Below are 144,179 nucleotides of genomic sequence, written 5' to 3'. Positions count from 1 at the left end.
TTTTTAGTTTTCAACATTGACTTTTATAAGATTTTGAGTTCTAAATATGCCCCCTCCTTCCTTCCCATCCCCCCTTCCCAAGACAGCACACAAACTGATATAGGCTATACATATACAATCATATTAAACATATTTCCATATTAGTCATGTTGTGAAAGAAGAATCAGAACAAAAGGGAAAAAACTACAAGAAAAAAAAAAGGGGGAAATAGTATGTTTCAATCTGCATTCAGACTCCATAGTTCATTCTCTGGATGTGGATAACATTTTCCATCATGAGTCTTTTGGAATTGTCTTAGATCATTGCATTGCTGAGAAGAGCTAAGTCTATCAAAACTGGTCATTGCACAATGTTGTTGTTACTGTGTACAATGTTCTCCTGGTTCTGCTCATTTCACTCAGCATCAGTTCATGTAAGTCTTTCCAGGTTTTTCTGAAATCTGCCTGCTCATCATTTCTTATGAAACAATAGGATTCCTTCACATTTATATTCCACAACTTGCTCAGCCATTCCCCAACTGATGTGCATCCCCCCAATTTCCAATTCTTTGCCGCCACAAAAAGAGCTGCTACAAATATTTTTGTACGTGTGCGTCCTTTTCTGTTTTTTTTTTTTTTTTATCTCTTTGTGATATAGACCAAGAAGTGGTATTGCTGGATCAATGGGTATGCACAGTTTTATAGCCCTTTGGGCATAGTTCCAAATTGCTCTCCAGAATTCTTGGATCAGTTCATATCTCCACCAACAAAGCATTAGTGTCCCAATTTTCCCACATCTTCTCCAGCATTTATCATTTTCCTGTTATGTCATGTTAGCCAATTTGATAAGTGAGATGTGGTACCTCAGAGTTGTTTTATTTTCCATTTCTCTAGTTAATAGTGATTTAGAGCATCCTTTCATATGATTGTAGACAATTCTATTTTTAAGTTGTTTTCTTTAGTCAATTTTTCTGCTTTCTTTTCCAAGTTGTTGACTCTTTTTTCATAATTCTCTTGCATAACTCTCATTTCTTTTCCCAATTTTTCCTCTACCTCTCTTATTTGATTTTTGAAATACTTTTTGAGCTCTTCCAAGAAGACTTTTTAGGCTTGAGATCAATTCATATTACCCTTTAAGGCTTCACATGTCAGAATTTTGACATTATTGTCCTCTCCTGAGTTTGTGTTTGGATCTTCCCTGTCACCATAGTAGCTTTCTATGGTCAGGGCTCTTTTTTTTTTTGTTTGTTTTTTGCTCATTTTAAAAAGTTGAGTTCTTCTCCTGGCGTACAGGGGGGACTGTTCCAAGCTTCTTGCACTGGGGGCCAGGATCCTGGTCACTGGCTTTCTACACCAGGACCTCTGGAGTTGGCAGCTTGCCCACTGTGCTGGGGGTGGCGCAGCCTAGGCATGCCTAGGGTGGTAGTTTTCCTGCTGTGCTGGGGCTGGAGGCCTCACAGCTGGCCTGTTGAGCCAGTACTGAGGGACCATGGGTGCTGATCTGTGCTGTGGCTAAGAGTCTCCTGCTGGCTTGCCTGGAAACTGTCTGTGCTGGACGCTGCTCCTCTTTTACCCAAGTGAGACAGACCTTTCCTGAAGTCCTTCTAACTTAAGCTGGGAAATTGTTTCACTCCATCTTTTTGTGAGTTCTGTCACTCCAGAATCAATTCAGAGGCTTGATTTAACATTATTTCTGAGGTAAACTGGGCAAAGCTCAGGCAATTTCCTGGCTTCTCTTCACCATCTTGGCTCTGCTCCTCTCAACTTGTACTTTGAATCCATAAGTTCTCTACCTGGAGGTATATAGCATTTTTCATCATGAATGGTTTGGAATTGTGAAGGATCATAGCATTGATCAGACTTGCCAAGTGTTTCACAGTTGATTATCTTTACAATATTGTTATTACTCTGTAAATTGTTCTTCTAGTTCTGCTCATCTCATTCTGTATCAGTTCATATAAGTTTTCCCAGGTTTTTTCTGAAACCATTTCCTTCATCATTTCTTATGGCACAAAAGTATTTCAACACATTTCTACACCATAATTTGTTCAGTCATTCCCCAATTGATGGGCATCCCCTCAGTGTCTAATTCTTTGCCACCACAAAAAGATAATATATATATTATGCATATGGTTCCTTTCCCTTTTTCCTTGATCTCTTTGGGGCATAGGCCTTGTAATGGTATTGTTGTGTCAAAGAGTATGCACAGTTCACTAGTTTTTTGGCATAGTTCCAAATTGCTCTCCAGAATGGTTGAACTAGTTCACAACTCCACCAACAATGCATTAGTGTATCCATTTTCCCACATTTCCTCTAGTATTTGTAATTTTCCTCTTCTGTCATCTTAACTAATCTCATGGATGTGAGGAGGTACCTAAGAGTCATTTTAATTTGCATTTTTCTAATTTTTTTGATTTAGAGCATTTTTTTCACATAACTATTGATAGGTTTTATATCTTCCTCTGAAAACTACCTGTTCTTATCCATTGATCATTTATCAATTATAGAATGGCTCTTATTCTTATAAATTTGGCTCAGTTCTCCATCTATTTGAGAAATTAGACCTTTATCAGAGAAACTTGTTGCAGAAGTTTCCCCGCTCCCATTCCATGTTTTTCTTCTAATTTTGGTTCCATTGATTTTATTTGTGCAAAAACTTTTAATTTTATGTGATCAGAATTATCCATTTTATTTCCAGTGAACCTCTCTATCTCTTTTTTGTTATGAACTCTTCTCCTCTCCATACACCTGACAGGTCATTTTTTTCCACACTCCATTAATTTGCTAATGATATAAACATTTATGTTTAAACCATGTACCCATTTGGAGTTTATCCTGGTAAACAGTGTAAGATGCTAGTCTCAACTTAATTTCTTCCAGACTACTTTCCACTTTTCCCAGCAGTTTTTGTGAAGTAGTGAGTTTTTGCCTCAATAGTTGGGATCTTTGTGTTTTTCAAACTCTAGGTTAATGTGACTATTTATTTTCCAATTCAGTTTCTTCAAAAGTTTTTGATTGACTTCCATTTTCATTTAATATTTCTTCTTTTATGTAATTAATATTATGGTTTTTGTGTCCTAGCACACTGTCAGTTTTCATAATGGTATTATACTAACCTGAGGAATTCCTATATTCCTTTCTAGTTCCATTAAACAGCCACCAAAAAGCTATCATATCTAACTTTTCTAAAATTCTATTCAGCTTTTAACTCTTTATTTATTTTTAATTAATACCGTACTTTTGTAGGTATGAAAGGAAGTCCCCAACTTTATAATTTTGGTATAGATTTTCCCTATAATTTGATTAAATTTTCCCCTTAAATACTTAGAAGCTATGCCATTAAATGTAATATGTCAAGAACTGCTATTATTTCATTGTCTGTGGCATCTTTAAACATAATGTAGTTTTTCTATTTCTTTCTTTTTATCTTGTCTATTTTTACTGTCGCGTTATCTGAAATTAAAAAAAAAATCTACTCCTGCTCTTTTGATTTCACAAAGCACAACAGATTTTGTTCCAGCCCCTCATTTTAACTCTTTATGTTTCAAGTGTAAACCTATAAGCAACATATTGATGGATTCTGCTTTCTAATCAGGTCTGCTATCCTCTTCTATTTTATGTGCCAGTCCATTCATTTGCATTCATGGCCAATGTGGCTAATTGTGCATTTCTCTCCATCATATCCTCTTAAGGTTTTTTCTCTTTTTTTCTCCCACAAACCTCTCTATCAAAAAAGTTGGGAAAGGGAAGGAATTTGATTAACATTAGTGATCTGTAACTGCAGAGATCTGATTCTACTCTACTGCCCCTCCTTTATTTCTCGTGCCTAGATGCTGATCATAGATTCTTGCACTTTCCTTATTCCTTTTTAATTCTCCATTTATTATCCATTCTTCAATGTTGAAGTTTGTTTTGCTTCTATTGATTCTCATACTTTACCCTATCCTTGATACATTTATCCCTGATCATTATCCTATATCTTTCTTTCCTTTCATGTCTAAACTCCTTAAGAAAACCATGTACATTTGGTGCCTACTTTTCCTCTCAGTTCAGATAAGGTTGAGGTTCATCTAATAATTGTTTTTCCCCTTCTTTATTTGTTCCCCAATTATAAGAAATAGTAAGTTCCAGCCCTTCTTACTCATTTGTTCTCTAATATATTCTTTTTCCTTCTTCCTTTTTCTTTCCTCTCTTAAAACCATCAGAATGGAATAAAATTGCCACCTGTCTCTGTTTCTCTTGTTTAATTCCTACTGTGACCCTTGAAGTCATTAGGATCATATAGACAAATTTTTTCTTCTCTCTCTCTCTCTCTCTCTCTCCCCCCCCATGTGAATGCTTCATCATAATTTAGCACCTTCTAATTGCTCAAATCTTTCTAGATTTCTTTTGACTCCTGTGTTTACATTTTGAAATTTCTACTCTGGTCTTGTCTTTTAATCAAGAATACTTGAAAGTTCTATACTCTTTTGAAGATCTATCTTTTCCCATGTAGGAATATATTCCATCTTAAGTTATACTTGGCTCTAAGGCTTTATATTTTGCCTTTCAGAATATCATATTCCAAGATTTTCTTTTCTTGATAAGTGTAGATTCCAGGTCTTGTGTGATTCTCACAGTGGTTCTTTGTTACTTGAACTCTTTCCCCCCTGGCTCTTTGCATTATTTTTTCTTTCACCTGGAAGCTCTTAGTTTTGGCCATATTTCTGGGAGTTTTCATTTTTTTCTGGATGTTACTGATAGACTCTTTCTATATCCACTTTGCCTTATGACTCTAATAGGTCTAGACAGTTTCCATTTATGATTTCTTGAAATTTTGTATCTGTACTGCTTTTTTTGGGGGGGGGTTGTAGAGAGATGTCAAGATGAATAATAAATTATCTTTCCTTTATCTGTTTTTTAGGTGAGATGTTTCTGATAGTAGATACCTCACATTTTCTTATTTTTCTCAATCTTTTGAGTTTGTTCTAATATCTCTTGTTGCCTCATGAAGTCTTTGAGTTATCTTTGCTCCATTCTAATTTTCACAGTTTTCTACTTTTGCAAAATTTCCTATCTTTTGTTATAAACTGTTTATTCTCCTTCTAATTCTTTCCTCCTAAGTTCTCTTGTTTCATTTTTTCAACAGTCTTATGACTAAACCATTTTTTTCCCCTCTGAGGCTCTGCTTTTAGTTCTTATGAATATTCTCTTTTTCTGAGTTTATCTCTTCAGAATCTCTTGACTCATATTTCTTCATAGGGTTTTGTGTCTCCTGATTACTTATATCTATAGCTTCAGTTCCTGATTTGAGACTATGTTAAGGATGGATTCCACCCTTTTCCAAAATCTCAAGTGGGGTAGTAAGGTCCAATTTGTTCATAATACATATTTCCTGGGTTCCTGACACTGGCTTCCACCTCCTCTGGTATATCTATGCTCAGAGTACGGACAGATTTTAGTGTCCCTGGTCAGAGTTTTCTGCTTTTCTTGTCCCCCTTCAGTGTTCCTGATTGGGACATCATTATCTTTTGCCCTCCTAGCGCCAGGATGTCCTTTGTTGGAATGTTACATCTTCCATCCTTGTAGGACATTCCCAGTTGGGGTGCTACCACCAGCTTTTTTCCCTTCTGGGGTTTTCCCTATCAGGGTAAGCTTCCTTCCCTGGTTGGGGTACTGTGGAGGTCTTCCTTACCATCTTAAAGTTTGCCAGTCAGTCTGGTTTACCTGTGTTCTTGATGATTTTTCTGGCAAGAACCCCTACTTTTAGTACCTGCAACTTCTGACTGTCTTTTTGTGTAGACCTGGACTGACTGGAGGAGTTTACTGGATCTTTTTCTTGGGATTCTATGGTCATTGTTTAACATAGTGTACCATGTGGGTTGGTATTGACCTTAAGGAGACAGTGCTTTAGGCTCCTCTGTAACCTTTCATGTGACCGTCTTAACTGAAGTCGTACTTTATACTTTTAAAAGTACTTTTGGGGCAGCTAGGTTGCACAGTGGATACAGCACTAGCCCTGGAGTCAGGAAGACCTGAGTTTAAATCTGGCCACAGATATTTATTAGCTGTGTGACCTTGGACAAGTCACTTAGCCTCAATTGCCTCAAAAAACAAAAAAACACACTTTTATGTCCATTATCTGGAAGACTAGAGGTCAATGGTGTAGTGCAGATTCCCCACCCCTGGTGTAATGGCTAGTCTTGGCATCAAGAAGACCTGAATTCAAGTCCTGTCTCTTTCACATGCTACTTGTGTGACCATAGCCAAGTTCCATTGTCCTCAGGCAACTCCCTAAGACTAAATTATAGAAAAGTTGTTGATCTACACAGACAGAGAGACTTTTCACAGCAGGAGTTCCTTCTAGAATGACACCAAAAAAAAAAAAAATCACAGGTCCAGACCGCTCCTCCTTTCCCCTCAACCTTCTTGAATCTGTAAATTAGGAATTAACTGCCTCAGGGATATGCTATCTCTAGTTTAGTTTCCATGTGAGGATTTTGCTTGGGAGGGAAACATGCCTAGTACTTAAACAGGTGAGAAATTGTGTTTATCCAGTTTTATCCAAGTGTTATATGGTGGTATGATTTTAAAAACAGATTTAAGTTTATTTCCACAGGAACTTTTTGTCCCCTGAAATTATTTTTGGGAAAATAAAATGACAGAAGTTTCAGAACCCTCTAAAATAAATTGCTATTGTTCTTTAATTGTTTCCAACTCTCTGTGACCCCATTTGGGGGTTTTCTCAGCAAAGATACTGGAGTGGTTTGCCATTTCCTTCTCCAGCTAGTTTTACAGATGAGGAACTGAGGCAAACAGGGTTAAGTGACAGGTAGGATGTGTCTCAGGCTGCATTTGAAGTCAGGAAGAGGAGTTTTCTTGATTCCAGGCTCAGCACTCTATCCACTGCACCACCTAGCTGCCCACTAAAATAAAGTACAATAATGAAATTGCAGATTGGGATTTAAAAAAGAACACATATTACAGAATATAACATTCTGGTAGAGACAAAGAAAACAAATTCTTTAATTAAAAGAAAAGGAAATTATGAAAAGAAAAAAGTGGTAAATGAGTAAGAATTATTAGCTACATTTTACAGATGCCCAAACATACAAAAAGATTAAATTACTTCCTTAAAGTTAGTATTGTAATTTGGAGCCAGGATTTTATGACCTCTAATTCTGTGCTCTCCTTGTCACAACACAAAATTTCCTCACAGATCTTGCAATGTTTCCCAGAGATCGTATGATTTATCCTGATGATAATTAATGAGATAAGTGAGGAAAGGGAGGGTTTTTAATGTTTCCCCCACACATACACCTTTAATTTATGATAAGATTGAAGTTCAGTGAGCAGTTCAGGGTCAAAGAAGGGAAACAAATCTAGAATCCCCATTTTCTGCTTTTCAGAGTACCTACTACTCTACCTGGGCAGCTAGGTGGCATAGTGGATAGAGTACCAGGTCTGGGGTCAGGAAGACCTGAGTTCAAATCTGACCTCAGATACTTAATACTTGCATCCTTAACCCAGTTTGCCTCAATTTCCTCATCTGTAATCACTTCAGTATCTTGGCCAAGAAAACCCCAAATGGGGTCATGAAGAATCAGATGTAACTGAAACGACTGAACAACAATATTATTCTACCCAGTAGAAAGTTTTGTTTCCAGTGGTCAGTTATGAGGAAATCCAGAAACTTACTCTCTTAGAGAGTATTAATATCAAACTAGAATCAGAAAAGAAGGAAAGAGGGATGAATTGGAGCCATGGAGCAAGTAAGAGTAAGAAAGGATGCAGTGAAGTGTATCATTGTAATTCTTTCCCTGTAAGAAGCTCATTATTTTCTATTCGGTTCCAGTTTTATCTGTTTTAAGTGTGGAATGAAGTAGACAACAAAGTTTACAACGTCATCTGGGCTTTCATGATGTTCCTCATCTTCCGTTCCTGAAGTGTTTTTGCATAAGAGAAACTTCCTGTCTGTATTTTTGGTGCATAATTCACCCTGGTTGCCTAAGTATTTGTATCCATGTTGGACTGACTCATGCTGCTTTTCAGATGCCACGAACAGTAGTAATGACTGGTGTGTGGAATTAGACCAGAATGGAAATTCCAGAGACTTTCATGGAACCTGAAATGGAATAAAGAGTGGGAAAGCAATCTCATAGTCAGGTGACCTGAACCTAAGTCCCAGCTTTCCATCTGGACCAAACCCCTCCTCCCCCACTTAGGTTGTGTGACTAGCTGCTCTTAACCTAAATTATTCTTAGAGGGCAGTATGGTGCAGGGGAAAGAAGCCATTGGGTTAAGAGAGCCTGAGTTCAAATTCTGCTTCTGATGCTGATCACCTATGTGATTTTGGGCAAGTCACTTAATTTCATCTCTCTGAAATCCTTTCCAACTTTTGTTCCTGTGGTCTCTAAAATAGCTGTCTGATCTACCTCCCAGGGTTGTTGTGAGGATCAAATGAAAAAGGGGGTCATAAATTGGAAGGTGCTATGCAAATCTAAGGTATTCTTTTTTTTTTTTTGTCCTCAGGTTCCTTTGCCTCTTTATGACTCTGTTCACAAACTAGTTGGAGAAGAGAAGCCTGAATCAGAGAGCTATTTGTAAGGATGAACTAAAAAAGAGAAAGAAAAAGAAGATAGGGCTGGAGGGAAAAAATAAAGGAGGAAGAAAAACCTTTCTGAGAAAACCTCCAAGAACCACGTAATGCACATCCTTATGCCTTTTGCTCACTGCTGTCTTGCTGACTTTTAAAGTTGAAATGCATTTCTGACTCAGAGCATCAGCTCTACAGGCACTGGGGCCAAGGCACCCATGGCCAAGGAAGTCACTGGGGCCAAGGCACAGTGAAACAGCTGACTCATGGCTCTGCACCTTTGCTGCAATTACAAACATTGTCATCTCATCTGGAATTAGGTGGGGTGGTGATTGGGTATGAAATACACATTTGGGAGCAGCTTTGACGAAGTTTAATAAAATACATAAGCCGGGGCGTTTCTCCAAATTCTGTAGTTAGGGTTGTGAGGGCAGAGTTGGCAATTCCCCTCAACTTAATAAACTCCCATTCATTAACTTAATAAAAATAATTTGCCCGTTATAAATTAATTAGTAGATTTAAACAATAAATAGATTAACTATTTATTAGACTAAGTCATGACAAGAATAATAATAGCTAACATTTATATAACACTTACTATGTGCCAGGCACTGTGCTAAGCTCTGTACAATTATTATCTCAATTGATCCTCACAATGACTCTGGGAGGTAGGTGCTATTATTTTCTTCATTTTACAGATGAAGAAACTGAGGCAAATAGAGGTTAAGTGACTTACCCATGCTCACACAGGTAGGAACTATCTGAGGCTAGAATTGAACCCGAGTCTTCCTGACCTTTGGCAGGGCACTCTATCTACTACACCACCTAGCTTACTAATAGCCTAGGCTAATAATATTTTAGTAAATAATAACATGATACATATACATATTAAACAAACAAAATATTTGTTAAACTACTTAAAATATTAGGGGAAAATATTGCCACAAAGAATTCACAAACACTTCTGGTAATCCCACTGCCTCCACAAAATCTATCTTCTTTCTTCTCTACCCAACCCTTTCCTATCCATTGTATCTTAGAGAAATTGACTCCAAATCCACTTCCTCTAAGAAGTCACCCTGGACCCCTCACTGATCCATCTCCTGTTTCCCTCCTCCACGCTCATCTATTAAATTACCTTTTGTTTTGTTGTTCTCAAGGGCCTCAGTGTAGTTGTGCTTGTTTTGTCCCCAAAATAGACTATAAGCTCCCCAAGAGCATGGGTCAAATCTCATGATCTTTTCTCTCTCTATTCTACTCCTTGTCCAGTTATTGGCAGCTTGAGTTCCATAGCTAGAGTGCTGTACTTGGAGTCCTGAAGATTTGAGTTCAAATATTTTCTCAGAAACTCCTTAGCTGTGTGACTCAGACATGTCACTTAATTTCTGTTTGCCTTAGTTTCCTCATCTTTAAAATGAGGGCATTGGGATCCAAGACAATCCCAGAGAACTAATTATGGCTTGCATACTATCTACCTCCAGAGAAAGAACTGATAATGATTGAATACAGACTGAAGCATGCTATTTTTCACTCTTTCATTTTTTTTTCTTTTATTCGAATCTTCGTATACAAAACGATTAATATGGAAATGTTTTACTTGGTTGCACATGTATAACCTATGTCTGATTGTTTACTGTTTCAGGGAGGGGGGGAGGGACAGAGGGATAGAATTTGGAACTCAAAACTTTAAATAAAAATGTTTTTAAAATGAGGGCAGATTAAAGGTCTCTCAGATCCTTTCTAGCTCTAAATCTGTGATCTGTATTTATTTTCCTTAATCTATTCCAGCTACTTGTGTCATTCATTTCCAAGCTATACCAACCAAATGCCCTCCAAGCCAAAGTCTGAGGGTGAACATGAAATAAAAGCTCACAGGGAGTATATGTATGAAGGAGCCAGGAGTTCCAGATACTGAGCTAATTAATTAAGATTGCCCATTGCACCACCAGTCAAAAATGACTTTGCTGATAGAATCTCCTATTAGATGACACAACCGGATGTTTCTATTGCATGGTTGCTATTTGTCACATGCTTCCTGAACAGGTTTCCAGGTAACCTTAATGGCTGTGCTTCTGGGGAAGGAGGAGTAGAAAATAGCTCACCTCTTCAGTAAGTGGTTTTAAAAATATAACAGCATTTAAAAAGCTTTTAAAAGGCAATGTTGCTCTTCTTGCTATCCAGATTGGGCCATGTTTGCTTTGTGATAGCAGCCCACATGATGCCTGATTACAACAGAATATGGATTTAAGAGGACTAACCCCAGTTGGGAGATTGATTCCCCCCCTCCCCTTTCTTCTTCAGGGCTTTGTATAAAGGGATAAGAAGGGGAAGGAATTATTTTGTGAAGCAGGGGGTCAGTGAGGTTTATCATTTCTACCTCAGTCATTCATTTCCATGTAAGGCTAAACAATTCCATGACTAACCAGTGCTCTCAAACCACGGAATTGAGCAACTCATGTCTGAACTCCTAAGGCAACAAGGGTTTCAGTGGGTGACAAGTCGAGCTATAACAGGCTCTAACATCTCAGAGGTATACAGGAGCCAGCTCCAACAAGCTCTTAAGAGCCATTGTTAGATTTTTAGTGTGAGATTTACACCTCAGCAATCTGCCAAAAGGCTATGCAAATCATGGCTTGATTTAATGTTTATTGATTGCCTAGACTTGAGAAAATGATGGAGAAAATGTTAATAACGCAAATTAAACTTAAAAGTTTGTTGGGCTTTTTGGAGAGCAGATTGTTAAACATATAAAAACAAACCCCTGTTCATCCCTTCCAATTCCTTGACCTTGAAATGTGTAGGGACAATTTCCTAGGATCTCCTACAGAGTTTCCTTCCCCTTGGCCACAATCTGGATGTGATGAACAATTCTAAAAGCCCTGGCTTGACTAAGTAGATAACATGGGTAGAGCTGAGCTGAACGAGGGGAAATCTACAGGGAATTATCCTCCTTGGTCAGATCTCAGGGTTTCCTTCCTCCAGAGTATTAGGTAAGAGTTTTATGATGACAACATTCATAAACCCTGTGATTTATTCCCTTCAGTTGTAGGGTGAGGAAGGGGAGGAGTAAAAGCTTAATATAGAAGATTGTTGTCATGGAAAGGGCATTGAATTTGGAGTGAGAAGACCCAGGTCTGAATCCCATCTCTGCTGATGACTGAATTTCAGCAGGCCATTGAACTTCTCTGGGCCTCATTTGTAAAAGGTGGAGTTGGCCTCATTGACCTCAAAAATTCCTTGCAGCTCCAGGTCTGTGATCTTGTGTTCTTCCAGAGCCATTTGTAAAATGGGGTTAATAACAGTCATACTACCTAACTCAGTTATTATACTGCTGTTGATAGACATGTCCTAATATATATGATAATAATGGTAACTCCCATTTATATCACCTCACCATTTATTTATAAAATAGTGTTTATATTACATTTATATTTATAAAAACACAATGGTCCCATGAGGCATATAGGTAGGTCCCAATATTTATCATTCCTATTTTAGACACAAGAAACTGAAGTTCAGAGTTAAAGAGTTGACTCACAGCCGAAGGTTGAAGTTGGAATTTGAACCCAGGTCTTCTCACTCCCCAGCTCAGTGTTCTTTTTGCTTGGTGTACCTCTATTTCTTGGGAAATGCTATGCTTAGTATGGGAGATCCTGACCCTTGGGAAGTCTATCCAGCTGCTAAATCACCAACTAATTTTCATAAGGCACCTAAGAAATGGTACACTCTTAGACAGGCATGATCTAGACAATTGCCATTTTCTACCAATTCCATATTGTGTCTGTCGTTTGTATGATTAGGCATTTTCTTGAGCTTCTTTGCACTGGTGCAGGAGGTAAGGGTGAGGATGGATAGGGGACCATTGTTTTCCCCAGTACCCCCTTAGAAGCAGCAAATAGCTTGCATTTGTGTTAAATATTCTTATAATTTAGAATTAAATATTCTAAATATACTTAAAGACATATCTCCATCTTTAAGGAATCATCATCACATTCAGTTTTGTAGGATTCTGGTCGACTTGAATGAATGAACGAAAACGCATTTATTAAGTGCCTACTATGTGCCAAATACCTAAGTACTAATCACCATATGATTGTAAAATTCTTTGAAGATAAATTACAAAGAAAGCTCTAATGAATGATTTTATTTGTATAGTGTGCATGTAGATGGAACAGAGACATTTTCATAGGCATTCATCAGTTTGCTCAAAAGCACCAGAGATATAAAATAGTCATGGAAACCAAAAGGATTCCTCATTTGGCTATAGAAATATAACACCATCTGCTTTCATAAAGCTCAATCTCAAACGACTAGATTCCCCAGCCCCCTTTAACAGGAAACTGAGGTGGTGTGTAGCCACAGAGGACATCAGAGGCAAAACAGGGATGGAAAAAGGCCAAATTTTATGAGCCTTTTACCCAATGAACCACATCTCTTTCAAGAAGACCGTAGCTCAATACATTTTTGTTGAATTGAGCTGTATGGTAAAACAAAAACAAAATAAAAATTCACATGACTGGATGTTATGTAAGAGTCTTTCGATGGGAGCTATGCAAAGGAGATGTATTGAGGTGATCCTGCTGGATTCATGGTGGATTATCCCCACCTGCATGGGGCCCAGGGCTGATCCTCTGAATCATAATGGTTGGTTGTGGGGTTAGATTGCAGCTGAGACTATATATCACCTGTTGCATCCAGTTACCAAGCAGAGGTGGGGCTATATACTCAGTACAGAAGGCTTTCCAAAGGGACTATGGAGTGGGTGGACTTCAGAATGTACCAAACATTCATTTACTGGGCCTGGATAATGGATGTATTTAGTTTAAGATTTGCATACATTGACCTTCGGACCTTGAGCCTGTAGGCAGACAGACAACTCTTAATGAGGGACACATGCAACAGAAACCCAACCAACTCTACAGGGCCTCTTAAGAGTAGGAGCTTGGGCAGGTCAAACCAAACTGATATGCATGTAATCCTCTCCTTTACCCTCCCCCCACCACAAGAGGTCAACAATCTAGGGCCTTATCAGACCAGGAGGGCAAAGGAATTTCAAAGGCCACATGGAACACACCCAGCTTTGGCCCCAGAGATTCAAATCAGGGTTGAGAAACTCGTACAGCAGGCTCCAGTGTGTACAGGGCTTAAAGTTAGCCAGAGTTCTTAATCCTTTACTTTGATGAACCCCAAGTTTATTCAAGCAGTTTAGAAACAGAAAATTTTTTATACTGTACCAATTACACATGCAGGGAAAAAAAAAGAGAGAAAGAAAGAAAACCCTCAATCAGGAACTCAGAAGCTCTATTCTCAAACGGTGTTGACTTCCAGTTTTTGGATGATGCATTCCTAATCCCAATGTATATTTTTCCTGTCTTCCCATTAGTTTCCTCTTTTACTTGTAACATCCATGTGTCAGGTTGGAGAGTATTTGATCTTCAAGGTCTTTAATGGGTCAATTTTATGTAGTACTTTTCAAGTTACAAAGATTTGAACTCAGCTCCTGATTCCAAGCCCAGCGCTCTATCTACTGTGATACAGAGCTACCCTGGAGTCAGGAAGACCTGAGTTCAAATTTGACCTCAGACACTTACTAGTTGTGTGACCCTGAGCAAGTCACTAGACCCTATTTGTCTCAATCTCCTCAAATATAAAATGAAGATAATAATAGCACAGGGTTTTTGTGAAGATCAAATGGCACAATATAAGTGAAAGCACTTGATCAAAGGCTGGAAGATAGAAAGTATTTTTTTTTTAAACCCAGCCTATATTTGAGTCACTACATGCTAACAGATGTTCACTTGACATGCTTCCTTTCTATTCCTATCAGTTTTACATATTCTATTCCTTCTATTTATGTCAAGGTTTGCGTTAGAATCTTATAAGTTTAAAATGGTTCTGTCACCACTGACTCACGAGTGACTCAGCAGTTGAAAATTATGAGTCAGCTAAAACTCAGGAGAAGTGTCTTCTCACAGCTCCCAGGCTGGTGTCACACTTATGTGAAGTAAAACTGGAAAGTAGCAAGTGCTGTGGGACTCCAGCCTATGGAATTACCTTCTGTAATTCAATTCTCTGTTCAGTTCTGGGCACCACATCTTGGGACGAATGTTCATAAAGTGGGTCTCCCCCAAAGGAGGTCATACCAAGTAGCAAAGAGACCAGAGATCACTCTGAAGCAGGTTGGACTGAAGGAACCTGGAAGGTTTGGTTGGAGGAAGAGAAGATTTATAGGAGACATAGAGTTGTCTTCCAGCATTTGAAGGATTGTCACCTCAAGAGGGTTGGAGTTGTTCTGTTTGACCCCAGAGAGCTATACAAATGAGGAATGAACTGCCTTTTTAGATAGTGAGTTCCTCATCTTGGGAGATGTTTAAGCAGAAGTTCAATAAGCATGTGTCAGGCAATATTGTAGATATGATTTCTGCTCAGGTTGAAGTTGGAATAGATTACCTTTGAAATCTCTTTTGATCCTGAGATTCTCTGAACCATCTCTCAAGTGACTATTATGTATAAGAGAAGAGGGAGATACAAAGATAAGGAAGCCATGGTTCCTGCCCACAAGGATCTTACAATCTAGTATAACCTACAGGATACTAATTAATTTTTTTGTCTTCTGTAGATCTAAACCCAATTCCAGTTCAAGACAATAAATACTTAAGCTGTAGGTCACGGAGAAAATAACTCAGAAAATGGTAGCTCATAAGAATCATAAGTATTTATGGAAGTGGCTACAGAGAGCACTTTTGAATCTAAGGACCAAATGACCTGTAATTATCCTAGAAAACATGAATAATCATAACCTTAGCAGGCATTTGGAAGGCAGAATAAAGGAAGGCAGTGAATGATTTGAGCCTATGGTTTAAAAACAATACCTTGCCTTGCTTTTTCAAAGGTCTTGCTGACAATAGATACTTTCCACCCACTTATTGAAGTTCCCTGGCCTGGAAGGCTTGAACACCTGCTGGAAGTCCAAGTCAAAAGCAAATTCCTTAAGCCCTGGTCATTATCAGCTGTCATGTTTCTATTGTGATTGGCATTTTTGCAAACCAGAGATTCAAGTCTGCTTATTAACCCTCTAGTGTCTCCTTGGCTAGTAGCTCAAAACAGAGTCATACAGGCTAAGTAAGTTAGTTTTACTTGTGTTTCCTTGCTGTAGCTACTTATAAATTCTGACTTTCAGTTTACCACACCCACTGGATTCTAAATACTTGGGAAAAAATCCAAGTTGAATGGCAAGAAATGGAGTTTGAATTCATCCAGAATTACAGTCAATCCTTTTGTTTCATGGCTGTGGTGAAATGACCATTAATGTCATGTGAGGTCAGAATCCGGGATTTAAGCTGTATGTCAAATTTAAGGAAAGACATGGAGTGGCCTGTTTTGGGTCTTGGACTATGACTTCCCCTTAAGAAGGGCATTCACAGAAAGTCTTTCCAGCTTAAAGTCTAGGATCCTTCTATGAAAGCAGAGTTGATGCTTGGAATCTGGTGAGGTGAAGAAATACAGAGCAGGGGACAAGAGCTGGCTACAGGATGAGACCACAGAATGAGGGGGATGGGAAACTAGGTGAGAAGGGAAAAGTGGTTTGAGCCCAGGCAAAGGCATTAAACAGGGGCAACTAGGTAGTGCAGTGGATAGAGTGCCGGGTTTGGAGTCAGAAAGACCTGAGCCAAAATCCAGCCTTAGAAACTTCCTAGCTTCCTGACCTTGGGCAAGTCACTTAACCTCTGCCACTGGAGAAAAAAATGGCAAACCACTCCAGTATCTTTGCCAATGGGTAATAAAGAGTCAGCCTTGACTGAAACAGCTGAACAACAAAAGCATTAACACAGGCAGAGGAGGCTTTATTTTTTTGGGTTTCTTCCCACTGGGGCCTGGCCAAGAGCAGTGGAACAAATGCTCTTCTTTGTCTCTACCTGTTAAATTCTTCTCTTCCTTCAAAACCTGCCTAAGGTACATTTTCTTCTTGAAGCCCTCCTTGAATTTCCCTAATGGAAGCTCTCTCTCTTTCTTCAAATTTTCTAAGCACTGACTTTTCCTTGTATCTATTTCAGTGTGTGTGTGTGCGCGCGCGCGCGCGCGCGTGTGTGTGTGTGTGTGTGTGTGTGTGTGTGTGTGTGTGTGTCTAGGAATCCCGTAGAGCATGCTCACAGTTGCCATTTCTAGTTCTGGCCAACCGCAAGGAAGATCTTGAGAGTCTGCTTACACAGGTGCTTGTATTTTGAAATGATTATGAGTCCCCTTATTGGCTAGAAGATCTGATGATCTAGCAGAAATTTGAAAGGGAACCGCCTGTCCACTCACTCTCTCTTCCCTTCTGGCTGCAAATCATGTCAGAACTATTTCTAGATGCTTGGGAAGAGGAGTGTGGGAAGAAGGGTAGCTTGTTTTTACTACTCACCCCAACCTCCATGTGGTTGGGAGCACATGGCATCTCAAGCACTTGTCCTACTTAGGGAGGCTGAGACTGGGTTTAGGCTTCTTTGTATTCGTTCTTGATTTTGGTGAACTAGTCTCTAGACCATGATGGATGTGTCTAGGCTTAGAGGTGACCTCATGAATTTGAGAGGTCTGGAGGTCCCATCCAGATGGAGCTGAATGGCAGCAGGGAAAGAGTACCCAGCAATGAACTGCTCCAGTGTTCTTGGAGAAGACAGCTGCTCTGACAAGAGGCTTGGCTCAAGCCCGTCTATTTTACCAGCAGACGCGTCCTGGGAGTTGTTCACATTGCAAAGTGCCAAGGTGAAATGAGAATGCCTAATTAGCAGTCCTGAAAACTGCTTTATGTTCTGATGAAGATTAAGTATCAGATTCTTAGCACATTATGACAGTAGTAATAAATTAAGTTATTAAATCCTGTCTTAAGGTTGTTTTTGTCAAATGCACACTTAGGAGTTTCTTAAATTTAGAATTTTCTTTTGTGCAGAGGAACAAACTACCTGTCCCATACATGATTTATATTGTACATTGAGTACCTTTTTACACCCTACCCCCGGTTTTGGGGGAGAAACCCTAGACATGAGCCATAACCTACTAAGATTTAAGTAGAAGCATCCTCAGGATGCTGGGGTGGAGAGTGGATTAATGAGTTTAAGAATGTCAGGACAGGAAGCTTAACCCCTCTCATTAGAGGCAGACTCCCCTGGGACTGAACCTGGTCCAACTGCATGCCTGATTTCAAATTAGGAAGGAGTGAGTGATTCAGCTCCTTGATCCAGCAATGATTTCTCTAAGTTAGACAAAATAATCTGCGTCTACTCATTACTTATGGATTTGTTTATCCCCTCCATATATATAAATGTATGTATACACACATATATCCACACACACATATGTATACACATACATATATCCATATACATATATAGTCCCATATATATCTATATCTATATATACTCCTTGAGGGTATAGTCTATACTTTATTTAATCTCTAAGCTAAGTACATACCTTCAATAACAATTCAACAAACTGTCTATTTGGTACTTACCATGTTCAAGGGGGTGATCAGTTGGTAAATGGTTGGTGTCACATAAATGGTCTGTTGAACTGAATGACACTGAACATAGCTCTAATCAAGTTGTGACCATATTTACATGGAGCAGCCAGGTATTGAAGCAGATAGAGCATCAGGCCTGGAGTCAGGAGGACTACCCTTCCTGAGTTCAAATCTGGCCTCAGACACTAACTCTGTGACCCTGGGCAAGTCACTTAACCCTGTTTGCCTCAGTTTCCACATCTGTAAAATGAACTGGAGAAGGAAATGGCAAAACACTGCAATATCTTTGCCAAGAAAACCCCAAATGGGGTCAGGAAGAATTGGACACAACTGAACAACAACAAAATGCTTTGACTTTTCATATCACTGCTCTCCTATTTTAGCATAAATCGGCCTTTTGGTGGGGGAAGTGCTTACAAAAATGTCTTCACTAATGTAAACAACTTTCCTAGTAAATGAGATCAGATAAGACAGATAAGGGCATCAATAAATATTTATTAAAGCATTAATCACCAAACATATGTACACATATGTGTACTTGTGTTATGGCTAACATCCAGAAACCTATAATATCTCCATAAAGAAATAGAACACTCATAATGTGTGTGTGTGTGTGTGTGTGTGTGTGTTTAAACCTTCTCATGGTTTGTTTGTTGAACAGATAAACACTGGAGGAAGTTAAGAAAATAAGGCAGTGATAAATTGTGCGTATGTTTAGTTCTCTGTTGCCGAGTTTCTTTTAAAACATCATACACTTACAATCATACACCATACTTTTGTTAGACCAAGAGCCAAAGGTGAAAGGGCTAAATGCTGGATTGTGCCTGGTTGTGACAAGAATCAGGTCATAGCCAGAACCCCAAATGACTAAGAATAGAAAAGAAAATAATTCAAGCTGTAATATGATCATTATTTGGAGAATATAAAATTTGCTCTTTGCCTTTGAAAACAATTTCTTCACTGCAAAGAATAAATGGCACATAATCGACTTTAGTATTAAAGCTTCATTTTCATTGGTATGGTCACATACACCTTGCATTGATGTAACCCTCCCCACCCCCCAGGCCTTCATATATAGTTTCATGAGGGGCTGTGGCTAAAAAGATTCATGCTCTGGCATCACCAGTTTTCTGCTGATGACTTTCTCTGTGCTTAGCCAGACTGTTTAATAGATAATAGACTCTGGGTCAGCTGCTTGTACTGCACTTGAAGTCTTTCCAGGTTGGTGGTGCAATGGATAGAGTGCAGAGCTTGGAATCAGGAAGACTCATCTTCCTGAGTTCAAACCCAGCCTCAGACACTTACTAGCTGTATGACCCTGGGCAAGTCATTTAACCCTGTTTGCCTCAGTTTCCTCATCTGTAAAATGAACTGGAGAAAGAAATGGCAAACCACTGCGGTATCTTTGCCAAAAAAACCTCAAATAGGGTCATGAAGAGTTGGACACGACTGAAATGACTGAACAACAAGAGTAACACTCGATAAAGTTTGCATTCCGCCAGAGAACCCAAGATCAGCTTTGAACCAAGATGAAGCTTTAGAAGAGGATTTGAGCAGAGGAACATGGAGCTTAGTTGTAGTGATGTCACTTTTTCCTGTTTGTACCTGGGAGTTGGATAACCAAAGGTAGAGAAATATGAAAGTTGTCAAGGCTTTGAGGAGAGCTGGTCACCAAACCATTTATCCTGGAAGGACCAGCCTAGGTAAGCTTTTCACTCATTGCTGATCTCTGGATTATTTCTGTTCTTGGCAATATTTGTCATGCTGAGGGGTTAGAATGGTATTTTTTACTTTGGGAAGAATTGTTTAAAACAGGTTTTAGTTAACTCAATCCATCTCAAGGCATTCTGTGATTTGACCATATTCCATTTTTCCAACTTTCTCTTTATTCTGGCTACAGAACATCTTGAAATGCTTTGGCCTCATTTTGACTTTTAGCTAGGTAGAAAATGAACTGGTGGGGGCCTGTCCTACATGTATTACACCTTTACATCTGTTCTCCTTTCAAAGAAAAGTGGAGTCCTCTCATTTTACAGTTCCCTGCATGCCATGTTTATTTTGTTTTCTTCAATTTTCCTCTTTATTATGAACTTACTCATCAAACATTCCAATATATAATACACAAATATTCCAATATATAAAAAACAAAAGAATACTTTAAAATTATGAAATTGTGAAATTCTGTTAACTTACAATGTTTCTAAAATAGTAGTAGTAAACAAAATTACCATGTGTTCTGTCCCATCCTGAATTGTTTGTTTTACTCTCTGCATTAAAAAGGGGAAAAAAAGTTTTATTGATTTTCTTCCTTTCTTTTATTTATTTATTTTTTGGTGCATTTCTGTTACTTTCCACTAACTCACGTACCACCCCCCACCCAGTAGAAGCCATCCGTTATAGGAAATAAGTATAGTCAGCAAAATGAATCAATACATTTGCAACAACCAAAAATGTTGCATACAAAATTCATGTTTGAAATTCCCAGTTATGATTCCACAGAGCAATAGAGTTCCAAAATTCAACCTCTGGAAACATCACAATGAAGTTTCCCTGGAATTTCTTGTAGTTTTTCAAAAGGAGGAGTGGTAGCTTTAAGCCTTGTCCTAACAAGGAAGAAACTCAGCCTTCCTTTACTTCATTGAAACCAATGTCCTTTCACACACAGTCTTGCCCCAGACAGGGAACATTTAGAGAAGCTCAACTGTACATGAAGTTCTGGAAGCTCTGTTAGGATTAAGTTTGACCTTTAGCTGAGGAAGCAGTTGTACTGGGAGATTCTGACCTATTTTCTCCGTACGTGTATAGTGTTGCGCCTCTAAGGAAAATAGTGGCAGCTTCCCAAGCGAACGCTAGGTCAGAGTCTAAATATCCTCAGAGAACTTTCCTTCAATCATTAGTGGAATTCTCTCTACACACACATTAGCACAAACCCTAAGACTTCCATTAAAGGGAAGAGATTCCTTTTAAAGGAAAATGAGGAATCTGTTTTAAAGGTGAAAACATAGTCGTCATCAGTGAAGAAATAATGGGGAAAAATACTTCTCAAACATTTATTCTTGTGTGTGTTGAACAGTCTAAAAGGTAGATTTGGTTCTATTGAGGAACAGCTCAAAATTCCTAGAGAAGAAAGATGTCTGAATTTAGAGTCAGAGCAACTGAGTTCAGATCCTGACTTTGCTTTTAATTATCTATATGACTTTGTATTTAACTCCTTACCTCTTAGTTTCTTCAGCTAAAAGAAAAAAAATGGAGGTATAAAATGGAGGAAAGCACAAAGGGAGGGTTGGGACATAGAATCTTTAAAGTCTTTCTTCCTCTCCTCTATTTCCTTACTCTAAATGCCATATTATTCTAAATCTTACAGACGAAAATTCTAGTTTTAAATGTGCAATGAATAAACATTTGTTAACTTCTGGCTAGAATTAAGTTTCTGGAGATTCATAATTGATAGAATTTCCCATGTTTAACATCTCTCTGTATATTGTCAGTTCTGTCAATGTATGTTGATATACTTTGAGCTTGTTTACTTTACCTTTGCTTATGGCGGCTAAGTGGTGCAGTAGATAGAGCTCTGGACCTGGGGTTAGGAAGACCTGAGTTCAAATTTGGCCTCAGACACTTATTAGCTGTGTGACCCTGGGCAAGTCTACCTCAGTTTCCTGATCTGTAAAATGAGCTAGAGAAGAAAATGGCAAACCACTCCAGTATCTTTGCCAAGAAAACCCCAAAAAGGGTCACAAAGAATTGACCGAGACTGAAAATGACTAAACAATAACAACATGGTACTCTTGTCAACCGAAGCACTGTCCTCTCAGACAAACATTTGCACAGGTTTTTGGGTTTTTTTTTCTGATTGACAATATAAGTGGTACAATCAATATCTAATATTTTTAACACTGCCTCTCCCTATCCCCAAGTAAGTTGGGCCAGTTTCTCCTTAAAAGGTATTGAAACCATCCTTGGTATTTGATTGCCTCGGGGGACTAAGGTTCAGTTTATTGACATAGCTTCCTGGTCACCTGATACAAAATAATCAAGACACTTAACTTCTTCCTGAGACTTCATTCCGCACACCAAGCAGTATGATCAAGACTGGAAACTTAACCGAATCAGTATTTTATCCAGAGGACAGGCTTGAGTCAAATTTCTGGCCTACAAAATTAATTTCTGCCATACTTATTTGGTTTCTGATCAGATTCTTTTATGTGTTTTCATACACCCTTTACCAGTAACATCATAAATAATTCTGCTCAAAATCAGGTAAGTCAATAGGGATTTTTCAAATCCAGAAGGGTTCCTTATTAGCTTTCATGAACATATGCATGTAATGTGATCGGCCAGTGTGAGCCTAGTCATTTTAACATTCACAGTGTACTCTACCTGGTATCAATCCACATTTGGTGAGCCCACTCTATAAATGCATGATGTGGCACAATCAAGAGTCTCCTAACCCATGCTTCTTCTGGTGGGTCAGGTTAGTCGATAAGCATCTATTAAGTCTACTCTGTGCCAGGCACTAGTAGTGTGGGGGATACGGAGAAAATAGTCCGTGCTCTTAAGGAGCTCATGGTCTAAGTGGGGAGACAACAAGCAAACAGTTATGTACAGACAAAATATAGACAGGATCAATTGGAGATATCAACAGAGGGAAGGGACTAGCATTAAGGGGGATTGAGTAAGTCTTCTTGTAAAAGGTGGGTTGATTTATTTTTTAATCTTTTCAAAGGCAAAATAGGCAAGACTTGGCAATGGATTAATATGGGGGTGAGAGTGAGTTAAGGATGATACCTACGTTGCAAGCCTAGGTCATTGGGAGGATTGCGGTACTTTCAATAGTGATAAGGAGGTTTGGAAGTGGGGGAAGGTTTGGGGAAAAGATGAGTTCAGTTTTGAGCATGCAGAGTTTAAATGTTTACAGGACATTTAATTTGAGATGTCTAATAGGCAATTGGAGAAGTGAGACTGAAGGTCAGCAGAGAGGTTAGGTCTAGATAAGTAGATCTGAGAATCATCAGCATAGAAATGATAATTGAATCCATGGGGGCTGGTGAGATGACCAAGTGAAACTGCATAGAGGAAGAAGAGAAGAAGGGTCAGGAAAGCCTTGTGGGACACCCAGAGTTAGCAGGTTTGACATAGATGAAGATTCAGCAAAGAGGACTGAGTAGGACAAGTCAGACAGGTAGAAGGAGAATCAGGATGGAATAGTCATGGATACCTAGTGGGAAGAGAATATCAAGAGGAGGGATGGATTGTAGATGTCCTTCCTAAGGGTGTAGCCACAAAAGGGAGGAGAGATATGGGATGATAGTTAGTTGGGGTGGATGGATCAAATAAGAATGTTTTGAAAATGGGAGAAACATGGGCATGTTTGCAGGCATTTGGGAAGCGGCCAGTAGAAAGGGAGAAATTGAAGACAAGTGAGAGAATGGGGGTGATAGAGGGTGCAATCAGGAGAAGAGAGGATGGAATGAGATCCCCTGTGCATGTAGATGGGTTTGTCTTGGCAAGGAGAAAGGCCACTTCATGTAAGACAGGGGTGAAAGAGGAGATAGTGGCAGAAGGCATCTAGGTGATGTGAGATGAGGGGAAAAGAAGAGGGAGCTCTTGGCAAATGGCCTCTATTTTTTAATGAAATATGAGGCAAGATTCTCAGCTGAGAATGTGGCTGGAGGTCAGGCAGATCTGTCCTCAGGATTGACTCCTCATTTGGACCAGCTGCTGCAGCCACTCTGCTGTGATGTCTAATTGCATGGCTCTTCCAGTCATTCAGAGCTGGTCTGCCTATCTCAGATATTCATTCACCTAAGATCAGAAAATAATAGATACTACACAGACAGAAGAAAGAGAGATGGCTTTAGTTTCACTACCACGTGGTAGGCCCAGGTGGGGAGATAAAACAGATGGTACTCCCATCTCCCTACCCAGAGATTTACCTGGGCAAGTCACTTAACTGCTGTTTGCCTCAGTTTCCTCATCTGTAAAATGAGGACGATAATAATGGAACCTACCTTAAAGGGTTGTTGTGAGGATCAAATGATATAATAATTGTAAAGTACTTAGCACAGTGCTCAGCACATAGTAAGAGCTATATTAATGTTAGTTATTATTACAGAAGCTCTTGTCTCACTCACCATGAGGAAAGAGATGGATTTAGTCTGTTTAAGTCTTTTGTATGCACATTCAGTTGTGGTTAAGCACTCAATTAAAAGATTTTTTCATGAATAGAACACCAGCCCTGGAGTCAGGAGGACCTGAGCTCAAATCCAGCCTCATTTACATAACACTCACTAGCTGTATGACTCTGGGCAAGTCACTTAACCCCAATTGTCTCACCAAAAAAAAAAAAAAAAAAAAAAAAGAAGGAAAAATGTTTTCATTGCCAAACAGTAAGCTGACAGAAAATAGTCAGAATACTTGCATTTGTCCTACTTCAGGGACCAGGCCCCTGTTGCAAGCTTATCAAGCTTCATTATGGGATGAGACCAGACAGAACATGCCATGCATGCTCCAAGGACTGGGCTCCCTTTGGCCCACCCTTTGTCAATGTGGATTTAGGGATGCAGTCCTATTGTTAAATGATCATGAGCTGTTGGCTCAAAAACTCCAAGGTGCTAATTTTAACATATTTTACATCAGATTTTCATGATAGTTGACATTATGTTCAAACGCATAAAAAGTTTCTCCTACACAAATCTTTTCTTTTTTTTTTTTACATAATCATTCTCAGTCTCTTATGTCTCTTTGTCAAACTCAGAAAAACAATTGTTTGCATTTCATGCAAGGCTTCTTTCTCCCTTCCCTCCCCCTTGACCTCTAAGAAAATGATGAGGTCTTACTGAACACTGAAACTGAACACTCTGTGTTTTGTATTCGACTGAAAAAATAACCCATTTCCAAAATCCAACTTTTCAAGTTTAGAGGTAGCTCTGGAGCACCTATTGATGGAAATCAATTTGTTAAACAATTTCTGCTTATCCCAGTTGGGCAGAAACTTTTCCCTGTAAAGACTAGAAAGGCTTGCTATAAGAAAGGAAGAAATTGGAAAGGAGAATTGAGATAGAGGGTACTCCCTAAAAGGAGATCTTCCCATAGGTTTCTGTTACTATGCTTTTCTCCTTCCTATTCATTTGCACTAGAGATGGTTTGTGTTTGAAGTCTCAGAAGATGGAAATGTCCCAAGACTCATAACTGGTGAAGTCTCTTCACTGGTGAAGGTGGCCTACCACCTACTTATGACCTCAGCTCAGAAAAGTTCCGGTAGAAACAAGTAATGGCAGGATGCTCTAGTTCATTGTCAACATCTTCAACAAAGGGAGATAGAGTTCAAGTAAGCATCCTGGATGTGTAATAAGAACCCAAGACAGTGGAACAATGGTAAGCCATTTCATACCAAGTAATTGAAAAATTAGATAACTTGGTAGTCCACAAAACAGCTCCAGAGTGTGGCTGAGGACCTAAAAGACAATGAGTCATGCCTACCTTTTGCCCACTGATTAATGGTTAAATGGAAATGGAGTGCTAGTAACTGGCTTCCTAATAAATGGGAGGAAGAGAGCCTATGGGGGCTTGAGCCAATAGTGGAGAAAAGGAACACCTCAAACTTCTCAGGGTACCTTGGGGGAGATGTGATAGGCCTGACCGTGAGAGAGTGGGCCCAGAAAAAATATATTAGAAGAGGAATGGTAATAATAACAGCATTCTTTTTCTATGCTAGTAATGATATTTATTTTATTATTTATTATAGACGGCAGCTAGGTGGCACAATGAATAGAGTGGAATCTGAAAGGCCTGTGTTCAAATATGGCCCCAGACATGCAATAGTTGTGTGGCCCATGGCAAGTCATTTAACCTTTTTCTGCCTCAGTATTCTCTTCTTTAAAATGGGAGCTATTGTGAAGATCAAATGAGAAAATATTCATAAAATACTTAGCACAGTACCTGGCACGTAAGCTACAAAAAACGCTTATTATCTTCTTTTCTCCTTTTCTTCATCGGGCAGTTAGTTGGATTTTCTGCTAAGCGATGGAAGCCTTTCATTTTACTGATTAAGAAACTAGAGACATGAAGTGATTTGCCCAAGAACACACAGAGAGTTTGTGGTACAGTCAGGACTAGAACCTAGATCTTCCAATATTGCTTTCACAACTTCATGTCCCTGGCTAGTCATTTAAGCTCTCTGAGCCTCAGTTTTCTCATCTGTAAAATAGGACTAATAATACTATTACTTACACCCACTAGGGCTATTGAAAGGGTCTTGTGGATAGCTCTTTGTAACCATATAAATGTGTTATATAAATGTGAACTGTTATTAGCCTCTCAGGACTTAAGTTTCCTCATCTGTAAAATGAGGGGGTTAGATAAGATGATCCTTTCTAGTTCTTAAATGATATGACTTTATTATTAATGGGGATGGGTGTGGGGTAGGGCAGCTAAGAGGTTCAGGGGACAAAGTGTTAGGCCTGTAATCAGGAAGACTCCTCTTCATGAGTTCAAATCTGGCTTTACACACTTACTAGCTGTGTGACCCTGGGCAAGTCACTTAACCCTCTTTGCCTTAGTTTCCTTATCTGTAAAATAAGCTGGAGGAGGAAATGGCAAACCATTCCAGTATATTTGCCGAGAAAACCCTAAAATGGGGTCATGGAGAGTTGGTCATGACTGGAACTACTGAACAGCAATTAGTTAGGGAGACAGCATGACATAATGGATAGTTGACCTAGTAGTCAGGAAAGACTGACACACACAGCTGAGTTAGCATGAATAAATCACATCACTTGTGTCCTAGGTACTACACATCCAAGATGACAAATTGCTAAATCTAAAAGAGAGAAAAAATTGCATGTCTGAAACCTATACCTGCCTCAAAACACTAATTTCCTAGTTTCTTAAGTTCCAAAGGGAAAAAAAGGGAAAATTAAAAAAAAAAATTCAGAGGTGGACATTAAGATGGATATTTAACATCCCAAACTGCCACCAATAGGCAAGCAGGCCTGCCTAAAGCAAGATGGCACCCTAAGGGGGAGGCAGGAGTCAGCATGTTCCAGGTACTACCATCATCGACATCAGAAACTGATGATTTTATCAGGGGGAAGGACAATAAAGAAGCAGCATTGAAATAAACTTTGCTGCAGACTAGCAGCCCAAGGGCTAGTGGATGTTTCCATCTGACTTGCAGACACCTTCCACATGTGTGTTCTCCCGCAAGAGAACCTGAGCGAGCTCCATAGGCAGGCACTGTCTTACTTTTCTATTTATATCCCCAGTATAGAGCACAGTGATTTGCACATAACAAGTGCTTAACAAATACTTTCTCATTCATTCACTCATTCATTCATTCATTCATTCATTCATTCATTCATTCATTCATTCATCTATTTATTCAAAGACCAATATCTATTGAGGAGAAAAAGGAATTTCGATCAGGTAAAAGAAAAGCATGGAGTCCATGTCAAAGCTAGCAGTACCAGGGCAGAAAGAGCTGACTCTGAAAAGGGAGCTTCCTGTTTAACTCACTAGGTTCAATCAAATACTCTTAGAAAGCAGGGAGGGTGTTCCCCATGTAATTGGATAACCTTGGTTAGTATTTAGAACTATACTTTGCCCTCCTCTTTTCTTTAAATTGTAAACTCCTGGGGCAGCTAGGTGGCACAGTGGATAGAGCACTGGCCCTGAAGTCAGGAGGACCTGAGTTCAAATCCAGCCTCATACTGAACACTTGTCACTTACTAGCTGTGTGACCCTGGGCAAGTCACTTAACCCCAATTGCCTAAAAAACAAAACAAAACACAAAACTGTAAACTCCTTTCGTAACCCTAGTATTTAGCATAGTGCCTGCACAAAATAGGTACTTAATAATGTTTATTGATTGATTGGTTGGTTGAGAGGAGGTTAGAAATTGTACTTTGAAGAATGGAAGAATGGAAGCAGGCTTAAGTGCCCGGTGAGAAGTTCTAACTTGGATGTAGACAGGATTGCATTCAGATTTGGAGAGGGGAAATAGCACTAAGTGAAGAGTAAGAAGACTTTGGTTCTGATCCCTGTTCTGATGTGGATGTGTGACCGTGGGCAACTCACTTCACCTCTGGAATCTCCACACCTATAAAAATGGGACAACTTCCTCTCTGCCTACTTCACTGATCCATTTCTAAGTGTTGAGGAAAAGATTAAATGAGAATTTTGCCTCTTTTTGTATCCCCAGCACTTTGCACAGTGCTTGGCACATATAGGTTCTTAATAAATGTTTCAATTGATTGATTGAATTTATATGGAAGTGTTTTGAAAGCTGAATAAAGTGTGATAAAATGCCAGGTAGCTGGACTTCTAGGGGTGGAGCCAAGATGGTGGAAGAGAGGAAATACTCAGCTGAGTCCTCCCAACATTCCCCAAACAACTTTAAAATAATGCTTTAAGTTGAATTCTGGAGTGGCAGAGCCAATAAAATGTCAAGAGTGAGACTTTCTTCCAGTCCAAGACAATTTAGGAGTTTGGAAAGAGGCTGGTCCAGAGGCCATGGGGATGAAACACCAGTGGTGGGTCCAGGTAGTGGTGACAGAAGCAGCAGCACTTTAGGGAGCTCCCAAGCCAGAGGTAAGGGGACCTGGCAACTGGTCAGAAAGAGATTATAGGGGATCACTGGGCTAGCTCTGGACACAGGACCAGATGCTGTTTGACAACTCCATTGCCTATATCCACTTCATAGTTCAAGGGCAGGGAGGAGCACTTTTGGGCAAGAGGGAGTGAAAGCCCTCAGGGGCAACTGATTAGCAACTCCATTGTCTGTACCCACTTCTGGGTCATAGTTCAAGGGCAAGGAGAAACATTTTCAGAGGGAATGGAAGCCCTAAGGGCAATATCACTTCTGGTCCCAAGGGATCAGGGATTCTGAGCAGCAGTATTAATTGCAGTGCCAAAAGCCTGGGTCCTTTCCTGGATAAAGATCAGAATGTAGAACAGGAGAGCAGTGACAATACCTCTCGGAAGCACCCAAAACTTTCAAATCTCCAGAACTAACTCTGAAAACACAGTGTGAGAAAGCCTGAAGTTTGAGACAGTACCCCTCCCCCATTTTCCCCACGCTGGTAACAAAGCCCAACCTCAACATAAAATTTCAAATCAAGAAATAGGGTGGAAAAATGATCAAACAACAGCAAAATAATCTGATCATAAAAATCTACTATGGTGACAGAGAAGATCAAGACACAAACTCAGAAGAAGACAATGAAGTGAAAATAGCAACAAGCAAAGCCTCAAAGGAAAAAAAAATGTGAATTGGACACAAGCCCAACAAGAATTCCTAGAAGAGCTCAAAAGGATTTTCAACATTAAATAAAAGTGGTAGAGGAAAAATTAAGCAAAGAAATGAAAGCAAAGGAAGAACATTATGAAAAGACAATTAACAGCTTGGTAAAAAAAAGGCACAAAAATTACTGAAGAGAATAATACCTTAAAAACCAGAATGGGCCAAATGGAAAAAAAGGTATAAAAATTCACTGAAGAAAATAATTCCTTAAAAATTAGAACTGGACAACTAGAAACTAAGACTACATGAGATATCAAGCAACAATAAAACAAAGTCAAAAGCATGAAGAAAATGTAAACAAAGGAAAAATAACTGACCTGGAAAATAGATTGAAGAGAATTAATCAAAGAATTATTGGATTACCTGAAAGTCAAGATCAAAGAAAGAGACTAGACATCATATTTCAAGAAATTGTCAAAGGACCCAGATATTCTTGAACCAGAAAGTAAAATAGAAATTCAAGGACTCCATTGAGCACCACCTGAAAGAGATCCCAAAATGAAAACTCTTAGGTATATTTTCGTGAAATTCCAAAGCTCCCAAGTCAAAGAGAAAATACTTCAAGCAGCCAGAAATAAACCACTCAAATATTGTGGAACCATAGGATCACACAAGATTTAGCAGCTACCACACTAAAGGAGCAAAGGGCTTGGAATATGATATTCTGGAATGCAAAAGAGCTAGCATTACAACCAAGAATAATCTGCTTAGCAGAACTAAATATACTCCTTCAAGGGAAAAAAATAGATATTTAATGAAATAGAAGACTTAAGCATTCCTGATGAAAAGACCAGTGCTGAATAGAAAATTTGACTTTCAAATACAAAGACTCAAGAGAAATATAAAAAAGGTAAACAAGAAAGAGAAATCATAATGGACTCAATAAGGTTAAACCATTTACCTTTCTATATGGGAAGATGATACATGTTTCTTCTAAGAACTTTATTATTATTAGGGGAGTTAGAAGGATTCTTGGAAAGAAGGTCCAGGAGTGAGTTGATTATGTTGGGATGATGTTAAAAAAAATGGAGAGGTGAGAAAGAGCAATCCCCTAGGAGAATGATGAAGGAGAAAAGAAAATGGGGAAAATGATCTTCCATAAAAGAAATGCATAAGGAAGCACTATTATAGTGGAGGGGAAAATGGTGGTGGTGATGGAGGCAATTAATGCTTGAATCTCACTCACATCTAAATTGGTTCAAAGAGGGACAATATATATATATATATACATAATCAATTGATAATAGAAATTTATCTTACCTAACAGGGTTGTAAGAGGAGAAGGGGATAAGAGAAAGGGAGGATAATAAAAGAACAGATAAAAGAAGGCAGTGGTCAGAAGCAAAACAGACATTAAAGGAGGGACAGTATAAAAGAGAGAGAGAAGGTAAAAAGAAGAAAACAGAATGGAGGGAAATACATATTTAGCAATCATAATTGTGAATGTGAATGGAATGAACTTATCTGTAAAACAAAAACAGATAGCAGAATGCATTAGAAACCAGAATCTAGCCATATGTTATTTACAAGAAATATACCTGAAACAGATTCACACACAGAGTTAAAATAAGGGGCTGGAGCAGAATCTATTATGCAGAGAAACTATATCTTGCTAAAAGAAACCATAGACACCAAGTAATATCAATGCCAAAGGTATACACACCAAATGGCATAGGATTCAAATTCTTAAAGGTAAAGTTAAATTAATTACAGGAAGAAATAGACATAAAACCATACTGATTGGAGATGTCAACTTTCCCCTTTCAAAATTACATAAATCTAATTACAAATAAATAAGAAAGAATTCAAGGAAATGAATAGAAGCTTAGAAAAGTTAGATATGATAGACCTCTGGAAAAAAGTGGAATGGGAATATAAAATAGGATACTTTTTTCTCAGCTGTACATGGCACAGATTTAACAAAGTTTTATTGGATTATGGTCTAAAAAGGATGCACTTAACATTTCTGCTTTTCTGCATTTGGTTGTGAGATTTTGTTGCCCTAAGGCATGGTCAGTTTTTGTGAAGGTGCCATGGAAAGACAATTTTTAACATTCTTTTTTTTTTTTAAGTTTTGAGTTCCAAATTCTATCCCTTCCTCTTTTTTCTTTCCCCTCCCTGAGATGGTAAGCAATCTGATAAAGGTTACACCTTGCACTCATGTAAAATATTTCCATATTAGTTATTTGTGGAAGAAAACTCAAAATTAAAAAAAGAAAGAAAGTGAAAAATAATTTGCTTCATTCTTTATTCAGACAACATCAGTTCTTTCTCTGGAGGCAGATAGCATTTTTCATCATGAGTCCTTTGGGATTATCTTACATCACTGTATTGCTGAGAATAGGCAAGTCATTCACAGTTGTTTATCATACATTGTTGCTGTTACTATGTACAATGTTCTCATGGGTCTGCTCACTTCACTCTGTGTCCGTTCATGTAAGTCTTTCCAGGTGTTTCTGAAATCATTCTGCTCATCATTTCTTATAGCACAATAATATTCCATTGTAATCATATACCACAAATTGTTCAGTAATCTCCTAATTGATGGGCATCCTTCAATTTCCAATTCTTAGTCACTACAAAAAGAGCTGCTATAAATGTATTTGTACAAATAGGTTCTTCCCCCCACCCCCCTTTTTAAAAAATCTCTTTGGGATATAGACCTGGTAGTGATATTGCTGCACCAAAGGGTATGTACAGCCCTATAAAGCCATTTGGGCATAGTTAATGGAACGTTTTTAAAAAATAATTAGTATCTATCTAGAACTAAGAGCAAGCATGATCTGTAATGAGGATAAACTTGAAGCCTTCCCAATAAGATCAAAAGTGAAACAAGGATGTCCATTATCACCACTATTATTCACCATTGTAGTAGAAGAAGAAAAAGAAATTGAAGGAATAAAAATAAGCAGTGAGGAAACAAAACTATCACCCTTTGCAAATGATATGATGGTGTACTTAGAAAACCCTTGAGAATCAACTAAAAATTTAGTTACGACAATTATCAACTTTAGCAAAGTTGCAGGATATAAAATAAACCCATATAAATTATCAGCATTTTTATATACCACCAAAAAAGTCTAGCAGCAAGAGATAGAAAAAGAAATTCCAAACTTGAAAGTCTACCTACTAAGACAAACTGAGGGATTATATGAACATAATTACAAAACACTTTTCACACAAATAAAGATGGATCTAAACAACTGGAGAAATATTAACTGCTTATGGGTAGGCTGAGCCAATATAATAAAAATGACAAATTCTACCAAGTTACTTTACTTATTCAGTGCCTTACCATTCAAAGTACCAATGAATTATTTTAGAGAAAATAGTAACAAAATTCATCTGGAAGGACAAAAGGTCAAGAATATCAAGGGAGTCAATGAAAAAAGAATGTAAAGGAAAGTGGCCTAGTAGCTCCAGATTTCAAACTATATTACAAAGTGGTAATCACCAAAACAATCTGGTACTAAGAAATAGAGTGGTGGATACACATTAGTAAATGACCATAACAATTTAGTAACCCAAAGATCCAAGCTTTTGGGGTAATAACTCACCATTTGACAAAAATTGCTGGGAAAACTGGAAAGCAATTTGGTAGAAACTAGGCATAGACCAGCATCTCATACCATACACCAAGATAACATCAAAATGGATAAATGATTAAGATATAAAAGGCAGTATCATAAGTAAATTAAGGGAATATGGAAAAATATACCTGTCAGATCTATAGATAAGGGAAGAGTTTATGACCAAACAAGAGATAGAAAGGATTACAGGAAGTAAAATAATTTTGATTACATGAAATTAAAAAGCTTTTGCACAAACAAAATGAATGCAGCCAAAGTTAGAAGGAAAACAGGAAACTGGGCAAAAATTTATGGCAAATTTCTCTGATAAAGGCCTCATTTCTTAAATATATATGGAGCACAGCTAAATTTGCAAAAATTAGAGGCATTTCCCAATTGATATATGGTTAAAGGATAAGAACACACAGTTTTCAGAAGCAGAAGTCAAAGTTATCAATAGTCACTTGAAAAAATTCTCTAAATCACTACTAATTAGAGAAATGCTAATTAAAAAAAACTCTGAGATACCACCTCCTACTTATCAGATTGGCTAACATAACAGAAAAGCAAAATAACAAATGCTGGAAGAGATGTGGAAAAGTTGAGACACTAATACACTGATGGTAGAGTTGTGAACTAGTCCAACTATTCTGGAGAATAATTTGGAACTATGCCCAAAGGACTCTAAAACTGTCCATACCCCTTCCCCAACAATACCACTACTAGGTTTATATCCCAAAGAGATCAAAGAAAAGGAAAAAGAACTAGAAGTACAAAAGTATTTGTTGCTTTTTGTGATGGCAAAGAATTAGAAATCAAGAGGATACCCATCAATTGGGGAATGAATGAACAAATTGTGGTATATGATTATGATGGAACACTATTGTGCTATAAGAAATGATGAGCAGGATGGTTTCAGAAAAACCTGGGAAGCCTTATATGAACTGATACAGAGTGAAGTGAGCAGAATCAGAAGAACATTGTACACAGTAACAGCAATATTGATGATCAGCTGTGAAAGACTTAGCTACTCTGATCAAGACAATGATCCAAGATAATTCCAAAGACCTCATGATAAAAAATGCTATCTACCTCCAGAAAGAAAACTGATGAACTCTGAATACAGATTGAAGCACATTTTTTAAAACTTCATTTATTTTCATTGTTTTATTTTGTTTGTGTTTTGTTTCACAACATGGCTAATATGGAAATATATTTTATATGATTTCACATGTATAGTTAATATCAAATCTCATGCTTTCTCAGAGATGGAAAGGAGGGATGGGGTTAGGAACTCAAAATTTTTAAAAATGAATGTTAAAAAATACATCTATGGAAATATTTGATAAAATAAATAAAAATAATTAAAAATAAAATGCAAGGTAATATTAAGAATTCACTTTTTTAACCTCTGTGCCCATCTTTGTCCAGAAGTTTCCCTGAGTCTTCCCTTTTCAGCTCTACTGGGCCTCTTAGAGTACTCCCTCAACCTTTCCATTGTTCTTCATGTCCTTTTTTTGTTGTTTTTTTAAATCAGACTTGGAATTTCATTAGCATTGGAAACTGCTAGTGAGGACACTCCTACCAGTGCAGGTTGGCACTTGTTCTTCGACACAGTCTTAGAAAGTTGCCTAGGGTATTGAGAAGTTGACAGACAACCAGTACCAGTCACTGGCAGGATGTGAACCCAGGTCTTCCTGACTTCAAGGTTAGTCCTTGAACTACTATACCAAAGGTGATTTTATGTTTCCTTTTACATCACCAAATTTAATGCCCATACCATTGGGGTGTCATATTTAATTACTGGCTTTAGCTCTTAAAAATAAGTTAGGTTATATTTCTTCACCAAAATCCTATTTAGATGTCTTACTATTGTTTGAAATTAACCCTGGTTTTTTTTTTTTTTAATAGGATATGCCAGTGGAAGTCAGGCTATGGTAGATAATAATAACAATGCAATTATTTATATGGTGCTTTAAGGTTTGCAAATCACTTTACAAATATTATCTCATTCCACGCTCACAACTCTGGGAGGTAAGTGCTATTAATTTCCCCACCTTACAGATGAGGAAACGGAGGCAATCTGATGCTTAGTGACTTGCCCAGGGTCACATAGTTATCAAGTGAGGCTCGATTTGAACTCAAGCTTTCCTGACTCTAGGCCCAGTGCTCCATCCACTGGGTCACTTAGCTACTTGTAGGCCCTACTAAGGTGAAATTTTCAAATATGGGCCTGGTAGTTTGGCTATTAGCTGTTTAATTAAATAAATTATTTTTCTGTTCATCCATCTACCTATGTATTTACTTATTCATTTATTGGTCATTAGATGCTAAATTTTTATTTATTTGTTTATTGGCTACTGTAGCTCATGCAGACTGTCTGAAAAGGAAGGAGAGGTAGAAAACTTGTCATTTGCGTCACTGGAGGATGTGCCCACAAGGATGAAATAAAGATTCCTCTATATTAGGATCATAGATTTTGAGTTGTGCAGGGCTACTTTGGGATCAGGCAATTCAATCTCTTCATTTTACAGATGAGGAAACTGAGGCCTCTCTAAAGTGACTTGCCCAAGTTCACACATGTCTTCTGGCTCCAAATTCTGACTTTTCTGTTATATCGTGCTGACTCTGAGCTAGAAATGTTTTCTGGATGCCCGTAACAAAAGCTTGCCTTCTAGTAGGTCGTTTTCTTCTTCACAAAACTGCTGGTGGACAACAGGCCCTTATAACTTGACCTAGACTTCCTGGTATAGCCCAGAGAGACATTCTAAATTCAGTCTACCTGTGACTCTTAATCCCTTATGCACTCATTACACACCAACCTCTAACCTCAGGGATTTAGCGATCATTCTGGGGCTCTTGGGGAAGGCAGTCATTACTTCTTCCAAAGATTTAAACTATTGCCTTATTTTAGGCCATGAATATATGTGGGTGTATGTGTGTATACACACACACACACACACACACACACACACACACATACACACACACACACACGTGTGTGTGTATAATATTTCCTACATGTCTGAATTAAGAGCCTATATTTAAGGACTGGTTGTCATGAGTTTAACAGTAAGATACAGTATATAGCCTCAACAATCAACTGAGACATTTGAAGCATTAGGGCCAATGACTCAATCTGACCTGTGTCATGTCTCAGAGATGGAATAATTAAAAGGCATTTTTCAATCCTGAAGCTGTTTCCCATTGAGTGTACTTAATATAAGGAGATAAACCACAATATCGCCTAAATATTTCTTTTTAAAAAACAAACAAAACAAGGCTTGATGAAGACTGATGTTGAACTGTGTGAAGGAAATACTAGTACTCTCTCTGACCCAGCCCTAGCTCCCTAGTATTACTCCTTTTCGCCCCTGAACCCCAAACAAAATGGGGGCCAGGTTTCCACACTGACTGAAGGGGACAGTCATGACCACATCTTGTTTTTGTTTATCCTAGGACAGGAAAGGATATGAGGAAGGAGCAGGTGGGGAGGTGATAATTGGCTTCCATTGCACTCCCCACAGGACAGTAAAGATTTGTCAACAAAAGGGAGGGTTGAGGGGGGGAAGCAGGAGGCTGAGCTAACAGCCCCTACCACACAGCTGTTCCCAGCTCAGGGCTTTGGTAGCTCAGGTGGCCATGACTTCCTTGGAGACCCTCCTGGAACTTCTTTGACCCCACTTAAAGGAACATTGAACTAAATGGATTCTCTCTCTTTGAAGGGCAAAGAAAGTTTACAGAGGCCTGGGTGGAGCTGTTTCATGGCAATCTCTGTCTAGAAGCATTTGATCCATGATTAAGCACTTCCACCCACCCCCCACAACCCCTGAAAGCAACCAGGTGTCCTGTTACTTGGGTGTGCGAATACCTTTGTTACAAAAACCCCATCCCATTAGGACCACTGAGACATAATTAAAATATAGAAGCTGTAAAATTTCTCTGGATAGAGGATACCGAGAAATGAATCAGTCAAAATATCTGAAGGCTTTTTGTAGTATTAGGGAACTGCTTCCCTGCTGCCCCGTGACTAAACTGGGTTCTTAAAAACATTAATATTGAAAGATGATTTCTTAGAAGATAGGGTCAGTGTTTACTGTATGTCTCAGATTCTGGCTAATACACCACGGTTGTCTCAAATAGATTACATTCAATTTTTTGTGTGAACAGTCAACTCAAATCACAACAATGCAACTTGTTGGCTGGCTTTATGTTGGATTCAACTTTACTGGGTCAGTTTGCTCAGGCCTCCTTTAGGACTTGGAAAAAAACAGATCTAGTTTTAGCAACTGGCTTTATTCACTTAGCACTATATAATTTACTGCCTGACATTTTTTTTTAAATTGCTTCACCTATGTAAACGGTATCTCTGCAATAAGAAGACTGTAAGCTCTTTGAAGGGAAGAAGCAAATCTTATGACCTGTAGTCCAGTCTGTCTGTCTGTCCGTCTCTTCCCCACCCTTCCCAACTAGATGTGTAGAACAAGACCCTTAATCTATCTGGGCCTGGTCTGTAAAATAAGTGAGTTGGATTAGAAAAGAGGGGTTCTTGACTGTGGATAGATTCCAGAGGATGCATAAACTTGGAACTTTTGATGTTTTGATGACTATATTTCAATATAATTGGTTTCCTTTGAAATCCAATGTACTTCACTTTACGCATTTAAAACCACTGTTGTGAGACAGTATCCACAGACTTCATCAATACCAAAGGGGTCCATGACACCAAAAAAAAAAAAAAACGATTAGGAATTCCTGGATTAGATGAACTCTAAGATCTTCAGTCATAATAGTCTATAAGTTAATGGCATGTTTCCTTTGTATCTCTTCCACAGTGTCAAGTATCTTGCTAGATGCCAAATACTTGTTGAATTCAATAAAAATAAATTAATCTGTCATCTAGTGTTCCTTTAACAATATGAAAAAAATCTAGTTCACTACTTTTATTTTTCATGTTACTGAAGTTCATTGCCAGATTAATTCATGGAATATCTTGATCAGTAGGGGAAAAATTATTTTAAAAAGCAAGATAGGGAACATCTTGAACTGGATTTTGGAACTATTTGCCAATTATGTTAAAAACTGGAGAAGAGACCCTTAAATCCCTGCACACATGAGGATATAGATTCAGTACTAGAGCAGAGCAGGCTTAAAGGCTGCTAGCTAACTATGACAAAGAGAAGCTTCCAGACCATCAACTGGATACAGGTTCTGTAGTTGACTAATCCAAAATTCATGATATTGAGGACAGAAGAGGAAGAATATGGAGATGTTGCATCATGCAATTATCCAGATTCTTCCCCAGCAATCCATTTACAGAAACTTCAGCATCCAAAGCTAAAGAGTAAGAATCTCTTTCACTTATAAATATTTCTCTTTTCTTATTTCCAACGAATGGCTGCTTCCAAACCATCTTTTAGTACTTTGGAAGGTCTGTGATTTCACTGGTGTGGGAATTCCTTCCATTTATACAGGGCACAATATCCCCATCCCTAGGTCTTTTCATTTTGTGCAATTCTTCTCCCTGGTAGTCCATAAATCCTCTATCCAAAGCAGCACAGGTCTTACCCTGATTCTTTTCATATCTCAGGATTATTGGTACTGCCCTTGGCTGCCCATTTATTGTCTCTGATTCGGCAGTCAAACTCAACAAACACTCATTAAGTACCTATTGCTAGGTGGTAAAGTAGATACTGAGTATTGGATTTGGAGACAGGAAGACCAGATTTACTGCAGCCCCCCCCCCCAACCCCCTCTTAGTCATTTACTAGCTGTGGGACTTTGGGAGGGTTACTTAATCTTTCTCTGCCTCAGTTTCTTCATCTATAAAATGGGGATAATACTAGCATCTCTCACAGGGTGTTTGTGAGGATCAAATAAGATAAAAAATGTAAAAGCACTTTACAAATCTTAAAGCACTATATAAATGCTATTGTTGAGTTGTTGTTATTGTTACATACCAGGTACTCTACAGACTGCTCTGGAGGAGCCAATAATCTACTGGGAGGAAGCAATCTGTACGCAAATATGTAAATACAAAATATACACCACATGAATACAAAATAATTTCTCAGGGAATTGGGGAAACGGTAACAATTGGGAAAATAAGTAAAAGGCTTCTTGAAGTAGGTGTCATTCACTTGATCTGAGAAGGGGGCTAGGGGTTCTAAGAGGTAGAAGTGAGAAGGGAGAATGTTGTGGGAATGAGGAATAGTCTCTAAAAAAACATGGTCATGGGAGATGTGACGTAGTCGTCTGGGAGCAGAAAGCAGGCCAGTTTGCCTGGGATATAGAGTGTATCAGGGAGAGTGATGTACAATCAATCTGGACAGACAGGCTAGAGCTAAATTTCCAACAAAGGAGTTTGTATTTTGTTCTAGAGGAAATAGGATGCCACTGAAGCTTTAGGGGCATAGTCAGACTTCTACTTTAGAAATACCAATATGGCAGCTCTGGGAAGGCTGGGTTAGAAAGGGAGACACTGGAGATAAGCGAACAAATTAGGAGGGTGTAACAACAATCCAGGCAAGAGGTGATGAGGGAGGGGTAGCTAGGTGGCACAGTGGATAGAGTGTCGCCCTGGAGTCAGGAGGACCTGGGTTCAAGTGTGGCCTTAGACACATACCACTCACTAGCTGTGTGACTCTGGGCAAGTCACTTAACCCCAGTTGCTTCATATAAAAAACAAAACAAAACAAAAAACAAAATAAGAAGTGATGAGGGCCTGAACTAGTGCATATGTGGAGAAAAGAAGACAGATAAAATATATTAAAAATTTGCAGTGGACCTAGCCATTATAGTTTTATGACTTCCTGTAGTAGCAGGTTTATCAGTATTCAGAAAAGCTTGGAGAAGGTGGATGGTTAGAATAATCTAAGATTGGGATTTGGAAAGGGATCAACGGTGCCAGAACTAGGGAAACAGAAATTCAATGGTAGGTGACAGACAGTATTTAAAACTGAATTAGTTAACTGTGGGGTCGAGATTTATAAGGAGAGTGAGGCCAGAATGCAGTGATAGCCTGGGAAAGCTGAGAGGGGGTGGAGTGAGTGGAGGTTGGGGGGAAAATAGAGAATGTGTTTAGGAGTGGTGAGTCAAAGGGAGAAGTTGAATTCAGGGGTATGCTGGTAAATGTTTAACAACTGCCTCTCTTGGAGGGGGGGAAATCACCCTGACACACTTAAGTTTAATCTGCATTATTATAATTTTTTTTTTGCTTTTTTGGTGAGGCAATTGAGGTTAAGTGACTTGCTCAGGGTCACACAGCTAATATGTGTCACGTATCTGAGACTGGATTTGAACTCACATCCTCCTGACTCCAAGGCCAGAGCTCTATCCACTGTGCCACCTAGCTGCCCCCATTATTATCATTTTTACAATCATTTTCTTGTCCAATCAAAACAATAAATCAAGCTCTGATTTATAGTGTTTACTGATTTCTGGGAATAAATTCTCACCAGGGGTAAATTCTCTAAAATTAAAAAAATTGGCTTTAGTTGGTAGGGGCTGATTCCAGCACACCAATGAAGGGCAAAAGGTTATGATCAGATAGAAGAATTTCAAAGTTATGAATTGTTGAGGCAGAATGCTTGAAAGTGATGCTATCAAGGATATGACCTTTCTTGTGTATGTCAAAGGTGGAGAGAAGGTGCAGATGGTGAAAGCTGAGGAAGATGATGAACTGGGAAGCCAGGGTCTTTTGAGGAGGAATCAATATGAAGCTGAAGTCCCCCTATATAAGGGCAGGGCAAGGGGGTGTAGAGAGGCTGTGAGCTTGGTACTGTTATTGTTTTCTTTTGTTCTTGAAGAGGACCATGACATCAGGGAGGTGACACCATGACTTACAAGTGAATTACATTTAAGTGAGGGAGGGCTATGCAAAGTCACCAGCCTCACTCTCTCCTCTGGAGCCATCTGGGTCCAGTGGCAAGTATAGATCAGGACAACTGGAGATGGCCCAGGATGCAGTGGGAGACCTTGGCCTTTTCAAGCTAAGGTCTTTAACAGGTCTAGGTTTGACTGAGGGAACGCCCATTCAGTGATTGAGGCTCAATAAGAATTGAGGCAGAGAATGATCTCTTTACCTAGTGCTGAGTTCCTTCAGCAATTAAGAATTTTCACTACATGACCAGCTTATTTCCTTTTCTAGTCATACACAGTATTTTCACACATGCAAATCACTGTAGTATGTTTTGGGCTACTTAGGTTTGCCATCATTTTGTTACTGCTTTGAATTCGCAACATTGATACTTCTGAAATGGCGTTCTATTATTTGTAGTCACAAAACATCACCGGCAGAATCTTAGTCTTTCACAGCAATGAATTAAATTCTTCCATCTATTTCATGTTACCTTATGTTCAAAATTTTCCATGGCTCCCACTGTCTACAGGCTAGGTGTCCAACGACTCATACATACACTTACGGACATCTCTACAACCTAGAGTCAAATGGACTTTTCCGGCCTTATCTACCACTATGCTCCCATAAAAACCCCAAACTAACCAAACTGGTCTAACTACTAACTACTCCCTTGAAATAATAACCTCTACTTTCCTCTCCTCCCCTCTGTAGAATGCTCTCTTCCTTCCCTTCCCTTCCCTAATCAACGCCTATCCCTGAAGCCATGGATCCAATCCTATCTCCTCTTGGAAGGGAGCCTCCCTCCTCTGATACTTGTCCTACTCATTGATCTTTATTTACTGTCCTGTATTTTTAGTTACATCTTGATATGCATTCTTATCTCCCCAATTAGACTGCAAGATCTTTTAATGTAGAACTTGTTTTATACATAGTACCTTGTGCCTATTAATAAGCATTTATTTATTGCTTTGGATGTATTGGGGGGCAGAAACGTGTTCTGGCAGGCACTGGGAGACTCTGAAAGAGCACCAATTAAAGGGACGTGCAATTAGAAGTTAGGATAATACAATGTGTTGTTCAGTCATGTCTGACTCTGTGACCCCATTTGAGGTTTTCTTGGCAAAGATATTGGAATGGTTTGCCATTTCCTTCTCCAGTTCATTTTACAGATGAGGAAACCAAGGTAAATAGGGTTAAGTGAGTTGCCTAGGGTCACACAGCTAGGAAGTGTCTGAGGCCAGATCTGAACTCTCAGAGAGAAGTCTTCCTGACTCCAGGCTGAGTGCTCTATCCACTATATCACTTAGCTGACCGAGGTAATACACTGTTGAAATTCAGTAAATTCTGATAGAATTCAGGAAGAGTGGAAAAATGGCTATTCTAGGAATACATCAAATAAACTTGAATGTAGTAGATAACTAAATCAATTTTCTTTAGGAAAAGAGTCCTTTATTAAGGGTTTTTCATGTGCAAGGCATTATACTAGGTCCCAAGGATATTCAAAGATTTAAAAAATGACAGTGCTCATTCTCATGAAGTGTATATGCTACAGCAGCAATGGTTCTCAAAGTGTGGTCTGGGGACCTCTGAGGATCCTGAGGCTCTTTCAGGGTATCTGGGAAGTCAAAACAATTTTCATAATAATACTAAGATGTTTTAATTTCTAATATGGTAAATAGCAATACATGCAAATCAGAGCCCTTTGAGGGTCCTCAATAATTTTTAAAGAGTTTAAAGGGCTAGTGAGACCAAAAAGTTTGAGAAGTGAAATATATGCTATGTGATAAATATAATGAATGAAAAAGCATTGATTAAAGCTCTTACTGTGTGCAAAGCACTGTAAGCAAACTACTATGGATACAAAGAGAAAAGCAAGACTGTCCTTGTTCCTAGGGAGATCACATTCTGAGAGGGGGAGATAACACAAAGAGGAGGTTTCAGCTGCAAGTCCGATGGAAAGGGCCCATGGTGCTTTGAGTGCAGAGGCAAAGTAGATGGTAATGCATCTTTAATGTAATTTCCATCCATAAAACTACTGACAATGCAAGTTAAAGTAGGATGCCAGGGAAAGGCGCTACCTACATCAAAAGTCCAGGTCTCGGAACATGTAAAGAGAGGGATGTTTTTAGGGAGGGTGTTTCTTCAACATAATAGGTACAGGATCATTGCCCGTCTTCTCAATAGGTGGGGGACAAGTTGGAGGAAGGGAATTTGGAACTCAAAATAATAATAAAAAAGAATGTAATAAATAAATAATGCATTTTAAAATAGGCATAGGATCAATCGACAAATATTTATTAAGCATACACTATGTGCCAAGTTTTGTGCTGGGTGGGGGGAACAAGCCCAAGGAATGAAATAACCCTTGGTTTTCATGAGGCTAAATCCAAAAAACTGAGAGGTACTTTGGTATCCTAAGACTGTAAAACTCCGTAAAAAATACTTGCTGCTATTTTGCATACTGAATATTCTATTTATTTTTAGTCCTTTGAATTTTTACTTAGGAGTGGGGTCTGTATACCTCACCCAAGACTTCTCTAGGTTTGTCTGCAGAATTCACAGCATCTCTTAGGGTTCTGCATTATTTTTTCTCTCTCTCTCTCAGACAAGAATGTGAACCAGGTTTTGTAAGCTAAAGGCTTGCTAACTTTCTGGTTTCCTATTGATGAAGAACAAAATCCAAGGTCCCAAGTCCTAGGTTCTGCCTAAGTCCTAGGTTCTGCTAGTAAACTCAGATAAAGAAATCTCTCCTGTATTTCAGAGACCAATATCTCTATAGGTCACTGTCTTTCTACAAATGGTTACATTGTACCAAGGATTCAACTACAGCAAATACACAAGGCATGGGCAGCTCAGCTGAATCATCTAAGCAAGAAATGCAAATACCTCACGCTCGTGGTCTCAGTCCTCATTCCCCATTCATTAAATCGTCTATGACAGAAGTATTTGACCCCAACCATACATTTAGTAATAACCTTGGGTCAGGGCTACTGACTACCATTGCTTCCCTCCCTACTTTCCTGGCTAGCTTAAACCTGTGTAACAGGTAAGTATAGGCCCCAACCTTTAATAAAACATACCCCCAACACTCCACCCCAAAACATCAAGCCTCTCTCCACCTTTGTCTCCTTCGTATTTCATTTAAAACTGATTCATCATAGGAATCCTCACCTTGAAACCAATAGCCAACAGATCCTTAAGACTCTATCTTCCACCCTCTAAGCACATGGTTTGGACTTAAAATACCTTTCATCCACTGAATGACAAGTGCTTTCTAAACATTAATTAATCCAATTGTCCAGTGAGGTAGGCATTATTTTTATTTTTAGGAAAGGGATAAGTTAAATAGACTGGTCCAAGCTCTAAAGCATTCCAGGGATGAAGCCCCACCCACTGCTTCCTCCTCCCAGGACATTGCTTCACCGGATGTACACATCTGATACCCAAGTTCTGTGGTTGAAATTCTTTATTTCAACCGTATGATGCAGTGTTTCAGAAACATTGCATAAATACAGTGCAGAAGTACTTTACCAATTCAGTTGACTTGTTTAACTAGTCTTCTTCCCATTGACCATGCTGACTGGGCACATTATAAATTCGTACTATCCAGTTTCAACTGGACCCTCACTGCAACAAGGCAATCCTTTTACAGTACCCTCTAATTGACTCCTTATCTTACTCCCCAGAGAAGCCATTCTAAACCTCTTCTTTCCTCATGCTTCCTGTCCCTCCCTACCCCTCAGCTGATGATCTTGCTTCTTACTTTAATGAGAAATTGAGATTATCCAATGTGATGGTCCTCTTCTCCCCTTTTTTTCATCTCAAAATTCCTTGACATTATTCTCCACCCTCTCCTACTTCCAGTCTTTTAATGAGGTGGCCCTTCTCTCTGCCAAGGCCTCTACAATCTGCCCTTGATTACATCTTGTGATGTGACGTGATTAGATTTTCATCTGTCAATCACTCCCTGGCTAATCTTCAACTTCTCCTTATCCACTCCTGCCTTCTCTGCCAGCAAACACACAAAATCTCTTCTCTCATTAAATAACCTTCACTAGGCCCTACTAATCCCTCAAACTGTCTCTCCTCTCCTTAGCCAAACTCCTGGAAAGTGGTCCTCTAGCTGGCCCATGTCCTCTCTTTCTGTTTTCATTTCTTAACTCTTGACAGTCTGGCTTTTAATCTCATCGGTTAACTGCAAGTGCTCTCTCCAAAGTTAGCAGTGATTTTTTTGTGGGGGAGGAGGGAGGCAATTAGGGTTAAGTGACTTGCTCAGGGTCACATAGCTATTAAGGATTGGAGGCCAGATCTGAACTCACGTCCTCCTGACTCTAGGGCCAGTGCTCTATCTACTGAGTCACCCAGCTGTCTCTCAATGACCTAATGATCAAATCTAATGATCTCAGCCCTTCATCCTCAACCACAACACTTGGTACATAATAGGTACTTAATATAGCTTATTGACCATCTCCTGGATTTGTCACCACTGATCATCCTCTTATCCTGGATACTCTTAAAGTTTTTTGTCACACTACCCTCTCCAAGTTCTTTCTACTTGTCTAACCTCCCCCCTTCTACATCTTCTTTTGCTGGCTCATCATCCTGATCATGCCCCCTAACTGTGAGTATTCTCTCCAGGCACCTGTCCTGGATCCTCGTCTCTTTCTTTCTTTCTTTCTTTTCTTTCTTAAGAGTCCTCATTAGTTCCTACAGAGAGGAAGGGGGAGAGGGAAGAAACACGCCTCTATTAAGTATATAAAGCATTATGCTAAGTACTTTACAAAACATTATCTCATTTGATCTTCACAACAGCCCTGGGAGGTAGGTACTATTATTATCCCCATTTTACAGTTAAGGAAACCTAGGCAGAGCAGGTTAAATGGTCTTATTCCGGGTCACAGAGCTAGTGTCTAAGGTTGGATTTGAACTCAGGTCTTCCTGACTTTCAAACTCAACATATTCAAAACAAAATTCATTGCCCCTGCGTGAAACCCATCTTTCTTCCAAATTTTATTTCTGCCAAAGGCATCAGCACTCTTTCAGTTCCCTAGGTTAGTCACCTCAACATTAACCTTAACTGTTCACTCTTTCATCCCATATATCCAATCAGTTTCCAAATCTTGCTATTTTCACTTCCACATCTTTGACCTGACCCTTTTCTGTATTTATACAGCTACCAGCTTGGTTCAGGACTTCAACTCAAACTTCAGTGGCTCTCGATTACTGACTTTAGGGGTAAAAAAAACCCAAAGAACTCCCATTGTTTACTTTTTAAAGCCCTTCACAATCAGATAGGCTCCAATCTATCTATTCAGCCATATTGCACATTACTCCGCCTCCTACACCCGCCATCTAGCCAAACTGGCCTTCTCCCAGTCCCTTTCATATGACACTCCCATCTCCTGTCTCCTTGCCTTTGAGCACTAGTCATTCCCCATATCTGCAATTCACCTCTTCTCATTTCTGCCTCATAGAATCCCCCTCTTCCTTCTAGACACAGATCAAGCACAACTTTTTATGCAAAGCCTTTCCTGATTCCTCAGCTGCCAGTGCCCTCCTCCCCAAACTACTTTGTACTTACCTGCTTTTGTTGTTGCTGTCTTTATAGTTAGTCTCCTGATATGTAAGCTCCTTGAGAGTAGAGATTAGTTCATTTTTTTTGTATTTATATTCCTAGCACCTAACACAGTGCCTGGTATATAGGAGGCACTTAGTAAATATTTGAATGTTGAAAATTTCATCCATGTCTTTCCAGAAATCATCCATAGTGGATTTATCCACTATGAATTTAGGAAAATTACTATGGCACTAATGCCTACTGGATTTCACACTTTGCTTTCCCAAATGTACTGCTATTCCAGTATTAACTCTTATTCATGAAAATAGTGGACACCCTAAGGAACAGAAACACATTTTTAGAGCCAAAGTTCCTAACCTTGGGTCTATGAACTTTTAAAAAAAAGATATTTTGATAACTGTACTTCAACATGATTGGTTTCTTTTGTAACCCTGTGTATTTTAATTTATGCATTTTAAAACATTATTCTGAGAAGGCACCCATCTGTGGGTTTTTCCAGACTGCCAAAGAGTTCCATGACACAAAAAAGGTTAAATATTCTTGCTTAAGAACTTATAAATGTATTCTTAAGAAGCAAGTCTTTTTGCTTATTTTCAACTTTATTTTCTGTACTGCTCTGAAAAATCAATTAAGATTATCCCCCACTGCCTATTTCTCATGCTCTTAGTATTCTAACTCTTCTCGATAACTCATATTTTACTTGAGCATTTTATGGCTCATCTTGCCCACTACATTGGATCCAATGATTCAGAAATGTCCTAAAAAACTTAAGATCACACAATCAGAGAGTTAAAGCTGGAAAACCCTTGGAGATTACTGAGTCCAAATCTCCCTTATTTGACAGCTGAGGAAATTGTGCCCAGAATTATACAGCTAGTGCAGGGGTGGGAAACCTGTGGCCTCAAGGCAAGGCAAAGTAGCCCTCTCAGTCCTCAAAGTGTGCTCTTTGACTGAATCCAAGGATGCAGAGGGCCACATGTGGCCTCGAGGCCACAGGTTCCCCATCCCTAAGCTAGTGAATGTCTAAGACAGGATTTTGAACTCCTGCCTTCTTGACTCCATGTCCGCCATCCTACCCACCATGCCACCTTAATCTCCTCAGAACTGAGAGTGCCATTTTCTGAACCTAATTTTGCATGCTCAATAATTCACAGATTTACCTTAGCTGCAGGAATATCCCCTCCTCAATGAATGTCACACTTGTATGGATGAAACAGGGGTTTACAGTCAACAATTCTAGTCTACATTACCCAAATATCTTACCAGGAATGTATGTGCCTTTATAACAGATATGCAAAGATTTTTTTTTTAAAAAGTTAAATATTTTGAAATGAAACAAGAAAAACTACAGGATTGAAAAGTTAACATCTGTTTTATTGAACTAAAATTGGTGTAGAACAGTGGGGGCAACAATGGCTCAAGTGTTCATTAGGTTAACAAAATGCCCCTGTGGCATTTTACCTTTGAGAATCCTAATATGAGTTGTGTGGAACCGAGAAATAATGTAGGTATGTATTTTTTTAAACACTTCAAAAAATTCAGAATGGAGCCTCACAGCCTTGTTTATTTAGTCTTCATGTTACAAAACGCTTTGCAAACATTCTCTGTTGTTTTCCTTTAGTAGTGTTGGTTTAATATTCTTCCCCAAAAATGTTCCTTTCACAGTGCTGGCTATATTAACTCTTCCCAATTAGGTATGTGGAAGGAAAGGATTTAGTAACACTTAGGCAGATAGCTAGCTGTAACATCTTCAAAAGTAGTGAAGGCATATGCCAAACATATGTGGTGAGTTCAACACTGCCAGAAAGGCAATGAACTGGCTAAAATGTCTCAGTAAAGTTTTAAAAATAAAGATGGAATGAGTAGAACTATCAAGTTACAGTATATCAAGTGATGGATCAATTGTTTAAATCTCATTTCAGAACCTTGCTTTTAACTTGTGAATCTGCCTTTGCTTCACATAATACAGTTAAATATAAGGGAAAAGGAAATTCTTATAAAGATTATAAGATGATTTAGAGACATACAGAAATTAACACTGAATTTTTTAAAAAATAAAAGTAGCCAGCAATGATCTAAACTTGTTTCAACCAGCTACTCTGCAAGAATCAAGATTGACTATGTCTACTCAAAAGGTTGATCCCTCTTCCTAATTTATCACTTGAGAAACAGAAAACTAACAAAATGAGGAAAAAAAAATCTGTGGTTTATTTTGGCTTTTATAAAACTATTTAGCATCATTTTGGTTTGATTTAAATCAACTGTTCATTCCATTTCATAAGACTTTACTAAAGAAGAAAAACTCTTAACGAGCGCTTGCAACTGGTTTAGACTAACTGCAGCGAAAGACATACGACAACCTTGAGTGATGCTATTTTACTAGTACTGTTTCTCTCAAATGAATCAAACTGTATACAGAGAGTAATGGAACTGAACCTGCACCATCACCATCGCCTGAAAAGTTTCATTTGGCTTTCATCTGAGAGAATCTATAAATCTTGCAGTGAGAGATTAATATTGTTAAAAAATAGCACTTTGATAAGTTTATACACTTATTCAACAGAGATGTAGACTAGAGTAAGAGCAGATATGTAGATTTAAAGAACTACATTTTGCAATCAATAGATGGACATACATTTTGCAAGGATATGCCCAATGCAAAGGATGCCATCTACATTAAGGCTTTTACAGTAGGTGGTGAAGCCTAAGGATGTGCAATGCTGGACTATAAATGTGATCTCCAGCTGAAGTAATTACCCAATCTGTAAACCAGAAGATGTGCTCACATGTTTGTGGTAGTTAGTTTTAAGCAGGATAAAATTTTGGCTACAAGGAGAGTCTTATTTGTAAACATATATTTCAACAGGAATTGGCATGGAAACAATTACAGATGGTCTTACATCACAACTAGAAGAGAAGTGACTTGTACAGGATGATGGGCAGACACATATAGGTAGCCTTTTCTCTCTTTTTCTGTTATTTAAACTTACTTTTTAACTGAAAGATGATCCGTAGGGTCCCTTCCAGCTCTAAAATACTATGACTTATAGACTTGAAGATTTGGAGTTGTACCCAAGCCTTTAAAAGCATATATTTCTTGTCTTAAAGCCAATAATTTTTTGTTAACCAACCAATTCATCATCATCCAAGTAGTTAAACCAATGAATTCCTCCTGGGATTAACCACATTATTTATAGATAAAACGCTTGAGAGAGATTGATGAAATCATAATATGTATAAAGATCAAATTCCACCTTATCCCTGAATAAATTCCCCTTGGTTGGTGTATATATTGTTTTAAAATTTGGAAACCTATTAAGATCTAATAGTGATTGTATCAATTATGAGGTAAGAGAAAGAGCACCAAGAGTCTCAATGATGAGTAGTAAAATACCGTGAATTCTGCTCTACATAGTAATAGACCTGTTGTTTAGAGTAATGTGAAAAAGATTGGTGAATGTCCTGGAAGGACACTGGAGAGAAAGTTCTCCCTCCCATCCCTGACTACTGGATGATGACATAGTACCTCAAGTATCCTAGACACCAAACATATTCTGGTTTACAGCGATACACAACAAATTTGGTTAGGTTATGTTTTTTTGGATGCTGGAGACATTTATTAAAGACACTACCAAAAATTTGGCAAACATTCCAAAAATCAGATTTGTAAACATAATGCTTCCCTTTTCAATTGGCAGCACTTTGAAAAGACAATACGGTACAGACAACACAATTTAAGCCAATGTTAGTTCAAAATCCTTACATGCTTGACCAAATAACTTATGTTCCCACATGATAAAACAAGCGATAGTTTAAATCAAAGTAAACAGATAAACTGCATGAAATGAAAGTTTGTGCTGTTTGATGAATCACAGTATTTTATAGTTAAATATATCTGTTCTTTGTTATATTCCTGTCACCCAGGAGAAAAAAAAAATCTTTAAATATACATTTCATGTAGGCAATAGCTTCTTTGCATATCTCTCTTCAAAAAAATACTTTATAGTAGTATATAAATAGGTCACCTACATGTTTAATTTTTATAATTTTGCCCCAAAACTATAGATCAGTTTCATTTTCATAACATCGATTTTCCCCAACATTAATAAAGCTGACAAACTGTTGAAATGGAAATGCTTTTGTCTTCCACAATAGAAGTAGCAATTTTATAGGAAAAAACCTACAGTAACACTCGTCAGTTGTTTTAACCTGAGCGTTTTGGCCTACTAAGAGTAGCAGCTTTTTTTCTTCATGCATGCTCACATCCACACAACCTCTGCACACATACAGTAAGTACAAGCACACTCTTACAGACGCTGGTAGGCCACGATGTGCTTCTCCATCGCTTTAATAAAATGGGAAGCAGTGTAGCTAAGGATTAGCTACACTATGTATACAACAAGCAAACACCTTAAGGCAACCATTGCAATGGGGGGGGTTTTAACCTGTAGGGATAAATTACTGTTCGAGATCAAGTCAGGCTGCATATAATTTATACGTACATATACACACACCTTTCTATTTCTTAACCCTCCAAAACAATGTTTTAACTTTTTTTTTTGTATTTTGTGCAAATTTCTAAACCTTCTACCAATTAAGGCAAAGAGTTCAAATTAATAAAGGTAAAAAAAAAAAGGCCTATATTTATCCAAAAGCATCTCAACTTGCTACATTGTTATTTCTTTGAAAATGTGCACAACCTTTAAGTACAGACACTGGACCCCCAATATCTAAAAGTGATCTCCATGGACAAACTAAAGTCTTGAGGGGGGAGAAAGGGACCAGAAAAAGCAGCTTCAAATATGCAGGGAAGCAAAATAAAATAAAAAATAATAATAAAAAAAAAGTAACTCAAAGTTTGCTAATACTGAAACTTTCAACTGACAAAGTTTCAATTTTTTAGAATCTTAGAGCAACTCATTTGGAATTTTAAATAAATAAGCTTAAGTTTATTCACATCTTCTGGTCTAAGCAGGGGTCTAGTGCCAGGACCCTGCTTGCTGTTGGTCGAATTCACCTATGAGTCTTTTGATGTGAGCCAACTTGTTATGAAGATATTCACATCTGTATTTTTCTTCATGGTAATTGGGACTAGACTGTAGAATGAAAAAAAAGGGAGGTTTTAGAAACATAGACAGTACTTTCTTACTACAGAAAACAAAATACTGACTGTTCTTACCTGATTGATCTTCTTATATTCTTCTAAGACTTCTTCATGAACAGTCTACAAAACAAAAGGTTTGAAATGAGAACAGAAGGCAGAATTCTTCAGGAAATATTAAAAATTAATCTCATTGATAGGAGGTGAATTTCATTATGAAGTTTGCTACTTACTAACGCAGAAGGAAATAAAAAATCCATTACTTATACCCTAACTCACTGAGTAATCCTGTAAAAATGGTGCAACTACATAAAGTGTATACAAAAAGATTAAACCCTGTTAAATCTATCATGTAATGAATCTCTAGGGCATGAGCTTTCAGGTTGTTCTTCCATAAGGGTATGGGGAGGATAGATTTATACTGATTCCTACTTATTCTCATCTGTTCCATTTTGTCAGGATTTTATATGCATTTTATGGCCACACAACAGAGCAAATGCAATCTGCCTTTCTTAGGAAGGGAGGATGTGAGCTAATTCGATCCTTCTTTTACGAACTAGGAATAATTCCCTTAGCCAAAGGGTTGGGAAACACTTCAAGTACTTATGTTCTAGGTTTCCTAAGTGTGATAACAGTTATCACTTGAAATAAAAGTTAGAGCTCAGGGACTTGGGTAGCTTGAACAAGGCTGGGAAGGTTAAATCTGAAGGTGGGATAACACACTTATGCTATTTGCTTATATATCTCTACAGTTTTAATTATATATTGTCATGAGTGTTTAGTAAATTCTTATTTCAATGGGGTTGAAATGAGGGTAAAGTCATTCCACATATTTTTAAGGACATAATAAGGATTATAAAAGGATATAATATATAGATTAAGTGCTAACATATATGAGTCTCAGTAGTTAGTAAACAAATGTTTATTAAATGCCTACAAGGTGCAAGCTAACATACCAGGTACTGAGGATGCAAAGGCACAGTAATGCCAACAAGGAGCTTACCATATAATGGGGAGGAGAATGAGACATGCAAAATATTGTACAAGGAAGAATTGAGTAAGTGCAAAGGAAGAGATTCAGACACAGTGCTATGAGAAATCAAGGACTTTCTGTTAAAGGGAGATTAGGAAATGCTTAATAATTGATGATTGACTTGGATTATGAAGTAAGGGAATTTTCACAAAGAGCAAAATGGGAATGGTGAACGCATGTCATCTATGGGGTGATGGCATACACAAAGGCAAGAAGACAGGAGAGATCAGGATGAAAATGAGGCAGTCCAACTTGGCTAGCATGTTGAGTGAAATGGAATAATATGAGATAAATAGTATGAGTAAGAGAAGTAGAGTAGTGACAGATTGTGGAGGACCTTGAATGCCAAGATAAGACATTTATACTGCAATTGTTAGTTACAGGTTTTTTTTTTGTTTTTTCAAGGCAATTGGGGTTAAGTGACTTGTCCAGGGTCACACAGCTAGTAAATATCAAGTGTCTGGTCTGAGATGGGATCTGAACTCAGGTCCTCCTGACTCCAGGGCCCATGCTCTATCCATTGTGCCACCTAGCTGCTAGTATAGTTTTTTTTAAGTACACTAACAACACTGATCAGTGCATTAAGATTCACATAAAGGATAGAGGAGAGACTTGAGGCAAGAAGGTCAATTAGAAAGCCATTTCCCACTTTACTAGAATTGGCTGGTAAGTAAAGTGAGAAAATGAGGAGCAACATTTAATAAAATTATGTAATAAGCTCTTATCTGAAAAACACTAGTTAGTAGTCATGAGTGTATCATAAACACCAATTTGACACATATGCTTTCTCCACATGAGCAAATTTCTGATGTGGCATTACTCAGATATTCCCCTCAGCATACAGTAAGAGAGGAAGTTAAGAGTTAGAACCCAAATGAATATTTGAGCAATTAAATTAGAATGTGGGAAAGGTTAAATCAGACATAGTGGCAAACTTAATATTGTTATATGTGTTCATAAGTGTTTTGACGATTTAAAAATTTCTTTTGGGTGATAAATGCAAAAAAAAGGAATTCCTAATAGGTAATGTTTTCTTCAAGCACCACAGGCTCTGGGCATAGAGCATACATACTATGCATGCTCTAAGAGATAAGTCCTCATTTTTACCCACGCCAAGGTGGTACTTCTCTCATGGTCCTAAACATTATGGATTCAAAGAGTTAATATACCTCCAAAAAGGACACATTGCTTCCACTCATGGGACAAAATTCAACATCTCTATCAGTAATAATTTTTTCATTAAAGAGCTCTTTGAATTACGTGTTGCCTCTCTAATTTTAGATTAAGTCAAACACCACATAGCTGTACTTGGGAACAGAATGACTGGCCATTCTCTGCGCACTGCAAAAGGGCCAAGGTTCTCTGATAGTGGGCTTGCACTGTTTAGTTAGAGATGGGGGACAGGGACAGAAAAGTTTAGTCATGCTCATGAGGTCCAGTCCACCCATTTATTACCTGATACTCCTTGGAGCCTGGAGAAAGGCGCTTACGTTGTGCATCGAGTTTAATAAACCTTCTAGCAACAGTCTCCATCCTGGCATGCAAAGTTCTGTATTCATCATACTCTGCATTGAAGTCATCTTTATAATTCTGGCGTTGTTCATGTGAGACAATAGCAATATATTTTCTAACAAAAAAATTTGAAGGCTAATATTATAAGGCAGAACATATAAAAATATAAGCATCATCATTCTGACTGAAGATTTTATTTAAACATTTGAAAAAACATCTTTGATAACTTCCATTTTCATGCTTCTATTACCAATTGAATTGCAAGAAAAAAATTACAAATATTACCTTTGCTGAGTTATCATAAACAAGCTATCAAAAGCTTAAGGATTTAAATGATATTCGAGAAAACTTAAAACAATATCAACAACAACAACTTGGTGACAGAATTAAAATGTCTTCAGGCAAAAAAAGAATAATTTATGGAAGATTTATTCTCTTAAAACTACTTTCCAAAAGCAGGCTACCACTACATTAATCAGATAAAACTATCTGACACATTGAGACATAAGGAATCAAGAAGAATTGCAAAGTATTCATAACTACAGGAAAGAATGCTCCAAATCACTAATAATAAGAGAAATGCAAATCAAAACAACCCTAAGGTTTTACCTCACACCCTGACCAAAAAAGGCAACAGTTAATGTTGGAGGGGCCACGGAATGATAGGCACACTAACTCCTTGTAGGTGGAGCTTTGAAATGGTAAAACCATTTTGGAAAGCAATTCGGAATTATAAAGTGACTTAAAATGTCCACACTCTTTGAACCAGAGACTCTATTATTGGGCTTATGCCCCTATGAAGCCATCGATAAGAAGAATGTCCCCATAAACACCAAGATATTTATAGCAGCACCTTTTATGATAGTTAAGAATTAGAAACAAAGCAGATGCCCATTGACTGGAGAATGGCTAAACAAATTGTGATACATGAATGTAATAGGATATTACTGTGCTCTAAGAAATGATGTGTGAGATGAATACAGAGAAGCAGGGAAAGATCTATATGAAATGATTCAGAGGGAAGTAAGCAGAGCCAAGCAAACAATATACACAATAACTATAACAATGTAAACAGAAAAAGCAACTGTACACCAAAAAATAAAAAGTAAATCTAACAAAATTATACGAATAATGCCTACATGGTCCTAACTCCTCTCTCTGCAGGTGGGTATGTACATGTGTGTGTGTATATATATATATTTTTATGACACCCCCCACATATTAAAATGCAGAGTTGTGAATATTATAAGCGGAAATTATGACTTGGATACCTCCTGCTTTCTATAGGATCACAGGTTCTGTTGGAATAGAAAATAATCAAGCAGCAGGAGGATGGAGAAATTGAGTCAGGCAAACCCTGTTCCAAATGCATTATGAACAAATGTACAACATTCATGAACCATGAAAAACTAAATGGAATTTAGGATAGTGTTTGAATGGACCTTTGCCACTGTCAAAATCTTATGTTAGATCAGGCCAGACTTTGTGCTATCCAGATTTTCAAAAAACACTCTTTCCAAAATAATTTATAATATATCCTTAGAGTACTTTAAAGTTTCTATTAATGAAGTGATTGTATTATTTTGAGAAACAAACTTAATTATGAATGACAATTCCCTAAAACATAGGATAATAAATTTAGAGCTGAAAGTGACCCCATAGGTCTTCTCCAGAGGTATCAAACTCATGGCCCACAGTGCTGCTGAGTGAAGTCAGGACCAGATTAAAATGGGAAATATTTCACCAACAAATAAAAATACAATAAAGCATACACAATGCTAATATGTGGTTTTCTAAGTCAACATGCATTTGCCAGGGATCCTCATGTACAGTTTAATGGTCCCCATTTCTATCTGAGTTTGAAGCCCTGATCTAATCCTATGCCCTTATTTTGTGGATAAAGAAACCCTTTGTGGGTCCCCAGCTGTTACAAATTGTGTATGTTTTTGGACCTTTTCAATATATTGACCAGTTGTGCTGATTTTTTTCCCCCTCTCAAAAAATACTATTTATTATATGGGATGGTTTTCTGAGGGGGGAAGGAGAAGGATACTTGGGATAACCATGATGATGTAAGAAACAGAAGATATGAATAAAAACTTATTTAAAAAATAAAGTCATGAGGAATTTGGATGCTAGCATATAACCAGAATAATGTTATTATATTTTATAACAGAGCAAGGGTTCTTAACCTAATTAAAAAATCATTATCTGCAGTTCAGCACAATTGGTTGCCTTTTTAATCCTGTGCATTTTATTTTATGTGTATTTAAAAACATTATTCTGAGAAGGGGTCCATAGGCTTCACCAGAATGCCAGAGGATTTATGACACAAAAAAGTTTAAGGATTCTCACAGAAGAAGTTGTCCTTTAGCTCTTCAAGAATTACTGGCAATACAAGTATTTCATAAGGTGCAAGTTTGCATCTTAATTATGTCATACCTTTTGTAGACACATCCATAGGATATAAAAGAAGTGTTAAGAAGTGTTATTGATAGTTCATTTAAAAATCACAACAACTGGGGGCAGCTAGGTGGGCAGTGGATAGAGCACCAGCCCTGAAGTCAGGAGGACGTGAGTTCAAATCCGGCCTCAGACCAAACACTTGACACGTATTAGCTGTGTGACCGTGGGCAAGTCACTTAACCCCAATTGCCTCACAAAAAAAAAAACCAAACCAAAAAAAACAAACCAAACCCAGAACAAAGTCTATGCTCCAAGGCAGAGAGGGAGAAGACACAGGGATTATAATCATGCCTGATACAGTGTCAGAGATAATGACTTTGAGGGATCAGAATGACAAAATTTTATTGATTGCTGAATTTAGTTTTTTGAAAACACTTATATGTCACACTGTATGGAGGGTACCTGGAAGCCAATAGTATACATTTTAAGATGAGGTTACTACACTCTCTAACATAAGATTACTTTTAATTTGCTTTCCAACTCCATTTATTACATGATCCTATCGATTTCCTCATAATGGATATACTACAGATGCTACAGGAAACAGTGATTTAATGCTCCACTTAGTATATTTATTCATGCTGAGTAGGTATGCAAGTTTAATTTCAGTGTAACTGAGATAGCATACCCATGCCAATTTCAAGCCATCCTGCTGGCCAGAACTGCCAAGGAGGGGCAAATTAGTCTTTATTGCAAGTGGATTGCCTTGACTGCACACCAGAGGGAGCACAGAAAAAAAAAGAAGAGAATTTACTGTGAATATCAAGAGAATAGGCAAAATGGCTACATAGAACATCAAGCTTAGTTTTATTTCATCATTTAAAATATTTATCCCTTGCCAGATTTATGCTTTCCAGCCAAAGTTAAATTATCTTATTTAGTGGTTCCAAACCATTTGGAATATGTTAGGTTATATGCTTTAGGGTTTTGTCAGTATTTTTCAGCTTCTATTTAAACATTTTAAAAAATTTCCTTAAAATTAAAAAAAAGCTCACCCCCCCCCTTTTGTTTCCAAGAATGACATTTAAAGTGGTACTAGAGCAGAGAATAAGCAGCAATAAAACATGCAAAATAAAAGCAATCACTCTTTGAGATACTTTGCTATCCTTAAGACTGAGGAGGTAGGATAGTAGAAAAGAAAGGTAGTTTAACCCACATCCACTTTGCTAATTATTAAAAATCCTTATAAAAGTGTTTAGTTGGGTTAAAACTTCTAGCTAGGATGAAGTTTAGAATTATGGGGGAATTATTTGTCCGCTAACTTTGTCCATGGAAACGAGATAAAAAAACTTACACTGACACAGCTGACCACCATGACCTACTTTTGTCTCAGGACGGTGGTCTGTGTTGGTTCTAGTCACACCTGCAGGATGGATCCTTCTGAGTATCCTTTGCACGACAATTATCTCTGAGTTCTATCCCCAGTGTGTCAGTTTACCTGAAAGCCTCTGTCCTGAGCCTATTCTTTCACTACCTTCTCAGTGATTTCATCAGCTCTCATGGAGTCAGTCTTCCCTATGCTGACAACTCTCAAATCTCCATATCCACCTCTCATTTTTCTCCTGAGCTCTAGTCAGGCATCTCCAACTACCTAGGTATCCCACAGGCACCTCAAACTCACCACCTCTTAAAAAGGAGCCATTCTCCCCTTCTTTATACCTATTTCTCCTAATTAATTTCTTTGATTCTGTTTAGAGTGCCACTACTCTTCTAGTCATCCAACTAACTCTTCACTCTTACTTATCCCCCCTTCCCCCATATCCAAGGTATTATTGTCAGGTATTATTGATTCCATTTCTTGAATCACATCTAATGTCTTCTCTCTCATATAACAGCTAGGATAACTTAGGTCACTATCATCTCTAATTTGGACAAACCAGCTTTCTGGTTCTCCAGTCCAGTCATTCCATCCTTCACAAAGCTGTTACGTTGATATTCCTAAAGCACAGGCTGGACCATGCCACTATTCTGCTCAAGGTGCGTTCCTGGGCCCACTGTGATAAAAAAACAACCTTTTCTACTTTTCAGTAAAGCTTTTCCTAAACTGGCTCCAGCCTATCTTTCCAGGATGATTGATTACCTCCCTCACTTATTCTATACTCTAGCCAAGCTGGATGCCTTTCCTGTTCTCTTTTTATGACATTTATATGGTTCTCACTTCTGTACCTATGAATAGCCTCCCTCACTCTCCCCATGCCCTGACTACTCTCCCCTTCTCACCTGCCAGCTCTAGGCTGATTACCCCATGCCTTCTAGCCTCCTTCAAGCCTCTGCTCAAGGGCATCTCCTTCAAAAAAGCCTTTCTTGATTCTCTGTTTGTAGTATCTCCTAAGTGTCTCCTAACTCAATGCATCACTTGGTATCTATTTTGTAAATATCTTCCACTAATTGATCTGTGAACATGGGTCTGTATTCCACCTCCCTCCCCCCTCCCCCACCTCCCTCCCCCCAGCCAGCCTTCCACCAGAGAATGTCAGCTCTGAGGGCAGGGACTATCTCACTTTGGGATTTTTATTCTCAGTGCCTAGCATAATGCTTGGGACATAGTAAGTACTTCATTAATGCTTACTGATTCATAATGTGAAAATGGCTGGTTAATTGATTAGGGTATCAAACTTCTTAAAAGTATATAAACCCAAAGGATATGAACAAAGTTTCTCGTTCACCCCTCACTCATTTTTGTATGTATATGTAAAAAGTTAACAGCACAGTTTGCTAATCACAAACATCAACACAAACATGTATAAGGGACTATAAAAGAGCTACTTAAAATTGTGGTTTCTTTTGAAAAAAAAAAATGTAGTTACAAATGGCCCTGAATTTCCATTAGATGCTGAAGATTAAAAAAAATTAGAATCTTTTCATATTCCTTTACAATGAATCTGTCATCACTAGTTATGTGGACAGTGGGAGGAGGGGTTGGTTCCATACACTAATAGCCAATGTACGACAAAGTACATTTTACCATTCCATCACGGTAAATCCAACATCTCCAAGAAAAGAATTTAGGACATGATACTGTCCTGTCACTTATCATAATAGAGTGGCCAGTTTATAAAGAACAGTGCAATTTCTGTAGCTACTTAAAAGCATCCTCTTTAGCCACTGAGTCGGTACTGTCTCCCCAGCTGTCGGTGCTGCACTGCTGACTGTCAAAGGCACTGCAGTGCCAGCTCAGCAGACACTGCGAAGTAGCTGACTTGGTCCTGGCTGCTACTGTTTTTGTTTTTAGGCTTCTCTACAGAGCTCTAAAATCATACACCAATTCAAATGAAAGGGATTGTTTAGCACTACTTCTTGCATGCCTTTTGAACTATGCAAGTAATAATTAGCATGGAAAGCATGCTGGATCAGGAGGCAAAGGAACTAGGTACAAATCTCAGCTTGCTACTTATTAGCTACCTTACTTTCTTCAGTTTCTTTATCCATAAAATAAGGACTTTGGATTAGATCAGGGCTTCAAACTCAAATAGAAATGGGGACCATTAAACTGTACATGAGGATCCCTGTGGGATGCGTATTGACTTAGAAAACCACATATTAGCATGTTTATGCTTAATTGTATTTTTGTTTATTAGTGAAATATTTCCCAATTGCATTTTAATCTGGTCCTGACTGCACTCAGCAGCACTGTGGGCCATGAGTTTGATACCTCTGGAGAAGACCTATGGGGTCACTTTCAGCTCTAAATTTATTATCCTATGTTTTAGGGAATTATCATTCATAATTAAGTTTGTTTCTCAAAATAATACAATCACTTCATTAATAGGAACTTTAAAGTACTCTAAGGATATATTATAAATTATTTTGGAAAGAGTGTTTTTTAGAAAATCTGGATAGCACAAAAGTCTGACCTGATCTAACACAAGATTTTGACAGTGGCAAAGGTCCATTCAAACACTAACCTAAATTCCATTTAGCTTTTCATGTTTCATAAATATTGCACATTTGTTCATAATGCATTTGGAACAGGGTTTGCCTGACTCAATTTCTCCATCCTCCTGCTGCTTGATTATTTTCTATTCCAACAGAACCTGTGATCCTATAGAAAGCAGGAGGGATCCAAGTCATAATTTCTGTTTATAATAAAATTCACAACTCCACATTTTAATATGTGGGGGATATCATAAATATATATGTATACACATGTATATACCCACTCAAAGAGAGAGGAATTAGGACCATATAGGCATTGTTCAAATTTCATCTTAAAGGGAGAACAGACCTTTAAGTGTTTGTTCTAGGATTTGAAGAAAACAATGTATTGCTGTCCTTTATATAATTAAAAAGCATGCTGTAAATCCCACTGATTCCACATTTACTAATAAGTAAGCCTCCCTTTGGGAAGCTAGAAAATGACCGCCCCCTGACTAAGTCAGGCTTGTCAGCTTTGAAGTATTGGAGAGCTAAATTCTTCCATATTCAAATGTTTCCTCTACCCATGGGAACAAAGAGCAGGATTCTTGTACACTTAAAGGGTACTGAACAGAAGAAGGATGGGGCGGTACTACATGCCTAACCAGGAAAGTTAGTTGGCAGGACTAATTTTAGAAATACCAGCTTTTTTAGGGGTAGTCTTTTAATGGGAAAACATTGTCCAAATATTTTGTTTTTTAAGCCTTCTTAAATTTTCTAATCTGGAAGTCATGCAGAGAGAATTTGCAGACTTTTAAGCCCCACACTATCATTTTCTGGTGGCAGACATTTCAACTTACATTAAGTAATCTGGTAGTTCAATAGCTGATGAAGGATCTGTGGAGGCAGGGCAAACCTCTTCAACTCCTAGGAAGAAACAGAATTTTAATATGTTCATCACCTAGTACGGTCATACTAAACCTCGAATTCTAATCCAGATCAGAAGCACCCAGAACACTCTTCCTAGAAATTCTATTCTGCCACCTCAATGAGCAACAGTGAGCAAGGAATACAATTGAACATGAACAATAGAGGCCATATGACTAGCTCTACCATGGCCAATACCAGGCGTTGAAAGTGCATTGGCTACTGCAGCGTCTGCACAATAAAGGAAACCAATCTTAACCCAAGGTCAATCTTCTATTATTTCAAGAAAAGTTGTGGCATCTGCACAGCATTCAAGTACGGTGGTGGCAGATGCAGTCAAACAATTGGAGATACAAGTTTTACATCAACATCTAATTTTCATGGGATTTGAACAAGACAGACAAGACAATAATGTGAGGTAGCAGACTGCTTTAGTCACTGTATTTTTACTGCCATCCTTTTTGGGGGGAGATGGGGAGGAGTATGAAGTCTGCTGAATTGTGTAGGAAGTTTTCCCATCAGTTTTAAGACACTTAAAATAAGGCAGTGCTATGCCCTAATGCATACTGAACTAACCTCGTAATGCTAAACATAGCTTTAAAAAAAGAAAAGGAAAGAAAAGAAAAGAAAAGAAAAAATAATGTGTAAGTCTCTGAGGGCTGTTATGAAAGTGTGCAGAATTCCCACAGTATTCCATTTGAGTAAACTATCTTCAGAGAGTATGTCTAGTGGTTCTTTTAATTAGAAGAAATTTGTGCCATCCAAAGTAAAGTGAGGCTAATAAACTAATACTCTACCACTCGCTTGCTGGCAAACCTTAAATCTTCTTCGCATAATAACAGTGAACACTTTGCAACATAATATCCTTTTTCCTTTTTCCTTCCCCTTGCCTTACAATGCAGAGCTCTCCTTCTAGAGCATGCAGACTTTTTAAGTTTGTGGTTCTTAAGCATAGTTGAGGAAGGTTTGGATAAAAAAAAAAAAAAACAACAACAAAAACCAAAACCCATAAAAAACAAGCAACCTGTGACTATTATCCCTTGCCTCTCTGTGTGAGCCAAAGGAGATTACATCCTGGTGGATACCCGAGTACATATCATCTGGTCCCTTTCCCTGGTCATTAAAAGGAGACTGATTTCAAACCAAATTCAGGCAATGTGGCTCTAGATTCTCTTGTTGTTTTTCTCCAACCAGGATTAGTTCTGGGAGGCTCCAGACTCTGAGTGAAAAACTGCAAGAAGCCTAAGACTGAATCTGTCAAGGAAAAGGAGTCTGCCTCCTACTGAACTTCTGAGGAAACACTGAACCTGGTAAAGAGTTGACTTGACCATCTCAGAAGTCTTGAAATGTGTATCCCTAAGTATCAAATTGCTCTGGACCCCAACACCAAGATTAAGCTAGAAAAAGAATTCTATCTTGCAGGCAGGGGGAGAGGTTAGGAGACAGCATAATTTTAGAGATTTGACCTATGAATTCTGAATCTTGCACTTCTGAGGTTACTGAATTATTATGCCTCCTTTTTATCTGCCTAAGTTAAATATTGTAGGTTTGGGGGAGACTGCTTCAGACTCACCATGCTGTGAGTCTATATAAGTACTTTAAAGTACTCTATTATACTCAAGTTCATGTTAATGATGAATTTCACTACAAACAGATTCTACTGTACCACTTCTGCAGACTTTTTCACTGCTAAGAGCACCATATGGCAAAAAAAAAAAAAAAAAGTTAGATTAGAGAACTGTACCATTTCAATTCTATATACAAATATAGAAAGTAAAACATGGCACTCCTTAAAACCTTATTCATACACTTGACAAAAGTAGTATTTTTCTGGGAAATTCTGTCTTAGTCATCTCCTGCATTTATAATTAGCTACAAGATTGAAAGATGGGCTTGGATTCTTCCATTTTTTGGTAAGCCTGACCTCAACTCTTAGAGAAGTAACTCCACAAGGCTAGTATTTCCTTTTGAAAAGTAAAAAACTGAATTGTATTATCAGATTTTAAGTTCAATGCAGTGACTTCAAGAAAGCACCTGAGGAAAGCTCTATTGTGGGAATTACAGCATTTTAGCTTAGTGTTTTCTCTAAATGGGGCTTTTTAGCCTTTCTTTTTTTTTTTTCCAGCTAAAGCAAGGTTTATTAGAGCATCCGTCATATTGGGCATCTAAGTATTTGTATTGCTAATGCAAGCGGGCCAGATTTTAAGAATCTGAGCTCTTGGCTAGATTATAAGAATCTGAGCATTGTAGCCTATCTTCTTTTTCTTTTTTCTTATAATATTAAGCTTCTGCCAGAACATATAGACTTCCTATGGTTCTTAGGAAAAGAGAACATTTGATCTAGGTTTGGATAAAAGAAACCTATGCATATCATCCCTTGCATTTTTGTTATCCCTAAACGGGGGGGTTAATGGAAATCCAGAATTTTCTTAATTATGTTACTTTACTGATATACAAGACTATTGCAATACAAAACATCTGTATAAGACTTATCAAACTAGTAAAATAGCAACTTATGGAAAGTTGGCAAGAGTTTGAGTGGAGGTGACATTCTGAATCCTCAAATTTAATTTAATTTGCAAGTTCCAAAGATTTTTAAAAAATATTTTCTCAACTCTAATGCTAATTATAGTAGCTATATTTTTTTCTGGGGGAGGAGTAATTAATAAATATTCTTATTATTAAATAAGTTTAAAAATGACATTTATAGCTGTTAAAATCTCCTGTAAAGCTTCAATAAGACCTACTTTCTACAAGAGGGCTAAAGGACATTCTTGGGAGGACTTGACAGCATTAACCCTACTGTTTTATTACCAAATACTATACATGTTAAATCATATTTAAAGATCTTTTTAAAAAGTATTTTCAAAGGAAACTGTAGAAAAGACAGTGCAAAAAAAGGTTACAATTTGCCATAATGAAAAATGTGGTCAAGATAAGGACTTAACTAAGGAACTGGAGCTCACTTGGAGAAAAACCCAAGAAAGCCCACCCCATTTCCCCCAACAATAGAGACAGCAGTTCATTGGGAACCAGTAATTCTTAAAGTCCCATCAGCATGCCCACATTAATGCTTTAAAACATTTATCTTTTTAGAAATTTCAAATACCTTCATTTGAATCCAGACTGGGGTTATTTAGCTTGGCAATTTCATCTTTTGTCTTAAGGTCTTTCTCCTTTTCCTCAATGTCCTGTTTTTTAATTTGGTCCTTTTCCTTATGTTTTTTAGATTTTTTTTTAGATTTTTTATGCGACATTGAATGTTTCTCTTCCATGGGCTTTGGACACTTCAACAGGATTGAATCAGGTGGTGGGATTTCCAAAGAAGTCCTAGAGGTATATTTGTCCTGCTGGTCCTCAAAGATGCTACCATTTTGACTAAAACTGTCAATAGGTAGGTCTTGAGTCCCCCGGCCTTCTGGAGTGCTAGGGGAATTGGAGTTGGAATTTACAGTCTGAGGAGGATTTGAAACTGGAAGGTGGGTTGAAGGAAGAGGTGGTGGAGTAGGGGTGGCGGCAGCTGCAGGAGGAGGAGGTGGTGGAGGAGGAGGAGGAGGTGGTGGTGGTGGTGGTGGAGCCACAGCAATTTTTTCATGGGTGGAATTCAAATGACCGTTTAATGTTGGGTGAACTCTATTTGTTAGGTGAGATATCCGAGTTTTTTTATTCATTAAAGGATCTATGAAATCTGAATCCAAGAGGCGTTTCTGAAAAACAATAATAGGAAGGCAAACAAAACAGGCTAATTGGCACAAAGATGGAACACAAAATTTAAATGACAGGTTAATGTACATCCAGTAGAATAGCCTTGCTCACATCTTAATGCTAAGGGTGCAACTTTAACTTTCCCTCAAGTGTCAGCAACAATAAAAAATAAATGTGAATGTCATTTAGCAGTCTGGCTCATGGACATATTTCTTAGATGGTATTCAGATCCATCTGATCAGATCACCACCTCTCTGTAAATGCCTCTGTCACAGAGATCTTAGGGCCTCCTAATAGTACTAAATAAAGTAAGTAGTCAAGCTCTGCTGGCCACAGTTGACCTAGTTTTGGACAGTGTGAGGAGGAAGCAATTGATACCATTTCACCCTGTGAGAACTAAACAAGACCTGGCAAAAGGCAACAGGCCAACATTTATTTAGTCTCTCTCCTAATGTGTGAAAATGTTCCAACTTTAAAATGAGTATTATGGCTTGTATAAATTATTTCATCTATCTCGGAATAGGAAGTGATATTGTCACCAAATTATAATCATAAATAATAGCTAGCATTTATATATGCTTCAAGGTCTACACAGTGCTTTATAAATGTATTTAGCTTGGCAATTTCATCTTTTGTCTTAAGGGGTCTTTTTCCTTTTCCTCAATGTCCTGTTTTTTAATTTGGTCCTTTTCCTTATGTTTTTTAGATTTTTTTTTTAGATTTTTTTATGTGACATAAAAAGATCTCACAACAACCCATGGAAATAGGTGCTATTATTATCCTTGTTTTATAGATAAGATATACCCACATATCTAGTAAGTATCTAAGGGCATATTTGAACTCAGGTATTTCTGACTTTAAATGTAGTGCTCTATCCACAGCACCACAAAGGTGCTTCTAGGTTATAGGAGAGATCTAAGTGACATCAGAAAAAAAGATAGGGAAAGATTTTGACTTAATCAGGAGAATATCTACTGTCACAAAGATATAGATGGATCCATCTACACCAGGGATTCTTAACCTAGCATCCATGGATCCCAAAGGAGTTCATGGGTAGATTTCAGAGAGTTGATAAAGCTGGATGGGATGAAAACTACATCTCTATTTTCATTAACCTTTAAGAGAAATTTAGCATTTCCTTCAGGTACTTAAAAACATCTTTTTGAAAAGGGGTCCGCAGGATTCACCAGGCTGCTAAAGGGGCTCATGACACAAAAAAGATGAAGAACCCCCTTTACTATATGTAGAAAAGATGGGCTTTAAGTAAAAAGTGAAGCAAGGCAGCTCAAAGTACAAGTTACAGGTTTAAAATGAAACGTAATATAATACTGTAGGCTTCATGTGTGAAACAAACAACATAAGGAATAACCAATTCATTCACCTACTCTCTCATAGAATTTAACACCATTTATTTGCCACCATGAAGTATCAAATCTTTCTCAGTATATAAATAGATCAGAGTATAAGTAGTGTCATAACAGTTATTTGCTATGTGGGTAAAGCTCTGACAAAGTCACAGCAAAGCCACAAATCCAAGTTTTCTTTTCTCCTATGTTCCTCACAACATATCTCCAACATTTCCTAATAGCTGAAGGTAAATTTCTTAACAAGGAGCTTGGAGAAGTTATGCACCAGGGATAATGATGAGGATGAATTAACAGTTGCCATTAAACCCAAGGCATGCTTCATTACTTTTTGCCACAGGTCACTTCTATTCCCAGTACCGGGCATGTGTGCCGAGAGTGGGAGGTCTATTCTGGTCATCAGTACCACCAGGGATCTGGGTCAACTGCCAAGAATGAACGATCAAATTTGTTTGAGGCTGCTTCACAAGTCTTGGGGCAGAAATAGATTATGTTCAACCTCAGGCAGACTGGTTCTGATCTAACCCAGAATTGCTCTGATCTCCCTCAGGATTAGGCCTAATCCACTGGGGTGTAATTCCAAAACAAAGGGGATCCTCTGGAACACCCCAGTTCAGAAAGGTTACAACCTGACTGGCCTCTGGGAGTTGAGAGGCATGGCAAATATTTGTTTGCTTCCTTCTATTCAGTGACAGACTTCTAATAACAGTGATCCTCTTACTTTATGCTTTAAGAAAAAAACAAAAACAAAAAAGAAAAAAAACACATCAAATTTTTTATTGTCTTGTAATTCAGGTTCAACATTTTTTCCTCACCCCTGGAAAATATTTTATTTGAACCTACAAGCATATTAAAAACAAACTTGATATTTTTCTTTCTTGAAAAAGGTGTGAAAATAAAGCTCTAAAAAGTGAATTAGGCTTTAAATGTATTAAGGAAGGCCTCCAGCAGTTTAAGTGGATTATCTAAGGGAGTATTTATTAGAAAGAAATGGCTAAGAATCAATCAGGCTGAGGTGTTTAGGGGTTGCAATTTGCACCAGTAGGTCAGCCTACACCCAAGGAGAGTACACCTTCATTTAAATATTCAAGTAAGGGAAGTTCATTTTTAAAAAGAATATTCAGATGAATGCTTTTACAAAACAAATAATTGTTCTGTAATATGAATAGCCACCTTCTAGATTTACATCACTTAGCTTTTTTAGTAGTGGTATGTAATCTTTTTTTTTTTAGCCACTTTTTCTTTATGACCCTTTGTTTAGGGCTCCTAAGAAAATTGCTAAAAAGGTTTCAAAAAATTTAAATTATACACGTTTCTAGTTTATATTAAATTTCCTGAATTTCCTACAGTAAATCACAGAATCATGGGGCTGGAAGGGACTTGAGAGTCACCTAGTCAGTTATCAAATGGAATAGAAGAAAATCCTGTTATGATAGTTAAGCTTTAGAACAACCACCACAAAACTGTTTTGTTTGTTGCACCAGAGGGTCAAAGTGAAGCATTCCTGTTAGGACACCACTGGGAGTGAAAAGAGCACTGGACTAGGAGCCAAGGGACCTGGGTTCTAGTCCTGGCTCTGGCCCCTCTCCAAGCTGTGTGGCCTTCAGCAATCACTTCCTCTCTGTGAGCCTCAAGTTCCTTCATTTTCTACAAATCAGGGTCAGACTCGATGATCTCCAAGGTCCTTTTCAGCTCTAACATTTTATGATTCTATGATTTTATGAAGTACCTGAGAAGGAGAAGATGCAGCATCTTTACTAGAACATATAGGAGATTCTGAACCGCTGGTGCTGGTAGCATTCTGAGGAGATGGATTTAATTTTCTGTAAAGGACACACATGTTCCAGGTTATACTAAAGATTTAATCAAGACTTTAGAGAGAAAAGTTTACCCCCTGTTTCTCCTCCCCACTCCCCAAATCAAAACAACATTAACTGCCAATGTTTATCATCATAATTTTATTCTTCCCCTTAAAAAGCAACAAAACAACTCACCTAGACAGCACTAACTCCAGCGACTGTCTGTCTATCTCATTGTATCCAGGCCAATCTTTTTGGAGCTCTTTAAATACATAATCCTTTAAGGTATAAGAGAGGTCCTTGGGATTCAGGTTGGCTACCTACAGCATAGGACACAAGAATATAGGGCATTAGACCAATCTGTAAAAGAAACTGCACTGGCTTCCTATCATCGATCCCAGGATCAATGATAAAGTTCTCTGTTTGGCACTCAAAGCCCAAAGTTTATCGTGTGTGTGTGTGTGTGTGTGTGTGTGTGTGTGTGTGTGTGTGTATGTATATATGTATATGTATATGTATATACGTGTGCGTGTATGTATATATGTGTATATCATGTTTTGCCTAGCTGTTTTTGGGGGCAGATCGGTGGTGCAGTGAGTGCTAACCCTGTAGTCAAGAGGACTTCAGTTCAAATTCGGTCTCTGACACTTAGTAGCTGTGTGATTCTGGGCAAGTCACCTCATCCTCTTTGTTTCAGTTTTCTCATCTGTAAAATGAGCTGGAGAAGATAATGGCAAACCACTCTACTATCTCTGCAGAGAAAACCCTCATGGAGAGTCAGACAGGAATAACTGACCAAATAACAACTTAGTTGTTTGCATGTTGTCTCCCTCATTAGACTGGGATCAGAGACTGCTTCTTTTTTGGTTGGTTTGTACTTTTGTTGTTCGCCTTTTCTTTTTATCTCCAGTGCCTGGCACTATGCTTAGTAAATGCTTGCTGCCTCACACTGTAAGCTACTTCATACTTCTTCTAATACAGAATCATGGACAGCTAGTGGTGGAGAGGATGGAATGCTGGGCCTGGAATCAAGAATACTCATTCTCCTGAGTTCAAATCTGGCCTCAGACACCGACTAGTTGTGTGAGCCCTGGGCAAGCCACTTAACCCTGTCTGCCTTAGTTCCTCATCTGTAAAATGAGCTGGAGAAGGAAATGACAAACCACTCCAGTATCTTTGCCAAGAAAAACCCAAATGGGGTCACAAAGAATAATCAACTACACAACAAAGTATAGAACCAGTAGCAACTTTTAAGATTTACACTTAAAAGTCACTACTGAATGAATTAGCATATAAGAGATGGCTAATTTGGTACATAGTAGATTTCATTAAACATCCTTTTCATTTTATTTTAGAAACTCTTTTTTTTTTTTCTTTTTTGGGCATCTAAATGTTTTCTTTCTGAAAGGCTTTTTCACTTACATTATTCTGATATGCAAAGATACGTAGGAAAATATCATTAGGACAGACGAGGAGAAAAAGCATTTCTGGGATATGGGAGCAGTTATGTTTATCAATATCTATACATGTCTAGTTATAGTAGTATTACTCTCCAAACAGAGTTAATTCTCAAATTACCTATGTTCCTCTCACACACATACCTTAAAAGGAGACAAAACAACTGTACACTTGAATTAAATTAAAAGTCATTAAACTTTCACATTAAGAAATATTCCTTTGGCCACAGTCCAGAAATAACCTCACCTTAGAAGAATCACTGCGATTACACTGTTAATGTTTATGTTTTACCAAGCCTGAAAACATGTTTGCTATATATTACTCAAGCCTCCACAGATATTTAAATAGATTTGAACTACCTCCTACTTTCTAGTAGCTAATAGAATCATCCCAGGAGCACTATAGGTATAATATGACAATGAACAGGTAAAAGTTACATGCAAATAAGTTTATCAATTTATTTTTTTACCTCTATCTGCTTATTTTCACCAATCCATTGATTCCATTAACTACACAAATTCATGGTTTCCAGAAGTTATCCTCCCTCCTCCAGGTTAGATGAAAGGTATAGTTTACTGACATTCTACATTGGAATCTCTACTTTTTGGGGGGGAGGGAATTGTGATTTCCTTTTGTGATTTTCAAATCACCTATCAAATATACTTAACTAAACAGTTCTCTCATTGCAACTCAGCTGAAATTTATACAGTTTGTACACTGATGACAAGAAATGAATACCTGAAGGACCTGTTATTGGTAATAAGGGGAAGAAGTCCTGGTGCAGGAACTCCCTCCACCAAGCAAATTGCAACCCATCTATGACTTGGCATATTAGACTTAGAGAGGTGACTGAAGTACACAGAGGTTCACAGACTTGTTCAGGATCACATAGCTATTGTCAGAGGAATTTTCTGAACATGGGTCATCCCAACTCCAAGTCCAACATATGACCTCATCATGCCATTTGTATCTATGATATGAAAATGAATATGAACTATTAATTTTGTGGTAGAAAAATTATAAGTGAATGATAATATTAACATTAAATTATATCTGCAATATTTTTATGTAAGGTCACCAGATTTATATAGTGCAATGCCTGTTTTCCATTAGGAAATCCTTAGGATTCCCACTATCCTTTATGAAATTTATGACTACTGTCCTGAATCATCTGTAGCTACATCTCTGGCTACCCTGACCACTAGCTGTGACAGGCACAGGGTGATTCAGCACCAAAATCATTCAGGCCATGACGAAAGCTGTAATATGATTTACAAGCAAGAGTGTCATGACTCTATTGAATGGTCAACAAACCTCAGGTTATTAATAGCAGAAATTTTATTTTCACTTAGAGGAAAAGAAGATATTGTCCTAAAAGTATGTCAAAATGTTATCTTTTATTTATTTTTTATGTTTAGATGCTTTTAAACCTTTATTTGAAGAATATCATAATTTTTGATGTTTTCTTTTGAAAATGAGACCAGTTATTTTAACATTAAATCATAAAGACGCTGTGGAGAGGTGGATCTTGGAGTCAGGAGGACCTGGATTCAAGTTCTGCCTTTCAAACACCCTAGGCTGTGTAAATGCTGACAAATCATTTAACTTTTCGTTACCCTGGGCAACTTTTTAAGAGTGTAAGTTACAGAAGAACTGCTATATGCATTGGTAGAAGGAGTTTCCACATTAACAAAATCACAAGTCCAGGTTTAAAAAAAAAAGGTTAAATCTAAGTTTATTCTAGTAAAGCAAAATAGAAAGCTAACCTGAATGCCCAGATAATTTGAGTAGGAAAACCCAGTGATTTTTTTGCTTTGATTATCTGCCTATTGAAGGTTGCTTTGAGGTTGAATTATAAGATAGCTGCTTCAGTTCCTTCCTTTCTAAGCACAAGTCTGGCCTTAACATTTGAGCTGATTTTTCCTGTGCCAGGAAACTCTATAGAGTTATAAGGTAAAATTAAGAACAAAGTCATACATGTTATTTGAATAAGGAACAAGTTAACAAAGTTTCCAAAAATATTTAGCTAATTTTAAATTGAGGCATAATCATCTCAGCTAGAGTTTAGTTTGAGGAGCTCACTCAATCAACTCACTGAATTAACAACAACTTTCAAAGGATGACTTGTAACAATCAGGTTGAGCAACAAATCAGCAAACATCCCTATTGGCAGAGGAGGAACAGGATTAGTTTAGGCAGCTTCTCAACTTTATTACTCAGGGGATGATTAACCAGTTGGTGGACAATCCCTTGATCTTTCTCTTTCCATCCTTCGTCCTTTGGGGCAAGCTTACTATCCATTTCCAAGGACATCAGAGAGAAAGGAAAGGCAGTGAAATTTTTACCAATATATTTATGAGCTGCAGAGATACTAGATTTAATTCAATTAGGTATAATTTGATACACAAAGTATTTAAGTGCCTATTCAACATAAGGCACTGGGGACAAAAAGACAAAATTGAATCAGGCTCTGCCCTCAAGGAACTTCTACTTAAGAAAGGTACTAAGATGAAATCAATAATGCTCTGTGTTGGGGGCAGGGAGAAAGGACGGGAGGCTTACATAGCTAATTTAAAGGAAATTAATTTCCTATGAATTTCTTCTATCCCTGCTTTGCGTAGGCTCTCCTACTGTTATTACACCTTATGGTTTCTAGTGATTCAGAAGTCAAGAATCAGAAATCACAAGAATCACATAGTATGGGGTCCCTATATATTAGGAATCCTCAAACAACTCCCTCAAACGCTCCACTCATCAATGCATGCCCACAGTTTTAAGACATCTTTGTATAGAAATGTGCACATGTACCGTACTTGAGGCTTAAAAACACTATGCTTATCCATTTTGTCACTCCTATTAGTGTCACCTCTGTACTCCAATGCAATAATTTTGTTTGTTTGATTTGTAACCTCCCTGTAGTACACACCTTTCCCCCAAAGAGCTTTCTGTCATATGAACTTAAACTGATTTTGTTTCTTGGATTGTTTTCAAAAATACTCAAATCACCCAATACCTCAAGATATGATTATATATGTGCTAGGATGGGACAAATTGAGGGTTCAGTATCTCTTCTTTAATTCTTCATATCATTTAGTAGATAATGCCATGAACATATTAGACATTCAAAGAGGGAATAAAAAGCTTTTAGTCTTCAGAGTAATAGATTGAAACCTGTTAAAATTTTTAGTGAAACTTAATAGCTACTCCTTAAAGTGAAATTATTTTTAGAAAAAACAAAGAATAACAAGTCCCACACCCATAACCATAATCAAAGGTCTGAATGCTATTCAAACTTGAACAGCTTCATAAATTAAGAGGCTAATCCTGTCAACTTAAGAATTAACATTCTAATACTAGACTCAAACCTATAATTATGATGTTATAAGAACCACTAATGGTCACTTCAAGTTATTCTCAAATTCATAACCTAAATATAAGTTTTGGTTGCAGAAAAATGAAGCCTAGCACATGTAGTTAATAAAAAGAGCAATAAGAAAAGCAATAAAGAATCATCAGTATAACCCATATTCTAAATTGATCCATATTTTAAAAAATATTTTAGCCAAAATTATACACAACAAATGAGATAAAAGGACAATTGTCAAACCCTATTTAGTGTCTACTCAATGAAAACTGGGACAATATTCAAGTAACTTGATTAAAAAGCACAAAATATTCTTTCTTGCTTACATTTTCTAGATCATAATTTAAAGATAGAAGGGGTTTTAGAGGCCATTTAGGTTTACCACTCCCATTCTACAGATAAGGAAACTGTAGCCCAATGAGAGTAAGTGACTTGCCCTAGATTACTTTGGTAATAAATGGCAGGGCTGGGATTCAAATTCAGATCTTCCAAGCATTCAGTCATTGGTGGGGTAGATAGAGGTCACAGGTTAAATGAATTGCTAAAGACCATGCAACTTAAAATTACAGTACAAATGCCCTGACTCCTGGTTCAACAAGGTATGCCTTTCCAGTAGTCACTGAAATGTGAGGCCTGCATATTCTTTTGGTCAAGACTGTCCAGATAATAACTTCTAGTTTTCTATTTCATTTATGAATTAAATGGCTACCCTGAGGTAGTTCAAATTTGCATAAGTGAGTTATATTTTCTAAACTGTTCCTTTATTAAACTGAGTCTGACAGTTCTCTGTTTTAAAGAGGAATGAGCTACCTTAATTGAAGGTGACAGATCTTTCTCTAGAAGATAAAGGAATGTCCATGTATTAAACTGGTCTCACCTGTTGAAGGATGGCTCCAAGGGAGTTCTTGTCTTTTTGATTAACGCCATCTTTCTGTAATCGAGCAAGTAGCTCCGGTTTCTTGTATGTTTTCAGTGCCAGGAGGTGAATCACCCTGTCTCTATAGGGCCGCTGAAAAACACTGTTGTTTAAATGGATCTTTCGTATTGTATTTGCAGGGTTAATAGGAGTTGACCTTTTCCTCTCGGGCACTGCATCTGGAACAACTTGAGGTGCTTTCCGAATTTGCACTCTTTTACCTAGGTCCAGTGGAAAAGACAATAGTCAGTGTCTACAGGCTATGACAAGCATCGGTCCATATTCTGAGGTAGCTATCATGTTACTTGTTTATTTTTGAGTTTTGAGGACGACACACATATTACCGAGGTAAACAATAATTCAAAGTAAGTTTTAAGAATTTCTGCCAGTCAGGTTCAACTAGACTCATTCATTAGATTAACTCTAACGAGATACAATTAGTCCAGTTCCTGAGGTCCAGAGAACTAAAGTGATTTGCCCAAAGTCACAACGGACTAGAGCCAGGGTTATAACCAAAACTCCTTACTCCCAGTTCAATAATTTTCCTTTTTTAAAAAATGAACTTAACAATTATCAACAAAGATGAATATGCCTACACAGAACAAAAAGGACTTATATGAAAATATCAACTTCTGTAATGTTCAATTTGTCTTTCTCTGTGCTGTACAGAAATCTAGAAAAATCACATAGTAAGATTACTAAAAATTGTTATAGCCTATACTGAGAATGGGCAAGCTAAATGACAGCTACATATATGTTAAATTACCTTTTCAGTGAAGGCACAAACTGTAGGGCTAGTACCTACTAATCATATACTCTTATCAATGGTAAATGGTAAATTTTGAAAACCCTAACAAAAATTTCAGAAATGGCCAAATAAGCAGATCTCTATCCCTCAGCAGGGAAGGATGGTAAATAGTTTAGGCCTCTGCAGAGAGAAAAAGGAGGCCTTTCCCACTATATGCAGATCATATCCATATAAGAATCTAAATCTCACTAAACTCTTCTTTATTTATGATTATTCAAGTATCTCTTCCAAATAGAGACATCTTGGTTGAAATGGGCATTTTGTACTAAGTACACAATTTATTGAGCAAAAGTTTTATGGGGAAAAAGCCTCTGTGATTTCTGTGTATCTGGGACTCATTCAGTTTTGATTCCCCTCCCTCAAACCTTGCTGGGTCCCGGAGAGTAGCCATGCCTATACAGGCTCCTTAGTTAACTAGTTGTTTAGATTATTAAAATGACAGCCCAACATACTGGACCACTGAGTTACAAATAAGACTAACTGGCTTCAAATATTTCAGAAGGAAAAATAAATGCTGGGATCTTCACTGAAAGCTCTAAATGATCTTGTCAGCAGCTTCTTTATAACTGAGGTTAGAGCATGAAGGGTAAGGAGAAGAGAGAGTTGGCATGGAGAGATGGCCTATTTTTTATTCTCTTGACCAAAGTTAAGCTTGAATCATCTCAAGGAATCTCTTTCTACCATAATTACTTTTCATTTTAGCATCTGGATATGATTAATGGCAAAAAATATTCCTCAAAGTGCATGACAAAAATCCTCAACAGAAAGGTGGTAAGGTCTAAAGACTAAAGCAGACCTGTGCAACCTGCAGCCCACCAAAGGATTTCGGGCAGCACGCAAAAAATGTAGAGGATGGACTAAAGGATGACGTGGGGAAGAATTATAGTTTTAAAAAATCTTTTTTACTTTCCCACCCAATTTTAGAGATCATTGGAGTGTTTGGAAACAAACAATAAATTTCTAACAATGACGAGCAAATCTTTCCACTTTTAATCTTTGCTAAGCCCATCCTACCAAAGTAAACAGGTATAGCTTCATGGTCAAAAGGAAGAGAAATATTAACAAGCACAAAAAGTGCCAATACTTTCTCCCCTGAATGGCAGTCAGCATCCTCCCCTTCCCTGTACATCCTTCTGCCCACTCTTTGGTTCCTATTCAATTCAAGGAAAAAAATGTGGAAGAAAGAAAACATTAGTAATTTATATAACAGGCCAAAAAATAAAGCAGGGAATATTAAGGGGTAGGAAGTGGGGTGGGGAAAACAACTTTTTTTTTTAACCTCAGAAAAGTCCCTTTAATGAAACCTGTGGGAGAACCTAATTCTCTTTCCAGATCTAACTTCTAATCAATCCCTAGAGGTCTTTATATAACTGTGGCAGTGGATCTGTGTTGTGTGACCTGGGGACTGCTCATCTGAATCTATATTTCACTATATTAAGACGGATACCTAATACTAAGAGCTTACTGACCTTCCACTCAATATGAGATGGAAAGTAAGAGATTCCTTCCCCATGTCTAACAACTATCAAATAAGCAAGCTGAAACACAGACAAAATACCACGTACCAGAAAGAGAGTAGATATTGCCAACTGGCTTTTTGAAATTGTTTTTCTGGCCTGGCAGAGGGAGGGGGGGAAAAAAGACAATGGTTTTGGCAATACAGAACCAATCCTGGACTTTAAAAACAATGACTAGGAGTAGTATGGAGATGTTGTAAACTCTAACACTATACAGCTCAATGAGCATATATGCATTTAGGTTATTCAGTACAACTAAATATGATGTTAATTTCTTGAAAGGCAACAAAACATATAAACAAACAAATACATGCACGTATATAAACAAATATCACTGACTTTTTTTTTTTAAAAGAGGGAAAATGGGAAGGTATAGTCTTGGAAATTATATTGGTCACATTTACTTATCTAGAAAAATTAACAGCCAATAACATGCAAACTTAGAAAACATGACTATATATGAAAATATGCTTATAAACATTAATCAGATCACATGGATAGGGTAAAAAATCATCAAACAGTTTAGTTTCCTTTTAAAGGAATAAGAAATTTGAAAGGAGCTGTGACCAATATTCTCTTAACGAGTATAACAAAGATGTACTTGTTATGGGAAATTTGTTACTAAAAGTAGAAATATTATAGAAGGAATAAGAATATGGATTCCCTTCTAATATCTATCTTTCTTTCCCATTCAAGCTGTGGATTCCCAGGCCTCTCAATCTAGATAGGTCACTCTTGCCTCTGGGGAATGAGCCTCTATTTGGGAATATGGCAGTGCAGTACAGAAGACCACAATGCACAAGTGTTTCCCATGCTCTCAGGTACCACTGTCCTAGAAGCCTTGGTGCACTTTCTAGAGTCCTCTACTGGAGACTGAACTCCTAGGATGCTTTCACCTGAGATTAGAACTTTCTCTAATTCATTTCCTGAGGGACTTTTGTGAAAAATAATCTTTGGTTTTTGAGGCATCATTGTATCGACTTTGAACTTGGCTTTCCATGGCATAACAGTTAAGGGGCATTCTGTTTTATGAAGACTGCGCAACTGTTTCAAGGACTATTTGCTAAAGACAAAATCTGGATGGTTAGCTAGCATTTAAGAAGAAAAAAGAATCTGAAATAACCTCGACAAATTGGCTGAAAATGGGAAGTTGCAAACAGACAGTTAGAGAGAAAATGACTGAAAGAGATGCAATGCCATAAGGATTGAATATAAATGAGATAGCAATATGGACCTCTTAAAAAACCATTATAATAAAGATCAGACCTTTACTAAAGCAGTCTGTACAGTTTTGAACTCAGAGATGAGAAGAATTGGAGGATTCAGAAGAAAGCAATGAAAATGATTAGAGGGCTGGCATACAAGCCATACAAAGAAAGGTTAAAAGGACTTGGGGTCATTTAGCCTGGACAGGAGAAGCTGAGGAAAGCTGTAACAACAGCATTTAAGAACATGAAAGAATATTGTATGGGTGATTGTAAGTAGTTGGCTCAATGAGGATGAGGGAAAAGTTTGAGAAGTTAATCAGTCTACAAGCATTTATTGAGCACCTCTTATGAGCTAGGCACTGTGCTAAACACTGGGGATACCAAGAAAGACAAAAGTCAGATGGGCTCTCAAGAAGCTCATAGTCTAATGGGGAAGACAACAGGAAAACAATGAATAAACAAGACATATACAGGATAAACTGAAGATAATCAAGACAGGGAAGGTACTAGCATCAAAGGGCATCAGGAAAGACTTCTTGAAGGAGGTGAGATTTTAGCTGGGACTTGAAGAGGAGGAAAGAATATTTCATGCATGGGGGACAGTCTATAAAAAAAGCCCAGAGATGGAGTGTCTTGTTTGAGGAACAGCAAAGACGCCGGTGTTATTTGATTGCACAGTATGGAGGGGAAGTGAGGAGAAAAGTGTAAGAAAACTTGACAGCTAGGAGGCAGTCTGCTTTGAATGCCAAACAGGGCCTTTTCTCTTCGATGCTAGCAGTGATAGGGAGCCGCCAAAGTTTACTGAACATGGTGGTGCTGAGGTCAGATCCTGAGCTTTAAGAAGATCCACATGACAGCTAGGTAGAGGATGGCCTGAGGTGGGGAGAGGTTTAGGGCAGGGAGACTAACAAGCAGGCTCTCTAACAGTTTGGTGCGAAATGGTGACAAGGTCAGAGGAGAGAGGGGGGCTTATCTGAGAGATGTCATGAAGATGTCATAAATTCCTAGTGCTAATAGAAGAATGATCCAAACTGAGGTCCTAGGAAATGTCACCAAGGGAAATTGTTAATAGTTAGGTAGACACAACTCTGTATATGGAATGGTTGGCTGCAGTCCGAACTAAAAATAGTACACTGAACATGGCAGACACGCTGCTCTCTGATCTTCCCTAAAAACCGGGAGACTGAATACTTCAATCTCTCGAGTCCTTAAGTTATCTCCTGGAAGGATGGCACTCAGCCACCAGTGACGCCAAGCTACAATGTCCTTTTTTTTTTCCTTAAAGGCTGAAATAACTTGGTTACTTTTTAGTACCATTACATAGTATCGAACATACACTGTGTGGTTTGTAGGAACCTAGGTGTTTCAAACCCTGTGCATGCTAAAAACAAGGGTTTGTTAGACAAACAAAGTCTTCAGCATCTGAAGTCTATTTAAAACCTCCAAACTATTCTGATGTGAAGTCAAAGGGTTTCATCAGAAAACTATCTCTGATGAGCAATGATATTCCTTCAATCTGTCTCTACCCACCCATCCCTGCCCCTCCAGCTCCAATTGATTTCTCTGTTTCATAATAAATTAAAACATTTTCAAAGCATTTTTAACTGGCTCTGCCAGAGGCAGAAATTCTCAACTTGATTTCTATTCTACTTCTACCCTCTCTGTCCCCCACTCCCTGCCCCCATTCCTGTCCCAGAGATCTAACACCTCTTCATCTCCTTACAAAATGCAAATATTTTTCACTTGAATGATTAAACTTTTAGGATATGCTGAATAAAGAAGTGATCTACAATGTCTGTCTCTAATACTTCTAGATAATCTTTCTCCGTCAAGTTAAAAGGGGATGGACAATAACTTAAAATGAAGCAAATACTATACTGTGAGTCTTAAAAATAATACAGCAAGACTAGACAATTGGTACATAAATTTAATTAAGAAAATTTTGAGGATAAAGGAGTAAGAAAGGTGATAAAAGATTGTTATTTCACTCATTAGAATAGGAAAAAAATGCTCTTTGGTGGCTCCCTACTGAAGAGAGAACTTGGTCCTGTGTGTACAGACACCTGGGGAAGTTAAGAATTGTTGTTAAACCAAACTAAGTGTATCTAAGCTAAGCACTAGTTCCCAGGAGCATTGGCCATGTTCCAAAAAAGTGCCTGTTAATGACAGAAGTGTAGTTTCTAAACACTGATTGCATTGTAGCTGGCTCACACATAGAAGGAAAAAACACAGAAGCAGAATTATACTCAGCCATAGAAAGATAAAGATTAAGGCGCTTGGTCCTCAGAGAGGCTGTCACTGCTAGAATTGAAGTTCTGAAATTAATAATACTTCACTTTAAAAAAAGTATGCTGGTGCTATTTAAAACTGACAAAGGGTTCATCTAATTCCTGATAGTATTAACAGACATAAAAACTAATATACCAAATTAGGTCTGATAAACACCTACTCCTTTCTCCATATATCAAGACAAAATAAGGGACACAGCCAACAATCACCGTTTCTTATTGTCCCTTGTCCTGGTGGTTATGTTGAGTGGAATTGGTAAAGCCTGAATTTTTAGCCATTCTACTGCCGGACAGATGGAAAAAGCAACAGAATACTAGATGACATTTCATTCCTTTAGTGCTGGTACCCTGAGGCTTTGTAATAGGTACCTCTCTAAATTTTTTATTTTTTATCTCTAAAGATAAAAATTCCTTTCTCAGTGTCCACTGAAAATCCAAAGAAAAGTCTGCAATGGGGGTCACTAAACAAAAAAAAAACAAACCAAAAAAACCCAATCTGCTAATCGAGAATTTCTTATTTTAAAAATAATTATCAAACTGTAAAACATGAACCATCCAACATTTTTTATTATCAAAATTATATTTTCTGTTGCTATCCACATCCAGAGAAAGAACTATGGAGTCTGAATGCAGATTAAAGCATACTATTTGCTCTTTTTTTCCCTTCTGTTTTGTTTTGTTTCTTCTTTCTTGTGGTTCTTCCTATTGGTTCTAATTCTTCTTTACAACATGACCATTGTGAAAATATGTTTAATAGGAATGTACATGTACAGCCTATATCAGATTGTATCCCATCTTGGGGAAGGAGGAGGAGAGAGAAGGGGAGAAAATATAAAACTCAAAACCTTATGGAAGTGAATGTTAAAAACTAAAAATAAATAAATTAAACACACACACACACACACAAATTATATTTTCTGGTGGCAAGGAAGAGCACAACAATTACAACCTCCTATGTCACTTTCTCAGATCTCAGGAGATATTTTTCAAAGCAGTACAGACTAGCTCCATTAAGGAACAGTTTGGGAAGTGAATTGAAGAAAAAAATCACTTTCAACAATTAAGTAAAAAAAAATTTTTTTTTTAACAATATGGTATTCTTATGGAATCATTTTCACAAGATAACATAAAACTATTTTATATTTGCACACTCTTTTTCCCTGACAACCAACTTCTTTGATTTAATAAGTTAATAATGGAAGTGGAATTTATACATGGCAACCTAAGCTACTTCAATTGCTCTTTATGAGAAGGGTATAAAAAAAGAAAAAAAAAAAAGGAAACACATACACACCTACAAATGGTCCACCAGGTTTTATAACCTTTGTACTTCGGTTACGGGATTCCTCTTCTGCCTGGGTCATTCGTTCTCTTGTCATTTGATAGGAGTCATTTGTTGCACATACTGTAATTTTATCTTGTATAAATCCCAGGCAATTGAGCTGTGAGGCACCAGAACTGCAGAATAACAAAGTAGCTTTGTAAGAGATGACCATTTTAAACTCATTTTTTGGTCAGTAGAGGCAAGCTAGATTTTAAAGATTATTCTTGTATCTTCCTCTAATTTCCAACATTTTCTTCTTTTATTCTATTTTTTTATTCTACCCTAATAGAATGGGTAGAGCCATATAGGTTTTACCCTAGGTCTATGGCAACATATGAGTGCCACATGTTCTTAAGAATCTTCTACTCCTGATTCTTACTAGACTTGAAATGCAGTTTGTGTTTAAAAGTGACTTCTAAACTTTCTCTTTACAGAACAAATCTTTAGCACTGAGTTGAGTAGTGAGATGTAGCTTAAATTTTAATTTGCAAATAGTGTTCTAGTTGGTGACAAAATTCTAGCAAGCACTAAAGCCTGCTTTATTACCCTAGGATCCTCAAGCACCTTAGAATTTACATTTGCCTTTCCATTTAAAACTCACTTGTAGGGAATGAATAAGTGGCAGCAATTTAACATTTTTTGGAAAAAGCAACTTTATTCCAAAAATTTTTAACTTAGCTTCAGGTTCTTTAACTTTCTTTAAGCAACTTCTGTTGTCATCAGATGCATTTATTAAATTCAAGGGAAAATATAACTATGGGTTGATTTTTTTTTAAAAAAATCAGTTTTATAGGTTTAAAATTTGACTTTTGAAGTTGTTTTAAGAACTGCCTCACAAGTGCTAAAATTTGTACTTCTCAAATGTGTTAGTATCATTTATTAGGTAATTATATCACACAGGGCTAGAAATAAGGCAAGTGAGATTTGTGTTTTTCATCAGTTCAATTTGTGCTCAACTCTAACATAAGATGGAGTAACAATGGGAGAGAGGTATTTCAGGTGAACATTTTTCTCTAAAGCAGTATTTCTATGGGTCAAATTTTGTTTGACAGTTTGGTGGTGTAGTAGATAGAATGATGGGCTTGGAGTCACGAAGTCTTGAGTTCAAATACGTCCTCAGACACTAACTGCGTGACCTTGGGCAGTTCTAGTAAGAATAAGGGGTAGAGGATTTTAAAGACTATATGGTGCTCAGGAGAATACCGTGCACAGTAACAGCAATATTGTACAATGAAGAACTGTGAATGACTTGGCCATTCTAAACAATACAATGATCCAAGACAATCCTAAAGGACTCATGATGAAAAATGTTATCGGCCTCCAGAGAAAGTACTGAATACAGGCCAAAGAATACTATTTTTCACTTTCTTTTTTTGGTTGAAGTTTTCTTCCACAAAATTACTAATATGGAAATATGTTTTACATGAATGCACATGTATAACCCAGATTGCTTACTGTCTCAGGGGGGAAGGGAGGGATAAGAATTTGGAACTCAAGACTTAAAAAAAAAAAGAACGCTAAAAGTTGTTTTTATATGTAATTGGGAAAAATAAAATACTATTTTAAAAAGGATATAAGGTGTTGATATTTTGTGGTAAGTCATTGAATTTCTCTTTGCCTCAGTTTTTTTATCTTTAAAAGGGGGATAATAATAGCACCTACCTCCCAGGGTTCTTGTGAGGATCCAATGAGATAATATTTGTAAAGCAATTATCATAGTGTCTGATAGCATAAACTACATAAATGTTAGCTATCATTGTTATTATTATTATTATTATTATTAGACAATATTGATCATTAACAATCAGTCTCAGCCAATCAACAAGTATTTATTAAGTACTTACTGCAAGCCAGGCAGTAAGCCAAGTGCTGGGGATACAAAAAAATGCAAAAACACTCCCTCTCAAGGAGTTCACATTCTAATGCAGGAGATAGGTCCTTAACTATGTACCTACAAGACAAATATGTTGTAAATGGAAGGTAATCGCAGAGTGAAGGCACTAGCAGCTAGGGGAAGAAGAAAGTTAGCCTACAGAAGTTAGGATTTGAGCTGAGTCTAGACAAAAAGCCAGAGAAGCCTAGAGGCTGAAGTGAGGAGGAACAACATTCCAGGCATGGGATACTAAGGGAAACAAAGAATCCCTATATAAAAAACAAATAACACTTCCAAATCCCAGCGGATAGACTAGTTATTTCAAGCAAAATTTAATACAAAAAACTTTAACCAGTCCGTTGGAATTTCTGGTAAAAGGATGTGACTAGTCTTCATATTGCTTAATTTAGTTAGTTGATATATTAAGCCAAAGGCCGAAAGTTCATAATTACTGGGATCAATGGTAAAAACATTAGAGCTTAATAGAGGACACTAGGATAGCTATAGCTATTCTAACACATTTCAGTGATTGGTCAAAGAAAGGCAAAACACTTTTAAATACAAGAAATAGTAGGGTCTTGAAGTTCCTTTCCCAGTACTAATTTGTTACAGGAAATGGCCAAAGTATACCTATTGGCTAATTTCTATTAATGATTAGCCTAATAATGTCACATACTTACATAATAAAATGTCAGCTGCAAAGGGAAAAAATGTCAACTGGAAAGTTAAGGTAGCATATGCAGATGACAGATAAGAGCCAGATTTAGCATTAGTGAAAGACCACAATAAATAAATGACAAACAATCATTGCTCTTAAAAAAACAAAATGAAACATTTTTCTTAATCATCGATTGCTTAGAGACAGCACTTCCCTAATGTCTTCCCAGTAATATCACTCTAGGTCTTTCAAAGTACATTAATTACAATCCAGAATTGCATTTTTCTTTGTGGTTTCTTTAAACACAAAATAAAACTTCAAATAGCTTCTTCTGGTTTAAGGCCATGGAATGACCACCCTACAAAGAGGAACTTGAAAAGAAAGAAGAGGCAGTCAGGGAAGTTAATAAAGGAATCCAGTCAACTGGTATTTACTGAGGCCAGGTTATGAGAGACACAGTAAATGTAAGGCACAGTCTCTCTCCTTCAAGTTTACAATTTTGTTCATGAGATAAATTTTATAGACACAAAAAGATCAGAAATCATCATAAAAATCCTAGTACATCATCATATGTAAACCACAGAATAGATAACATGCTCATAAATGTTACAGAGTTCCCACTGATGGACACATTAGACGTTTAGGTTGATTAGGTAAGATGGGCCAAATTATAGGGGTCTGATGAAAGACAGAGATATAATTTCTGCTAACTTCACACTGACCATCTTACTAAGTATGAATATGTGCTCTAACCACAGTGAGGAACACTAAGAGCAATAACAATGATGACAGTAATGATATAGCTAACACTGTTAGATAGCCTTCCAAGGTTTCAAAAGTGGAAACTGATAGGGCAATTAATCGCATAATATCACTACTTATAAGATGGTGTTGAGCCCTTTAATGAAACAAAAACAAAAACAATTTTCTATAAGAAATCAGTTAAATTAGCTGACAGAATGTAGGAGTATGGTTTTTTGGACTGGGAACCAGGAAATGTGGATTCTGGATCACTGATATTTTCTGCTAATTAATTGTGTGACCTTGAACAAGTCAATCAAAGTTTATAGGTTTCAGTTTCCTCATCTGAAAAAAATGAGGATATTGTTCTGGATTACTAATTAAAAAGTACCTTTGGTTCTGAATACCCAGTAATCAGGGAATGCCACTCAGCAAGGCCCATCCCCACCTTCTCCCACTGGTGAGTTCCTTTTGGAACCTCCATTTTGTGGAAGAGCCAGCCTTCATTCTGCTCCTGGCCCTGTTCTTTACTTCCTCTGGTCTTCACAACTATGTCCCTGCTCTGGGTCCCTTTATCTCCACTATTCCCTCCCCTCTGCTCTTTTCCACCTCCCTTTTGTGTGTTATCTTCCCCTATAAGAATGTAAGTTCTATGGGTGTAGGTGTCATCTTTCTTTTTGGCTTGTATCTGTATCCCTAGAGTTTAGTACATATAAGGGCTTAATAAATGCCTGCTTTTTACCTTTCTTCCTTCTCATGGTTTAAAGTAAAATTATTATTTCTTTACATTGATCTTCAATCCCTAATGCTGTTTTTCTCCCCACAAAAAGTAAAACTTTCAGAATGTTTACTAAATACCCTGAATATCAGGGCTATGACTGAACAGTTGAGCAAATGCCAGAGGCTATGTACTGAGGAGTGGCCAAGCCAATCTAGCTTTAGGAAGCACTAAAGCTATTTTATTGATAAGGAAAAGGTATAAATGTTAAGAAATATTAAATAAGCAGCCAATTTGTTTGCTTTGAAAGAAGGTATACTCCACACATGTATACTTATATATTAACTATATATATACATACACATACATATCTATAAAATGCTAATTTTTTAAAGTCTGACTTAGCATTAAAATATCCTAACCACCATTCTACAGTTTAACAAAAGTCTCAGACATAAATACAAATATTTTTCTCTTATCATGACTTAAAATGTACTTACCTTGAGACAGTTTGCTGGATGCAGTCAAAGCTTCCCTGAGGGTTATCTTTGCCAACATTTGACAAGTAGAAGTTAAAATTATGCACTTCATTTGGAGGATCATTTTTGGGAATTTTGACAAGCTAAAAGGATGAGAAATGACTCAAACTGTAAATTCAGCATAGGACTTAATAACAAAATTTGCTAAAGTAACATACTAAGTTGAAGCCCTCCTGAGAGCTATGTTCAAATCACAAAATTAATAAGTTCAAGACATTTGTCATTTGAAAATAAGTCCTTTGGTATTCTTCAAAGATTCTTACTTGTACCCTTTTCTGTAGGTATAATTATTTTCATAAGGTTTGGTAGATCAACTGTGTATTAGCCAAAAAGGAAGAAATAAATAGTATAGTAACTATCTTAAAAGTCCTCTTCCGGTTCTTGTCTGGTTTCTCTGCTGCCCCTCAGTCTCCTTTGCTGGATTATCAACCACACGCCAACCACAGGTTCCAATCAAGAAATCAACAAACATTTATTAAGCCCTTAGCACATTTCAGGAACCCTCCTGGCCTCCTTTCTTCTCTTTCTATATATACTCTCTTAGTGAACTTATCAATTCTTATGCAGATGACTACAGATCTATATATCCAATATGCCTTCCTAAATACCAACCCCATTTTATCAAGTTTTGCTGGATGTCCTGCAGGCATCTCAAAATCCACAGAACTCATCTTTCCCCTCAAATCTGCTCCCCATTGTGGCTTTCCTATGTCTGGTAAGGGTGCTATCATCCTTAGTGTCACTCAGGTTTATAGCTTCCAAGTCAACCTCACATCCCTTTAGTCCCTTTCACCACCCATATCCAATCAGTTTACAAATTTTGGGGACTCAATCTCTATAAAATGTTTTACCTGCACTCGTTCCCTCCACTCACAGAACTGCCACACTAGTTCAGGGTCCCCCCATCACCTCTCACTCAGACCTATCCTATTTCCAATCTTTCCCCTTTCCTAAAATCATCCTCCACATGGCTATCAAAGGGATATTCCTGAAGTACAAGTCCGATCATGTCACTCCCCAGCTTGAGAAGCCTCATTGATTCCCTATAGCCTCCAGGATCAAACACAAACACTCCTTTGGTATTTAAAACCCTTCACAATCTTACTCTAAACTTATTTTTCCAGACTTCATTTCACATGACTTTCCTTCAAATGTCTTAGGTTCCAGCAAAACTGGCTTTCCCTACTGACATTTCACCTCTGCCTCTTAGAATGCTTAACTTCATACAAAGCTCAGCTCAAGTGCCAACTCTCCCAGAAGACAATGTTGCCTCTACCAAATCACTTTGTATATATTTTGTAATTCCTCAGCTGTGTACCTGTGGCTTCCTTCCCGCCTCCCACCCTAGTAAACTCCAGGTTAGTTTGAAGGTACAGGCTGTTTTATTTGTCTTCTATTCTTGGTGTCTAGTTTATAATATGGGCTTAATGCTTGTTGCATGTTTATTTTAAAAAGGAAATCAAGTTAATTTGGCATGACTGCCTCCCAAAGAAGCCATGTTAATTTTTTAAAATACATTTTTACCGATATCTTTTTGTTTCCTCCATTTCCCCCACATGCTCTTACTCCCCTCTCAAATGGTAATCTTATAATAAAGAAAAAAGTCTGATGTCATAATAACAATAGCAGCTAGCATTTACATAGCTATAATGTTTGTAAAACACTTTACACATATAAATGAACTCAGTTCAACCCTCATAACAACCCTGAGAAGAGGTGATCAACATCCATCCATGATCCCCTCTTCTCCAAAGAGGTAGGGAACAGTGTCTTGGAGCCAAGACTGAATGATTTTAATTTCTAAGCAATTTAATTCTTATTCAAGCAGTGAATCAGGAAGCATTTATTAAACCCCTACATCAGCCAGGTATTATGCTGGACGATGGGGATACAAAAACAAATGTCAAACAGTTCCTGACTTCTAGGACCTTACATTCTATTGGGGGAACACAACATATAAGTTAATGCAAAACACAAAACAAGGTAAATATAAAAGAATTTGTAGGGAGCCATTAGTGGCTGGTGGGGGGGGGAGGGAAGGTCAGGAAAGGTTTCATGGAGGTGACACCTGAAATTTGAAGTAAGCTAGGAATTCGAAGAGACAGGGGAATGCATTCCAGGCACAGAGAACAGCCAGTGCAAACACCACCTGGAGGTGGGAGATGGGATGCCATGTACAAGAAAGAGCAGGCCAGTCTGGATCACAGATTGTGGACAGCAGGATTTAATAAGCCAAGAAAGGCAGGCTGAAGCCATTTTGGGCAAGGCTTTAAGTGCCAAAGAGAAAAGATTGCATTTAATCCTAGAGGTAACAGGTCACCATTTAATTATCCCTATTCAGAGGGCTCCTGTATCTACATTTCCAGCCCTAATCTCTCTTGAATCCTGTCCTGCATTACCAGTTGCCTTCTGGACATCTCCACCTGGATGGCCCTCAGTATCAGAAACTGAATCATTATCTGTTACTCACTTCCACCCCTTGACAAATCACCCCCTCTCCAAACTTTTCTGTATCTGCTGGGGGCCTGGTTATCCTTTCAGTTACCCAGGTTTTCCTAATCCCAACCTTTGATTCATACTTGACTCCTCCATGTTCCTTACATGCCATATCCAGTCAGCTGACAAGTCTTACTCATTTCTATCCTTACCCTATATTAGTGCTTTCTAACTCATCAAATTATCTTGTATTTACTTAGGATTACAGAATTATATGCTCCTAGATTTAGAGCTGAAAGGGACCCTAGAGGTAATTTTATCCAATCCCCTCATTTTACAAATGAAGAAACTGAAGCCCAAGTAGGTTAAACAATTTGCCAAAGGTCTCACAGGTGGTAAGTGTCAGAGCTAAGATTTGAATCAAAGTCCTTTTTTTGGGGGGGGAGGGGCGAAGCAATTGGGGTTAAGTGACTTGCCCAGAGTCACACAGCTAGTGTTATGTGTCTGAGGCTGGATTTGAACTCAGGTCCTCCTGACTCCAGGGCTGGTGCTCTATCCACTGTGCCACCTAGCTGCCCCACCCTGAACCAATGTTCTTGACCTAACTCTCAATCTAAAATTCTTTTCGTGACATAACACAGCTGTTTCTTGACACATGCTGTATCCCAGAAGCATCTCAGTTCCTTGAGGGGATTGTGTTATCTTTCCATCCTAAACTCATGCTTAGCACAATGTTTGGGATGTAGGAGGCATGCAGAGAATTACAGGATCTCAGCACTGGAAGGGACCTTGGGGGTCATAGAGTCCAACCTATTCTGAACCATCCTGTACCCAGTGAGTGGTCATTTAATTTTGGTTTAAGACCTCTGGTAAGGTGGACCTATTACCCTCTGAGATGGCAAATTTTATTTTGGGACAGCTGTTAATTTTAGGAAGCTTTTTTCTTACATTAAGCCAGTTTGCCTCTCTGTAATTTCTATTTATCCTTCTCAGTCATGACCTCTGGGGCAAAGCAGAACAAGTCAAATCCCTTTTTCACATGACAGTCCAGCAAATACTTGCAAATAGCTATCATATTCCCCATACTCTTCTTCTGGGGAAGGGGGTTTTCTAAGGTTTATTACTATTAATAATAGTACTTATCAATAATAAGTATTATATTTTAAGGTATACAAAATGCTTTCCTTGCAACAACTCTGTAAAGTTTACACATAAGGAAACTGACTAAGGGGTGAAACACTGCCTAAATCTTCTTGCCCAGGCTAAACATGTCCATTTTGTTCAACTGATCCTCATGTCATTAATTTGAGGCCCTTCATCATTCCAGTTCCCATATGTTAGATGCTCTTCAGCATATCAGCATATCTCCTTCCTAAAACACAGAGCCCAGCCGTGGTCTGACTAGAGTACAATATGGTGGGATTATCACCCTCCCTCGGTTTTATACACTAAGCCTCTCTCAATATAGTCTAAGTTTGTATTAGTGGTTGTGGCTCACATCACATTGTTGACTCATATTTAATTTGAAGTCCAATAAAACCTCCAGTCTCTTTCAGACAAACTGAAAACAAAATGGATGTGGGCAAATAAAAAAATAAAAGAGGGAGACAAGGAAAAATAGGTGTTAAATGAATTAAATTTTGTAATGAAGGTAACAACTCAGACAATGATTCTTTATCCATAGCTGCTTCACAATTTAGCCAGAGTTTCTAAGATTTAGATATGAAACCATCAACTCTGAATTTATTTAAACTTAACCCCATATTTTTGAACAACAGAATAACAGGGTAGTCTAGTCTAGCCCTTTATAGATGAGGAAACTGAGGTTTTGAAAGGTGAAATGATTCATTCAAAGTTATATACATAGTGAGTACTACCTCTTGGAATAACAAGTTCCCTAACTTTATTGCTACCAGTATAAACTAGCACTTTAAAACACTTTTTCTGCATTTATTCTTTTCAAGTTTTCAGGATGCCCCTAGTTTTAGGATTCTGAGACTTTGTGAACAACCTCCTTTCATACTATATATACCATTAACTTATCCGTCTCCTTCATGATATTATAAAAACACAGGAAGGAGAATGGGCAGAGAGAATGTCAAAGTAAGACTGAAGGAAAAAAAAAACAAATCTATTCCTGTATACTAGTGTAATAATTTCTCTTTGTTTGCTTTAGCTTTTTCTCTGAGCAATATTAGTTTGGCAGAGGAAGCAGTATCCTTAAGTCTCCTTCACCCCAGGAGAAATATTTCCTGTGCCTATCCTCCCATCTCCTCTCCCCTTGAAAACAGTACCAGAAATTTATATTCCTGTAGTTCTCAGAGTTAGGACAAGATAGTGGCACAGTATTCCTAAAGTCCAAGTTTGGATAAGGTAGATGGCCTAATGGACTGAGGACTGGATCTGGGGTTAGGAATATCAGTGGTAGTAGTAGTGGTGGTGGCGGTAGTAGCAGTAGTATTAATAGTAGTAATACTAATAGTAGTAGCAGGTAGCATTCAGGTTTACAAAACACTTTGTACATATCCCATGTGATCCTAATGACAATGAAAAGTAGGTACTATTATCACCCTCAGTTTAAAGATAAAGAAACTGAGGCAACAGTCGTTATTTAAATCACTTACCCAGGGTCGCACAGTTACTAAGTGTCTCAGGCAGGATTTAAACTCCAGACGTCCTGACTCCAGGTGCATCACCTTTCCACTTTACCCAAAGGTACTTTATTAACTGCACCATCCAGCTGTCTCTAAATCCTGTCTCTGACACTATCATGTGACCCTGGGCAAGTCACTTAACCTACGTGAGACTCACTTTACTCATCTGAAAAATTGGATTAATGATACCACACAAATGTATTTAATCAGGATTACTTAAAATGTAAATGAGGTATTGAATGTAAAGCATGGGCAAATTTACATTTAATGTTATGTGAAAGTTTGTTACAATGATGATGATAATTTCTATGGAAAACTCATGTCTTAAAGAAGGCATTCTTACTACACATGTCTGGAGGTATGATTATATCAAAACACCTTCAATGGCTCCTCACTGAATAAAACACACCTCCTCCCTTATCTTGGCTTCAAGGCCATCCATAACCTAGTCCCAACCCTATTAACCCTTTCCAGTTTCATCATACATTAACAACTCTCATGGATTCCACACCAGTCATTCTCAAAGTGATTTGCCATGAAATCTTTACATTATTACAAAAAAAAAGAAAATTTCTAATTTTGTTTAATATACCTTTTACTTTTCCAGTGAATGTAACATAAGTACAGTATTTGAAAAATAAATAAGCCTTGTCTATTACACACATCATCTCAACTTGGAAAAAGCTCAACAAAAATGGCTACTATTATTGAAGACAAACTATGCATGCTTGAGTTTCCTGACTTCCCTGTAATGTTGCCAATATAAATGTTCAGTGTGCTATAATTTCTCAACAAAGGATTCTGTGCTGTAAGCAAAAAAAAAAAAAAGTTTGAGAATTACTGCTCTACCCTCTAGCAAAACTAGCTTACTTGACATTCCCCGAATATATTCCATGCTTTCCTGTGTCTGTACCTTATCTCTCATGATTCAATATGCACCTAATGCTTCCCCACCTCAGCCTACTGCTGTTTTACCTATTAAGACTCAACTCAAAGGATACCTCCTCCAGGAAGCTTTAGATATCTCCCACCTAGAATTTATTCCTTATGTGATTTGACATTTTTGATATATTAATATACTAGTAACTCTTCGCCTTTCGATGTACTAATTTATACCACATTTATGTGTTATATCTATTCTCTCTTAACAACTGTTAAGTCCTTCAGGGCAGGGATTAGGTCTGATTGTTTAGATGATGATGATAGCCAACAGCACAGAGGAGTTTATCAGGCAGTTAGGTGGTATAGTAGATAGCACTGGATATAAGCACTGGATTTAAGAGTCCAAATCAAGAAGAACTGAGTTCAAATCTGGCCTCGAGACATTTATTATTCAAGTCACACTTGGCAAATCATTTAAGCTCTCTCTGCCTCAGTTTCCTCAACTGTAAAATGAAGAAAATAATAGCACCATCTTCTTGGTTGTGGTGAAGATAAATATCTCTATTCCCACAAGTACAAGTCATTATTACCATCTGTCTGGATTATAACAATATGCTTTATACAAGTCAATAAGCATTTAATTAAGTACCTACTATGTGCCAGACACTGTTAAGCACCAAGTTTTTTTTTTTAAACTTCTACTCTCACCTCTCTCCAAAATAATCTCTTACATAAAGAACTGGGTTCCCTTCTGAACTTTCTATGTTTACTAATTATGATTCAATCAATCAATCAATCAGCAAACATACTATGTGCCTGGTATTGTGCTGAGCACTGGGGATACAAAAAGAGGCAAAAAACAGTCCTGGACCTCAAGAAGTTTACTGGAGGAAGGAAACAACATGCAAACAAATATATACAAACCAAGGCATAAGGAGGATAAATAGGAAATAATTAACAGGGGGAAGGCATTGGAATTAGAATGGTTGGAGAAGGCTTCCAACAGGAAGTGACATTTTAGTTGGGACTTAGAAGGAAGCCAGGGAGGTCAGTAGTTGGAATGGAGGAGGGAGAACATTCCATACATGGAAGATAGCCAGAGAGAGTGCCTGGAGCAGAGAGCATCTTGTTTGTGGAAAAGTCAGGAGGTTGGTGTCACTGAAATGAAGAGTTACATGGCAGGGAGTAAGGTGTAAGATGATTGGAAAGGTAGGAGGGGGCTAGATTATGAAGGGCTTTGAGTATCAAGCAGAGCATTTTGTATTTGATCCTGGAGGTGATCGGGAGCCACTAAAGTTTACTGAATAGTGTAGAGACATGGTTGGACCTTCGCTTTAGAAAAATCCCTTTGGTAGCTGAATGGAATATGAAGTGGGGAGAGACTTGAGGCAGGTTGACCCACCAGCAGGCTATTGCAATAATCTAGGCATGAAGTGATGAGGGCCTTTACTAGAGTGATAAAAGTGTCAGAAGACAGAAAGGAGAGTGTTCATTTTTAATGATTCATTGATGCTCTTTTTTTCCTTTTATTTTAGTAGCACCATCCCTATCTGTTTTGTCTTGACCGACTCCTCCTGCCCCAATAAAAGCCTTCCCCTGTATTACAAGTGAATTATTTGTTGTTCAGTCATTTGTTGTTGTTGCTATTGTTGTTTTGGTTGTGTCTGACTCTGTGAACCCATTTGGGGTTTTCTTGGCAAAGATACTGGAGTGGTTTCCCATTTGTTTCTCCAGCTCATTTTAAAGATGAGGAACTAAGACCAACAGGGTGAAGTGACCTGCCCAGGGTCGAACAGCTAGCAAGTGCCTGAGGCCATACTTGAACTCAGGTCCTCCTGACTCTAGATCAGGTGCTTTATCCACTGTGTCACCTAGCACCCAATAAGTGCAAAAGAAATAGCATAAGCTGTATCTGAAAATATATGGCTCATTCTGCATTTCCAATTACTACCTCTCTGCCAGGAGGTATGAGAAACATAACTCATTGTTCTAGAGTCTTCTGGAAGCCCTAATTGGTCATTTCATTGATCATAGCTCTTAAATATTTCACAGCTATTTTTCTTTACAATGTTGTACTGATTATATACGATATTCTTCTAGTTCATTTCTTTCATTCTGCATCAGTTTATAGAGGTTTGTTGTTGTTTTGAATCTATCTTTCGTTATTTATTATTGTGCAATAACATTCCATGATATATCCATACTATAATTTGTTCAGTCACTCCCTAATTGATGGACACTCCCTTAGTTTCCAGTTCCTTGCTACAATAAAAAGTATAGCTATAAATATTTTTGTATATGGGAATTCTTTCTCTTCTTATTTGATCTCCTTGGGGTATATATCTGGTAGCAGCATCACTGGGTTAAAGGCCATGCCCAGTACCAAATTTCTTTCTAGAACAGCTAGATGTCTTCATAGCTCCACTAACAGTGTATTACTGTGCCTGCCTTCCCACAGCCCTCCAAAAATGGTCAGTTTTCCCTTTTTTGTCATCTTTGCCAATATGATGAATTGTGAGGTTGAAACTTAAAAAGTTGTTTTAATGTACATTAAGAGTCTTGAGGGTTGCCTGGGGCACAGAGAAATTTTTTTGTCCCCCAGGGTCACAGTCAGTATATGTCTTAAGCAGAATTTCAACTCATCTTTCTACTTCTGAGACTAGCTTTCTCCCCTTATCTGTTTCAGTCTTATACCCTTACTGGATTCTAAGAAATGTGAGGGCAGGGATTGTATAGTATCTAAACTTCTGTGGTCTGCCAGTACCTAATGCAGTGCTACGCAGACATTGCATGCTTAATAAATGCATGTGTTGCAAAATTTAGATAAAACAAAACTACAATCTATTCAGCCATTGTCATGTCATCTCCTCAACTCAATAAACCCCAGTAGCTCCCTACTGCCTCCAGGATCTTTCTCTCCCCTGTGTCTAGCATATATAATACCTGGCATATACTAAATGCTTAATATAGGTTTGTTTATTGATGATGGTATTCTATGATGTGGCAATCATATAGCATCACTGGGAGAATACTGGTGTAAAAGATGTTTTTTTGGGAAATGAAGTAGGTTCAATGGTCTTAAAATTATGTATTGTTGCCAAATCACAGGATAAGAGAGGGTCAAAGATTTAGAGCTGGAAGGGGCCATAGAGGTAACCTAGTTAAACCCCTTTCAACTTACATAAGAGGAAATTAATGTTTAGAATGGGGAACTAATTTAATTTGCCCAAGATCACACAGAAAGCATCAGAGGTGGAATTTGAGTCCAAATCTTCTCACTGAATCTACTGCTATATTGAACAAAATACTTAAAAATGAATTATTATTGAAGCTCTGAGAATTTCCTGGATAATTTTTTCTTTCTTACCCTAAGACTGTGAACTACTCTAAATATCTTAAAAGTCAAAGATCTGAATCTGTAATATTTTAATAAATGAAAGTTCTTTAAAAGGACATACGTTAAGAACATAATATTAACATTCAATAACACTACAATGAACAGAAAAGGATGTTGCCAATGAAAGAACTCTTTCTGAGGAAGAAATATGAGTTCTTTAGATGCTGGCACCTTGGGACAAAGTCTTGCTTGCTCAGGGCAATTTAGGGTTCTGATCTGAGCTAAATACGGTGCTGGTCCACCTATATGTATATTTCACCATCTATTTGCTATACCAGAGACTTCTCAGCTATAAAAAGATCAAAGTACATGGGGGAAATTCTATTTAAAATTTTTTTTCTAAAACTTCATAAGCCTTATTTATAGGATATACACATTTGTTATATCTTATTTCTATAAAACAGCAAATACCCACATATTGAGTTGAGAATAAAGTGGATATATAACATGACAGTTTTAAATGGTCTCTGTAAACCCCCCCCCCCACCCCCCTTCTTGTGTTAGGCAACTGGTGACAGTCTATTCTGGCATTCAGGCAGGACAGAAAATCAGGAAAGTAGACTGGCGCACATACATGGCCATTAAGCATATCCTCCTAGCTTGTGGGATGCTGCCCAGGCAAACTTTCTGATAGCTTAGTTGAATCAGAACCAATAGGGCTACAATAATGCTAAAAGTTGAAAATGAGGTCGGATTGGCAGGCTTTTATATGTAGTCACTCTAAGAGTCTAGGGTCTCAGAGAACCTACTGGGTTCTCTCTCCTCTAGATATTCATATTCCCTCTGTTTTGTTTTACTCTAGGAAATGATAGAAACATGTAAGTACTAGCTCTAATACCTATCCTCCTTCCATATATATACACACACATCAGAATATTCAAGGAGATCTGGAAACTATTCTATCCATTTACCAAGAACTCCTCCAGATCAGTGATCTTAAGCTTTTTTTTTTAATTATGCACCTCAACAGTTTAAAAAAAAAAAGGATTATAATATGCATTGTAATACTTAAAGGAGGGATGAGAAGGAACAGACTTGGGTGAAGGCTATTTCAATAGTTCAGGCGAGAGGTGGAAGGGCTAAAATACAGAAGTATGTGGAGAGGAGGGGAAGACATGAGAGATGTTGCAGAAGTAGACAAGCCAAGAACTGACAATGGATTGGTTATGTGATTGAGGGAGAATGAGGAGTCCAGGATGACCGGAGAGGCTGCAAGCATGGGTGCCAGGAGTCTTCATTCCTTTCCAGATCACATTTCTGACTCCTCTGACTTTCTTTACCATTAACAGAGAAATCTATTTACCTCGGAAACTCACTCCACCCCTGGATTTCCCACACTGGAAATACTCTTTGCTGGGGAAGAGAGGGATGGTGTGTCTTTCCTTCGGATTGACTGGTTCTTTCTTGACCTTCTAATGCTCAGGCCAACCATGTCTTCATTCCTTTCCTGACTCTCCAACTTTCTCCACCACGCCCTGCCATCTCCAGCTTGGGTATACCTTCACCTTTCCTCCTCCCCAGCCCCCTTCCCTGCACCCTTGCAGCTCTCTTTTATGTGTAGACTTCATTGGGATGTAAGTTCCCTTAAAGGAAGAGACTGTTTTTCCTTCTGCTTGTATTTGTATTCTCAGTACAGAGCACAAAATAAATGCTTAATAAATGCTTGTTGGCTGAGCATTGATAGGTGCCTGCCACATCTATGAGGTGATGTGAAGGGCAGGGTATAGAACAGGGAAATGTTCAATAGTTGTGGATACCTGGGTCAGGTTAACTACCCTGAAGAACCAGACATCAGAGACCAATAGTAGAAGGAAAGGAGTGGGGAATTTTGAGTGATAATAGACGAAAGGGACTGGTAATGTGCTGGAGACAAGAAAGTGAAGGGCTATTCTGGCAAGGATGGGATGAAATTCATCTTTCCACTTCTTAATTAACTGAGCACATATTCCTTACAGTCATTCTATGGTCCTCACTTTGTAGAACAATGCTATAGAGATAGCTAATTACCAGGGTCCAGAGCAGGGCATTATGTCTGTTAACCACTATAGGTCTCACTTCTGATTTACCTTTGAGATCCTGGAACTGATCTTAGCTGATGGTCTATCTTTTGGGGCAAATTTGCTAATTGTTAATGCTTCATCTCAAATTACCCAACGCTTTCAGACATAGTATTTATTACATGAGAAGGGTTGTTTAGATTAGTATCATCTACTGGCCAACCAACAATGGTGGTAGATCAACGAACAGGTTGGTCAGCAACTTGTTAGACTTCTATTTTGCTGAAGTCTGTCCTAGAAAACAGACCTAGATTTTGTTCCTAACTGACAATGATTTTATGTGATAGTGTCAGGAAACAGTGGATTAATACCAGCAGGGTAGGAAGATCAGAAAAACAGTGAAGCAATAAAGCATTCCTTGACTCATGAATGTTCTCCTTAGGTATTTGCCTACTCTTTATGTTCCCATTTTGCTTTATGCAGGGCACCCAGCACAGATGCAACAACTTGCAGTCGAGGTCACATTTGGATGGCTCCCCTTTCTTTTACTGGTCTAGATGGTGGCTGGGCTAGAAGGTTGCTGACCTAGTATGTGAATGTGGGGAGAGGACAAAGGCAGGTTCCCAGGGCAAGTTCCGTTCTCACATAGTACAGAATGATCCTACATAACAGTGGTTAAATAAAAGCCCATTAAACTCAAAGTGGGTTTTGAGGACTTCCTTCAGAACTCAATCACAATTTAGATTTAAAATTTATAATATTTCAAAAGTAACAAGGAATATAACTGTAAGTAATTTTTTTTTAATCAAGAAGAGTGCTATAAAAATACCCCATTCTGTTCTGGAAAAACTGGCAAAGTAAATTTTTATTTTTGTTCCAAAAATGAGAGACTGCAAATCAAAGGTTAAGGACCACAATCCACAACCCTTATCCCAAACTCCAGTCTGTCTCTGATAAAAGCTATGAATAAAAAAGTTTCAGGGAACTTTCAGACATTTATAATTAACATAAACACAGTATACCATGGTATATATATGTTGAAGCTTCTAATTATTTTCACTTTCATGCTCAGGCATGCGGCAATGGGATAGAATACTATGTGAATTGTCATTTCACCAGTTTTGCATCTCTCATTTCTGTAAAGCTGAAGGCAGAAGTCATACCAAAGTTACGACCACAGCTGTTTTAATATTGGTTTAAAGTATCACTAGTACCTCTACTGCAGGAGACTGCCAACATTCTGGTCAAAGAAATTCACTATCTTCAGCTCCATTCTGTATCAGGGCACTTTCCTAAAATATCCAGTTGTCTCTCTATTAGTACTAATACCCAATACCGTTTTTACTCAGGTTATTTACAAATTCACATAGTTTCCTATTTACAAATTTACAAATTCTCATAGTTTCCTATTAGTGAGATAAGGCCTCACTGGGCTCATCTAATCATTAGAATTTAACAGTTTGGAGGGACCTCAGAAATTTTCCAATCAAACTGCTTCATTATATCAAAGGAGAAACTGAGCCAGAGGCAGGAAGGTTTCAAAAGATTCACATAAATTAAGGGAATACATAATTTAGAGTATAGCTGAGATTAGCACTCAGGGCCTTTTGCTCCCAAATCAGACCCATGGAAATTGAATAATTTGCCTTAGTTTACATGCTGGTTAGGAACAGTAAAGAGACCAGATTTCCTGAGTCACAGATGTAGAGCTCCATCTACTATACCACATTGCCTATTAACATATGTAAGGTACACTTTATTTTTATACTCTACCAAAATGGGCGCAACAGATTTGCTGTTCTTGGAAGCTTAAAGACTCTTTGCAAGATTTAATACAATGTTTCTATGAAAACATTGCATTCAGTGAATGATGATATAGAAGACTTCTCAAGTCCCTTCTAAATCCATGATTCCATGATTTAGTATAAAGAATTTAAAAATTTTAATTCTAAGAACATGTATTTCCTTAGAGTCCTCTGGCAGGGCTTCGAAGCAGAACCAGGAGTTTTGGGGTGGGATTGAGAGTTAATAACCTCAGGCAAGAGATAAATTTATGAGAACAAGAGAAAACAAAAACAAGGTATAATATTGTAACTGATGATGGGAAAAAAAACAAAACACTAAAAAATCTGAAAACTGCTCCATGAGTCAATGGGACAACAGAAATGCTATGCCTACCTAATGTGAAAGGAAATCAGTACAAATTAGAGCATTTATTAAGTGCTTACTTACTTTCCCAGTAACAGGAAATAACTAGTGTTTCCAGGTGATTATGTGCTAGGAACTGTACTAAGTGCTAAAGATAAGGAATACAAGCAAGTAAGACAATCCCTTCTCTCAAAGAGCTTACATTCTAAAGGGAAGACAATATGTAAAGGTGAACTGAAAATGGTACAGGAAGGGACTCCCCCACTTGGTGGCATGTTGAAGAGATGGCTGAGAAATGGTGTGGAAAACTGGTTCTGGGCAAGATCAGGCAAATGCTGAATTCAAGTTTCTTGGGGGTAAAGAGGGGAAATGGTAAAAATAACCAGAGTACTGGTAGCATGATGAGGAGACGTCTGGGAAACAAGACCTTGGTATAAGCAATTAGCCTGTCAATTCCATTAAAACCCTCAGTTAAAAAAAAACAAACTATATTTCCTTGGCATTCTTATTGCTTTGTGTAACACATGCACTTAAGAAAAGAAGGAAGGTACTAGTAATAGAAGTTTTCCCTCTAATTCATAGTTCGAGTATAATCTTCATATTCTTTTTTAGAATTTCTTAAACAAGTTTTGTTAAAAAGCAGCTCTCCACTGACAGTTCACTTTCTATTTCTATTACTCAGTGTCTTATTAGGGAAATCAATCAGTCCTGGTAACAGTGTATCTTTTTTCAAATATGACCATTAAAAAAAAGACAACAATAATGTCCAGTTTCAAAAGCAATTGCAATAGAAACTGCATACAAGAAATATACTCTGCAGTAACGAAGGGTAAGTTTTTCAAATTCAAATACGCAGAAACGGAAAGTGAAATAATTAGCTTTAGATAATTTTCCCCTTTCCTGTTTCAGTGCTGAGAAGTGATCAAGATGGTCTTAACAGGGTTGCATTTATCTTTATTGTTAAATCCAATAAATCAACTTTGTTTTCATCAGCTAAGTTAGGGTTTTCCAAAGCAGGTTTTGGTATTGCTCAGCAATGGTTATTAAAAATCAGCTGGAAAACATTTTGGTATAGCTGGCTAGAAGATAAGGGTAAGGGCTGAAGATGATACTCTAGGGTAGGGCTCTATGAACTTGTTTTTTAAAAATATTTTGATAACTATATTCCAACATAACTTTCCTTTGTAATCCTATGCATCTTGTGTGTTTGCAAATATCACTCTGAGAAGGGATCTAGAGACTTCACTAGATAGCCAAAGAGAACCATTACATAAAAACATCAAGAATCTCTGCTCTCAGAGGAAAAGGAGGTGCTGGCAGTTTTTAGGTCATGAAAGAAGAAAGTTACGAGGGCTTGGGGATATTTTAATAGTAAGAGAAGGTACTTCCTGCAGAACATGAAGAGATAAGAAAGTTCTATTAAGGATGGTATAAGACTACACTGGACACCAAAATAGTTCTTGGGGGGAAAAGGGGTGTGTGTGTGTGTGTGTGTGTGTGTGTGTGTGAAGTTCTCATTACTTGAGTATTTATTTTATCAGTTCCCTTAGTGACATGCTTGGTTGTTTTTTTTTTTTTTTCTGGTACCTGTTATTTTATTGGTATAGGGAATTCTCTGCAAGGAAACTCTCCACTAATTCAAATCTACAGATACTGTGCAACTTAGTTTTAGAGACTTGCCTGAGGCACTGAGAAGTTACCTGACTTGCTAGCATGTGACAAGGCAAAACCTGAACCCAGGTCTTACTGACTCTAAATTACCTCCATGCTAAGGTTGCACAGGGGAACAGGTTTTCATAATATTAAAGTATTCATCAAGGAACTGGCCACTATGAAATTAGTTCCCACTCAAGTATCCCTTCCGGTTTAACATTAGTGTCTATTTTCACCCCAGTGGGCCTATCAGGAAGTAGCTGTTTTAGAGAATGATCTGCATATCAAAGGATTATGCAAGGATATTTTTACAACAATGATGCCTGTTAATAGGAACTTGCAGAAGAAAGTCAAGAGTGAACAGAAGGGTTTTGTTTTGTACTTTTATGCAGTTTTGTTAGAAAAATTACCATGATTAATCCTTTGTTTATTCTAAGAATTAGCACACAGTTAAAATTTTAAACTAAATTTTGTAAAATATAAAATAATTTTCATCATTTTACTTTCATTTTTCAAGATAAATTTCCAATCAAAAATTTCTCCACGATTGTTTTAGTTTTAAGCGAATTTACTTTAAGTAACCTTTCATGCTATCAGTCCGTGGATAAATGAGAATCTCTTGTACTTCACTTAAATTTGTAATTTGTTAAACCAGTCATGGATAGTACCCATTCACTAGTTAATGATATAATAAAGAAAAAGTAAAAAGTTAAAAGATGTCCAGAAGACAAACATAATAAAGTTGTATATAATTTCTTATTTACTCTTTAAAAGCCTAAACATCCTATAAAACCAACGCTTATATTGAAACAAAATTTGGGGGTGACAGAGAAACTTGATAAAACATAAGCCAAACACATTATAAAACTGGGATTCCAGGGAATTACAGGCTTTTAAGGGTTTATGGAAAATTAAGGTGAAAGACAAAGAAACCCAAAACAAAACAAAGAGAAGGGTGAGTATTTTATCAACTTTATTATATTTGTCTTCTGGAAATCATTTAGTCTTTTAGTTAAAAAAAATCAGGATGAGAAGGAGTTTTTGACCTCTTTCTGCTGTGCTACATTTATTTCCCTAGGTTATATTACTTCCTGGGTTTGTAGGGCACAGATTTATGTTGTGCATTTTTCTTTTGAAAAAATCTCATCATCTTTCTTGAAAAGAGCTACAAGTTCTGACCTTCCAAAGTTTTGTTGAAAATATGAACCAACAATGTAAGCTTCTAAGGTGAGCCCCTCAAAGACGTCTATTTCATAAAGACCTTTTAAAAGGTACACTAATTTACACTTTAAAATAGTAACGGGCGTAGAATGCATTTCTGTACATATGTTTTAACAGATATATATGAGATATTTGTTTAATGTGAAGATGTGATTCAGGAAAAGCTGAAAAGCCATATAGGTTTTCTATTGTTATTCTTGGCCAATTCCTCCCTGAGAGTCACTCCATTCAAGGGATGTTTTGGTACAAAATGATTTTTTTATGGATGGGGATGAAGAGTTATAGAATTTATTGTGCTGAAAATTTCTTTTGTGGTCGATCTCCTTTGTTTGTACCCTTTATCCTAAAGAAACAAAACCAACAATTTTTTAGGCCTTTTTTTTGGCCTCAATGGCTTAAAAGGTGAGCCATTAAAAGTGAGACATTTCTTCAGATGTAAAGCATCAACCTAAGTGGGGCTGCTCCCTCTTAGAATTCCATTTAAGTCATCCATATACTTTCCTTAGGAGAATGGGAGGTAATGAAGTGTTTAAAGTTCTTTCCCATGGGTTGAAGACTGGTAATAAATCTCCTGTAGATAATGAAGAGTTCTCTTCCCCCCACCCCCCAAACCAGGTTTACAGAAATTAAGTAGTTTAGGAACTCTGAATCATGGATTCAAGGTTAGATTTTAGTGGAGATAGACTCTGAGTAAGCAGTTCAACCTTTGCTCTTTCACAAAATTTACCAGCAAATCACAGCAGTACATCTAATTATTCTAAAACTTAATTATGGATGAAAGAGGTGTAATAAATATTCAACTGCAACACAAATACTTGTAACAATGAAAAACTATAGATGACTGCTGTTTCTCTAGATTAGCAAACACTGCTTCCCAAGTGCTCCGTGAAAAAAAAAAAATAGAGCCTTCAGAGTCCCAGAGAGCCCCACAAACTAGTTACAGCACAACAAAGACAAGAGGAAATAAAATTAAGAGCTCTCATGGGAATGACAACGTTGACACCTTATAACATTGTCTTGGTAAATGCTGCCAATGTTTTTAGGTTCGTTTTTTTTTTCTTGTATTAAATAGATAATCAGTCCTAAAAATGCAGTATTAAAAATTGCCAGTAAAAAGTTGCAAAGAATTTTGTATTTACTTTCATCCATGGTTCTCAAGAGGCTTTATGAATACCTATTTTCACAACACCCCCGTGAGGGAGCATAAACCCATGCCAAAAAAACACAGCTCATGTTGTTAACAATAATTAGTTTTGTATAACCTTCTGTCTTCCAATTCTGCAACATGGAAGTCAGAGCCCTAGTTCTTAGAGATCTGACACATCTGTCGTGAGAATAAGCTTATAATAAAATTTCAGTTTAGAACTGAATAAACTTTTTCTCTTTAATTTTTATTTTGTAGAGGATTTTTCGATAGATTTCTAAGACCAGCTTTATTGGGCTATTGAATCAGGAGCTCTAGAGCCCAGACTGATGTCAATACATTGGTTTGCCACTTTACTGCCAGTATATATGTCCTACATGTTGTAATGCCAAAACACAACTGGTGTTGCTGTCTGGTCCCTCTCTAAACACCCCCTATTCCTTTGCATGATGTAGTCACAGGATTGATTCAGTTATCCCAAAGGAGTAAAATATTTTTTGTCTGCAGTGCTACAGATTGGGAATAAAGCATGTTGCAACTGTAAAATGCTTTATAAATACAAGTTATTATATTGAAAGTGGCATAACAATCAGAAGACCCGAGTTCAGGATAAGTTCTTCTATTTACATGATACTGAGCAATATTATTTATTATATTATTTACATGATATTAATTTATATATAATTTATACAATTATTTATATGATATTAATTTATTTGAACCTCAATTTCCTCATTTTAAAAATGGGAATCATATTGTTTATAGTAATAATTCAAAGGACTATTTTGAAGATAAAGTGAAATAATCAATAAGCATGTATTAAAGTTCCCATTATGTGTCAAGCACTGCGTTAGGGTCTGGTAATACAAATACAAAGGTGACTTGGTCCTTGCTCAAGGAAATCACATTCTACTGGAAAGGAATATGATATGCTCACAGATCAGTGAATACAAGATATATGCAAATAAATGGCAGTTATTTGTGCGGCACTGAGGGCTCTTGAAGGAAGCAGCCCTTGAGTAAAGGCTTGAAGGGAGCCAGGAGTTCTAAGAGGTAGAAGGTTAGGAGGGAGAGTATTTCAGGAATAAGGAAGAGCTTTGCACAGGCAAAGAGCTGAAAGGGGAACAACAAACAGGCCAGTTTGGTTGGAACACAGAGTACATGAGAGGGAGTAGTATATAATCAGCCTGGAAAGATACAGTGGAACTAGACTGTAAAGGGCTCTAAGTACCAAAGAGAAGTTTGAATTTTATCCTCAAGGCAATGGTAAGCTACTGAGAAGGGGAGTGATTTGGCCAGGACTATACTTTAGGAATATCAGCTTGGCAGCTCTGTGGAGGACGGATTGGAGAATGAGGGGTGGTGGATAAAATGAGAGCAAATTAGGAGAGGACTGCAATAGTAATGAGGGTATGAACTAGGGTGGCTGTGAAGTGAGTGGAAAGAGGAGGACATTCACAGGAAATGTGGAGGAGGTGGACTGAATAAGACTTGGCAACTAATTTTATATGGGGGTATATAATGACTGAAAGAATGGTGGTGCCCTTGGCAAAACAGAAAAATTAGGAAGAGGGGTGGGACAACATATGAATTCTCTTTTGGAAATGTTGAGTTTTGAGTTGCCTACAGGATATCCAGGTAGAGAGGGGCAGCAGGCGGTAGGAGGTGTGTCACTCAGGTTCAGAATAGAAATAAGGCCGTGTATGTAGATTTGGGAATCAATAGCATAGAGAGGTCAACAGAACTAGATAGTTGGTGATCTCATCATCAATTTACATATGCACTTTTAAACCCTAAAGCTCCGTGCATAAGTGAGCTAGTATTATGTTCCGAGAATCTCCATAAGGAAAAGGGCTGGGACACTAAAGAGGAGGAGCAGGTATTAGGTGTTCGCTGGAACCCAATGCAGTTTCTTCCCCAGAGACCGACTCTCCAAGACAAGCAGCCTCAATACCTGATGCTGGGAATAAGGGATCTTTTTCTCTTCTCTTTTTCTTCTTTCTATCCCTCAGGAACTTCAAATTGAGGCTGTCTGGGTTATAATTTCAGTCATTTATTTTCTATTTAGGTTTTATTTTCTCAGTTTTTTCTATTAACTTATCCAGGGTAACATTTCACAATGAAGTTCACGATTAATAATAAAAGTAAAGAAGGAAGAAACCAACCAGTTTCCAGCACCTCTTCATCCCAATACATGTTCTAGGATCTGCAGGGCTCTCTGTCTTTGTTTCTTTTGGCTCTCACAAATTGTTTATCTGTTTAATCTCTGGGTCTTGCTATCTGGGACACCCCTCACTTCTCTATCATTGTACCTGGCTTATGCACTATATAACTGCCCAGAAATGTGAGTGCTGACTTGTAGGAAAGTGGCCTCTCCTCCCACATGCCTGATAACAGCCAGTAAAGTTGCCTGTGCTTTCCATTCCAAAGAGTGATCTGAGGGTGGGGATTGAGTTCTCCTACTCAGCCAATAGGTGACAAAGCAACATTTTAAACAGTTGGCTCATGGCATACTTGGCCCGATTTGGATAATTTTTCAAGTCCTTCCCACTCAAATAACTTTTCCTCATAGACTCTGTTTTTCAAACTTTTAGTCATTTCCTATTGCTTTTCTTAGGACTTCCTTTAAGCTTTCTACATGTCACTTGAATTTGAGACCTCCAAGTTCATTACTAAGGGCCTAACTAATACTAAAATCACAAGGGGATGTCCACCTTATTATAGAGTCTATTATTACACTTCTCTGTAAAACTCATTTCATTACTGATTTATGTTCAGCTTGTGCTTCATTACTGTCTTTAAAACTAACATAACACACATTATAAGAGCTTAATAAATGCTACTCATTCCACATTCTAACTATATTTACCTGATTTATTCTCCAAGTAAGACCATTTTCTAGTTGATTTTTTTTACAAGAGAACCTAATAAAAGGAATTTTAAACCTCCTTGAATATGAATGAAAAACTTCCAATAGTTAGAATATAATATTCTTTAGTCAACTTTAGCATTTAGAAAATAGCCTTACACTAGAATCACACATGATATTTTTTTCCTTCTCAGTATTAGACTAACATATATGAATTTTGATTACTATCTAGAAAATAAATCTTGGATTTGATGGGTATAATTTCAAGGGGCCTGCAACATGCCCATCCTCCTGTAAGGATGAATAAGTCCTATTCTGATGCCTCAAGCCATCACATAAAGATGATCGCAGGCTCTTAGTGGTCCAGGATAGGTCCCACCAAACAGGAAAGGCTTGAGGTACAGGTGAGGAGAAACACTGTGTCTGTCCACTCAGGACTATGCTTCTCTTAATACATCCCCAAATAAGGTTAGTTATTTTTGGCTTCCATAAAACACTGTTGATTCATACTGAGCTTGCAGTCCACTAAAATCTCCAGGTCTTTCTGCCTCCCTCCACCCCCCGCCCCTTCACTGCTGTCTAGCTAAGTGCCATTATGAGACAGCTGATTACTAGATGAAGACTTTTTGTCTTGGCTCTTGTATACTATCTACTAAGGGGTAAGGGAAATACTACACTCATACCAATGAAATTATAGTTCCTTGAGTTATGGAAGTATAAATTGCTCATACTGTAAGACTCAATATGTAACAAAGTTAAAAAGTCTTGTTGATATACATAAGCAATAACAAGGAAAAATAAGTGGGTATTTTATGCTGCATCTAGTAAATTTTATTGAAAAGATCTTAGCTACAGGGAATTAAGAAATTTCAGCTTGAATAGAAGCAAAACATGTTCCAAAGCATGGCATTAGGTTTTAATCAAGCTTTATAACTAAGTTTAATCATTAGAACTTGTCTCTTCCTCAAAATATTTTTAAAGTACTAGTTTGCTTACCTAGTGTATAACAGTGATAATTTTGGTAACATTTATATTTAGTACTCTCAATCTGTTTCTAATTGAAACCATGGCTCAGGAATTCATTAATTTATCCCATATCTGAATAAGCACCTATCTACCAAATGAACTGAATACAGTATTTCAGATACCACCTGATCAGGGCAGAACATAGTGAGACAACAATCTCCTTATTTTTTCTTTTCTTTTAATGTGAAATTAACAACCCTCAATTGACACAAATATTTCAAATGTACAAAAAAGAACATGAGGCCTTCTGTTACGAACTTCTATTATGTACAATTTATTTTTTAAGATGTGTGTATAGATATATATACACACACATATAAAATTTAATAAGTAATAAAACTGCTCCATTTGTCTGTGTCCCCTTCTGTACTTTTTTGTTTAATTTTGTGCATTGAAAAGATGTTTCACTGATGCTCTTTTCCACCTTACAAACTATGCCTCTCTTAATACATCCCCAAATCAAATTAGCTTTTTTGGGCTGCCATATAACACTGTTAACTCATATTGAGCTTGAAGTGCATTAAAATCTCCAGGTCTTCAATTCCTTCCCCTCACCCCCCCAGTCTAGTCAACGTTTCTCTGATTGAAAAATAACAATTGACTTTTGGAACTCAAATGCAATTTAGTCCAAGAAGATACCCTCCACCCACCCAAAGAACAGCTCCACATTTACCCCTATTAAATCTCAAATTATTCAATTTGGCCCACCATTTTACTGTTCTAGAATCTTTTCAAATTCTATCTCTGTCATTCAGTGTGTGAGCCATCACTTATAGCTTTGGGTCATGTGCAAATTTGATAACTATGCCATTTATGCCTTTATTCGACACACAAAAAAAACTTAAACCTCAAAGGTCCAAGCACAGATCCCTCAAACCCTCCTCCTTTAAGAAATCTTCTTCCAAGCTGACACTGAGCCATTCACGACTGACTCTTTGGATCTGATAATTCAATCAACTCTGAATCCACCCAACTATTTAGCTCATGTCTCTATCTTTTTCACTAGAACAGCATGAGGGATTTTGTCAGAAGATTTGCTGAAATCTAAATAAAGTATGTGTATAATACTCCCCAGATATGATAATAATGATTATTACTTAACATTTTAAAGTTTAGAAAGTGAGTTACATACATTATTTCATTTAATCCTCACAACATTCTTGTGAAAGAGTTACTTCAGGTATTATTATTCCCATTTTACAAATGAGGAAACTGAGGCTCAGTGAGATTAAATGATTTGTCCATATCACACAACTGTAAATACTGCCTTTAAAAAAAATATCCTTTCATCATTCACTGTGGTACAGTGCAAACAGCTAGATTAGGAGTTGGAGGGCCTTGGTTTGAATCCTGGCTCTGTTACTAACTACACATGGGACCTTGGGCAATGCCCTGGCCCTCTCATCTATAAAATAAAAGGGTTGGATGAGATGGCCCCTAAAGTTCCTTTCAGCTCTAAAGCTATGATCCTTTGACAATATGTTCTAGAGAATTTTACCAAGAATCAAAGCTGAGTTCACTGACTTACAGTTTGCAGACTCCAGTCCCATTTTGGAAAACTGGGTATCTGCCCTTCAATAGTCTAGCTGCATATCTCCTGTTTTGAAATATTTCAAAGATCAGTAATGGTGGCTCTGCCATCATAACCTCTAGTTCTTTCAGTACCCTGGTCCATAGTTCATTTAAGTATGGTGACTTGAACTAATCAAGGGAAACTAAATGCTTTCTTACTATCTGCCTGTTTAACTTTGACATCAACTTGTTAGCCATTTTTGCTTTGTACTTTCCAAACATCATTCTCTTGCTGGAGAAAACAGAAGCAAAATAAGGACCAAGCAGCTAACTGTCTTCTCTCTCACTAGTTAGTATCTCATCTGCTCTTCAACCCTTACCTTTTCTCTTAAAAAAAAAAAAAAAAAAGCAAAAGAAGCTCCAGACGTTATTTCTGGCTTTCTTTTCCAGCTTCAGTTCATTCTGAGCTTTAGTGCTCCTGACCAATTTCTACAGACCAGACCATGCTTTTATACCAATCCTCTCTTACCTACTCTCACTTCTATCTTTGTTACATTCTTTAAGTGGACGTCAATAAGACAGTAGCCAAAACATCTAAAGAATCCTTCAGAAAAATGTATGTGTCTTTTTAAAAAAATCTAAAATTGGTGGATAAATTCCCTGTGAATCCAGGGTCTTTTTAGTCAGACCCCAATTTTCTTCTCTACTGTAATTCTCTTGTGTCTTTACAATTTCATTGAGAGTATCTCAGCCCTTGAGGGCTGATTTCCTCTGCAGAATGGGAAGCAATCTTTTCTTTTACAAATTCTTTGAAATCTGATCTTCCCAAATTCAGATTATGCCTAGTTTTTTTCTTTGATGAAATGGTAACTTCTGCCTAATGCTCTTATCATTTCTACCCTATCCTCCCATAAACAATTCCTCTTTGCTGGTCACTATCAGATCCAGAATTGAAGTTCCTTTCAATGGCTCCTCTACCTTTTAAAGGATGAAATAATGTCAAATTATTAAGAGATAATTAATAATATAATTAAGAAAATAATTAAGAAATGATTAGTTCTATTTTTAGTAGGGAATGTGAGTAGTTGTATAATTAATAACTGATAACTAAAGCCTCTCATCACTTTATGTTATGTTCTCATGCCAGGTTTGTGATTTGTTTCCTAAATACACCATTTATTTTTTCCTTCTGTCCCGCTGGTCTGAAGTATACTTCCGTGACAATAATATTGCCTTCTATTTACTTTCTGTGTTAATATTCATACTTGGCCCCAATCTTCTCCCTCTTCCCCAATCCTTGATCCTGGTTTTCCTCACTTGAGTATATATTCTTAATATATGATGCTACTTTCTCCCATCTACATTTTCCCTTCATTTATCCAATTTCTTCTGAATAAGGTATATACCTTTCTAGAGCATGCATCAGTGATAACTACTGATATCAAATGTGTTGTTTTTTTTTTTAATAAGGAACTCTATTTGTCATGTATATTTATACATTTGTGTATCGATATTTTAGGCCATGAGTTTTACTGAGAGTTCCTTTATTAAGTTTTTATTTCCTGTAAATTTCTGCATATGATTATAAAAAGAATGGCTCCCATATAAATTTGCCACAGATTTTAAAAAAGGCAAGTGTGACAAACTGGATGGAGTACTCAACTTAAAGTCAGGTGATACCTCTGTTAAAATCCAGCCTCTGATACTCATTTACTTAAGCCTTTATTAGAGGCAGTTTCTCATGGAAAATAGGAATATCACTTGTAGTACTTACCTTTCAGGGTCAAATGAAGGAATGTATATAAAGTACTTTTCAAACTTTAAATGTCAGTTCTTCTTGTTAAAGATAATAATAGTTGATATTATTTATATAACATACTGGGGTTTGCAATGTGTTTTACATACACACATTCAAATACATTTAGAGATATACAACTTTTTTTTTCCAGACAAACACATCATACATATCATACACACATATACAAACAAAACAAAACTGCTACATTCTTATCCAGGTAAAATCTTCTTAAACTCTACTGGATCATCTAAATTATTCTACTTTACTGTTATGTTGTGGTATCAACTGCTTCTTAAAACAGGCAATACTTGATTTTTACTGAGATATATGTCGCAGTGATATCTGTTAAAAATGAACATGGATCTTTAACATTAAGTGGCTCAAATTCAGGGAATGCTCTAGTAAAAAAAAGCAAAGTAGTATTTTTAGAACATGTCAAAATGAATAATTTTTTTTAGGTTTATCTTGCTGGTTAATGTAAGTGAATTAAGTGACACTCCACTTAGCAAGTATTTATTAAACACCTATCATATACAAGATACTAGGAATACAAAAATAAAAATGACATGAGTCCCTCTTCTCAAGGAGCTCAAGGAGTTGTTCTCAAGGAACAACACAAGAAAAACAATTTTCTATACTATGTGTAATTCTGGGTTCTCAAGAAGTTCCCAGAAAAATGACAAGGTTCCCAATAACAGGTGTAAATGCAGATGGAGAACATATAAGAATTTTACAAAAGCAGCTGTTCAGAGAGATGAAAATGAACATTTCCATATTAATAGGATGGAGAACTTTTTTCATCATTGACACAAATGTCTCTAGAACTTAAATGGAAAGAATCCAGGAGGAAAAAAATGGTTTTCAATTGTTAACAGAGAATGTGTTTTCAGATTTAATGATCTTTCTTGGAGAATTGTAAATTTTGCATTATTATTCGTAGATGGTCTAAGCACTAGACTGTGTTTAGGAAAAAGAAAAGTATCTCCAAGGCAAAGATTAACTCCATGGTAGCCCCTTAGTATTCGTGCATAATTTTATAACACTGGGAATAATTTGAAATTCCAGATAACTGCCTTATTTTCAACTCCAATTAGTGATTTCTTTTAGGGACTTCTTATGTTATCATTAGACTGTCAACATTACACGACGAGCTCCTTGAGACCAGGGACAGTTTTTTTGCCTTTTTTTTTTGTATCTCCAGCATTTAATAAATGATTGTGGATTTGACTTCCGCATATTATTTATAATCTCAAAGAATCTGGACTCTAACGATGCCTAAAGTCTGAATTGGGAAGCAGTCAACAAGAATGTGAAGTTATCTCTCTTCAGACCTTTCACCTATGATTATATATTCCTTCTTCTCACTTGAAAGGAGTGAAGCCTACTTCTCTGAACTGGTTGTTGTTTTGCATCAGTCTGAGAAGTGATACCATACATTCTTACTGCCATCTATACCTGGTAGATTGTTGTATGAAATGATACAATGCATGTCAAGTCAAAAAGCATTTATTTAGTACCTACAGCATTAGGCACTCCATTAAGAAATGCAAAAACAGTTCCTGCCCTCAAGAAGTTTACAACTTAATCAAGTCAATAAACACTTATTAAATGCCTACTGTAAGCTAAGCACTGGGGATACAAAGAAAAGCACAAGACAGTCTTTGATCTCAAAGAGCCCCCAGTGGGGGAGGGGAGAGAATAGGAGAGGAAATGCAAACAATTATGTACAAACAATATACCTGAGAGAATTTGGAGATAATATTAGAGGGAAGTCACTAGCATTAAGGGAACTAGGAACCACTTCATGCAGAATATGGGATATGGTATGTCAACATGCCTTCTATCCATGAAGTACTACATGAGGTAATCTACTTATCATTACTAAGGAAGTATGGAGCAGTGGAAAGAATACTGTATTAGGAATAAGAGGACCAAAATTTAAATTCTGGCTCTGTTATTGACTACTTGCATAACTTTGAGCAAATTACTTATATATATATATATATATATATATATATATATATATATATACACACACACACACATATAACATAAATGTGTAGTACTTAAACGTCATTTACTGTCAGTGCTAAACAAGTCACTGAGATAATTTATGGGTTATTCAAACCAAAGATGGAAAAAAAGAAAAGGAAAAAGGGATATCATCTAGGAAGGAAAGGAAACCTTAAGGATTTATTTTTATCTCCACTGCTTGCTTCAGGCCTGTAGTTAATTATGCCTTTAAAGTACATAACGAACCGAAGGGATGGCAGTAGGCAGGAAGCACTTTTAGGGTCTAAGGCATAGGTGCTGGTTTCAAGTGGGCTGAAATTGCCTGCTAATTTGGAACACTATATAATTTGGTTTTTCAAACCCCAAGACCTCTACTCATCCCCAAATAACCTGAAATGGATAATTAGCAAAGAGTTTTGAAGTAAAAGAAAAACTTTTTTTTTTTACTCTTGTGGATTTTCTAGACTGTTGTAGGAAACACAGCTCTGTTAATATTCAGTTATCTGTTTAACCTGAGATCTAATCTTTTGAAGATCATTGAGCTCTTTTACAAAACATTTATTTAAAATTTGTTAGGCTGACTGCATCTTTGCATATCCTTGTAAATGTACATGTCATATTTATTTGCTAACTTGTGTTCAGCCTTCTCCTTTTAAAATGAATTTTCTTTGAAAAAGAAAGACAAAGTCCAATCACCAACAATAGGGGGTGGAGGGAAGGAAAGGAAAAGGTTACTGTGCTAGATTAACTGCATTAAAGGTTACTGTAGCATTATGTCCCAAATTTATACAAATTAACAATGAAATACAGCAAGCAAATATAACCAGGGTAACCTTATTCCCTTAAAAATACTGGGTTAATCAACTGGGACTTTAAATGTATTTAGTAGGAAAATGAAAATTGCCTCTTATAATCCTGTCATTTAGTGTAATCATTCCATCTAGGACTCAAGTCCACCCTAGGACACCACATGGCTGCATAATCAGTCATTACTTGCAGATGAAGATTTTATGTTTCATAATTCATCTAAAATACAAATGTACCAGAGACATGTCAGCTGTTTAATAAATTTCTTAATGTCCCTTAGGATAATATACCAACCCATTGTTATGATGGTACATGTATCTGTAATAGTGTAGCTCCGTGGATAAAGAGATGGCCTTGGGAGCCAGGGAAGACCCGAGTTCAAGTCTCAAGACCTGAGTTCAAGTACCAACTCTGATACATACTGGCTGTATGGGTAAGTGACTCAACCTCTCAGTGCTCCAGAAAACTTGTTAAGGCAAAAGCTGAATAAGTTATACTGATTCACACTGGTAGAGAGATTTTCCACACCTGGAATTCCCTATACCAATTAAATCATAGGTCTAAACAAAAATCCCCAAAGGAAATGAAATCTTTAGGTCACACGTCATGGTTCAACACAAGTTCAATGTGGACAGTTTTGGATAAGCACTTCTTCAAAACTTCAAAGATTCTGGATCTCTGGGTCACCTCTATACTATAATGAAATAATGGGCTAGGGTTTTGGTAGAAATGTTCTATTATGAATTTTTTTTCCCCTTTTTGAGTGGATGTGTTAAAGAGGAATGGTGGGGAGGGTGACTGCACAAAGTCCTAGGCTGATGCTGAATCATCATGGCAGGCAGGTGACCCTGGATTCTTTGAGTCTATACCAGTGGACCACAAGCTCTGGCAGGTTCTCCAATGCTGGAAAGACTTTTGAGTACAGTCCTTATAACACAAGGTACCTTATTTTCCCAAGACCTTTCTGAAGTACAGAAAGGATTATCACCTACAGGCTGACCACTTGGTGATGAATTCTTTGGCCATGGTAACTCATAGAGCAAAGAACAGTACAAAATGCTTCACGTTCATGTGCAGTCCTAAGTGGCTGAAAGAGGGGGCAGCAGGGTACTGACAATCATACAGCTTTTGGACTATCTATAAATATAAACTTGGCTTTCTCTCCCCTTGCTTCAAGTCCTTCCCCACTACAATCCATGCTCCTCTCAACTATCAAACTGATCTTCCTAAAGCACAGGTCTGACCATGTTACTCCTCTTTCATTAAACTCCAGTGGTTCCCTATCACCTCTGTGATCAATTATAAAATCTGTTTGGCATTCAAATCCTTTCATGACTTGGCCCCTTCCTACCTTTCTAATCTTACACCTTACTCCCTTTCATGTAGTCAGTGATAAAATGACACTGACCTCCTTGCTGTTCCTCCCAAACATAGCTCTCCCTTTCCGAATTTTGGTCATTTTCACTCGATCCCATGCCTGCAATGCTTTCTGTCCTCATCACCACCTCCCACCTTCTCTGGTTCCCCTTAAGCCTCAGCTAAAGTACTACCTTCTGTAAGAAGCCTTTCCCAGTCCTTAATCTTAGTGCCTTCCTTCTGAGAATATTCCCAATTTATCTTGTATATTTCTTGTTTGTACATACTTGTTTGCATGTTGTCTTTCCCCATTAGACTGCAAGTTTTTTGAGGATAGGCACTATTTTTTTTTTGCCTTTCTTTGTATCCCCAGAGCTTAGCAAAGTACATGGCACATAGTAGGCTATCAGGCACTTACTAAATGCTAACTGATTTGACTGACTGTGACTCTAAATGTGAGATATTTATCCAATGACCCAGTGGATATACTAGAGAAAATATCAATACTGACATTCTTGCTATAAATGAAACTAGAAGACAGAAACTGCAGCTAAATTAAAGGATAAGGCATAGGTTCTTCTTAGAGAGGCAAATAAAGGAACTGGCAAAGGTGATTTTACTGTGCAGCCAAAGGTAACAAGTTGTAAAATTCACGGACATTTGGACATTTCTTATATAGTTTCCTGGTTAAGCATATGCAAAAAGACGACTAGGTAAGTAACTGCAGCTAATGCACTGACCTTCCAAACTAAATCAAAATATACTTCCATACTTGGTTTATCCAATGCACATATAAAAATAGGTAAGAACGGCAAAAAACACACTGGAAAAGTAATTAGGCTAAAGACTTGTAAATTACACATAAGCCTCTTGGTAATAAGTCACAAGTAATTTTTTTTGAAAAAATAAATGGAAGGAGATGGGCAAGGTAAGTACCAAATACTACTACTATTGCTACTACTAATGGCTAACATTTTTTAATATAGCCCTATGTGCCAGGTACTGTGCTAAGCACTTCACAATTATTATCCCATTTGATGCTCACAACAACCCTGGGAGGCAGGTGCTATTATTATCCCCATGTTACAGCTGAGAAGACTGAGGCAAACATAGGTTAAGTCACTTGCTCAAGGTCATACAGCTAGTAAATGTCTGATCCTTCTGTACTTACCGATTATTAAAAAAAAGGAGAAAAAAATTTTTGATTCGATAGAGCTAGTGCTAGCTTAAAAGGTTTTCCACCAACAAAAATCTAAGATTTCTTTAAGGCTAAGATGTTTGATCATTAAAATCAGGCAAGGTGTGAAAGAGAAAAATATTGGCTCAGCAAAAGGAGTCTGCCATGGTCATGGGAATAAATCTTGTGCAGAGTCCAAATCAAAGAGAGATCCCCTACAGACCATGAGGTGCACAAGATATCCCTGTGGACAGATATTATCATTCTGGTTGCTAGAACCTGGCAGTCTCCTAAATGAGATTGATAATAACTCAAAATAATTTTGGCCTAACTATTCACAAAGGAAAATACAAATGGAGGAAGAAAATCTATTGTACAAATTGTTATATGTGCAGTTGTACAGAACCCAGAGTTCATTCATTGATCTTGTACAAACATCAAAAAATGTACAATGGGCTAGGCCCAGAAGTGAATGGGAGCAGGAAAGTAGGTTGGTTCGCCTCTGTGAGGCTCTTAAGCTCCCAAGTTTCTCCCTGAAACAAAGGCCTATATTTTTAATATCAGCATTCTTCCAGTGATATATTATGACTGCAGGACATGGAATACTAGCCTCCAAAATAAGAAGTTAAGGATCACTGCCCAAAGGGCATACAAGAGGTCCATGATGGGAATGATCAGGATGCAACACATTATAAATGTGGAATTATACAGAAAAGAGAATTGTATAAATTTTGACTCACTATATTATTATTATATAATTAGATAATATATATAATTGCATATGCATAATTATGTATAATAATATCACTCTTATTATTATATATTATTTCTTACTATAAATGAAACTATAAGACAGAAATTTCAGTTATATAAAAGAATGGCACACAGACTCTTATAAGAGAAGCAAATAAAGGAATTGGCAAAGATGGTTGCCTGTGCAGCCAAAGGCAACAAGACATACAATTTCATGAGATATTTGGTTATCTGTTACAGAGCACCCATGAGTCATGAGCCTGTGCAAAAAGATAGGAAAAGTATTATAAAGGGTGTCTCCAAAGCAATGTGTGACTCAAAAAGAAGAGGGGCTAGTCACATGGTGAAAAGGAGAGATAACTGATGGACAGACTTTGGGCTTCATCAGTATTCCTACAATGTCAAGAGAACACGAAGAAGGCCCCTACAGCACTGGGAGGATCCTCTGCAGCAATGAATTTATGGGAGGACTTAGATAAGAATTGCACAGTATGGGCAGGCATAGATAGGCTGCTATCTGCATTAATGGAAGGAATATCTACACTAATAAGATTCCAGATTCATTGGAGTAATTAGACTCCTGTTTTTCACAATAGTTACAAACAGGAGTCTATTTACTCCAACGCTATCTGTAGATCCTAGGTCTAAACAACCGTTAGGTGAAAATACTGAGAGAGGCTGTAAATGGCATCTTTTTCCGAGGAAGCATAGTGTTAAAGAACATTACCTTAGGGAGGAAAATGACCTAGGTCATAGTCAAGTCAGTCTGTCATTAAACATTTATTAAGTGCCTACTCTATGCCAGACATGATGTTAAGTGCAGGGGATCCAACAAGAAGCAAAGGACGGTAGATCTCTCTTCCATTCCCACTGCCATCATCCTAGTTCAGAATCTCATTATCATCCACCTACCTGGACTACTACACTAGCCTCAGAACTGGTTTCCCCACTCCAATCTATATTTCAAACCACTGCCAAATTAATTTTCATCATGTACAAATTTGGTAACATTATTCATTTTTCAAAAACCTTCAATGGAGACAGATGGTTAAAGACTGGAGGGCCCTCCACAAACTGGTACTACTCTACCATCGCAGCTCTCTCTCACATTTCTCTATACTCCTCATTTACTCTTTATGGTAAATGGTCCAGTGATTCTCAAAGTGTGATCCCCAAGAGGGTCTGTGAAATCAAAGCTATTTTTATAATACTACTAAGATATATTTTCTAATATGGTAATCACTGATTAAGTATAGCCCACATAAAAGCTCTTTGGGATCCTTAATAATTTTTAAGAATGTAAAGAATCCCGAGACCAAAAGTTTGAGAACCACTGCTGTAGACAAAGTGGCCTTTACTATCCTCTTCATATACACCCTGTGCTTTTCTGCTTCCATGACATTCACCTTTCCTTCAAATACTTGCCTTCTTCTCCACCTCCCACTTCTACTTCCTAAACCAAGCCTGTTAAAATTCTTCAAGACGCGTATCAAATGTCATAAAAAACCTTCCCTGATCTTCCTTACAGTCAGAAATTATCTTCCCTTACTTAAACCTTGAACCTTGCATAGAAGTTTGTTTATGCCTTTTGCACGCACAAATTCTCTCTATTCTATATTATAGTGACTTAACTGTGAATCATTTTATTAGTTTCTGAATTCAATTTGTTGCTAAGAAATGCAGGAATAAAATAAATGCACACATGCATGAAATGTAAGAATATTATTGACTCTGGTTAACTCTTGTAAAATGATACTATGATATCGACTATAACGAACTAAAGAGAACTTAAACAAATTGTTAAAATGACCGAAGAAGTATAAGCATGGTCTTAACTGATGAACAGGCTAACAGTTCCTCCTTCCTGGTATAGGCAGACATTCATTCCAGCTTTACATTCTTCATATCCTTTACTAGACAGGGATACTGCATTACAATGATTACAATATTTCTCCTTCGTCAGCCAAACTCCCTGAAAAAGTTGTCCATGTCCAAATCCTCAGCTCTTTGTGATCTGGCTTCTGACCTCATCAAATAAACTGCTCTCTCCAAAGTTACCAATGATATTAAATAGTCAATTCTGATCTTTTCTCAGTCCCATATGGTTGGACACTCTCTCCTAGTTTTTCATGATACTATTCTCTCCTGCCCCATTCTCCCCACCACATCCCCAAACAGGTGGAAGTGAAGTGAAAACCACTTCATCTTGGTCTCCCTTGCTGGTTCAACATGTATCTCACATTTCCTAACTATGGGTGTTCTCCAAGGTTCTGTCGTGGATTCTCTCTTCACTTTTCCCCCATATTCTTCTCTTGGTAACTTCATTAGCTCCCATCAGTTTAGCTATCATATCTCAATGCAAATGATTTCTAGATTTATACCTAGCCTTAGCTTCCTTCCTGATCTTTAGTTTCAGATCTCCATTTAGCTATTGGATATTCAAACTGGAACTCTCAGAGACATCTTAAACTCAGTATATCCAAAACAGAACTCATGAACTTTCCCTGAAATCCCTCCCCCTCCTCCAGACTTCCTTATTTCTGCAGAAGGTACCACCCATCCTTCCAGGTTCATAACTTTGGCACTATTCTCACGCTTCCTCATTCTATATATCTGATCAAGTGCTAATTATGGCTGTTTCTACCTTTATGACAGCTCTTACACTTGACCCCATCATTCTATTCACAGAACTACAACTTAGTTCAGGCCTTTATCTCCTCTCATTCAGATTACTGTAATAGCCTCCTGATTGGTCTCCCTGCCTCCAATCTCTCCCTATTTTAGTCCATTCTACAATGCTGCCAAAGCAAGTTTCCTTATGCACAGACCATGTGATTTTCCTCCTTAAAATCAACTTAAGTGTTTTCTATTGTCTCCTCGATCAAATTAAAAATTCCTCTATTTAGCTTTTAAAGTTCAATGCAATCTGGCTCCAATTTATATTTCTAGCCTTCCTGGATATTACTTCTCCTGCCACAGGGCCTTCCCTTTGTTCTTCATTCAAAACATTGCATCTCTCATCTCTGTGCTTATGCACTGGCTGTCATCCCTCATGCCTCAAATGTACTCTCTTCTTACCTAACCCTCATAGGTAGCTTCCCTTAAGATACAGATTAAATATCATCTTCTGCATGAAATCAGTTCTGACTCCCCCACCCCATGCTATTGCTTCTTCTTCCAAACTACTTTGCATGTGTATGTATATGCAAACATATTTATTAAATTTATATTTATGCCATACATCTTTTTAGATAAATATTATGTAATTTTTTGAGGTCTTTCTCATTAGAATGTAACCCTCTTGAAGGCAGGGATTGTTTCATGCCTTGTATTTGTAGTCTACCTCAATGCCTGCTATACAGTAGGCACTTAATAAATACTTGTTGATGAACTGTATTATGCCTTCTCATTCACATCCAAAGATCAGAAAAACATTAGATACTTATTTAAAAAAAAAAACCATAGCTAGAATACAATTTGCTGGAACTGCCCATGTTTCATACATTTTTGGTATCTAAAGAAATTGCGTTCTGCATTTAAATAAGCTTATGAGGAAATGACCACGAAATAGAGAGGCTTACAATACCTTTTGTATGCACACAGTCCTTTGAACTAAATAATTTTAGCATGCCAATATAATAGTTCAAATAGAGTTCTAGCAAAAAAAAAAAAAAAAAAAAACAAAACCAAAAAACCCAACTATCTTTACTGTTAAAAAATATTTGTCTATAAAAGAAACTTAATAGTCACTGTAAAAACTTTAGATATGAGCATTCTGGGTATGGGTTTGAGAACTACAAAGAAGATTTGTTTAATCAATCAGAATGTGAATATTGAATTTTTTCAAGAGGCTTATTTATAGAAAGCTCCTGACACACATCAGTTTTAGAAAATAGAATTCCCTATTCTCATTGGAAAATTTCCCTGTTTCTCCTTATTGTAGCACTTAGCTTTATAAATAGGACAATCCAATTATGTGAGCTATTTAAAAAGAGAGAATATTGAAACCTATTCACATTGTGTACACTTTAAAATCTACCTGCAGGAACTATAGTATAGAAGACTAGGGAATAAAGTTATTCAGAATTTTCATTAATTTAATTAAAATGAATTATTAGATAAACCATAACTTGCTTAACATGCCAGTTTGCACATATTAGAGGAAAATTTAAACATGAACAAATTCAGACACAAAAGTGAAATATACTTAAGCGCTAAACTGTCATTTGTACAAAATGGAAAATGCTGGTCTCCTAAAGACATTATTAAAAAAGCAATGGCATGGGAAAATCTGTACCATGAAGGATTCGGCACAGGTCTCAGCAGGTAAAACAGAAGAGGTGAGTATTCAGTTTTAAGACGCCATTGGAATTTTAACAACATTTCAATTCATCTTTGAATAGGCCTATAAAGTAAATAGGCATGACAATTAATGCAGATTTAAACCAAGGCTAACACCTAAAGAATGTAACATTGCTAAATAAATACTACCGAATCCCTTCAAGGAAGAGGTGTGAATATCTGAGAAATGTCTCAACTACTTTACTGAAAATTTTCCTTCAGAAGAAAAACACAGGAAGAAAATACAAATTTATGGAAACCATCAAGTATTTAAGTCTCATCTATATAGTATGGCATAGTAGACAGTCATACATGTAGTCAAGAAGACCTGGGTTCAACTTCTGTTCCTGATATATAATATCTCTGTGTCCTTGGCTAAGTCACTTAACTTTTAAGTGGCATAGGCTGAGGCTATATCGAATAAATTGTAATTCTTCCTTAGTGGAGAATATTTTCAAACTGGGAATTTTCTATACTGATGAAATGAGGGGTTTGGATACTCCTTTCCCACCAAAAAAGGTCTACTTATCACACATGGAAAGTTCATAAGCAGATACTCCTTCAGGAAGATTTATACTGGCTTATTTTATTACCAGAGTCTCTGAGATAAAAATAAAATGCAGGAGACTCACATTTATTGTTTCACAAATTTGCTGTGCATTTTGCCAACCAAAGCGATCTTCCCAGCAATAAATCTATTTTTACTGAGCCCCCAAGTTGCACAGAGAACTCTGCAAAAGGGAGGAAGGGGTGGGTGGGAACGTGTTACTAAACAATTCTGAATCCACATTGTTACCAGTTGAACTAGTCAAAAGTGTGTTTGAGGGTGGGGGGAGGTGGAAGGGGGGAAGCAGAGAAGGGAGGAGGGTGAGTGCTTCCAGCAAGCAAGACCAAAAGTCCCACCCACCTGTTTGCAGATCTTCATTATCCTTAACTCTCCAATCCCCACAATGAAGGAGAAAAGTTCTGAAAGGCAGCTGGAACAATTCCAAAGATAAACTTTGTAATTCTGCCCAGGGCCCTGGAGGTAGCCAGTATTTCACAGAGAGTCAACCTCCTTCACAATGCCTGAGTTGCTAGTGCTTAAATTAAACTATAAGGACTAATTTGGAATGCTGCAAACCTCAGCCTTCCCTTATCTTCCCTCCCCTCCCCCTCTACCGTCAGGCCAGTATGGTTGACTCTGGCTTGGTATCTCCCAGACCAATAGTGTCCCCTCCCCAACTGGGAGGTGAGAGGAAAAGAGAAAATGGACAAAGAGGCCTGAGGTACAGTCATGAGTCTGCAAAGGGACTCTCAAATTATTCTTCTCTCACCTCCTCCCTATCGTACTGGTGAAAATCCTCAGAAAGTCTAGAATTTTATCCCTATGAATGCTAAGGACGTCCTATATATTCCTTGGGATAGTTAAAGCATGCCATAAAGACTCACATATTGAAAAGAAATTCTTTTAAGCCAAAGCCTCAGATTTCATAGTCAAAGAACCAGGGTTTGAATTCTGCTTATGCTTACCACCTTGGGTGACCTTTGGCCAAATCCTTTGGTTCCCACGTTTATAAAATGAGGGAGCTGGACCACATCTCTAAGGTCCTTTCCAAGCTTTAAACTCCTCGATTATAAGTAAACCAACATTCCTTAAACTTCTTAAACTACCACATTATCATTATGCAATGGGGCCTACCTATAACAACACCTCTTCCAGAGCAACCTATACAGCTGTTTCACCTTACATCTTATTTGTGGAGTGTCAGTTATAGAAATGCCAAAGGGACCTCATTATAAGGCTCCTATGCACATGGCTCAGCCCTAACATATATGAAGATTTTTTTTACTAAAGAGGAATACAAAAATCTCCTATACCGGCCTCAGACCAAACACTTGACATTTACTAGCTGTGTGACCCTGGGCAAGTCACTTAACCCCAACTGCCTTAAAAAAAAAATCTCCTGTAACACAGATTTAGAAAAAAAAAGGGGGGGGGTTTACAACTTATTTCTTAAGAACTGGTTTGAATGGGTAGCATGATATTCCTTGGTCCCTCGATACTGAAATTATAAAAAGGTGTATAGAGATTTTATTTTTCAAACTAAAAAAAAAAAAAGCACATTCCTTTCATGAAGCTAAAAAAAAAAGGCAACAGAAATAATATGTACGAGTATTACCAAAGTTTTTTCCTCAACTTCCAGAAATGTATGTATTTTAAACAACACATAATATAACTAATGCTTAAGACAGACATATAAAGGAGTAGATTAATTTGTGTGAAGTGTATACAGAAAATAAGCCCATCTGCTCTTCCACAAAATTTATATTATATTTGATTTCTTTTATATATATGTATATATGCATGTCATCAATTTTAATTACAGGTTTCTCTGTAATGAATATCCTATGTCTGTAGCTTTAGTCACTATTATTTATGTAGCTAAGTGAAGCAATAAAGTAAACATAGAAAACTGCTATATTCTTTAAACCTGGTACCAAGTATATACAAAAAAATCTTAATTTTCCATTCCTACATTATATTTATACACTTTAAATACTGAAATTTTGCCATATTACATTCAATACTAACGGCAATTAGAGAGCCATAAGTTGTTTATAATTGTTTTTAATTCCTTAGGGTAAAGCACTGAATCATAGTATCTTGTGAGTAGACCAGCTCTTTCTCACTGTAAGGACACCTTCTACAACATTCCTGAAAAGTGGTCGGTCAATTAAGCCCTGCTTGAATAATTCCAGTGACAGAGATCTCACTAATTAAAAAGGAAACGCATTCCATTTTATACATCTCCAAATGCTAAAATGTTCTTCCAGTATTTAATTATGATAAATTGGTTATTTTTTAACATTTAAAGACATTGATATTTAGATTTTCCTTACAATTGTTAATTCTCAGGGTATCATCAAATGGAGCTGGAATATTATATGGTCAGTTATGCAGCCTATAAAAATGGTAAAGGAAAAGTAATCCATGTCTTGCTCTATTAAAAATTATTTTAATAATTTATGGTTTAGTTAACATGTATCTATTTTCTTGCTTTAAATTCACAAAGGACGAACAGCCTAAGTGCTTATCAAACCAAGCCATAAGCAAAGGAGGCCTGGTACCCTTAACTATCACCGATTCTAAGAGGAATAGGTGAAAAAAACAGATTAGAAATTTAAACATAATAGGTAATATTAAAAAAAAAAAAGCTTTCCTGAAAAATTATAAAAGAAAAGAATACTTACCCCTTGGAGTCCTTGAAACTGAATTGAAGGTCTGGAAGGAGTTAAATTCTATTAAAAAAAAAAAAGAAAAAAACACACAATCAGTTTAACCTATGTTACAGTAACATAGTAATAATCTTTGAAAAACTTCAAATCCTTTGCAAACTTGGTAAGGATATGTCTCACAAAAAAAATCTTATTATTATCTTACTTTTAACAGAAGTATGAGACTAAGGTGACATGATAAAAGATACAGCACTGTTTGAACTATAAAACCTAAAAAAAAGTTTGTTTTTCTCCTTATACTTGAATTTGTCGATAACATGCCATAAGAATACTTATTCTTGCTCAGTTTCTCAAAAATTTTAAGACTGGGGAAAAAAGAAACCAAAGAGAAATACAGAAATGTAGCTAGCTGGTGTAAATTCAGTAACTAAAATGTTTCAGAATATTTGGTGAAGACTCTTTGTACCACCTCCTTTCCCATTTTATCAGGGATGAAACCAAGGGCCAGGTTAATATATCCGGGTATTTAGGTTTCTTTCTACCCAAGGATCTAATTCCAAAAGAACATACTTTCTGGTATAATATTTTCAGTTTTACTATAAAGCTTGTTTGTGTCCTTTATAATTTGAGTTGAATATTTGGTCAGAAAGTAATTTTACTTTTAAATATATAATTTTAAAAGATTTGTTTCATTCTTAAATATGATCTATCTTGGGACCATTTTGGGTGTGGAAGTGATAAATGCATCTTCCAAAATTTTAGTTTTAAAAAAATTTACTTTCCTTCCACTTCTTTTGTACTTCCCCACATCCCCCAATCAGGTTGTAAATTAAAGGTCAATAATTGTGTTTTAATATCCAGGAGTATTCATTCATTCAACAAACACTGTTAAACACTAAGTTGGTTGTACCCAATCCATTTTTGTTGAATTAAACAAATCTATTTCATGAAGTGAATCTATACCTCATACTCAATGTAGAATAACAATTCTGCAAACAAGACTGAAGAATACTGAATACAATTTCTTGCTACAGTATTCACTCCTGGTACAGATAAAACTACATAAGCATGAACAAACATTTTTATGTTCTTTCTCATGGACAATTATTTGGTTATTTTTTTATTTACAGTTTAAAAAAAATTTTCTTCACCCTGAAGTCTTAGTAATATGGGAGTGACAGTCAATTAAACAGACATAGGTAAATTAGCAGTGCATGTTTCAAAGGGATATTATCTTTATATAAAAACTAAAAGAAACACCTATCTATTTATAATTCATGAAAATGGACAAATACAAAGCTTTCTGGAATATTATTACATGGCTAGGTACTATAATAGTAATAAGTAACATTTACATAGTGCTTACTCTGTGCCAGTCACTGAATTATCTCATTTGGTCCTCACAACCTCCCAAGGTGGTTGTGAGGTAAGTGTTATTATTATCCCCATTTTACAAATGAAGAAACTTTGACAAAAAGGGTAAATGACTTGCCCAGGGCCACACAGGTAGGAGTGTTGAGTTTGAAAATAAAAATATGAACGTAATTACTGCTTTTAGGCTTATCAACAAAAACCAAACTTCTTAACAGGCAAACTCATTTGCTGGTTTGGGAGCTATGGGTGTAAAACTACTAATTTCAGGTTATCCATCTGTCTAGCCACCCATCCATCCATCCATTCATCCAATTTCTCCTACTGCCTTTCACCGTTAAACTGCTAGAACTGAGGTGGTCTATCCCTGCCTGCCTCTGACTTCCCATTCCATTAGAACTGCTCTCTAAGGTCACCCAATGACCTCTTCATTTCTCATATTCTTAATCTTCCATGTAGAGAGATTATTACTTGTAATCTATACAGGCTAGCTAGGTGGCTCAGTGTATAGGGTGCTGGGTTTGGAAGTCAGGAAGACCTGAATCCAAATTCTGCCTCAGACACTTATTAGCTGCATGACCCTAGACAAGTGGACAAGTCATTTAACTTCTCAGCCTCAGTTTCTTCATCTGTAAAATGGGAATGATAATTATAGCACTTCTCTCACAAGGTTGTTGTAAGGATCAAATGAGGTAACATGTAGGTGTTGTGCAAACCTCAGAGCACTATATAAATGTTAGCTATTATTATTATTATTATTATTATTATTGTTATTGTTATTAGGTACTCTTGACACTAATAGATATCACTTTCTTTTTGAAACTGTCTTTTCTCTTGGCATTTGGCCCTACATCCTTTTATGGCTTTTCTTCTCTCTCTGCCTCTTCCTCTTTCTCCAACCCTTAACTGTAGTTATCTCAAAACTTTCATCCTTGGTCCCCTCCTCCTCATTCTATATTTGTTCCACCAGGAAGTTCACTACTCACAGTTTTAGCTACTACCTTTAAATAATTTCCCCAAAATCTACATCTCCATTCTGATTCTCTTACCTCTCTAATCTTATAATTCCAAATGCCTAAAAGACATCTCTGTAAGTACATGCCAATTTCTCCTTAAATGAAATTTTGAAAATTTACTTTCCCCTTGCCCTCCATCAAAAGAGGAACCCTTTCCCTATGTCTACCAATGATGATTATGAGCATCCTGGTCCCACAGACTCACAACTTCAGATTCATTTTTGGTCTTATTTCTCCTTCAATCCCCACATCAATCAACAATATATTAATACCTAGGGCCAACACCATACCAAGTACTATGAGAAATACACAAATATAAGATATGATTCCCTGGCCCTTAGTAGTTTATGATATAGAAAAATGACATTTTAAACTGTATACCAATTATAAAACTAGTAATTCTGAAATGGGAGAGAACAGACCAAGTAGGATAGAGTAGCTAGGGCAGGCTCCAAGAAAGAAGAAGGAACTGAGCTGGACTCTGAAGGATGGCTAACAGGGAGTGGAGGGATACAGCATGAGCAAAATCAAGTCAAGAATGGGTATGATGTCTACAGGTAGCAGGATGGGTATAATGTCTACCAGAAAGAAACAAAGTTTTGAATTAGGAAATGATGGGAAATAAACTGATAGGTAGAATGGAGATGAAATTATGGAAAGTTCTAGAAACTGGGTATGGGAGTTTAAATTAAATGAATCAGACAATAGGTAATCATTGTAGGTTCTCGAACAAGGGGATGCTTTCAGAAGATAAACTGGATATTGGAAGAAATGGTTGATCACTTTGGATTACTGTTGCAGTGATCCAGGTGTGAGGTGATGATGGTCTGCACTAAGGCAGAAGCTGTGGTAATGAAGAAGGGTTAACTCCTGCACATTACAAAGGGGGGGGGGATGAAGAATTATATTGAAAAACTGGGTTCACAGGATCATACATTTTAGAGCTGGAAGGGACCTCAACCCCTTCAGTTCACACATGAAACAGTCCCAGAAAGGTGAAGTGATTTGTTTTCCTTCACTTTTGTCCCAGACTGGTCCCTTTCACCAGAAGAGTTCCTGAGCCCTCTAGGTCAATCCAGCTTTATCACTCAATTCTCTCATGACCCAACCCAACATTTAGCCTTCTAAGAAAACTTCCCAGACTATACTCACCCCATGCTGATCACTCTCTAGCTTCTAGTTCCATTAACTATAATGTTACGTTAAGCACTAGACAGATTGGTGAAGTGGAATAAGGCCAGGACTTTCCCAGTCAGAAGACTTAGAAATCTCTCCTTTAACATTCACTAGTTATTTGCCTAATCATTTAACTCCTCTTATTTAACCTTAGTTCCTTCATATGTAAAATACCTAGAGAAATTAACCTACAGGGTGATTGTGAGAATCAAATTAGATAATGCATGTAAAATGTTTTACAAAATCTTAAAGTGCCATACAAATGCCAGCTACTATTACTGTTCATTATTATTGCGTAGTAATTTCTTCCATGATGTGTGACTTGGCTCTCTAGTGATAATGTAAGCTCCTAGAAGGCAGGTACTGTGTCTTCCACTTCTATGGTTACCTAATATATTGTCCTCAGAACACAGAGCAGTTGCTTAAAATATAGTTGCTGAATACATGAATTTTAGGGTTGTGAGCCAACAGAATGCTTTGCCTAGAAATTTGTAAAAAAAGGCAGTTATCTTTCCAGAATGGTTCTGCACAGAAATAGAAATAGGGAGAAAAGAACCTTTTCATCATCATTTTGGTATTTTGATTCTAAAGAAAGATGACTTTTACATAATCATTACAATTTTTCTCTAGCGTAGTTAAAACACTTTGACTTAGAAAAAAAGAAAGATCCAAGAAGCACATGTCTGTCGCTAAATATAATTCTAGTAATAAGGAATGGTCTACTGTAATGGAACATACTTCTAACGGATTGTATTCTCATTTTTCACTGAAAAACTGAAAATCTCACAACTAATAAAAGAGCCTTGCATACAAATTCAAGTACGCCAGAATAAAAGTTCTTCCCTAAAAAGCTACCACAGAAAATGACTACAAGCAGAATGACTTAAAACAGTCTCAAATATTATATTGTTTTAAATTCTGATTCCAGACTCACATACAATCCTGGACTGCAGCTCTTGAATGCCATAAAAAATGCAACAGGAAGAGACAGGCAGAACACTCTACAGCACATATTCCATATCTAAAAGCTCTCTGTACTGAAGGGACAGATATTAAGACTTCACTAGTCTTGAGAATGCATACCATTACAGTAAACTCTTCAGGTAAGAATATTTTTAGGTTTTTAGCCTAGATCTAGAGAAACATGACTTGACTATGGTGGCTGTAACACAAAGAACACAAATCAACTTTATGCAGATTTAGTCGGCCAGAAGGAAATGGCATATTTCAAAATGATGAAACCACAAAGGAAATTTACACTGAAAATTAGTTAAATGTTAAGAAAGCATTTAAACTGTCAAACTATACCTAAATATCTGTATCAAGTAATATTTTCAAAGATAAAAGTAGTTTTACAGGGTTCAGCATCTGAATAAAAAAATATTGATCTTATATCTATCTACAAGTCAGACAAGAAACTGAATTGCAAATTAGAGTTAAGGAAACTCCTTTTGCCAAATGTTCCAACTGCATGATAAATGAAATGTTATAGACTTGTTATTAAAGTTCCTAAACTATTTCTCAACCTCACACAGTCAGAAGCAGTAGGGAACTGGGGGGACCAGAAAGCCTACTTGGGAGTCAGGAAGCCTTGGGTTCAAGTCATACCTCTGACACATACTTGTACCTTATAAGACAAGTCACTAAATTTCTCATCCTAGGCTACTCTCAAAAGCTATAAATTGCAAAGAAGGTGCTGATTTGCACTGGTAAAGGAAGTTTACTCAAAGGAAAATCTAGTCCGATCATAGGTCCAGCCCTATACCACCTCATACAAAATTTAAAATATTTTAAAGTATTAAACAGAAATAAAAGCATAGCTTTACCTTTCTACGTGACTAGCTCCAAAGAACTGAAAATAAGTATTAATCAATCAGCAAGTATTTATGAAGTTCCTACTATGTTCCACATAATGTGCCAAGTGCTGGGGATACAAACAAAAAATAAAACAATCCCTATATGCAAAGAGCTTATATTTTAATGGAGGAAACAAGGATGTATAAAAATACATATAGCATATATATATATATATATACACTAGAAAATACAGAAGGTATATTTACAAGGTATAGAGATAAATAATATAATAGAAGGTATATATACCTACAAGGTAGTTGGAGGGGGTACTAGTAGCTAGGGGAAATTAGGAAAGGCTACATGTAGAAGCTGGTGCTTAAACTAGCTTACAAGAAGAAAAAGATTTTGTGAGGGTTAGGCAAGGAGAAAATACAGTCACAGCACAGGGGTCAGAGATGGGAGTATTGAGTGAGGAACAAAAGGGGAGGACAATTTGGTTCCTTCACTGTCAGGGTGAGGAAGTATTATCCAATACAGGTTGGAAAAGTAGAGTGCCAAGGGACCAAGTTGTGTAGGACTTTGAAAGCTAAACTGAGGAGTTTTCATTTGATCATAGAGGCAATAGGACACCAATGGAGCTGACTCGGTAGGGGAGTCACATGGTAAGATCTGTGCTTAAGGAAGATCATCCTGGCAGCAGGGTGTAGGATGGACTATAGAAGGGAGAGAGGAGGCTGGGAGACTAATTTCAGAGGCTATTGCAGTAACTTAGGTAAGAGGTGGTACAGGCTTAAACTAAGGTGGGAGCTGTGTGAGTGGAGAGAAGGGGTGACATACAACAGCCAGATTTGGCAACTAATTGGATACGAGGGATGAAGGAGAGTGAGGAGCTTAGGATATGGCTGATGTTACTAACCTGACAAACTGGAAGGATGGTGGTGCCTTTCAAACAAAAATAGCAAAAAGGGAAGGATTTGGGGAAAAGTTATAGAGTTCAGTTTTGGACATGTTGAGGTTAAAATGACTTTGTAACATAAAGTTTGAAATATCCAACAAGTAAGTGGTAATAAATGGTGAAGCTCAGGGCAAAGATTGTGGCCGTGTATCTGAAACTGCATCATCTGCATGGAGATAGATAACAGTTAAAGTTACAGGAGCTGAGGGGACAGTGGAGAAGCATGTGGTGCATGTGAATGGGCTAAGATGAATTATGAAGTACTGTAAATTATTAAGTCTTTTAAAGGGTGTTACCAAATAGGTGTACAAGCAAAAAATACGACTGGCTGGTTGATACAGCAAGAGCAAGAGCATCTGATGGACCCTCTCTTCTACTCGTAGCCTCTTAACGTCAAGAGAGAGGAAGACCTCTGGCCGCATGGAGGGTGAACTTCTGGGAGAACACTGGCCTCCAGGAGGTTCTTTGCCCAGGACGCTCTATCTCCCAACTCCAGGTATTTGCATTGGAATTCTCTCCCTTCTCACCTCCCCTGTCTAGCTTCTCAGGCTTCCACCAAGTCCTAGTTAAAATTCCACCTTCTATCAGAAGCCTCTCCTAATCCCCCTTAATGCTAGCTCTTTCCTTTTGTCGATTACATCCACCTAGTCTCCCCTATCAGACTGTGACCGCTTTGGGAGGAGGGGCTATCTTCAGTTTTTTTTTTTGTATTCTAGCACTTAGCCCAGTGCCTGATACACAGCAGGTGTTTAACACAGGCTTACTAACTGAATGACACTGACAAGAGTTGCATAAGTTGGACAGTCTGCTCTCCTGAAGGGGCCACCCACAGCCATAAGATCACAAATCCTTAGCTCTTAATAAATATTTGTTGATTGAGAACTGCCTAATTTTAATAATCAAGCTTGAAGGGGTGGATGAAGTCTCCATCTACCATGAAGAGAGAGAAAAATCACTTCCTTTCTTTGCAGATGTGGAAGACAGAGCACGGCACACTGCAAATACTGTTAGACATGGCCGATGTGTTTTAATAGGTTTGCTGAGCTATTCTGTTCCCTGCTTCTCCACTCCCTTTCCTTCTTATAAAGGATAACTCTCCAGGGGTGGTAAGGGAGGAGGGATATATTTGTAAATGAAAGTGATGTAAGAACAAAATATAGCAACAAAATAAAATGAACTGGTTGAAATGACCAGATCCAAAAATCAGTAATTAATAGGCTGGAAGACTTCTGGCCAAGACAGCTACTTGAATTGAGGTGGGCTACCCAGTTTCTGTATTTACTTCAACAAAACCCTGAAATTCCAACTAGATTGAACAATGATCAAGAAAACCAAGTACAGTACAGTGAGTAACTCATTCCATCTAGAAAGTACATATAAAACGTCAGCCAGCAGCTCATGGGCAATAGAAAGGACCATCAGCAAAGCTAGTGCCATAGACAAATAAGCCTGTAGCTTCCCAGGAGACTAGAGAAGGGCCAGAGATATTGATAGCCTGCAGGGCTTTCTACCCTGAGGCAGCAAGAGAGGAGGGCTCTCCCAGAAAACCCCAGGGTAACTGTAAACCTACCAAAGGGCCCTTAAGAGCCCTGGGGGCCAACGGTGAACTCAACTATGGTCAGGACAATCTGCACATCTCTTATCACTGGTCCTGACAGACCCCAGAAGGCCCAGAAGATTCAATGCTCTAAATCTCAAAGATGAAGGGGTGGGAAAGACTAACCCAGGAAAGAGGTTATCAGTCCAGGACCCAGGTGACTCAGGGCAAGGCTAAGCCAGGCTGACCACCCCACCCACAAAGCAAGGCACTAGGCAGGGCCAGTTCCTGGCATAAAGCCCTAGTGTAGGAAATAAAGCTGGAGAGATGAAAAAACCAAAGAAGACACTGACCAGTATACAATTAAAAAAAATTGTAGAGATCTCTCAAAAGGAGAGTCACTCTACAAAGAATGTAAACAGAAAAAAAAAAATGGATGTTCCACAAGAGCTACACAAATACTTAAAAGGAATGAATCAAGAGATTTTTTAAAAAATGAAATAAAAGATATGAAGCAAAGAATTGGAAGGAGAATGTATGAATTTTATGTCTTATAGAGTCTCTTTAATCTATTCTAGTTTTCAGGGAGTTCATTACTTGGATAACAGTAAAGTTACCACTTTCTCTTTGTAAGTCAAGAGCAGAACAAAATTCTTTGATCCTGAAGGGGAAATTAAAATAGAAAAAGAAAAGCAAAGAACTAGAATCTGAAAGGTTGTTTATCAGTTGGGGAATATCTGAACAAATTGTGGTATATGAATTCAGTGGAATATTATTGAGCCATCAGAAATGATGAAAGAGATACTTTCTGAGAATCCTAGGTAGTATGAACCCATGCAAAGGGAAGTATGCAGAACCAAGAGATTATGCAAGCATAACATTGCAAACAATGACAATTTTGAATTTAACAACTCTCATCAATGCAATGAACAACTATGTCTCCAGAAGGACTATAGTTAAAGGCAACCACCTTCTGACACAGAGAGACATAACATTTTTTAAGATGGCTACTACGTGGATGTTTGATTTGACTATGCTTATTTGTTACAACGGGCTTTTCACTCCCCTTTGTTGGGTTTTCAACTGGGAGTAGGTTAGGAGAGAAGAGGGGAGTCAGGTTTAGAAATACTGATCCCCCCCACAGGGTCACTGAGACAGATAGTGGGTTCCAAGTCTCTGGAGGTCTTCAAATAGTATCTAAATTCCTATTTGTCTAGGATGATTTGGAGGAAATTCTTGCTCAGGCAAGAGTTGGATTAGGAAAATCCTCCCAACTCCGCAATAATTTGATTCTATGTTGCTGAGAATCCCCAGCAGGTTTCTCTATTCAGCATGTTTCTAGGTTGCCTCCATCTACCATGATTTTATGCATAAGAAACTTCATACTGATTTGGGACACTTCCCATCTATCCCAATGCTATTGCTGACAGACTAACAAATTTTGTGGGCAAACATGGTCCTTGATTCATCCTAAGGCTGGGTCAAATGTTTCCCAAACTTTGTCTATGGAAATCTGGTGTTTGAGGACTGCTGATGAATTCAGCAGGTTTTCCTCTTCCCAGTAGAGAGCAGGTGGATTTTAAGAGCAGAATGAGTTCTATGTTTTGAGGTGTGGCCAATCTATTGATTTGTTTTTCTCCTACTTCACTTTGATGACAAAGGAATGTAACCTGCTATTTTGGAATTATTCATGCCATTCTTTCTCTACAGTATTAACACGTAGACATATCCATTTCACACTAATTTTATAAGAGGTGTAGTGTATATAAACCAGCACCATCATTGGCTAGTCTTTTCCTTTTTCTCCATCCAAAAGACTGAAAGGTGGATGGCAAAGAACTTCTTTTTCTTGTAACACAGAAAAAAACCTTAAAGTCTAATGATCCTTTTCACTGCTGCACTAGCTATTAGGATAAAGAGTTAGGATATAGAGTTTCTTACATTTTAGTAGAAGAGATTACATTCCCTCCCTAAGAAGTCTATTATACTACTTAAAGATATTACTTTTAAAAAAAACTTTTATTTTTGACAACTTCACCAACTAAAAAACGTGGCCAATGTAGTTAAATATCCAGTTGGGGAAGTATGCCTAGGGACAACAGTAGCAGTGAGAGGAAATGCTTTGATAAAACACCAAGCAGCCTTACAACCCAACAGCCTCATGGTGAAATCAAATATAACCCTCTATCTTCTTGGGTTCATGGGTGGAGTGGGGAAAATAGAATGACAGAATGGATATGAAATCTACAAGAAAATCCAGATTCTGGCAGAGTAAGCAGTTTCTTTATACTAAACTCTTACTAAATACCCCCTTAAAAAGGTCAAAGGGTCAGAAAGTCGTACTACCCAGCAGCAGCAGCAACAACAAGACTAATATTTGTATAGCCATTTTAGAGTTTACAAAGTACTTTACAAATCTCATTTTATCTTCACAACAGTCCTGGGAGGTAGTTACTATTATTATCCTCATTTTATAGGTGAGGGAAATTGAGTCAGAGATGAGGTGACTTGCCCAGGATCACACAGCTAGTTAAGTGTCTGAAGCTGGATTTTGAACTCAGGTTTTCCTGACTCCAGGCCCAACACTCATTCCACTATGCTACCTAAATGTATCATAACTCTTCTCTGCAGATGTCTAAGAATCACACTCAGCAATTTAAGTAAAGATATTATGCAGTTTGTCCAGTAAAGAACAAGTTGACTGATTTCTAGCTATTATAGCAAACCCAAAGATTCAAAAAGAGGGTTAAAAACAAATCCATTCTCTGTTCCACATAGTAAAAATGATAAGGTTTTTCTTTCTTTTGTTGTTTGTTTTGGAATTAGGATTTTAATTCCCCGTGTCCAAGATGGACAACTGTAACTTTAAGTCTTAAAGGGTTGCAAGGGCTACTGAAAGGTTAAGTTACTTGTCCAGGGGGACACAGCTAATGGGCATCAGGGGCAAAACCCAGATTTTCTTAACCAAGGCCAGTCTTCTACCACTATATTACACTGTCATTCTATAAGGAATACTACTAAATAATAGCTATTGAAAAAGAATATTTATTGTAGGTTGAACATTAAGAACTTCAAAGATTTTAGCACTGTTTCAATGTTAGGATTTTAAATGGCTCCATTTAAGAGAAATTTTTATCTGTACCAGTAGCTAAAGAAAAAATGAGTTCCTGTGAATCACCTTTTACTTTCTACCTGCTAGAGCACAATATCCTTCCCTTTTTTTCAAGAGATCCACTTTGACCTTTCAATTGCTTGACAAGTTTATCTGTCCCTCATAAAGGAAAACATAGTTCAGTTGCCTATGATCATGACCAATTGTGCTGAAGATTTAGAATGAAAAATGGCAAAATAAGCTTTGCTTAGAGGCAGGGTGGTACTGCAGAAAGAAGGCTGAATCTGACAGAAGGAGTCTAGGATTGAATCCTGGCTCTGTGATTTTACTACCTGTGTGACCTTGGGCAAATTACTTAACCTATCTGGGCTTTGGTTCATCTAAAAAATAAGGAGGTTGTAATAGGTAACTTCTGCAGCCTCTTCTAGCTCTCAATCTACAACCCTATGAAAAGGCATATGGTTTTATACTGAAAACTTAGAAAGCTTAAGGGAGAGTCCACAGATTTCAGCTTCTAAAAACACATCTGCATTGATATCATATACATATTGTAACTATAAAATGTAATAAGTTGGTTTGCTGATAGCTAAAGAAAACTTGGCATTGTTTTAACATATGGAGAATATTTAAGAGTTAACACTGAGCTTAAGTCATGGTTATCCCAACACTAACATGGATCTACAGAATGTTTTCCACCCACTAGATATTTTAGAAGAAAAGCCCCACAATATACATATAGATACTACAAAACTGGATTTTCTATTTGTAAAGGATTTGTTCATTTATTCAGCAATATGTATTAAGAATAAACAGGGAGAAAAAAGGTTTATATTCCTTGTTAAAAACCGCAAACCATTCCCACACCATTAAAACCACAAATAATAGACCACTTCATAATTCTGATACCCAAAAGCCTTTCAACAAAGAAGCTGTCCTTCACAACAAATAAATTTATGATTCAATAATACTCTTGTTTTCTTTCAAGATATAGGATATGTTATTTTATAGCTCTGATACCAGTACCTTCTCATTAATATTTTTTATTGAAGCAAGAAATATCTATTAAATTACTCAACTATCCTTTTACAGTATGTGTTCCAAGGTCAGTCACTCATTCAACAAACATTTAATTAAGTGCCTACTATGTGACAGGCACTGCACTAAGCACTGGGGATACAAAGAAAGGCCAAAGCCAGTCCCTGCTCTGGAGCAGCTCATAATCTAACAGAAGTGACAACATGCAAACAACTATGGACAAATAAGCTACATACAGAAGTAGGAAATAATTAACAGAAGGGAGTCATTAGAATTAAGAGGGATAGGGAAAGGCTTCAGGTAGAAGGCGAGATTTTAGCTGTGACTTCAAGGAAGCCAAGGAAGCCAGGAGGCAGAGTTTTGTTTCTCTCATTTTATTGGCCTAGATCTGTAATCTTATCCTCTATCGCACAGATAAAATGCTGACAGGCAACATCTGTGGAAATGAAAAATATTTTTAAAAAGGCAGTCATGTAAAAGCATCTTCTCCAGATAAATATTTAGATGCCAAAATGAATAAGTGCATCTTGGAGGAAAATTTAATCTACTGGATTGTTCCTGCATAGATTTTCTGTTGTCAAACTCTCTTTGACAGGTCAAACTCTATCCAGTAAATAAGGTTCATTGTTTAGTAGAAAAATTTTCTGGCAGGTTACCTCAACAGACCATGAACAACTTTTGATAACTGGATCTCTATAACTTTTAAAAATGTGTAATAAAAATTTTATGTACTCGAGTACTGTGTGTGTGTGTGTGTTTTCAAATTTCCTTAAAGATCAAAAGACAAGGGTGAACAGAAATGGAGGGGCAAAGGAAAAAACAATGACTTTTTTCTATAGTTACATCAGACTTAGAAATGGATCTTCAAAATATAAATAAGGGCATATTCCACAGTAGTGTTACTTAACTTTAGGACAATCATGAATGACAAACTACAATGGTTATCTTCACATAAAAATAAAATTTTTCTATTATCAGAAATCTCTGAAAGTCTTATGTATAATTTATAGAGGTTTTGCAATTAAGGCTGTCAAAAAGGACTCAAAATCTCAATCCTATTAGCTATGAGAAAAAAGGGCAAAGGCAAAAAAATACCCATTACACCCAAGATTTCTTTTCAGTTTGACTTAAAAAAAAATAACAATTTCCTAATTTCACATTCTGCTATTTTTCTTGGTAGAAAAATCACTTTTCAAACCTTCACCCAAACAAACCACTGATCTAATGATCCTTTAACTTAGCTGAAAAAACTTAGTGCATGTCACGGAGCTTTAACATTGGAGGGATTGTTAAAAATCTAGAGTCAAGATCTGTAGATTTGCTTTCAGTCATCTAAAGGTCATTTATGGTTAGACAGCAGACACGTTCTCCAATAAGGAAAACTGAAGCATGACCCCATTTGTCTATATTAATAATTTAATTACTTGCAGTACCAGTAGAACAAACTTCTTGTTTTGCAAATGCTGGCTAAATGTTCTATATTCAAACAGAAGCAACCAATTACTTCTGAGTTTAAGTTCCTGGATTTTGATACATAAAGTTTTAAATCATTTACATATTCATTATTTAATGTGCTGTCTTTTTTTCCCCCCCTACCCCATACTTAAATGCCACCCATAGATTCTGTCAATTGGGTTCCAGGTATGACCTTCCAGGTTGTCAGTGGAATCCTTAGAACCAGATCCTCCTGAAGGTTTAACATAGCCCATTGATAGCAATAACTCCATAGCCAAGCAAAATAGAGAGCTACAGCCTTCCCAAGTAACTCTGGCCTGGATTATGCTTCATATTTCCCAACAGTGATGCTGACGTGAAAAACCAGTTAGAACTGTGCTACAATGCTACCTGCTTTTTTTAAAAAAGTTTTTTTTTTTTAAACAACACAAGGAGAAGGTTAGGTGAAATTAAGACCAAGTAATTTAGCTAGGTATGACATTTGTAAAAAATGCATAGAAATTTTCTGAAAAGATTAGGCCATTTAAAATGCATTATACTATCTCCTTTCAGAGACATCTTTTTTTACCCTAGTTTCCAAATACATCCAGCCAAAACTAAGAAATGGTCAAGCTGTACTCTATGTAAAATAAGGAGAAGGGTCTGGTTATTGCAAAATTACACCAATGACTCAACAGTTGAAAATTATATTTTAGAACCTTTGTGAACTTGGACTCTGATCATACTCTAACAAACTGTATGAACACTGCTTCTTCAATTTTTGAAAGTAAAAACAGAGATGTAAAGGCTGGATCCTGTGGTTGTCGCATATTGATAACTCTTTCAGCATTGAAATGTTCTTCTAATCATATGTGTGTGACTATATTTACATATGTATATGTATATACATATGTGTAATATTTCACCTTCGAAGTTCTCTAACTTTTTAGACAATCAGGATACTGCTTTTTAGAACAATCTCCTTTGTTATCACCTTTCAACTTTCAGTAATCATTGAATGATCTATTCCTATGAACGCTCTACTACATGAAATCTTTATTTCTGTTTGTCAAAAAGCCTGAGATCAAGGTTTTCATTTTAAATTATTTTAAATATAAAAATCCATATAGATAATTTCCTGAATGACAACTTTGGCTACTTTAAGTGAAGAGAGATTTTTGTTAATTGTGCATAAACCATATTTGTGGGAGGGAGACTAAGAAATGTTAACAAAAATTAGAAATAGAACATTGATGGGAGTGAGGGAAGAAGATAACAGTCAAGAAACAGAGCATTAAGTCAAATCAAGAAGCATTTATCAAATGTAGTCAATCCTACTATGCACCTAGCATAGTGCTGGGGATAGAAAGGCTAAAAGAGTCCCTTTCCACAAGGAATTCATAATTCTGCAAACAACTATGTTCAAACAAGATATATAGAAGATAAACTGGAAGTAATCTCAGCGGGAGTAAGATGCTAGCATTTAGGGAGAACCAAAAGTTCTGGCAGAAAATGAGATTTTAGTTTATCCTAACTCTTTACTAGAATACTTAAATGACCATTAATCCAATTTTGGAAACCTACCACGGTGAGAGTATCAACTAGTAGATCTGAGTATTTTACTTTATTTAATCTAGGATTCAGAATGTGTATCAGAGTGTATTATGGTTCTATTGTAAAGTAGAGTTCAATTCAAACATGTATTAAGCCCCTACTATGAGCAAGACATATTGTATAGATAATCATTTTGTTAGTTTAAGTGCTGAAAATTTCTGCTTTGGTAATAACTATTAGTACTTAAGTAGGTTGATTTAAGCCCTAATGCTGAGCAAAACCTAAAAACAGGAATTTTTAAATGCTTATGTTTGAGTTTGTACATTATTTACTACCAGGTACTAATAAAAACAAGATAGTTTTGTTCAAATGTAAAATTATTAGATTTTATAAAATAAAAGAATATGTTAATGGGATATTAATTAATGAGTATGATAATTATTCTTCCTTCTTAGAAATTAACTTTTACTCAGTCATACATTAAAAAGCTTAGGGAGCTTTAAAAATTAAAAAGATTTTAAATAGAAATACCATAATTAACAGGAAGTGGACATATTAATGATATTGCTTTGCACATAGAGTTTAATAAATGCTTTTTCATTCATTCATTCATTCATTCACTGAGCATCAAATGCCTTTAAAATTTTCGAGTGACAACAATATTCAATTGATTAGATTGGCAGTGAAATGAAAGTAAAACTTGCACAAGATTTTATATCTTCAAATTAAGTACTCAAACTGCAAAATGATTTTTACTAATGGTAACTGGCAAACTATTTAACTCAAAACCACTTAACTTTATAAAATTCAGTACTGCTCCTGGGGATGTAGTTAGGAAAAACTGATAAAATATATTAAAATATGCTTTTCCCCAAATATTGGCACATTCAGACAGCAAATTTTTAAAAATTTCATGTCTCATTTGTCCTTTTCTTTATCCAGCTTACATTTACCTGCAGTTAAGAAGACAGCTTTGCTAATGTCAGCAAATTATCCACATACTCATCTGCTCAAACATGTTTGGTTCATAATGCAAGTCAAGAAAACCTTTTAAGTTAACACACTTACACATATAACCTGTTTCAAACTGTTTCCTGGTTCAAATTGACTAGAAAATTTTTTATAAAACAAATTATCTCTATTGTGGCTTTTTACTCACAGACTTAATGTGTATACTTACTTAAAAATCACATTGCATAGGAAAAAACATTTAAAAATCATGCGGCATTATCCTTCTTTTTAACAAAACCGGAGAGCACTTGAATAACCAAAATCAATTAGTTTGGGATGTCTTCTGAAGCAGGAAGGAATTGTAATTTGAGAAATGAGAGATTTCAGAATTTTAATTAAAGCAAAGTGTTTTCACGAACTCTTTATATTGTATAGTTCTTTTAGGTTTATTCAACTACTACTACTAAGAACTTTCATTTTTTTCTACTTCACAGCTCCCAGAAAGAAGTTCTTAAATTCATCCCCTCAAAGCCTCTTAATTTTCAGGCCAAAATGGATTATCTTGGAAGAGTAATTCAAATGGACAAAGAACAAGCTTAATTTGGGGAAGTTCTATTAATTGTAATGTTGAAATTTCTGGCTCTTAGAAAGTATTGTCCCTTTAAAGTCCTCAGCCTGGGAGAAGTAATAATAATAGCTTTAACCTTGCCCAGCCTGAAGTCAGTTGGGGGGATGCTTGCAGTTCTGGCACCAGTCTCTTTTAACAATGAAGAACACAGGACGGGTGAGGGAAATTTTATATGGGAAACTGAAGCAAATTTTTCTGAGAGCATAGGCCTAAACCTTCTTTACTACTACACAACATTCAGATACATATATACACTTCCTAATTATAGTTGCAGTTTAAAGCCTTTTAATTTATTCCGACAAGGGTTCAGGGTGAAAAGAGAACCAGACAGGCATATTTTTACAGATCAGTATACTTCTTTGTGGGGGTTACTGCTGGGGACTGTAGCTGCTTCTTCCCTACCAATCACTTGGCTGACTAGAATCAAACTATTAGTCAGGAGGAAAAGGGTACTTTAATGCAGGGTCAATTCTAGGATAAATTTGTGTCTGATTCAGTCTTTGTGTCTGATTTAGTCAGCCACTGCATGGGAAGAGGTTGCATTGGGAAATAACCTCCCATTAGCTGGTCTAAAAAAGTCAATGTGGCAGCTCCCTAGTTTCTGATAGTTCCCCTACTTCTTGAAACTCTTCCCACTTCCTGATCCATAGTGCCTAGCAGCCTCACCCTGACTCATAGCTTTGCCAAGCATGTTAAAAAGTTCTGTTGGGGCTGTACTGACAGCTTGAGCTGTTGGTCTGGCCTTGGGATAGGAACTGGTTAAGCCCAGAGCTGGGCCTTGTCCTGTGGCAAATGCCAAGTCAGCAGGTTTCCTCCCCCTCCCCCTCCTCCTGCACCCAGGAACTATGCACAGCACTAGCAACAGTTTTTCCTCCAGCCTGGGAGATAGGAGAAAAGGGATCTTATGTCTAACCCATCCCACCTGGCTCCCATGCACAGGGAAATAAAGGGACAAGAAAAAACAACAAAATTTTCCGTAACACCTCACTCTGTCCCTACACAAAGAGTACACATATTCCACCAGTTGAAGATGGAAGAGGAAAGAAACTTTATGGAAAAAGCCCAAAGCTAACACCGGTAATACTAACCCCCTGACTGATCCAAGGACTCAAGTAAGCAGGCTAACCAACACCATAAAGTCACTGTGGAGAGGGGGTGATGGGAGAAGATTTCCTTCGCTTCTCAGCAAGGATGATGGAAGATAGACTTTTCCTGCTATCCACGCCCAGAGCTGAAAGCTCTGGGGTTCGAATTTGCTTGATCTTAACCCCATACTAGCCAGACATTAAAAGTAGTGAACATATAAGTGAATGCAGGAGAGAAAAGTAGGGAAAATAAATGGGTCTCCTTTCTCTGCCGCTCAGAGGTGGTGCAGGGCAGCACTGACTCTGAATCACTTAATCATCCTGCTACCCTCTAAACAGCACATCTCTCCTTTATGTCAGGGTGGTTCTCAGTATGAGAGTATGTCATTCTTTGTCATCCTTGTGTCCAGTCTTTTCCCTTCACGTTCTGTGTATGTCTCTGTATATCTTTCTGGGTGTACATATCTCTCTCCTTGCGAGACTGTCTTTTTTTCCTCTGTTAACCACACCTGTCTGTTTTGAGTCTTTCTCTCCCACCTCTACATGCCCATACTGTCACCCCCACGACATTGTTTTTGTCTATAATCCCTCTCCTTCTCCCATTCCCACTTTTCCTATACTTGAACTCATTCTCATCTCTTCATCTGCAAGGCTCTATGTCTTCTTCTTGCCTATCCTGCCCCCAAATCTGGCCTGTTTCCCTTTGCATTTCTTCTTCTCACCTTTCCTTTAGTATCCTTCTGAGTAACTTTATGAGCCAGTTCACATTTATCTGTGCCTCCCTCTCCATTCACATTTCTCTGTCCTCAACCATGGTGGGGCTCTTCCCAGATCCCTATCTGTTCTTCTGCCTTTTAACTCCTCCGTGCACGTCCTTTCACTCTGTGTCAGTGTCCCTCTGTACGTCTATATAGTTGTCTCTCTCTATGTGTATGCACTTCCACTTGTGAATTCATGAGTCCCTCTCTTCCCATGTAGAGTTCACGGAAATCTATGGGTTTTCCTCCCTGGGGGTGTCTCCGTGTGTACCTATGTACCTTCTATTGTGTCTACATCCCAGTTCCCGTTCCCGTGTGCACATGTCCCCGCCTCGGTGTTCTCTCTGTCTCTGTCTCGGGGTCGGTGTCTCTGTCTCCAGCCCACACTCCGGCCCCTGCCGCTTCTCTCTCCCATACGGGTGGGTGTCCGTGTGTCATTCATTCTGCCTCCACTTGGTGGGTGCCTCTGAATTACCCCCCTTTGCCCCCCAATGGGGTTTGGGTGCGCCTTTCCCTCCCCCCCATAAGTGCTGAGTGTCCCTCGGACAGCTGTTCCCAGGCGCGTCCGGCCGTGCCCGAGCCTCTGTCCCAACTCTGTCCCTTCTCCCGCTGTCGCCTCTGTCCCCGGTCTGCCGGGCGGGTCCCAGGCTCTGTGTCCACTCTGCCCGGGTGTTTCTCTCCTTTTCGCCGGGGTTTATGTGGGGTGTCTGCTCCCGGGTCGGTCTGCGGCGGGTCCGTCTGTGCCTCCCTCCCTCAGGGTCGCGTTACAGACGGGAGGACGCCCTCGGATCCCCGCTCGGACCCGGGGGAGCCTCCTCGCCCCCGCCCGGCTGCACCCCAAGAAAAGGGCATCCAGGACCGACGCCGCCCGCCGACCTGGGGCTGTCCGGGGCGGAGAGAATCCTCCCGGGGCTGAGGCGGAGAGAACACTCCCGTGAGGGAGGACGGAATCCTTCTTGGGCTGAGGCGGCGCCTGGCGCCCGCCCCGTGACTGTCCTGCTGGGACGGGACGGGACGGGAGCGGGCAGGAGCGCGCGGCGCAGCCCCGCTCCGGAGCGCCGGCTCGGCTCTGCAGCGCAGCGCAGCCCAGCCCAGCCCAGCGTGGGCTCCGGCTCCGGCTCGGACTCGGACTCTCACCTTGTGGGTCTGGTACGTCTCCAGCGCCCGGATCGCCGTCTCTGTGAGCTTCACATGCAACACGGTGATGTTGTCCTGGCCGAGCCTCCCGCACGATAAACCGTAGCGCCGCTCCTCCCGCAGACCCGCTGCCGCCGGCCCCCCCGCCGCCATCTTAAACTCCCCCGGGTGCTGCTGCTGCTGCTGCTGCTACTGTTGCCTCCACTGCGGCCGCAGCTGCTCCGGCTCCTGCAGCCGCCACCACAGCTACGGCCATCCCGCTGCTGACGTACTGTCATATACTAAGCGCAACTAAACCCTCCCGCAGCCCCGCGGCCGCCACGTCCCGCCCCTTTCCACTCCTTTCCACCCCGCCCCCCAGGCTTGGTCACCGCTTCCCGCCTCCTATCATTGGCTCTCTTACTTCAAGGCCCTCCTCCATTGGCCGCTCTCCACCCGGAATGGGGCGGGGCTTCTAGTGGCCTCAGTTTCGCTTAGGAGACTGGATGCCAGGGAGCAGAAGGACTGACGTAGAGGTGACGCGCTCCTTAATTATTTCTGACGTCACGCATGGAAGACTTGGCCGGTCGGCCGCAATTGGTTAGCCTGGCCAGTGGCTCTTATCCTAATTGGGTGGCTAGGCTTAGGCTCTGGTTACCTGGATCCGGAGCCCCTCCCAGTCAGGGAGTGATAGCGGTGGGATTGCCGGTAGTAGTTG

At 37.6% G+C, this 144,179-nt stretch overlaps 1 protein-coding gene across 1 annotated transcript; it reads right to left on the bottom strand.

Annotated features, from left to right (window-relative positions):
• Positions 1-47,712: 47,712 nt before the first annotated feature.
• On the bottom strand, positions 47,713-143,744 carry ELL2 (elongation factor for RNA polymerase II 2). Its single transcript, XM_027838493.1, has 12 exons — positions 143,483-143,744; positions 123,952-123,999; positions 85,495-85,616; positions 80,975-81,138; positions 73,821-74,080; positions 68,317-68,441; positions 68,052-68,145; positions 64,363-64,960; positions 61,187-61,253; positions 53,949-54,120; positions 51,539-51,583; positions 47,713-51,455 (listed from the first exon to the last, which is right to left on the bottom strand). The coding sequence occupies exons 1-12, from the start codon at positions 143,633-143,635 to the stop codon at positions 51,339-51,341; spliced, it is 1,965 nt and encodes a 654-aa protein (XP_027694294.1). The 5' UTR covers positions 143,636-143,744; the 3' UTR covers positions 47,713-51,338.
• Positions 143,745-144,179: the final 435 nt, after the last annotated feature.

Source organism: Vombatus ursinus, unplaced genomic scaffold, assembly GCF_900497805.2.
Source record: "Vombatus ursinus unplaced genomic scaffold, bare-nosed wombat genome assembly UNPS02014828.1, whole genome shotgun sequence".
NCBI lineage: Eukaryota > Metazoa > Chordata > Mammalia > Diprotodontia > Vombatidae > Vombatus > Vombatus ursinus.
The sequence above is the reverse complement of the archived record's forward strand: the minus strand, read 5'-3'. Positions and strand labels throughout refer to the sequence as shown.

Excerpts from the sequence above, each read along its gene's own strand:
- ELL2 (XM_027838493.1), bottom strand. The coding sequence starts at position 143,635 with ATGGCGGCGGGGGGGCCGGCGGCAGCGGGTCTGCGGGAGGAGCGGCGC. Across the intron at positions 74,081-80,974 it reads ACCTGGTGGACCATTTGTAG|GTAAAAGAGTGCAAATTCGG; the intron begins GTGTGTATGTGT and ends CACTGGACCTAG. Across the intron at positions 68,146-68,316 it reads CTGGAGTTAGTGCTGTCTAG|AAAATTAAATCCATCTCCTC; the intron begins GTGAGTTGTTTT and ends TGTCCTTTACAG.